The sequence below is a fragment of the Oncorhynchus mykiss genome, chromosome 6 (genome assembly GCF_013265735.2).
Source record: "Oncorhynchus mykiss isolate Arlee chromosome 6, USDA_OmykA_1.1, whole genome shotgun sequence".
Lineage (NCBI taxonomy): Eukaryota > Metazoa > Chordata > Actinopteri > Salmoniformes > Salmonidae > Oncorhynchus > Oncorhynchus mykiss.
The window spans coordinates 30,391,141-30,513,036 of record NC_048570.1 but is presented as its reverse complement, the minus strand read 5'-3'; the positions used below and the strand labels follow the sequence as shown (position 1 = coordinate 30,513,036).

Below are 121,896 nucleotides of genomic sequence, written 5' to 3'. Positions count from 1 at the left end.
CCTCAGGATCCCCCCCCCCCCCTTGACCCATCTTCCTCTACTTTCTTCACCGCCCCAGCACATGACAACTTCTGCACTACTCTAACCCTGGAAACCTCAACCTGCCTCTCTCGTACGGGACATTTCTGATCCCCAGCCCCATGGGCACCCCTACAATTAACACATACCACTACTTTCCCCAATGCTACACATTCCTGCTAACACATGCCCATAAGCTTGTCACCTGTAACATCGTAATGTATTTGGCACAAAAGCTCGTACAGGATAACTTATATATCCTAACATCACTTTGTCGGGCAAAGAATCAACATCAAAACTCAAAAGAACAGACAATGACTCTTCTGTTTCACCACTCACACCACCCTGTCTGCGTCACACCAAACGACGAGCATCACAAACACCTGGAATCTTCCCCTTCAGTTGGTCAACTTTTACATTTACCGCTACCCCAGTAATCCCTCTTTCAATGGCGCCCTTTTCTTGAGAGAAAAACAATTCACATTTCTTGCCCCCATTCGTTTAACGCGGAGCACTTTCTCCCTCTGATCAGAGGAAACACAAACAATTATCACAAGACCCTTTCTGGTTATCCTCACCGATTCCACAGCACCCAACTCTGTTTTCACCCACCCTGAAACCACAAATGGATGAGCCAAAAGGCAAGGGTCCACTTTTTCCAAAAACTTCACTCCTACGGTCAGACTCATCTTTATCCTGACCCTCGGTGCAAGCCTCGGCTCCGAGAACTTCACTACACCTACTGCCCTCATTCACTTTCATTTCTCCTCCTGTCTTCAGCTAACTCTGCTTACACTTTCTACCATTCTTCAACAAACAATCTCCCTTTTTTCCACCATTCTTAACTGACTCAAGCTCACACTCTTCTTCTCTCTCTCTCTCTCTCTTAGTCCTCCTCTGCCTCTCTTTTTCCCTCCACTCCTCCTCCATATGCAAAATATACGTCTCCTTATGATAATACTGCATTTCTCCTGACATACATCTTGTTCTTGCCTTCTCAAAGGATGCCATTAAACCGGCTGATACAATCTCCATACAATCAGCACGAACCCCTTGGGATGTAGCACTCAACAGTGCTAAGCTCCTACCCATTATTCTCGAAATACACAATTAAATACTACAACCCCTGAAGATTTTCCCAGCAGTTCACTTAAGCTTGACTCTTCAACACCCTTACTCATTAAATCTAACAACAATCTCTCTCTTCCCTCCCATATTGCTGGCACTGAAATATAACATTTTCCACTGTCTCCATCTCCTCCTGACAGTGATCACACCTCCCAGTCAGATGTTTCCCCACCAATTTCAATGTACTGAGCCTTGTGTGTTACACTTTCCTCCCTTCTCTCTCGACCTGAGGACCTCCCTGCCTTCACCTTTTCCTGTATCATATACAGGTGTCTTCCCTTTCCCTCTCTGTTCCACAACTCTTGCCATTTGTTTTTAACCACTGTTCTTTTAAACCCCTTGGATTCTGCTTTACTGATTTGACATTTCAATATCAACATTAGGATGTTTGAGAGCCTGCTTGGCAAGAAGATCCACCACCTCATCCCCCTCTACTCCCACATGAGCTGGTACCCAGAGGAACATCACAAATATCCTCGTCTGTTTCACCCTAAACAGGCCCTGCAAAATCTCAATCTTGTCTTCTCCGTGACACAAATGAATTTAAGCTCATCAGTACTGCACACGAGTCAGAGTAGATGATTACCCTGTCTGGTCTCCACCCATTCTTCAGCCAAGAGTATGGCCAGCTACTCCATTGCGTATACGCATAAACGATCCGTTGCTCTTGTTGTCACTGCCACCTTAAATTCAGGAACACTAAAAGCTGCACCTGTCCTCCCTGTTTTATGGTCCTTAGATCTATCAGTGAATATATTCAAGACAGCATAGTACTGAGTTCTTAAATGTTCACTTAAAACATTTACTGGATCTACTCTTTCCTCACCAGCTCTTACCCTGTCAAGCATCCCTAGGTCTATCATTGGCTGAGGGAGCAACCAAGGTGGGATAGCAGGAAGAGGGGCTGAACTCCTTCCCCAACAGTCCTATCTCTCGCCATGACATTACCTATGCACCAAACATTTGTCTTCAGATCTCGTTCATGGTCCCAGCACTCTAGGAGCACTTTTTTTTTTACAGGATGTGTAACCTTATGTCCCTGAAGATTTACCCAATATGTCATGGTTAGTTGTTGTTGTTTTCAACTTTAAACGCCATCTCCCCCAACTCTACCTCCAGCTCTGCCAACAGGGAGGTCCTGACTGCTACACAACATATTGTTAGAGCTTGAGCCTGGATTACAGCTAGTTTTTTATTTTAGAGATGTAGGAGCGAGCTGCTTATACACATGCTAAACTGCTATAGTCCAGTGATGACCTTGGTAGCGCAATATATAAAATATTCAACACCATTCTATCCCCCCCCCCCCACACCATTCCTGACAGGCAACACATCACATTCAATATTTTATTTCCTTTAATAACTACTCTGTTAATATGTTCTGCCCATGTAATCTCAGTGTCAATATACCTGACCCCCAGAAACCTAAACACTCCTACCCTCTTCAGATTCCTCCCCGATTCCTCCCATACAACTTTAGGCATATTTCCTCCCCAACCTTCCTTCTAGTAAAAAACAGTCTGTTTTCTCAACTGAGAACTTGAAGCCCCACTCGAGGGACCACTGTTCAACTTCTCTGATCGCTTCCGGCTGTAAGACTATGGAGAATATTGCTCCCTGTCTTCCACAATGCCCAGTCACCCGCAAACAATGACCTCCCAGTATCTGGTCTCACCTGGGAGAATACATAATCAATGATAATGGAGAACAACAAAGTACTAATCGCACTTCCCTGGAGGGTACCATTATCTACCTCATAACTTTCTGACATAGAGCTCCCCACCTTCACTTGTATTGATTGTCCAAAAAGAAAATCCTCCAACCCCCATGCTATCCAATTTGATGAGCAGGCCCTCCTTCCAAATCATATCATAGGCCTTCTCTACATCGAAGAAAACACCTCCTTATTTGCCTGTGCCTTCCGTATGGCTGACTGTAGACACAGTACAGGATCCATCGTTCCCCTGCCTTTCCTGAACCCACCTTGATCTGATGACATTAGGCCTCGTTTACAGACATGAGATGTCAAAGCTATCGGCCTATAACTTGATGGATAAGTAGGGCCTTTCCCTGATTTCCGTATCGGCACCACTACTGCCTGCTTCCAACTGTCAGGCAGCTTTCCTTCCTGCCACACCTTATTGTAAAGGCCCAATACTTTTCCCATTGCAGTGTCACTGAGATGAGCCATCACGATGTAACACATCTCATCTCACACCTCAGCTTTAGCTATTGCTCTCTTAATCTCACCCAATGTAAAAGGAACATTCAATGCATCCTTCACCGCCTCTCTCTGATCCAGGATCCCTGGATATTCTCCTCTGACCCTCTCTTTTCCACGCTGTCCCTCGTCCTTTAAATTATTTGAGCTGTGGACTTTTACAAATGCCTGGGCTAACATCTCTGCCTTCTCCATGACTCTCACTGCAACAGTCTCCCAACTTTTCAGCACAGGGAGATCCCAATCTACTCTGACCTCACTCATCCTCTTAATCATCCCCCATACCTCTTCCACTGGAGTAGTTCTCTTAGCTGTCCTAATGGTCCTCCTTACTACTGCTTATGCTTGTTAATACTGAAAGCCCTGTTCCTAATTTTCACAGCTTCTCTGCACTCTTCAGTCCACCAGGGAACTGCGTTACTCTTTCTCCCCCCTGTACCCATAGGAATCACCTGCCTTCCCCCTTCCCCCTTCTCCCCTCTGTACCCATAGGAATCACCTGCCTTCCCCCTTCCCCCTTCTCCCCCCTGTACCCATAGGAATCACCTGCCTTCCCCCTTCCCCCTTCTCCCCTCTGTACCCATAGGAATCACATGCCTTCCCCCTTCTCCCCCCGTACCCATAGGAATCACCTGCCTTCCCCCTTCTCCACCCTGTACCCATAGGAATCACATGCCTTCCCCCTTCTCCCCCCTGTACCCATAGGAATCACCTGCCTTCCCCCTTCTTCCCTCTGTACCCATAGGAATCCCCTGCCTTCCCACTTCTCCCCCCTGTACCCATAGGAATCACCTGCCTTCCCCCTTCTCCCCCCTGTACCCATAGGAATCACCTGCCTTCCCCCTTCTCCCCCCTGTACTTATAGGAATCACCTGCCTTCCCCCTTCTCCACCCTGTACCCAAAGGAATCATCTGCCTTCCCCCTTCTCTCCCCTGTACTCATAGGAATCCCCTGCCTTCCCCCTTCTCCCCCCTGTACCCATAGGAATCACCTGCCTTCCCCCTTCTCCACCCTGTACCCAAAGGAATCACCTGCCTTCCCCCTTCTCCCCCCTGTACTCATAGGAATCCCCTGCCTTCCCCCTTCTCCCCCCTGTACCCATAGGAATCACCTGCCTTCCCCCTTCTCCATCCTGTACCCAAAGGAATCACCTGCCTTCCCCCTTCTCCCCCCTGTACTCATAGGAATCCCCTGCCTTCCCCCTTCTCCACCCTGTACCCATATATATATATATATATATATATATATATATATATATATATATATATATATATATATATATATATATATATATATATATATAAACGGAAATACCACAGTTACATAAGTATTCAGACCCTTTACCCAGTACTTTATTGAAGCACCTTTGGCAGCGATTACAGCATCAGGTTTTATGGGGGTATGACGCTACAAGCTTGTCACACCTGTATTTGGGGAGTTTCTCCCATTCTTCTATGCAGATCCTCTCAAGCTCTGTCAGGTTGGGGAGTGTCACTACACAGCTATTTTCAAGTCTCTCCAGAGATGTTTGATTGGGTTCAAGTCCGGGCTCTGGCTGGGCCACTCAAGGACATTCAGAGACTTGTCCCAAAGCCATTCATGCATTGTCTTGGCTGTGTGCATAGGGTTGTTATCCTATTGGAAGGTGAACCTTCACCCCGGTTTGAGGTCCTCATCAAGGATCTCCCATGATTTTGCTCCGTTCATCTTTGCCTCGATCCTGACTAGTCTCCCAGTCCCTGTCGCTGAAAAACATCCCCACAGCATGATGCTGCCACCACCATGCTTCACCGTAGGGATGGTACCAGGTTTCCTCCAGATGTGACGCTTGCCATTCAGGCCAAAGAGTTGAATCTTGGTTTTATCAGAGAAGAGATTCTTTAGGTGCCTTTTGGCAAACTCCAAGCGGGCTGTCATGTGCCTTTTACTGAGGAGTGGCTTTCATCTGGCCACTCTACCATAAAGGCCTGATTGGTGGAGTGTTGCTGAGATGGTTGTCCTTCTGGAAGGTTCTTCCATCTCCACAGAGGAAGTCTAGAGCTCTGTCAAAGTGACCATCGGGTTCTTGGTCACCTCGACACAATCCTATCTCGGAGCTCTACGGACAATTCCTTCGACCTCATGGCTTGGGTTTTGCTCTTACATGCACTGTCAACTATAGACAGGTGTGTGCCTTTCCAAATCATGGCCAATCAATTGAATTTACCACAGGTGGACTCCAAACAAGTTGTAACAACATCTCAAGGATGATCAATGGCAACAGGATGCACCTGAGATCAATTTCGAGTCTCATAGCAAAGGGTCTGAATACTTATGTAAATAAGTTATTTCTGTTTTTAATTTTTAATAAATGTGCAAAAATGTCTTAAAACCTGTTTTTGCAATGTCATTATGGGGTATTGTGTGTAGATTGCTGAGGAAAATGTTTTATTTAATCAATTGTAGAATAAGGCAGCAACGTAACAAAATGTGGAAAAAGTCAAGGGGTCTGAATACTTTCCGAAGGCACTGTACATCTGCCTTCCAACTACATCTCGAGTAAGATCCAGAGCAGATTGAGTTCCAATTACTGGGTCAATCCTGGTTCCCCGCCCATTATTAAGGCACACAAGCCCTTTCTCACCCAAGAGTTCCTCCAACACTATTTATATCAGTCCGTGCCCCTCCCCAGAGTGCACTGTGGGCATTACAATCCCCACACCACATCACCCGTCTCCTATCTTGACCTTCTACATTCCCAAGAGCCATCAACTCTAGTCTCTTACACAGGTTGTAAAAGTTCACTATTACCAGATCCCCCCCTCCTAACCACATATCTACCACTACATATTCCTGCTCAACTCCCTCTCCAATGTTACTTGGATGTAAAATGTCCAAATTGGAAAATAGTATGGTTAGCCTGCATTTAGACAGGCAGCCCAATTCGATCCCTTTTTCACTAATTGGTGTTTTGACCAAACACATCACGTCTTTTCAACATATCTTTTTCAGAGCTGATCTGATTGGTCAAAGACCAAATAGTGAAAAAAAAGGATCAGAATTGGGCTTCCTGTCTAAACGCAGCCTATGCGAGCTTGAGCCAAACTGATTTAGGTGGTATCAATCAATGAAGAAGCATAATGAATGTATAATGTCTGGTCTGTGTGGTCATACACATTATATGTTTTAATGGTGCAGAGGGAGGGATAGATGATCAAATGTCTCAAAACAACAACTTGACTTTTATATGTGCTCTCTCTCTCTTGCCTCGTCTTTGAATGTACGTGTTCTTGAAAATGCTAGAAATATTATAGCTATACGATGAATGCAATGCTTGGGAAAATGGACCTATTCATTATTCCGAGCCATTACGGACACAATGCTGCAGGACTTTCATGATAGGACTTTCATGATAATAAAACTCATTTCTCAATGCCAGAGACAGTATGTTTCCTGCTATGAAAGAATACCCCCGCTGTGAAAACGTCAGAGCCGTTGATAAAAAAAACAAGCTTATACTGCCATCTGGTGAAATGTATTGATATTGCTCATGTACAATTAACAGTGTAAAATAATACATGGATGGGCTCGTCTCGTTCAAACTCAAACACATGAAAAGACAAGGACATTTCATTTCTTTATTATTTCGTAAATGATTTGAGCTGGTGTACAGGGTAAATTATCTATAGATGTCTTCGGATTTCATTTGATTAAAAGGCTTGTACATGTATATATTTGTCATATTTGACCTCTCAATAACAATATAAAAGCAAACAAAACAAGTTCAAATACGCACAAGGCCCCTATTTTTCCCAGGTTGCAGGCATTACCCATAACTCAACAGTCTCTTGGTAGCTATGATGCTAAAAGTACATCCATAAAATAACTATAATCCCGCTGACAAGTAAGGGTGCATAGCATTCTAAGTAAATATATATTTCCATATATTTTATATATATTCATTTATATTAAAAACATTTTCTGTGCATGTGCGCAGGTGCATTCCTTAGTATTGAGTAATATGCTATTGCATGAATAATGTCTTCAATCCATTCTAAATGAGTATACATGTGTTCTCTAGTTTTTGCAACAGTTAATCTTTTTTGCATGAAGTTGGTTTATGTCGTCACCTCCATGGTCTGAAGTTCTACTGAGTCCTCCCTCTCCTTGACTCCACTCAGCCTGTCACTGTGTAGAAGGAAGCATTAGAACTGGCTCAATCTCTTTTTGGTTTTAGGGAGCGGGGATGGAACGGGGGTGGGCGGTGTTGAGGAAAAATACTATTAAAAAAAACACAGCCTAGCCAGTGAAGCCACGATGTTGTCTCAGAGAGTTGTCTAACTACCCCTCTACAACCATAGATCCTCATCGCCCCAGTCTGCTTTCCCTGTCTACCACCTCCACAAGTCTCCAGACCCAACCCCATTACATCCAGACTTAAAGACTGTAGGCCCACACTGTGTGCACACAAATGACCAGATACAGAAACCAAACTAAGAAGCATAATGAATGTATAATGTATGTTTGTCTGGTTTTCCTTAAGCTCTTACTGAGCCGACCTTAAGCAGTCACATGGAGGTGCTTCACCATTCCTCTTTCTGCTGCCCCCGTAGCTTTGACCCAGTCAAGGTGGGGTCATAAACATGATATGTATTAATGGTGCAGAGGGAGGGATAGATGATCAAATGTCTCAAAACAACAACTTGACTTTTATACGTGCTCTCTTTCTCTTGCTCGTTCCCTCATTCTGATTATGCATGGATGGGTTATATGGGCGACATATCTATTCATATGTGTTCAGTGTTATACAGTTTCTTAAACAACAACAGATCCCGAGTTCAATAGATAGGCTAAACAGTCTGGCGTCTAGCCTACCTAGTCAACTAATATGTACAGAGCAAGAACTTACATTCATTACCTGTGGCTACAGAGGCTGATAAACCATGGGCCTGGACTGGAGACTAATTTCAATGTCTGGGTATTATTATTGCAGAGTGTTCGTTCATATACTCTCTGGAGTGTTTGAGACACACGTTTTCCTACGATATGAGCAACGTAATGCATCAAGATCCGTTACGATACAATGCCAAGAGGATGTAGAGCATTACATCTAATCTACATGATGTAGGATTGCATACTGTACTGAGGTAACACTACTGTAAACCATGTTTAAATCAGGGTAGGGACCGAAGAACCTCGGTTTAATGTCCACCAATAGTGTCGTATCACCTTCACACCCATGCCAATTCACCGCCCTCAACCCTGCACTGTCATTTTGTCAACACTAAATGACGCTGTACGGTGTCAGTCTCAATTGTACTTACAATCAGTGGACTCATTATACACACACACACACACACACACACACACACACACACGCTCGCATACACACACATGCACGCACACTTTAGAATTTCTCCTTAGAATTAAATATGAATGCCATTAAGGCTTAAAAGAACAATGAGTGGACACTTTTAGATGGCTTGCATAAACCTCAGGGAATGGCTATTCTTTGCCACCCAACCTTCAAACACACACGATCAAAAACCAAACACTGTTGGGACTGGGAGAAAAACACTTGAAGAAAACAGCTCTCAAATAATGCAAACCAGTAACTCAGTCCACCAACTTGTCTCCTTTGTCTACTTTGTGCAACCAACATGGAAGTGATTTATGTTCCACGCAGGTCAAGTGGATAGCAGGAGGCTGATTGGGGCTCTGACATCTCTCCTAATCGGACAGTACATCTAAGGTAAAAGTAGTTAGAATGCCTATACCCCCCCCCCCCCCCCCCCACACACACACACATACACATATTAAGACCTACTCTTTCGACCAATGTTATTGCTTTCCTTTAAACAAACACCAGACAATACATTTCTGATGGGAAAAGGGGTAGGGGTGTACAGACATCAGGAGAGGGTTGAGAGGAAAGGAGACAGGTTTGTGGTGGGGTTGTGTGGGCTCACAGTTGTGGGTCAGTATTACAGTTTCTTATCACAGTGATTGGTGGCTGGTTGTCTTCGCTAGTCTACTGAGAGTTGCCAACAAAACAAGCAACACTTACAATCCCAACACTTTCAAATCTCTGTAGATACCCACCTCTCCCTGACTGACTATCACATGTAACCAGCTTAACCAGTGCTACATTATTACCTGTAGTGGTGAAGTTACTTCTTTACCCTTATCGAATGATGGGTAGATGCTGAGATGATCTGTAAACCCTCTTGGATATATCCTGTGATATCAGACTGACAATCTGACAATTGCTGACAATTGCTGACAATTGCTGTGTGACAGACACACCAGAGGGGAGATGCTACATTAATTAGGGGGACTCTGACCCCTGCTGGTAATGAACAGAACTGCTACATAATATCCATATTGAGAGGGATAGAACAGGACTGCTGCATCTACACCGAAAGGCTGGGGGAGTGGAGGGAGGCAGGGCAGGGCAGGGTGTGCAGTGCAGGGAGAATGGGGTGTGAGGATGGGGTGTAGAGATGACTGAGGTGGGTGGGCTGCATACATACATGCAGATGGTGGTGACAGGACCGCCAGACAAACTGGACTATAGCTGCACACATATAGCAGGGTAGGTGAAAGGTCTATCCAACGTTCTCATGATTGCCCCAGCCTTTACTCCAATTACATTCACCCTGGAAACACACAAACCACTCCAGGGAGGTTGGTTGTGGGGTTGGGGAGGAAAGTCAACACAGAACCTCCTTTTTCTAAAACACAAAGAACCGTGAAATGTCTCTGAAGCCAGTAATGCCCTCTAGGTGAGATGACGACAGCAAAGGGAGGCATCACATGAAAATCACAAAATAACAAATAACCGGACACACAAAAATGGACAGATAAAACAGGCAGAACGACACAGAGGTTTGTTTTGTTTGTTCTCATACCCACCAGATCTCAAGATATATAGAACATATACGCATAGAGTTAACCAAACAAGAACACCAGAGCAGAAGAATCGTTTAGGTGTCTGAAACAGCAGCATCATTAGCATCACATAGGGTTATGGTGAAATTAAACACAGGTAACACTCAGTCACGTAGCATTTCAGTGCAGATAGAATGTACAACACCAATATCCCAAATGTAGGCTACTGGAGTGGGACAGTGAAGGGCTGAAACCAGCCTGTGATGTATTTAATCTTTTTTTTGCTGGAAGAGTCTGTTCAGTGTGACAGGGAGGGAGAGTGACCTGTTGCCTAGAGATAATTCTGAGTATTTTGACAGTCTCCCTTTTCAGAAGTTTCACAAACAAACACTGCCCTGTTTCTTTAGAAAGGGGACGTATGACATAATCACCTTGCCCTAAACCCCAACATGGCCTCCTATCCAATACAGGAGTGACCCCCCCCCCCCCCCCCCCCCCACAACCCCTAGTACTGTAGTGAAAGACAGGCCATGCGCCAGCAGTCATTCATGCTGATACATATAACAGGAAGCACGTTTTGGTTGCTATTTTTTTTGTTGTCTGTGTTTGGTTTTGTTTTATACGAAATCATGCACCTAGCCTAGTAGTTGACATTTTTGGATTGTTTCTTTTTTTAAAAAGGTAAGAAAACTAGGAGTAAATCCACTTCGCTCTCGTGATCGTCGGCTTTGCCGTGGTGGTTGTTGTTATTATGAAGTTAGTGTTTTGTTCGTTCCAATCTCTCTTCTTTTCTCTCCATTATTCTCCTCCTCTTCATTCCTCCTGTCACCTGCCGCCGGTCATGTGTCTAAGTAGGATTGTTTTGGTGTGGGGCTCAAATCCTGGAGGGCAAGAGAACAGAGGTTAATATGGAGCAAGGACAAGGTTCCCATCAGTGTGTAGAGAATCAGACCCAACAGTTCTGTTGGATCGGCATGCAGGGTGCAGAAATCAAGAACCCAGAGACGAATCAGTAAATGTGAGTAGGCATACCTGTCTATAAATACACACACACACACACACACACAGCCAAAACACGGTCAGAGCTTGTCTTACAACTGTCCTTGGATAAAGAGAAAATGTACCGCAACCTTCCTTTCAAACATGGAAATAGGGGACTCTAGAAACACTGTCTTGTAGTCTTATACACTGAGTATACCAAACATTAGGGATACCTGTTGAGCGTGAAAAACCCAGCAGCTTTGCAGTTCTTGACACAAACCGGTGCGCCTGGCACCTACTAACATACTCTGTTCAAAGGCACTTAAATATTTTGTCTCGCCGATTCACCCTCTGAATGGCACACATACACAATCCCTGTCTCAATCGTCTCAAGGCTTAAAAACTCCTCTTTAACCTTTTACTGCAGTGGGTTAAATCAGGGACACACAGAGTGTTTTTGTTGTTGTCTTAAACAAATCCTATTTGAAACAAAAGTATACACCTCACACATATTTATGGTCTTGAAAAAAAGAAGACATCTCCTCGTGCCAGCTATAGAGTTTAAATGTATTCAATCATAAGTTTGTATCCCGATATTACACTTTATATACATCACATAACAAAACTGTAGAAACAGGTTTTTCTGTGTATGTTTTTTTTCTGTCTATTAATTATGAAAAAATATTAATAACATTCTCCCCATGAGGCCACTAGGTCATATGACAGCAGGAAAGGGATACCCTGTCTCCTACCTTTCATCTACATGGATTGAAGTGGATTTAACAAGTGACATCAACAAGAGATCATACCTTTCATCTGGTCAGTCTATGCCATGGAAAGAGCGGGCGTCCTTAATGTTTCGTGTACTCAGAGTATACAGTATATACTGCTCTGGGGAGCTCTATTTCTCCTACTTTAAGAAAGTGTTGTGCATTGTCAGTCAAGTCATTGGTCATTGTTCTGTTTATAATGTAAATGTTTTGTCAAGATCTGTCTTACTAATCAAAGTGAACCTGAGTGTAGTAGTTGGTGCCGTCTCCGGTCTGAAATGGCAGCAATCTGAATTTAAGGCTACTGCCTTCCTCTGAGTGCAAATGCATGGGACCTGTTTCTCGTCTGGGTGTGTCTTATACGTCAGAGTAAGGGGCAACATGCATGCACGCATGCGCAAGCACACACACACACACACACACACACACACACACACACACACACACACACACACACACACACACACACACACACAGTTGACCCAGCTAGTTTAATTTGAAAGAACAACTGGCCTGTCAACTTTGACCTATGAAAACATGCTGGATCCCCAGCACCCTTTGATAGTGGAGAGCCACATGCAATGCCATCTGTAATAGGTACAACAGTCAGCACTAACATAAACATACTGCATGTAGCTAGACCTACTGTAAACCCAGTCAGACATGTACAGCATTAGTACTACGCCACCACATAAGGACAACCATTGAACCTCCCCTTCACACCCTGCTGAATACCCACTGTAACACAATCTATACACACTGACCACAGAATTTGCTGTTGTTTAGACTCTCCTAAGACAGTACGACAACAGCTGTGCTATACATCCAACTGTATTTGACACACTGATACTCATCTACAGCAAAACACTACACACTAATATACTATCTTATAAAGCCATATGTAACGAGGCATCTGGGTAAGAAGATCGGGAGGTCCGGTCAACCTTTCCTATTTCATTATTTTCTGATAGAACATCTAGAAGTAGATAGGGGGAGATAGACGATGAAGAGGACAAAGATAGAAATGTTTAAGGGCATAGACAGGAATGGTAGAGTCGGGACTCATACCTCTGTTGCCGAGGGATACAGAATGTGTAGTACAGAGTTGAGAGCGTTACCGCTCAACTAGACTTAGTTTTAGTATTAAATGTGAATCTACTAAATCAATGCCACCCCACAGTCATACTGTAACATATTAATGCACAGTAGTTGCATCAAATGCCAATGATATAGTTCAAGCCACATCAAATGTCACTCTGCACTGTAGTGATACAATTAGCTCAATGTCATGAGTATTGAATTACTGTAACAACATCAGGCCTATTTAATCCAGACAGAGAGGCAGGATTAAATGAAGGAGCCATAACCCAGGTGAGAGATCTCAGTGGGTCAGTCAGTCCCGTACCTGCGGGCACATGTCGTTCTGCCACTCTGTCTGCATGCTTCCCTCACTTTACTCTCCGCAGACTGGCACATTTCACTATCTGAGCACCCTTCTTCACATCCACAATATCAGGCTACATCAGGGAGGGGGGGTGGGGGTGCAAGGGGAGAGCCAGGGGCGGAGGTAAAGGAGAGGAGGGACAGAGACAGGTAGAGAAGAGGATGAGAGTAGGAGGGAGAGGAGGGACAGAGACAGGTAGAGAAGAGTATGAGAGTAGAAGGGAGAGGAGGGACAGAGACAGGTAGAGAAGAGGATGAGAGTAGGAGGGAGAGGAGGGACAGAGACAGGTGGAGGAGAGGATGAGAGTAGGAGGGAGAGGAGGGACAGAGACAGGTGGAGGAGAGGATGAGAGTAGGAGGGCGAGGAGGGACAGGCAGGTGGAGAGGATGAGAGTAAGAGGGAGAGGTGGAAGTAGAAGTGAAGGAGAAGTAGTAGGAGAACAAAAAGATGTGGAGGACAGAGAGGGAATCAGGAGAGAGGGAGAGAGTAGGGAGAGGGAATCAGGAGAGAGGGAGAGAGAGGAGGGAGAGGGAGAAATGGCACAGTGTATGAGAGGTGAAAGATACAGATGAGGTGAAGAGGTGTATGAAGAGACAAGGGTGGAGAGGAGAAGAGGTTAAAAGTGACAATTGAGGTAATGAGCGAAGCGAGAGAGTTGACGGGAAGACAAGAAAAGGAGAGGAAAGGAGACAATTCAAGAGAAGAGAGATAATGGAAAGACAGCCAAGCCAAGAGAGATGGGGTGGGGATTGGAAAAACAGACAGGAAAATAGAAAAGAGAGAAGCATCAGAAACATTGACATGGAATAGAGTACTGCAGGTTGGAGGGAGCACACAGTCATAGTTAGTGGACTATAGAGACTTTGAATGGAGGTGGGCAGAGAAGACAGATAGACAGTCAGTCAATGTGGGTTACTGAAGGGGAGAGAACAGACCTCATTGCATTAGCACATCAAGAGCAAACAACCAACACCCAGACATTCATATCAACTGGAGAGAAAGAGCCATCCATCTATGTACTGACTGGAGACAGAGCAGATATCAGAACTGACTGCTGTTATGAAACCTGGAAGCATTAGTTTGTTGTTTCAGCCAACGCAGAGAGACAGTGCAAGCTATCAGAGCAGGATGCAGTTGTGGACTTTTTGGATGGTCCTACATGCAGGTCAGGATGGAGAGGGTGGACATGATGGGGGAAATGAAGCACAGATGAGTAATGCTTGCAAGTTGGATACAAAATACAGCATGAGGACACTCACACACTCAATTTTTCTTTCAGTTTCTTTGTAGCTAGGACGATGGGGAATGACAACACAGGTTGATCTAAATTACAAACACACACACACATCCCATTCACACGACACAGTCCATGCAGGTTTAGCCCACTGTGGTCTACTTTGGACTAACAGAGGAATCTATACTGCTGATCCCAGCAGAGTAAAGAGATCGTAGTTCCCAGCTACACCCTTGTCATCTTCTCTAGTGGTTGATTGCTACATTGAGTACCTATATAAATTCAGGGAAGTTTACAGATTGACCATGATGGGCCCTGTATGGTCAAGTTAGTCTCAGTCTACTTTAACTGTGAATCAATGCTCTATTTATGACAGATGAATGAGTTTGTTTAGAGTCTCAGCCTCTTGTACAGTAGCCCAGGTGAGTGTGGCCTGGCTGATGCAGGTTAGTGGCCCACCTTGCTGCTCAGGACGGCGTAGTTAATGAACTGCTCCGCCTCAGCCTCCAGCTCATCCTGCAGAGAGCCATCCATGCTCACTGACCGCTCCTGACCCCCCTCGTCACCTGAGCCCTTCCCCCTGCGCACCACCTTCCGTACAATCTGCACCGCACACACACACACACACACACACACACACACACACACACACACACACACACACACACACACACACACACACACACACACACACACACACACACACACACACAGGGGAGGGAGGGGGAGGAGGATGAGAGGATGAGGGAGGGTGGTGGGAAAGAGAGCTTAAGAAGGAGAGATTGGTACTCTTTTGGGTTCTCCCTGTGTACCATTAAGGAACTTAATGTCCTGGTTATATGTATCCTTATCAACCCCATCCTTACTAAATCTACCACCCACAACCTTTCAACCCCATCCTTACTAAAACACCACCCACAACCTTTCAACCCCATCCTTACTAAAAACACCACCCACAACCTTTCAACCCCATCCTTACTAAATCTACCACCCACAACCTTTCAACCCCATCCTTACTAAAAACACCACCCACAACCTTTCAACCCCATCCTTACTAAATCTACCACCCACAACCTTGCAACCCCATCCTTACTAAATCTACCACCCACAACCTTTCAACCCCATCCTTATTAAATTTACCACCCACAACCTTTCAACCCCATCCTTACTAAATCTACCACCCACACACAACCTTTCAACCCCATCCTTATTAAATTTACCACCCACAACCTTTCAACCACATCCTTACTAAAAACACCACCCACAACCTTTCAACCCCATCCTTACTAAATCTACCACCCACAACCTTTCAACCCCATCCTTATTAAATCTACTACCCACAACCGTTCAACCCCATCCTTACTAAATCTACCCCCCACAACCTTTCAACCCCATCCTTATTAAATCTACTACCCACAACCTTTCAACCCCATCCTTATTAAATCTACAACCCACAACCTTTCAACCCCTTCCTTATTAAATCTACAACCCAACCTTTCAACCCCATCCTTATTAAATCTACAACCCACAACCTTTCAACCCCATCCTTATTAAATCTACAACCCACAACCTTTCAACCCCCTCCTTATTAAATCTATAACCCACAACCTTTCAACCCCATCCTTACTAAATCTACAACCCACAACCATTCATACAGCAACTAAACATGACTGTGACACCTGTGAGAGCAAGACAGGGATCATTTTCCCATGTCGTGATTACAGTCATGACATTGGAATAAATCAAGGCATGACGATGAACGTGATGGTTCTTGATGATCAATTTAATAATCATTTCTATGAGGATGAGTGCAGTGAGTTGAACATGAATATTAACAGGGGAGAACTACTAGATAGGCCACAGTGCAGGGCTGTAGAGTAGAGAGAGGCATGCTGGGATAGATATCTGACCTTCTTGGTGACGATGTTTCCGTGCTCATCTGTGAACTGCTCCTCGCTCACTTGTTCCCCTGGGAGATCCTTGGCCTCATCACCCTAAAGGACAGACAACATGTACTGAACATCACTAAACAATACTGTCATACTGAAATACACATGGTATACTGTACCGTCACACACATCTGCTCATAGATGAATGGCAAACGCATCAACAGCACACACTTACACAGTAAGGAGTCCAAACGCACATACTCTACATTAACATTACAAAAGGGACCAGTCAATACTACCAGAAAGATTGGATCCAAATACTTGATTGGCCAACAACTTTTCCACAGGCATTAATGTCACACCTATGAGTTTGTAAGTATGAATTGGGGAACGACTCCGAGAGAAAACCAGGAGTCAGCATACAGAACGAAAAGGGTGCTGGAATCTAGAGCACTTTAAAATAGCCCCCCAGAGTGAGTCTCATCATTTAGCCACTGTCACCAACCCCAAACCAGAGAGAGAGAGAGAGAGAGAGAGAGAGATAGATACGTACATACATACATACATACATACATGGAAATAGTAACTGGTCAGGGGATCACTAATGGGGCTGCTGTGGTGTTAGCACTAATACAATCAGAGTTGATGAGGTTCATAAGAATACAACTATTACTTCTAATAACATTGGAGGCGCCAGTACAGCTATTTATAAGATCAAAAGGTCCCACAATTGAAGATGGTAGAGAGATTAGAGACTGAGGTCATAGGTTTAAACACCACACAGGTTGAGCCATTCACAGCTCCAACAGCACGTACAAGGCCTGTACAGTGTATCTACAGTCTAAATGGGTCTCAACTGTAGGTCTATGGTCACAGCACATACAAGGCCTGTACAGTGTATCTACAGTCTAAATGGGTCTCAACCGTAGGTCTATGGTCACAGCACGTACAAGGCCTGTACAGTGTATCTACAGTCTAAATGGGTCTCAACCGTAGGTCTATGGTCACAGCACGTACAAGGCCTGTACAGTGTATCTGTACATGGGTCTCAGACCCTAAATGGGTCTCAACTGTAGGTCTATGGTTTGACCATTCTTAGTTTTGTCCTTCCCTCCCTCTGTTACTATTCTATCTCACCTGGCGGAATACAGTATGAACAATATGATCCAGAAAGTTGCTTGAAAATACTTTAAAACAAATGTTGTTGTTGCAAAGTAGTTCTATCGTGCATCCTGTATATTCATAATCTATGCACAAGTCAGCATACTGTATGTGTGAGTTAAAATTCTACAATATAAATGAACAACTGTTTTATGAACATAATCTTTCACCTTTCATTATTGATCCCATTACGAATAAATTGCATGGTCAGAAGTTAATACGGTAAACAAGCAGAAATAGGTATCTCTCCACCTTCTCCACTCGCCTCGACCCTGACGAACATTTCCCCTTGTCACAGACAAACATTAAATCACCTCTGAGCTTTACAAACACACACGCGCACGCACACGCACGCACACACACACACACACACACACACACACACACACACACACACACACACGCACACGCACTCGCACACGCGCACGCGCACGCACGCACACTGCAACCATCTGCTTTCCACCACACTGTTTGTTACACTCTCCTTCATTATTTTGTTCCATTGCCAGTCAATTCTCTGTCTCATCCTCTCCCCCTCGCCCCTCCCCCCACCCCCTCCCCCCTCACCCCCTCCCCTTTCTGTTGGGTACCTTGAGAATGACCCTGCGGCGGACCACGCGGGTGGTGACGTTCTCCTCTTCGTCGGCCACGCCCTCGGCCTCGCCCAGCTCACGGTCTAGCGCAGCGTGCACATAGGTGAGCACAGAGCGCAGGGAGCCGCTGGCTATATGCATCACATTCTGACCGCTGATCACCAGGAAGGCCAGCAGCACAAAGCTGAAAAGCAGCTCAGTCACCAGGGCCCACATCACTCACAGCCCCTCCAAGCTTCTACCTCTGCAAACTCTCAAAGCAACCCAGCAACCCAGTGGAGCGCACGACACACCCACTCTCACACACCCAACTACACGCCCACCCACACACACTAACACACACACTAACACAGACACTAACACAGACACGTCTGTGCAGGCTCTCGCCGTCTATCCACGACACTTCTCTCCGTTTTTCTGGGGCAACAGCTGCACCCTCAGGCCTTCTCTCCTCTCAACAGGGCTGGCGTCTTGTCCTTCTTTCTCTCCCTCTGCTTGTGTCCCTTCTTCGGCAAGCTCTACTCCACTAGACCCTATTCCTTCTTTCTCTGGCTCCGTCTCCCTCTCCCTTTCTCTCTCCGTCTGTCAGCTGGTCAGTAGGAATGGCTGACCCATGCCATCAAATCTAGGCGGCTGCAACCTTGGGAGGCTTCTATTTCCTCTCCCTCCCTCTCTCTTTCGCTCCTTCGCTCTCTCTCTCTCTCTCTCCTCCGTGCTTCCAAAAACAACCCTTCACCCCTCGCTCCCTCTCTATCTCCCAGCCATGTGATCTGTAGTCTTTAAATACTTCTGGCTGCTCCAGAGAGGAGCTCTGCTCTGTCAGGCTGAGAGGCTGAGAGTGAGAATAACAGACTTGCACCCTGACCAACAGGCCTCCCTCAGGTAATCACACTACAGTATACTCCCTCAGGTAATCATACTGTACTCCCTCAGGTACTCATAGTATACTCCCTCAGGTAACCATAGTATACTCCATCATGTACTCATAGTATACTCCCTCAGGTACTCATAGTATACTCCCTCAGGTAATCATACTATACTCCCTCATGTACTCATAGTATACTCCCTCAGGTACTCATAGTATACTCCCTCAGGTACTCATAGTATACTCCCTCAGGTAACCATAGTATACTCCCTCAGGTACTCATAGTATACTCCCTCAGGTACTCATAGTATACTCCCTCAGGTAATCATACTATACTCCCTCATGTACTCATAGTATACTCCCTCGGGTAACCATAGTATACTCCCTCAGGTACTCATAGTATACTCCCTCAGGTACTCATAGTATACTCCCTCGGGTAACCATAGTATACTCCCTCAGGTACTCATAGTATACGTCCTCAGGTAATCATACTATACTCCCTCATGTACTCATAGTATACTCCCCCAGGTACTCATAGTATACTCCCTCAGGTACTCATAGTATACTCCCTCAGGTACTCATAGTATACTCCCTCGGGTAACCATAGTATACTCCCTCAGGTACTCATAGTATACGTCCTCAGGTAATCATACTATACTCCCTCATGTACTCATAGTATACTCCCTCAGGTACTCATAGTATACTCCCTCAGGTACTCATAGTATACTCCCTCAGGTAATCATACTATACTCCCTCATGGTCTCATAGTATACTCCCTCAGGTACTCATAGTATACTCCCTCAGGTAATCATACTATACTCCCTCATGGTCTCATAGTATACTCCCTCAGGTACTCATAGTATACACACAACCATACACTATACTTCCACACTTATATTATTATTCCAATGGCATGTAGGTATATGTTCCACCACACACATATTCTGTAATGGTTTGGGATCTATTTTACTTAAACAATACAGTAAGATGCAGATTGTCAGAAGCAAGACCATTTCCTGCCACTTATTCTCTATGGGCAACATTGTAGTCTGTTCTTACTGTTCCAACACGCTGGCAGTCCCAATATAACCTGGCAGTCCCAATATAACTTCCTACCAGGGATAGCCCATAGAGACTGAAACAGCCCCTTTTGCTCTCTCACTGCGTCGCAAAGTTGAGCTGTCCTTTAGGGTGCTCTGGTGCAGTGTCCTTTAGGGTGCTCTGGTGCAGTGTCCTTTAGGGTGCTCTGGTGCAGTGTCCTTTAGGGTGCTCTGGTGCAGTGTCCTTTAGGGTGCTCTGGTGCAGTGCCAGAATGCTAGATGCCACATGTGATGGGCTGGGATTGGGGATCTGGTGACAGGGGCTGCTATTTTTGGCTTGACAGGCTGTTTGTGCCCTTCTTGGGCCTTCTGTTTGTATGTGCATGTGTGTGAGAGGAGAGGATGGTGGGATTATGGTATTTATAATCTAATTCAGTTATAGCCTTCTGTCACTGGGTTTGGACTGTGGTCATACAAGTCCTACTGTACAGCATTTACATTTTAGTCATTTAGGAGACACTCTTATCCAAAGAGACTTACAGGAGCAATTAGAGTTAATTGCCTTGTTCAAATCTAATCAAACTTTATTTGCCACATGCGCTGAATACAACAAGTGTAGACTTTACCGTGAAATGCTTATTTACAAGCCCTTAACCAACAGCGCAGCTCAAGAAGAAGAAAATGTTTGACCAAGTAGGCAAAATTAAAAACTAATAATAAAAACGAACACAATAAGAATAACAATAACGAGGCTATATACAGGGGGCACCGGTACCGAGTCAGTGTGCAGAGGTACAGGCTAGTAATCTGCACATGCAGGTGGGGTTGAAGTGACTATGCATAGGTAACAAACAAACAGCAGTAGCAGCAGTGTACGGGGGAGTCAATGTAAATTGTCCGGTGGCAATTTTTATGAATTGTTCAGCAGTCTAATTGCTTGGGGGTAGAAGCTGTTGAGGAGCCAGGCTGTGATGCAACCGGTCAGGATGCTCTCGATGGTGCAGTTGTAGAACCTTTTGAGGATCTGGGGACCCGTGCAAAATCTTTTCAGTCTCCTGAGGGGGAAAAGGTTTAGTCGTGCCCTCTTCACAACTGTCTTGGTGTGTTTGGACCATGATAGTTCGTTGGTGATGTGGACACCAAGGAACTTGGAACTCTCGACCCGCTCCACTACAGCCCAGTTGATGTTAATAGGGGTTCGGCCCGCCATTTTCTGTAGTCCACGATCAGCTCCTTTGTCTTGCTCACATTGAGGGAGAGGTTGTTGTCCTAGCTCCCCACTGCCAGTTCTCTGACCTCCTCTCTATAGGCCGTCTCATTGTTGTCGGTAATCAGGCCTACCACTGTTGTGTCCTCAGCAAACTTATTGATGGTGTTGGAGTCGTGTTTGGCCATGCAGTGTTTGGCCGTGGGTGAACAGGGAACACAGGAGGGGACTAAGTACACACCCCTGAGGGGCCTCATTGTCAAGGATCAGGATCAGCGTGGCAGACGTTATTTTGCCTACTCTTACCACCTGGGGGCGGCCCGTCAGGAAGTCAACGATCTAGTTGCAGAGGGAGCCTTCAAAGCGCTTCATGGCCACCGATGTGAGTGCCACGGGGCGGTAATCATTTAGGCAGGTTACCTTCACTTCCTTGGGCACAGGGACTATGGTGGCCTGCTTGAAACAGGCAGGTATTACAGACTCGGTCAGGGAGAGGTTGAAAATGTCAGTGAAGACACTTGACAGTTGGTCTGCGCATGCTTTGAGTACACGTCCTGGTAATCCGTCTGGCCCAGTGGCTTTGTGAATGTTGACCTGTTTAAAGGTTTTGTTCACATCGGCTACCGAGAGAGTTACCACACAGTCATCCAGAACAGCTGGTGCTCCTGTGCATGCTTCAGTGTTGCTTGCCTCGAAGCGAGCATAAAAGGCATTTAGCTCATCTGGTAGCCTCGCGTCACTGGGCAGCTTGTGTCTGAGGTTTCCCTTTGTAGTCCACAATAGTTTTCAAGCCCTGCCACATCCGACGAGCATCAGAGCCGGTGTAGTAGGATTCAATCTTAATCCTGTATTGACGCTTTGCTTGTTTGATGGTTCATCTGAGGGCATAGCAGGATTTCTTATAAGCGATTAGTCTCCCGCTCCTTGAAAGAGGCAGCTGTAGCCTTTAGCTCTATGCGGATGTTGCCTGTAATCCATGGCTTCTGGTTGGGATATGTACGTACAGTCACTATGGGGACGACATCATCAATGCACTTATAGATGAAGCCGATGACTGACTGAGGTGTTGTATTCCTCAATGCCATTGGATGAATCCCGGAACATATTCCAGTCTGTGCTAGCAAAACAGTCTTGTAGTGTAGCAACCGTGTCATCTGACCACTTCCATATTGAGCGTGTCACTTCTACTTCCTACTTTAGTTTTCGCTTATAAGCAGGAATCAGGAGGATAGAATTGTGGTTAAATGGAGGGCGGGTGAGAGCTTTGTATGCATCTCTGTGTATGGAGTAAAGGTGGTCTCTGATTTTTTTCCTCTGGTTGCACATGTGACATGCTGGTAAAAATTTGGTAAAACTGATTTAAGTTTGCTTGCATTAAAGTCCCCGGCCACTAGGAGCACCGCTTCTAGGTGAGCATTTTCTCTTCTCTTCTTATGGCCTTATAGAGTTGGTTGAGAGCGGTCTTAGTGCCAGCTTCGCTTTGTGGTGGTAAATAGATGGCTATGAATAATACAGATGAGAACTGTATCTTCAGGTAATCTAATCTACAGGTTATCATAAGGTACTCTACCTCAGGCGAGCAATACCTTGAGACTTCTTTAATATTAGACATCGCGCACCAGCTGTTACTGGCGAAAAGACACACACACACACCCCTTGTCTTACCAGAGGTAGCGTCTCTGTTCTGCCGGTGCATGGAAAATCCCGCCAGCTCTATATTGTCTGTTTTTTCGTTCAGCCACGTCTCGGTGAAACATAAGATGTTACAGTTCATCTTAATAGTAGGTCATCAATTTTATTTTCGAAACGATTGCACGTTAGCAAGGAGAATGGAAGGCATTGGGAGTTTACTCGCTCGCCTCCAGCTTCTCAGAAGGATCCCCGATCTGTGTCCCCTTTTCTTCACGCAAAAGGCTTGGATCTGGGCCTGTTCCAGTGAAAGCAGGATATCCTTCTCGTCGGACTTGTTAAAGGAAAAAGTTTCTTCCAGTCCGCGGTGAGTAATCGCTTTTCTGATGTCCAGAAGCAGCAACATTATGTACACAATAAGTAAAAAAATAAGTTACACAAACCACAAAAAAAATAACAAAGTGCACAATTGGTTGGAAGAATGTAAAATTTCAGCCACTGTCACGTTCTGACCATCGTTCGTGTGTGTTTTCCTTGTTTTAGTGTTGGTCAGGACGTGAACTGGGTGGGCATTCTATGTTGGATGTCTTGTTTGTCTATTTCTATGTCCGGCCTGATATGGTTCTCAATCAGAGGCAGGTGTTAGTCATTGTCTCTGATTGGGAACCATATTTAGGTAGCCTGGGTTTCACTGTGTGTTTGTGGGTGATTGTCCTTAGTGTTAGTTTGCACCAGTTTAGGCTGTTTCGGTTTTCATTACGTTTATTATTTTGCACTGTTTGTATTTGGATTCATGTTGCTATAGTCACAATAAACATGGATCGCAATCTACACGCCGCATTTTGGTCCGACTCTCCTTCACACCTAGAAGACCGTTACAGAATCACCCACCACAAAAGGACCAAGCAGCGTGTCAACAGGCAGGAGCAGCGCGAGGAGACGCGCAATAAGGATTTCTGGACATGGGAGGAAATCCTCGACGGGAGAGGACCCTGGGCTAAACCAGGGGAGTGTAGCCGCCCAAAGGAGCAGCCCAAAGAGGAGGTATGGACATGGGAGGACGAATTAGAAGGAAGAGGACCCTGGGCTCAGCCAGGAGAATATCGCCGCCCCAAAGAAGAACTGGAGGCGGCGAAAGCGGAGAGGCGCAGATATGAGGAGGCAGCACGACGTAGCGGATGGAAGCCTGAGAAGCAGCCCCAAAAATTTCTTGGGGGGGGGCTAACAGGGAGTATGGCTACGCCAGGTAGGAGACCTGGGCAGACTCCCTGTGCTTACCGGGGGGCTAGAGAGACCGGACAGGCACCGTGTTATGCAGTGGTGCGCACGGTGTCTCCAGTGCGGGTGCATAGCCCGGTGCGGTATATTCCAGCTCCACGTGTTGGCCGGGCTAGATTGAGCGTCGAGCCTAATGCCATGAAGCCGGCTCTACGCAGCTGGTCCCCAGTGCGTCTCCTTGGGCCGGCTTACATGGCACCAGCCTTGCGCTCGGTGTCTCCGGTTCGCCTGCATAGCCCAGTGCGGGCTATTCCACCTCGCCGCACTGGCAGGGCGACCGTGAGCATTCAACCAGGTAAGGTTGGGCAGGCTCGGTGCTCAAGAGCTCCAGTGCGCCTGCACGGTCCGGTTTTTCCAGTACCACCTCCACACCCCAGCCCTCCGGTAGCAGCTCCCCGCACCAGGCTTCCTGTGCGTGTCCTCGGCCCAGTACCACCAGTGCCAGCACCACGCATCAGGCCTACAGTGCGCCTCGCCTGTCCAGCGCTGTCGGAGCCCTCCTCCTCTCCAGCGCTGTTGGAGTCTCCCGCCTGTCTAGCGCTGTTAGAGCCTTCCTCCTCTACAGCGCTGCCGGAGTCTCCCGCCTGTTCAGAACTGCCAGTCTGCAAGGAGCTGCCAGTCTGCAAGGAGCTGCCAGTCTGCAAGGAGCTGCCAGTCTGCAAGGAGCTGCCAGTCTGCATAGAGCTGCCAGTCTGCAAGGAGCTGCCAGTCTGCAAGGAGCCGCCAGAGCTGCCTGTCTGCAGGATGCCGCCAAAGCTGCCAGTCTGCAAGGAGCCGCCAGAGCTGCTAGTCTGCAAGGAGCTGCCAGTTAGCATGGAGCAGCCAGGGCCGCCAGTCAGCATGGAGCAGCCAGGGCCGCCAGTCAGCATGGAGCAGCCAGGGCCGCCAGTCAGCATGGAGCAGCCAGTCAGCATGGAGCAGCCAGAGCTGCCAGTCAGCATGGAGCAGCCTGTCAGCATGGAGCAGCCAGAGCTGCCAGTCAGCATGGAGCAGCCAGTCAGCATGGAGCAGCCAGAGCTGCCAGTCATCATGGAGCAGCCAGTCAGCATGGAGCAGCCAGATCTGCCAGTCGACCAGACTCTTCCAGATCTGCCAGTCGACCAGACTCTTCCAGATCTGCCAGTCGACCAGACTCTTCCAGATCTGCCAGTCGACCAGACTCTTCCAGATCTGCCAGTCGACCAGACTCTTCCAGATCTGCCAGTCGACCAGACTCTTCCAGATCTGCCAGTCGACCAGACTCTTCCAGATCTGCCAGTCGACCAGACTCTTCCAGATCTGCCAGTCGACCAGACTCTTCCAGATCTGCCAGTCGACCAGACTCTTCCAGATCTGCCAGTCGACCAGACTCTTCCAGATCTGCCAGTCGACCAGACTCTTCCAGATCTGCCAGTCAGCCAGGATCTTCCAGATCTGCCAGTCAGCCAGGATCTGCCAGAACCGCCAGCCAGCCAGGATCTGCCGGATCTAACTACCTGCCTGAGCTTCCTCTCAGTGCTGTGCTACCCATCAGTCCCGAGCTACTTCTGTCCCGAGCTGCCCCTCTGTCTCGAGCTGACCCTCTGTCCCGAGCTGTCATTAAGAAGGGTCACCTATCTAGGGACGCTAAGGAGGTGGACTAAAACTGTTATGGAGTGGGGTCCACGTCCAGCGCCAGAGCCGCCACCGCGGACAGATGCCCACCCACACCCTCCCCCATAGGTTTAAGTTGTGCGTCCGGAGTCCGCACCTTGGAGGGGGGGTACTGTCACGTTCTGACCATCGTTCGTGTGTGTTTTCCTTGTTTTAGTGTTGGTCAGGACGTGAACTGGGTGGGCATTCTATGTTGGATGTCTTGTTTGTCTATTTCTATGTCCGGCCTGATATGGTTCTCAATCAGAGGCAGGTGTTAGTCATTGTCTCTGATTGGGAACCATATTTAGGTAGCCTGGGTTTCACTGTGTGTTTGTGGGTGATTGTCCTTAGTGTTAGTTTGCACCAGTTTAGGCTGTTTCGGTTTTCATTACGTTTATTATTTTGCACTGTTTGTATTTGGATTCATGTTGCTATAGCCACAATAAACATGGATCGCAATCTACACGCCGCATTTTGGTCCGACTCTCCTTCACACCTAGAAGACCGTTACAGCCACGTTCTTCGGTGCCATCTTAGGAAGGGAACATCTACAGATTTCAAACCTAGCCGGCATGGGGATTTGAACCAGCAACCTCTCGGTTATTGGCCCAACGCTCTTAACCGCTAGGCTACCTGCCAAGACAATAATAAAATAGGTTTCCCACTCACCTGCTGCCTCAGGAGTACGTCGTCCCAGGTCTGCAGCTCTGACACCCTGTGAGGGAACCCCAGGCCCTTCTCAAATGGCTGGGTGCCCCTGAAGTGCCCACGCAGGAGCTCAGAGTGCCCCATGTCCCGCACCGGCTGAAGCAAGGCCTCCTGGGACACACGGGACTGGCTGGGGTCCATATCCATGGCAGCGCGCACTGATGACATCATTGAGTCCATGGCCTGCCTGGGTTTTGTTGTCTGTGAACCCAACCAGGCCTGAGTGTGGTCAGTGACAGGTTGCCAACCTGGACCCGACTGCTCCTGCAGATAGGACAGTAAAGAGCCACCACCTCCGCCACTGCCTCTACTACCACTGCTGCCACCACTGGACCTAAGGAGGCAGAGGATGAGTGAGAAAAGAAGAAAGGAGGAGAGAGATGAAGAGAGGTGGAGAGATAGGACAAGTGAGAGGAGAATAGACAAAGGAGTGAAAGGAGCAGAGAGAGGCCAATGTGTGTCAAATGTGTGTGTCAAACAAAAGCTGACTAATAGTCCTTCATAGACACTGTTACTAAAACGAAATATTGTATTATTAGGTTAGGAAACACGGCAACATTGAAGTGTCCTAAGGCTCAGTTGTCTCAGAGGTGAGTGTCTGGACTACCCCCTGTCTGGCAAGTGCTGTGTCCAGCTGAGCTGCAGACTGACTTAGGTCTGAGGACACACTCACCTGTCTCCATTACGATCAGCCACACGGCTCAGACCGGGCGACTTGCTCAGCCGGGTGTACACTCGCTGCTGTTGTCCTGCAACAAGAGAAAGCCCTTCCTCTGAGCCTGTCCTTCCTCCTCTTCCTCCTTCAACTCCAACTCCATCTCCACCTGCCAAGTTGCCTCTGACCGCTGCTGCCTCTGACTTCACGACTTTTGACCCTTGACCCTTCTCCAGACCATTAACGTTGTATAACATGGCGGCGATGGTGCCTCCGAACGAAGAAGGGGTGGCAGGGGTGGCGGTGCTGAACGAAGCAGGGGTGGCAGGGGTGGCGGTGCTGAACGAGTCAACAGCCCCCATCTCTGAGTTGTCTTCCACCAGCTCCATGGAGCCACTCAGCCCCCCTTCCTCTCCGGTAGCCCTATTGCCCGGCCGGCCCAGGCTCCCGTACGACAGCCCCTGCAGCCCCTCTGAGTCGTCAGCATTGCTGCACTCCAGTGAGGAGTCCTCCACGGCCACTAGGGAGGGGCTGTTGCCCGAGGGCCACACCTGCACATCGGACATCTCCATGAGTGTATCCTCCTCTGTGATGGCCATGGGAGCACACTCCAGACTGGAGACTTCCTGCCAGTAGGGCTCATTTCCGAGTGGGGAGGGCAGGCTGTACTGCATGGAAGGAGGGGAGAGCAGCTCCTCCTGTAATACCCCGTAACCTGGAGCGACACACAGAGAGGCACACTGACACGGGCCCCCCCACCTTGCTTCGCCACGCCTCGCCCCCCCCACCTTGCCCCACCAGCCCCGGGAGGGACCCCAGGGGGGGATGTGCCCCTAGCCCAGGAGCAGGGCAGCGATGGGGAGATGGCAGAGGGGGATCCCAGGGGGCAAGTGGAGAGAGGGGGAGAGGAAGGGCCCAGACAGTGGGAGCTGAAGAAGAGGTGCAAGGAGCTAAGGGTGAGGGAGCAAGGGGGGCTTCGGGGGAGGGGGTTGACAAACCAGATCAAGCCAGATCAGCCAGCACTGACAGTGAGAGCAGCAGCGGAGGCAGCAGCAGATACACAGCCAGAGCCAGACAGAGAGCCAGACAGAGAGCCAGACAGAGAGCCAGACAGAGAGCCAGACAGAGAGCCAGGCAGAGAGCCAGACAGAGAGCCAGACAGAGAGCCAGACAGAGAGACAGACAGAGAGACAGACAGACAGAGAGACAGACAGAGAGAGAGAGGTCTGCTGGTGGCTGGTGCTGCTCCGCTGTCTGCCACCTACAGGTAGAGGCACAGGAGTTACTGCCTCTGCCCCGAACCAACCTGGGGCTGGGACACACACCTGCCCGCCTGGGACACACACTTATACACACATACACATGCCATACACATGTCGATACACACACAGACTTACCCACACCCACACACAACCTTTCCCACACATACACACACACACACACACAAAACCAGGCAAGTTAAATATTCTAGTCAGGCTGAACAGCATGCATGCAGTCATTCTCGTTATTCAACACACTCACACACACTTTCACCCACCCACCACCACAGACATTGCATTACAAACCTTAGAAAACAAATAACACAACCACATACACAATACACAGAAATACACACAAAGACACACTCACACCACACATACACACACATGGTGATATACAGTTTCATTTCTTATAGCTCACTGCAAGCATAGCTGCCCCAAACCTCATTTTTATATCAACAGGGAATCTAACTTTGAGAATTTGCTACATATGACCCATGAACCTTTGACTCAAGTCACTCCAACAACATCTCTATTTGGAAAAAATACATTTCTTGCCTGGTAGCATGAAGAGCTTTGACTTTTAAACATGCATTGATGTGGTACAGTAAGCATGGTAGGTTCTCTTTAGATGCTAGAAAAACTATCCACTAGGAAACTGTCTGCAGGTGTACATGCAACCACCATGTTGACTGGACTATGGAACAGACCCAGATACAGCCAGCACAACAGACAGCATCTGAACAAGTGGACAGTGCCAAAGATGCTTCCTGAGTCTGCTTTCTTCCACACTAACTCACATTTCAGTACAGTGTACTTAATAGCTGCTGTATGAGAAATTACCTGAGAGATAGCCAAGTAAATAACATGTCAAATTCAAGGTCAAGATGGCTATAGAAACCACAAATAAAAACACTTGAAAAACTATCGTGCCATAGCTACTGTACTTCTCTTCTAATACATTACCAAGAATGTATACTAATGAATACATATGACCATGAGTAACATAAAGATACAGTATTTTGAATCAGACACATAAACCCAGTAAAGAATGGATATATAGTATATAAAGTGGTAGAAATGAATTGATTACATACTGGCATGAACTGAGAGAAGAGTATAGATTTAGCAAGAGGTAGAAAAGACAGGAGAGATGTGGAGGGAGGGGTGAAGTGTATATTCGTGTGTGTGTGTGTGTGTGTGTGTGTGTCTGTGTGTGCATGTGTGTGTTTGACTGCGTATGCGTGTGTGTGTGAGAGGGCGAAAGAACACTATGTGTGTGTGTGTGTGTGTATACATGAGAGAGAGAGGTGCAACATGAGTCATTGTTGGCACTAAGTTATGCTGAATGTGCAGTAGGTATTAGTGACACCAGCTGGCCTCCTGGACCTCTCATCTCTCAGCCTTAAATGACAGCATAACCTCTCTGACATCCCACTCAGAAGGTCTGAGGACTGTGTGTACGTGGGTCATAAGTTAAACACATTAACGTTAGGGTGGCAGGTAGCCTAGCAGTACCGAAAGGTTGCTGGTTCAAATGCCCGAGTTGACGAGGTGAAACATCTGTTGATGTGGCCTTTAGCAAGGCACTTAACCGTAGATGCTCTGGATAAGAGTGTCTGCTAAATGACTAAAATATTAGTGGGGCACATAACAAGTATCTTTCAATATGCATTCTTCATAACAAGTATCTTTCAATATGCATCCTTCATAACAAGTATCCTTCAATATGCATCCTTCATAACAAGTATCCTTCAATATGCATCCTTCATAACAAGTATCTTTCAATATGCATCCTTCATAACAAGTATCCTTCAATATGCATCCTTCATAACAAGTATCCTTCAATATGCATCCTTCATAACAAGTATCCTTCAATATGCATCCTTCATAACAAGTATCCTTCAATATGCATCCTTCATAACAAGTATCCTTCAATATGCATCCTTCATAACAAGTATCCTTCAATATGCATCCTTCATAACAAGTATCCTTCATAACAAGTATCCTTCAATATGCATCCTTCATAACAAGTATCTTTCAATATGCATCCTTCATAACAAGTATCCTTCAATATGCATCCTTCATAACAAGTATCCTTCAATATGCATCCTCCATAAATAGTATCCTTCAATATGCATCCTTCATAACAAGTATCCTTCATAACAAGTATCCTTCAGAACAAGTATCCTTCAATATGCATCCTCCATAACAAGTATCCTTCATAACAAGTATCTTTCAATATGCATCCTTCATAACAAGCATCCTTCAATATGCATCCTTCATAACAAGTATCCTTCAATATGCATCCTTCATAACAAGTATCCTTCAATATGCATCCTTCATAACAAGTATCTTTCAATATGCATCCTTCATAACAAGTATCCTTCAATATGCATCCTTCATAACAAGTATCCTTCAATATGCATCCTTCATAACAAGTATCCTTCAATATGCATCCTTCATAACAAGTATCCTTCAATATGCATCCTTCATAACAAGTATCCTTCATAACAAGTATCCTTCAGAACAAGTATCCTTCAATATGCATCCTTCATAACAAGTATCCTTCATAACCAGTATCTTTCAATATGCATCCTTCATAACAAGTATCCTTCAATATGCATCCTTCATAACAAGTATCCTTCATAACAAGTATCTTTCAATATGCATCCTTCATAACAAGTATCCTTCAATATGCATCCTTCATAACAAGTATCCTTCATAACAAGTATCCTTCAATATGCATCCTTCATAACAAGTATCCTTCATAACAAGCACCCTTCAATATGCATCCTTCATAACAAGTATCTTTCAATATGCATCCTTCATAACAAATATCCTTCAATATGCATCCTTCATAACAAGTATCCTTCATAACAAGTATCATTCAATATGCATCCTTCATAACAAGCATCATTCAATATGCATCCTTCATAACAAGTATCCTTCAATATGCATCCTTCATAACAAGCATCCTTCAATATGCATCCTTCATAACAAATATCTTTCAATATCCATCCTTCATAACAAGTATCCTTCAATATGCATCCTTCATAACAAGTATCCTTCAATATGCATCCTTCATAACAAGTATCCTTCATAACAAGTATCCTTCAATATGCATAACCCCGGTAGATAAAACCTCTTAACAGTTCCACAAGGTTTAAGACTTCCAGCTGATGAGCTTTCTTTATACGTGTATACATTACTCTTTAGCCAGTAGGGTGAGGATGATTCACATAAATATCATGGTATTTGTTTGGAATATCACCTTTTAAGGTTGTGTATGAATGATCTGAGCCCTTATGGTAGCTGACTGTACATGGCTTTTAGATTGTCAGTTTGTGTCTCTGACAATCTAAAAGACCATCTAATATCTATGTGATTCTGCCATCCAGTCTTGTTGCCAGTCCTTCTCTCTCAGTGTGTGTCTGTGGGTGGTATCACTCCCATGGTCAGTTGGACGGTGAGGTGGGGCGGTGACAGAGAGAGGGAGAGAGAGAGAGAGAGGAGGGCATGAGGGAGGGTGTTCGTGGGGAATGAACGTGGTGGCCTGGCCCTCCTGGTAGAAAAGACAAACACTGTAAACATTAACAAACTGGCTGAAGCTCACATACACAGAAAGAGAGTCACAATCACACACACGAAGACACTGAAGACACTCATAAAAGACAACAATTTAAAACACAGACATGTATACACACAAATGCACTCACACACATACACACTCACACACCAACACCCTGCAAATATGAGGTGTGACAGAGAAAGGGCATAGATACTACATCCCCTAAATCTGGAGAGACTCAAAGATACAGGACAAACACACATACACACAAACAACTGATCAACAACATGTCACAACATTCATACATGAACAGAGCGGTCAAAACACACGGTTAAAACGGGTTCAGGACCTTTTAATCCCCACAGAGAATAATATACAGTAGAGGATGTAAACAGGCAGACTAAACAGTCGGGTCATTCCCCAGCATGCATGCCATGCAATATCAGTCTGATAGTAAAGCATCTACAAGTTACAGAGGCATAAACAGCTCCCAGACTACATCTCCCACAGGCCACTGCTTGCACATGCAGACAGGCAGGAGGGCAGGGAGGGAAACACAGAGAGGGAAGAGGACATTTGGAAGAGGACAGAAAGAGAAAGAGGAAGAAAGAAAGACATGCACAGAGCAAAAGAGATAGGGAGAGGAGGAAGAGAGAGAGAGAGTGATGGAACAAGGGACACCTCCCTCTCCCGGGGGTGCTGAGCACACAGTGTGTGAGGAGGATTGGTCACAGAGCAGACGGTTAAAAAGGTGGAATTTTCAAGAGCACAAAAATAAAGAGTTATAAAAAAAAAACTGGTCTTCAAAATAAAGATGAGGGCCAGAGGTCAACATGAGGTCGGAGGGCATGAGTTCAGAGGTCTGAGAGGAGGAGTGAGAAGAAGGAAGAGTAGGGCGGCCAGGCTGCAGATAACATGTCCAGAGAAACACAAAGAGAGAGGGGACAGATAGTCAAAAGGAACAAGTATGGGGATCCCAGTGGGACACACAGTGCACCGAATGGAACGACCCCCGGTCTGAAGAGACTCATACAGCCCCATGCACACACAGGCAGAGAGCGTAACGTTACCCTTATAGAAGCCTAGCTGGATTCAGTTCAGGCCTCCCGAGCCTCACTAGTATGACTAAACGGAACTCATTGCTTTTACGGAGTTGCAAATCATGCGTCTTAGACTCAAACCACTAGAGTTAAGAAAGGGGATTGAAAGTCAAAATCACTAAGAGCCAAATGTGATGAAAATAAGGAAAAGACAAGAACAGGTCGACTGAAAGGTACAGTAAGAAGAATGTAGTTCTCCATCATTTCTACACTAAATAGTAGAATAAAAAACAATTTGTTTCCTATAGATACTCTGAATGACAGTGCTGCATGCATCCTACCTGGGTTAAAAATACAATGTGGAATCTAATTGCGGTCTCCAGGCTTGGATTCCCACTTCAGAATCGATTGTAATTTTCCATTCATTTGATTGTAAAGGTTAATTAGGGGACCAAGGGAGTTATCACCAAGGAATTGAGCATCTTCCAGACTGACATTCAGTCAGAGAGTGAATCCTCATTCTGTACCATCCTCCGATGTCAAATACTGGCCTACCTACAGTGCCTTGCGAAAGTATTCGGCCCCCTTGAACTTTGCGACCTTTTGCCACATTTCAGGCTTCAAACATAAAGATATAAAACTGTATTTTTTTGTGAAGAATCAACAACAAGTGGGACACAATCATGAAGTGGAACGACATTTATTGGATATTTCAAACTTTTTTAACAAACCAAAAACTGAAAAATTGGGCGTGCAAAATTATTCAGCCCCTTTACTTTCAGTGCAGCAAACTCTCTCCAGAAGTTCAGTGAGGATCTCTGAATGATCCAATGTTGACCTAAATGACTAATGATGATAAATACAATCCACCTGTGTGTAATCAAGTCTCTGTATAAATGCACCTGCACTGTGATAGTCTCAGAGGTCCGTCAAAAGCGCAGAGAGCATCATGAAGAACAAGGAACACACCAGGCAGGTCCGAGATACTGTTGTGAAGAAGTTTAAAGCCGGATTTGGATACAAAAAGATTTCCCAAGCTTTAAACATCCCAAGGAGCACTGTGCAAGCGATAATATTGAAATGGAAGGAGTATCAGACCACTGCAAATCTACCAAGACTTGGCCGTCCCTCTAAACTTTCAGCTCATACAAGGAGAAGACTGATCAGAGATGCAGCCAAGAGGCCCATGATCACCCTGGATGAACTGCAGAGATCTACAGCTGAGGTGGGAGACTCTGTCCATAGGACAACAATCAGTCGTATATTGCACAAATCTGGCCTTTATGGAAGAGTGGCAAGAAGAAAGCCATTTCTTAAAGATATCCATAAAAAGTGTTGTTTAAAGTTTGCCACAAGCCACCTGGGAGACACACCAAACATGTGGAAGAAGGTGCTCTGGTCAGATGAAACCAAAATTGAACTTTTTGGCAACAATGCAAAACGTTATGTTTGGCGTAAAAGCAACACAGCTCATCACCCTGAACACACCATCCCCACTGTCAAACATGGTGGTGGCAGCATCATGGTTTGGGCCTGCTTTTCTTCAGCAGGGACAGGGAAGATGGTTAAAATTGATGGGAAGATGGATGGAGCCAAATACAGGACCATTCTGGAAGAAAACCTGATGGAGTCTGCAAAAGACCTGAGACTGGGACGGAGATTTGTCTTCCAACAAGACAATGATCCAAAACATAAAGCAAAATCTACAATGGAATGGTTAAAAAATAAATATATCCAGGTGTTAGAATGGCCAAGTCAAAGTCCAGACCTGAATCCAATCGAGAATCTGTGGAAAGAACTGAAAACTGCTGTTCACAAATGCTCTCCATCCAACCTCACTGAGCTCAAGCTGTTTTGCAAGGAGGAATGGGAAAAAATGTCAGTCTCTCGATGTGCAAAACTGATAGAGACATACCCCAAGCGACTTACAGCTGTAATCGCAGAAAAAGGTGGCGCTACAAAGTATTAACTTAAGGGGGCTGAATAAGTTTGCACGCCCAATTTTTCAGTTTTTGATTTGTTAAAAAAGTTTGAAATATCCAATAAATGTCGTTCCACTTCATGATTGTGTCCCACTTGTTGTTGATTCTTCACAAAAAAATACAGTTTTATATCTTTATGTTTGAAGCCTGAAATGTGGCAAAAGGTCGCAAAGTTCAAGGGGGCCGAATACTTTCGCAAGGCACTGTACATTCTACATCCTCTGAAAAATCAGGAACAAACTTATCAGCCATACTATCATTCATAACTCCAAAAGATAAATAATAGATCTCTTGAAAATCCTTGTTGTAATAAACATAAACAATACCATGTCTAGAGGTCAGGTTGGTATTGTCCTGTGAGAGTGTGACCACCTTGTTACACAGACAGCGTCAGAAGAAAGAGCTTTGGGAGGCAGACTGGACAGGTGTTAGATATCAGAGTCACTGCAGCTGTGATCTGACTGAGCATCTCCCGTTTGTCCCTTTGTCCATCATGGTCATATCTATGCATGAGTTACATCACCTGTTATTGCTCCAGTTTGCACTGAGGGGACCTGGCACCTGCTGTGATGACACATGAGATAGTGAGGCACAGAGCAGACCAAGAAGAGAGACCTCAGCACTCCAGTGATGGTCAGTCCAGTGCAGTGTTTTTTTTACACCAGTCCAGTGGTGAAACTGGAGTCAATCTGATGTATATCATGCATGTGTAAAATAGTAAACCATGAGTAAAAGTAGTCAAAGTTTGAGAAATGACCCCTGGAAGCAAAGCCAACAGCAGTATGCTTGAAGGAAAGACTACAGACTGAATTAATGTATGGAAATGCTTGTTTTTTACAGACACATAATATCCTGCACGATATCTCACATGGCCTATGTAGGCAGATTGTGGTTTAAATCATGTTGGATAAAGATGAACATCATGAACTCATAGCCAAAATCGTACTTTATAGGATGTAATAACATACACCTGTCAAATACACAGATACGACACAGTAGTAACTTACGCACTGAATACAGATCTAACAAAATATACATTTGGCACGCATGAACAGAATCTCATGCAACACACCATACACAGCTGACTAACACAGCATTTCATTAATTTTATCTATTTCTTTTTAAATCGTCAACTTTCCTATTGCTAACAACTTCATCAAACACACATGAAAACAGATGTTTCTTGAGGTTCCAATTGATCTATAAATACACTATATATATAAAAGTATGTGGACACCCTTTCATATTAGTAGATTCGGCTATTTCAGGCACACCAGTTGCTGACAGGTGTATAATATCGAGCACACAGCCCTGCAATCTCCATAGACAAACATTGGCAGTAGAATGGCATACTGAAGAGTTCAGTGACTTTCAACGTGCCACTGTCATAGGATGCCACCTTTCCAACAACTCAGTTCGTAAAATGTGTGCCCTGTTAGAGCTGCCCCGGTTAACTGTAAGTGCTGTTATTGTGAAGTGGAAACATCTAGGAGCAACAATAGCTCAGCTGCGAAGTGATAGGCCACACAAACTCACAGAATGGGACCGGCGAGTGCTGATGTGCGTAGCACGTAGAAATGGCCTGTCCTCAGTTGCAGCACTCACTACCGAGTTCCAAACTGCCTCTGGAAACAACGTCAGCACAAGAACTGTTCATCGAGAGCTTCATGAAATGGATTTCCATGGCCGAGCAGCCGCACACAAGCCTAAGATCACCATGCGCAATGCCAAGCGTTGGGTAGAGTAATGTAAAGCTCACCGCCATTGTACTCTGGAGCAGTGAAAATGCGTTCTCTGCAGTGATGAATCACGCTCACCATCTGGCCGTCCAACGGACGAATCTGGGTTTGACGGATATCAGGAGAACGCCACCTGCCCGAATGCATAGTACCAACTGTAAAGTTTGGTGGAGGAGGAATAATGGCTGTTTTCATGGTTCGAGGTATGCCCCTTAGTTCCAGTGAAGGGAAATCTTAACGCTACAGCATACAATAACATTCTAGACAGTTCTGTGCTACCAACTTTCTGGCAACAGTTTGGGAAAGGCCCTTTCCTGTTTCAGCATGACAATGCCCCGTGCACAAAGTGAGGTTCATACTGAAATGGTTTGTCAAGATCGGTGTGGTAGAACTTGCCTGAACACCTTTGGGATGAATTGGAACGACGACTACGAGCCAGGCCTAATCACCCAACATCAGTACCCGACCTCACTAATGCTCTTGCGCCGTAATGTTCCAACATCTACTGAAAAGTCTTCCCAGAAGAGTGGAGGCTGTTATAGCACCAAAGGGGGGGACGAGCAGGTGTCCACATACTTTTGTGTATGTCAAAGAATGATCTCTATTTCGATCTATACTTTTTTTGGCAGGCTCCGTTCATTTTGCATAAATCGATATACCAGTTGCATCGGCCATTTCAGTGGAGAGAGAATTCCTAAAATGTAGCTGGCACTATTAGACAAGGTTGTGATGCTGATTGAAGGCTCTACAGGTCATTGATACATTGTACTCAACCACAAACAAGAGAATGTATCTGAGTCAGACTTTAGAGGAGCACCACAGAGGCAGTTGTTGTCTGAGTGTCTTGAGCCCTGGTCCAGGTTGCTGCGTTTCACATCTGTCGAAATCTCAAGTTCATGGCAATAGCATATAGGACAGCCTTTGACTGAGGATTGGGGCAGGAGGGTGATGGAGGAGGAGGAGGAGAGAGAGAATAACTGGTAGGGTATGGTGGTTGGGGGTGGGAGAGGGCTGCGTGCGGATGAGGAGAAGCCTTACCATTGGTCAGGCTGGGGGAGATGTGGTCGCTCTCGTTGTGTCTGCGTCTGCTTGGCTCCCGGGCCTGCCTCCCTGCAGGCTGTGGCCCCTGGCCCTCCAACATGTTTACTATGTCCATCCGGTCAATGCTCTTCAGAGCTGTGTACAAACTCTCCACTGTACATAGGAGCCACAAGAGAGAAAGAGAGACAGAGAAAGGGGGAGGAGAAAAGAATAGAGAGAGAATAGAGAGAAGACAGAGACAAGAGGCAGGAAAATGGGAAATGGACCGTTAAATAACAGACAAGGAAGTGGAAGATAGTATGAGGAGAATAAGGACATTGTTTACCAGTACCCTGACAGACCCAGGTTTGACCCAGAAAATGACAGTTAACACAATGTTAATACAAGGTACTGCATAGGGTAGACAAGTCTCACATGCAAATCCAAGAGCCAGTGCAAGACTGTACGGGGGGTGAGTGGAGATGATGAATATAGGATAAGAGGATGCACAGGAAGGATCCACTGACCTATATGGGATCTCAGGTACTTACTATTGGCTATCTTGCCCTCACAGGTGGCCCATAGGCTGAGCAGGGCAGAACTCTGCTCCAATAGGGAGTTAGGATTCTCCACACGGATCTTATTAATGTCATCTACACTGAACTGTAGCTCCCTCGCCAGCTCTGGAGAGACAAAGGTGGAGAGACAGAGGCAGGGAGGAGAGGAAAAGCAGCCGCAAGCCATTAAAACTGATATACAGACTCAGACGCCGACACAAGCACCAAACACAGGCACGAGACACAGACACTCATTCCACTCACTCACCAGCCCAGCTCAGTCCCAGCTGTTCAGCTATCAGAGCCATCTTCAGCTCTGTCTTTTCCATGGCACTCATTGATGCTGCAGAAACCAGACCACAACTGATACTTTAACATGAGAAGTTAATGTACCGTTGTGATTATTACTGCATGAAGGGGCACATGGAATGTGAACGTGTTCATGTGGGGTATGTCATTGTCTTATGTCAGGTAGCTTGACTGACTCATCTGCACTGATTGAGGGACGAGCGTCGTGTAGGAATGACGCCACCTGTCGGAAGACAATGGTGGTCTGTATGGGGTATCATAGGGATGGGATGGGATGGCATGCACCTTTACCCATGGCAGGCTCATTCAGGGCGCTGTATCTCTCTCGCAGGGCTAATGGGGTCAGAGTTCGCCTCCGATCTTCACTCCCAGCAGCCTGTCAATCGGACATAAGCAAAAGCCTCTGGAATATATAATTTGCCTCAGATCTCACAAGTTCCCAAAATTAAATATGCATGTGTGTATTTTTTTTTAGGCCTACCTTGATACACAGAGGCATGGTAATATTGAGATTGCACAGCACATGTTGGCTGTCTTCGTACTTGGTAGACTTCCGCAGGAAAGACAGGAATCCGGAGTGATCTTTGCTACTATCTCTCACCTTGGAGGAGAGAACGGAGCGAAACAGACAAGAGATATTTTCAGTGAGAGAGGGAGACCCAGAGAGGGACGGAGTAATGGAGAGAGGAAGGAAGACAGAGAGGGAGAGTTAAACACCTTGACAGAAACGGGGAGTCTATTGTCTCGGAAGGCCTGGAAGCTGAAACAGCGAGGCTGCTGGGTAGCCTTCCTCACTGGGACCAGGTTCCCAGAACACTCCAGGTGCAGCGGCATACCCTCCATCACCTGAGGGGGAGGACACTAACTTCAGACACGGTGGCCATGTCCGAATACCCATACCAGTGTACTACATACTTAAACTGTATACTATGCACTCATTGTCACATACTATTTTGCACGTACCGTCTAATAAAAAGTATGCAGTATGCCATGGCCGCAACGCAGTAGCGGCTCCTGACTGGCTGAGTAGGTGGGGTGGGGCCGAGTGCGGGTAGATTTTTCCAAATTCAATAGACATGCATCACATTAACCAGCCTGATAATAACTAATTTCCAATTAGAATAAGTTCTCTAAACTCTGAATAGAATATGAATGGAGTTATAGGCCTACTCAGGCTGGTTAGAGGCAGCCTATCACATTCAACCTATACCGTAGTAGACCATATAGCCCATCTATCCTATTTAAAAGTACTGAAGACAGGAACAGATAATTTGTTTCCATTTCAACATATTTATTATTAGTGAAACCAAAGTACTGTAACATTTACAAATTCAATCAAATAGTCTAGTACACGCATGAAAACTTTTCAAACGTTCAAATCAAAAGGCTATTGCACACTGAAACGTGGACAGTCGGGTGCATCGCAAATTCAGAACCGCTGGACAGCAACGTAATGCACTAAACGAGATCAGGATGACTGCTAAATTTTGATCCATAAATGAAATAATGATATGAGTAGCCTAGCCTACAAAACTAAAACACTCCATACGTACAAATCAAAAGGCCTGATTAACATAACGCAACCACATCTCAAGTCCATGGTGCTGACACAGTCAGAAATCAAAAGATGGTTTAGTATTTACTGTAGTTTAAATGTGCTACACCTACAATTTCTCAGAATTTCTCCCCTATGTGGAAGCTAGGTGAATTGCAACAGCGCTAGCCTGCAACAAATATCCCTCTCCCAGCAAATATCCCTCTCCCCCTAAAGAGGGTAATGCGTACTGCCCAATACGTCACTGGGGCCAAGCTTCCTACCATCCAGGACCTCTATACCAGGTGGTGTCAGAGGAAGGCCCTAAAAATTGTCAAAGACTCAAGCCACCTTCCGGAACTCCAAGTCTGGATCCAAGAGGCTTCTAAACAGCTTCTACCCCAAGCCATAAGACTCCTGAACATCTAATAAAATGGCTACCCAGACTATCTGCATTGCCCCCTCCCCTCTTCTACACTACTGTTACTTTCTGTTATTGTCTATGCATAGTCACTTTAATAACTCTACCTACATGTACATATTACCTCAATTACCTCGACACCGGTGCCCCCGCACATTGACTCTGTACCGGTACACCCTGTATATAGCCTCGCTTTTGTGGTTTTACTGCTGCTCTTTAATTATTTGTTACTTTTATCTATGACTTTTTTTAATGTATTTTCTTAAAACGGCATTGTTGTTTAAGGGCTTGTAAGTAAGCGTTTCACTGTAAGGTCTACCTGTTGTATTCGGCGCATGTGACAAATACCATTTGATTTGATTTGATCCCTATTCCCCGTAAAATGGCGGAGACTTGCGCTTGAGCCTTTTACTTTCGGTTTTGGTCCACCAATTTCAAACAGCAGTAAAAACAATATTTATTCATTAAAAAAAATTATAATTCTGTTTTCAAAGATTTAGCCAATGATGCAATACTCGTTATCATTAAAAGGAGAACAAAGACTTAGACTTACAGAGACTTACAGAGACTTATCCTACATTTGAACACCACCGTAGAAGCTTCGGGATTTGGCATCTTCCCAATTAAGTAGCCTATGTTTATTGTTTGACTACTTGAAGAGAACTAGGGCCGATCACTTGAAGCCCACCTCTTCCAATGCATTGTGGAAAAGTGTGCATCGGATTATACTAGATGAAGAAGAGAAATGCGTATAACATCCTGGCACTTAAACTATACTGTATTTTTGAAATGTTGCATACTATTAAGCATTATTTTTTGCATACTCAAACAGCCTACTATTTAGGACGCAAGTATGGGTATTCGGACACAGCCAATGGCTCCCTCCACTCACTTCACAGTGCCTCTTCAGATGAAGCTTCTAAGCAATGACATCATGGTGATAACCATCGATATAACCCCCTACACTGACCTCGATATCGCGACTGCGGGCCACCTCGCTGAAGTTCTCGTGTTGCTCCAGGGTTTTGTCCATCTTGTCATCAGTCATGCAGTAGCAGCGCAAACGGCCCTCACGGACCTCGTTCATCTTGGCAAACACCACAAACTTGGCCATGTAGGGCACGGCTGAGAGCTCCCGGTACATTAGGTTGGCGAAAGACATGGCCTCGGCTGTCCGGGGACAGTCAGCCAGCCAGAACCTGAGAAGAGACACCAGTGTGTAAGATATCTGGCAACCCTTAAGTTACTCATGACTAGATCCTTTGAGATATGCAGGTGATTAGCATACCTAAAACGCCCAATGCAGTCAAAAACATGGTTTTGCAGTTTTATATACACTCATTGGCCAGTTTATTAGGTACAGCACCCCGTTCACGAAAATGGGTCGCTCCTATAGACAGTGAATCACGTGGCCATGGCTTGCTATATAAAGCTGGCAGACAGGCATTGAGGCATTCAGTTACTGTTCGATTGAACGAGTTACTGTTTGATTGAAGAATTTGTTCTTAACTGACTTGCCTAGTTAAATAAAGGTAAAATAAATGTTTAAAAAAAAAGTGATTTTGAGCATGGTATGATCGTCGATGCCAGGCACACCAGATCCAGTATCTCAGAAATGACTGCCCTCCTGGGGGTTTCACGCTCAACAGTGTAGTGTTACTGAGAATGGTGAGACAATGGTGAGCTGCAGTCCTGTGGGTGAAACCAACTTGTTGATGAGAGGTCGAAGGAGAATGGCAAGAATCATGGAAGCTAACAGGTGGGCCACAAACAGAGAAATAACGTCGCAGTACAACAGTGGTGTGCAGAACGGCATCTCGGAACCCTCAACTCGTCAATCCTTATCACGGATGTGCTACTGCAGCAGACGACCACACCGGGTTCCACTCCTATCATCTAAAAACAAGTAGAAGCGGCTCCAGTGGGCACACGATCACCAACACTGGACAATTGAGGAATAGAAGAACGTCGCCTGGAACATGATCTCAGTTTACTTGAGTGTCCTGGTCAGTCCCCAGACCTCAACCTAATAGAACATCTTCGGGGTGAGATGGAACGGCCTGTTCGCTACATGAATGTCCTGCTGTCCAATGTGAAGCAACTGTCTGATGCCATCGCCTCAGCATGGACCAACAACCCTGTGGAACTTTTCAGACACCATGTAGAATGCCCCAATGAATTCAGGCTGTTCTGGTGGCAAAGGGGAGTCTTACCCGGTACTAGATGGATGTACCTAATAAACTGGCATGTGAGTGTATGTTTCCACACTATGAGGTTGGAATAGTACTGTGAAATTGTGAAAATGATGATAATGCCCTTTTAGTGTAAGAGCTGTTTGAAAAGACCCCCTGAAATTCTGCCTGTTTTGGTGGGATGGAGTTTTGAGCTGCTTGGTGACATCACCAGGTCCTAGCTACATTCTGGCTTGAGAAATTGCTATTTGCTAAGAAGCTATCTTTGTGTCTTTTTTACCATTTGAATTGAAAACAATCACAATAAGGTGCTTCATTATTACCGAGAACAAACGGCTGCATTTGACTGCTCTCCAGTGACAGAAAGAGCTGGATTGTGAGATTTCGGATGTGAACTTGAATGTCTGATGAACATGAATGCTAATGAGTGAGTTGCTGCTGTATACTTACCGTGCTGACACATTGGTTGTGAAGTTGGCACAGTCTTTGCTATATATGAGCTTGGTGGTGCCTGTGATGTCCTCCCACTGGGCTGGGGCTGTGCCACCTGGGGAGAAGGAAGAGACATCAGTTACACCAATATATAAGGATGAGGAGAAAAAGGTATATTAAACATGCAAGCAGATTTTACTTCACCATATCACTCTGACACCCATTGTTATGGTGCAGAGAATCAACAGTTACTGTATATAGCCATGACATTGCATATTCTCTGGCTTGCAGACCGACATAAATCTGGATTTTCCCATCTCACAGCTGAGAGACTTTGAATCACTATGTTCAATGAATTTCCTTCTGTCTATGAGGTGATCACGCAGTCCAACTCATGGTTTACTCTAAATAGAGGGAAACTATTAAACTATTCCACTGTGCCATTAGTCCACTGTAAGGCCTCAGTCAGGTTTGCGTGTGAAAGTGTTGGCGTACCGATGACACTGCAGAGCAGGCGCAGGCTGGTGGTGTCCCCCTCCCCAGAGTCCCGGGGGCTCTCTCTCCAGGAGGGGGGTAGGGGGATGCACAGGCCGATGGGCCGGTGGAACTTGCGTCGCCGTGGCTCCACAGTCACCACAGGGCTGAAGGTTGCCTGGTTACCCAGCAGCTTGGCAACCAGCTCGTCTGGGACTGGTTGGGCCTGAGGTTGGAGGGGAGAGGATGTGTGGAGGGAGAGACAACGATGTGGTGGAGGAGTATGGAGAAGAAAGAGAGGAAGGCACAGAGAGAAAGAGGGAGAGAAATTGACACAAAGGTAGACAGACAGATAGCAATGTAGAGCAAAAGAGTAAGAGAAAAGAAGACAGTGAGAGATAATAGGATGTATGTGATGATGTAACGGATGACAATGTACAGGTAAATAAATCAAATGGAAGAAATGAAGGATGAAGAGAAAATGAGAGAAGTCTGTGGTCAACAAAATGCTATTTGAATCTACACCAAAACATACAAACAATTTGAAAAGACACATTTGCGTTTATTTTTTGTTGTCAGTGTTTATTGTAAAAATGTGAAACAAATATTAACACTTAAAAATCTATATTCACAAAAAAATCATAAACCTTTAGACATTAATGCAAACAGATTTGAAAGAAAAAGACGTTGTTTAACCCAGTCAAAGTATAGAATACAATTCAAGCATTCATGCACAGATTTCCTCGTTCACTTGCTTCACGTGATGAATATTAAATGATATATGAAATAAAATAAATGGTCTCCCTCGCTACACATTCAAGTTAACTGTCTCACTTTGTACAGCCTTTGAGAAGGTTAGCGTATCTGCTAGAGTAAAGCTATCACCGGGTTATGAGGTTATAAGGTTCTACAGGCTGCAGGTAACACAGCGGATGCACCAAAGCAGCAGGGGAGATGGAAGGTCCATGGATGGTGGAATCAAATCAAATCAAACTTGATTTGTCACTTGCGCCGAATACAAGTCTAAACCTTACCGTGAAATGCATCCTGTGCCATGTTCACTGTAACATATTTCTCTCTAAAAATGAGGCTACTTATGTAGGCCAATATGGAGGTTTATCTATGGCAAGGGCTAAAACCCCTCAACACACGGGTATGAAACCAAATCCAAACCAATCTCCACTCCGATCATCGCAGGCATGCTGCTAAAGAACACTCACTTTCAACAAAGTCCCTCTGCATTGTCTAACCATGACTATAGCTATAGAATGTCACCACAGTAGTGAATGATGCATTAAGCTTTAGGACACTGGCATGCTCATTTGCAAACATTGGTGACTCGAAGATGCAACTTGAAGGTTAAAATGCCCATAGTCAAGTGACTGTACTACGTGTATGTACGTAGTACATCTCAGTGTTCGTGTGTAGCACACAGAAAAAATACACAAATATGCAAATGTTCAACCTCTTGGCAAGGCAAAAAATAATTTTAAAGGTGCTGATCAAATTCAAACCAAATCCACATAGCATGCATATAGCATTCTTGGTGATACAGGCAGGCACTAACGATACTCTCTTCCTCCTCCTTCTTCCTCCTCATCCTCCCATCTCACCTGCAGGCCCAGGCGGACTCGCTTGGTGACCGCTGTCTCAGGGAACGAAGCCTGGACCAACGGTACCAGTTTACTGGTCAGCTGACCCCCCTCTGGGCCAATCAGATCGCTCTCCTGCTGAATGCGCGACACCACAGCAAAGTAGAGGGGGAAGTCAGTGGAGATGATTCGTCGGATACGCTTCTTCCCAAGCTCCTCCTGGCTCTCCAGCTCTAAAGGAATAAACAAGCAGACCGTAGCGGTCAATGAGAGTGGGTATTACTCGTACAGTACTGATAAGAAAGCAATGATGAACACCAAACAGCCTGTTATCAGTGACCGTAATCAGGTCTGACTGAGTTAGTAGGACTTCTCATTTGACTACCTTCATCCATCCCATTGAGGATAGTCTCCAGCACATCGTCGCCATAGCGATTGCGGTGTTCCTTCCAGACAGAGCCGTTCTCACTCCTCAGCACCACCAGCTCCCGGTCCCCTCGACCCAGAGCAGCAAAGTGAGGGATCTCCACGATCACAGGCCTGAAAGACACACAAAGCCACAGAGACAATAAGCTCATCATGTAATTAGTGGATACCCTCACCGAATGGTGAACACAGTTTTAGAATTAGATTTTTTTTCCTGATCTCAAAATGTCCTCCCTTCAATACTCTACAATGTAGGTTTAGTCCTCACCCTAGGAACTGCATGCTGGCTGGGCCCAGTGATATGATACGGCTGGCTAAGCCCTCTCCCTCCACCAGGGGGGGAGGAGTGGTGAGTTTCTGAGGCTTGACCAGACGACAGGTGATCCGTGTGGGGGCGGCACAGGTCCGTGGAGGGATGATGACACGCAGGCCGTTATGTCTGCTGCCTCGCATCGAGCCGCCCCGAGCATCCACCATGAAACTCACCAGGAACCTGACAAGACAAGTGTCCCCACATCATTAGACAGCTTACCAATGTTTCTATTTCCGCTCTTGGATAAGGTTGCAAAGGGAGGGTGTATTACTGTAAACATTCTACATTCACCAGTAAATTACCATTATTTCTGAGGCTGGTAACTAATGAACTTATTCTCTGCAGCAGAGGTAACTCTGAGTCTTCCTTTCCTGTGGCGGTCCTCATGAGAGACAGTTTCATCATAGCGCTTGATGGTTTTTGTGACTGCAATTGAAGGAACTTTCAAAGTTCTTGACATTTTGATTGAGCTTCATGTCTTAAAGTAATGATGTACTGTCATTTCTCTTTACTTATTTGAGCTGTTCTTGCCATGATATGGACTTGGTATTTTACCAAATAGGGCTATATTCTGTATACCACCCCTACCTTGTCACAACACGACTGATTGGCTCAAACGCATTAAGACGGTAAGAAATTCCACAAATTAACTTTTAACAAGACACAGCTGTTAATTTAAACGCATTCCAGGTGACTACCTCATGAAGCTGGTTGAGAAAATGCCAAAAGTGTGCAAAGCTGTCATCTAGGCAAAGGGTGACTACTTTGAAGAATCTCAAATATAAAATATATTTAGATTTCTTTAACATTTTTTGGGTTATTTCATGATTCCATATGTGTGATTTCATAGTTTTGATGTCTTCACTATTATTCTACGATATAGAAAATAGTCAAAATAAAGAAAAACACTTGAATGAGTAGGTGTGTCCAAACTTGACTTGTATTGTGTATACTATTTATACAAACCTGTAAAACATTATCCTAAATATATACCAACAACTTAGTGAACACCATTGTTTAATATGGGGGTTAAAGTATGAAATATTGATTTCTATATATTTTTTTTACTTTTTTTTTTTTTACTATGTCAATATGTATTTTTTGCAATGTTTTGGCGTCAAACTGGTGGCAGTTGTGAAAAAAGTCAATAGCTGAACGAGTTGCAGAGGTTATAGAAAATAATTCCAGTTTTGATTAGATACAATATATATATATATTTTTGTTGTTGTTGTATTTTACCCCCTTTATCTCCCCAAATTCGTGATATCCAATTGCAATCCAATTTTGATCTTGTCCCAATGGGCTTGGGAGAGGTGAAGGTCGAGTCATGTGTCCTCTGAAACATGACCCACCAACCCGCTCTTCTTACCACCCGGCCGCTTAACCCGGAACCCAGCTGCACCATTGTGCTGGAGCAAACACCATTCAACTGACGACCGAAGTCGAGACCACAATGAGACAAGTAAAACCCCACCGGCCAAACCCTCCCCTAACCCCGACGACGCTGGGCCAAACCCTCCCCTAACCCCGACGACGCTGGGCCAAACCCTCCCCTAACCCCGACGACGCTGGGCCAAACCCTCCCCTAACCCGGACGACGCTGGGTCAAACCCTCCCCTAACCCGGACGACGCTGGGCCAAACCCTCCCCTAACCCCGACGATGCTGGGCCAAACCCTCCCCTAACCCGGACGACGCTGGGCCAAACCCTCCCCTAACCCCGACGACGCTGGGCCAAACCCTCCCCTAACCCGGACGACGCTGGGCCAAACCCTCCCCTAACCCCGACGACGCTGGGCCAAACCCTCCCCTAACCCGGACGACGCTGGGCCAAACCCTCCCCTAACCCCGACGACGCTGGGCCAAACCCTCCCCTAACCCCGACGACGCTGGGCCAAACCCTCCCCTAACCCCGACGACGCTGGGCCAAACCCTCCCCTAACCCCGACGATGCTGGGCCAAACCCTCCCCTAACCCCGACGATGCTGGGCCAAACCCTCCCCTAACCCCGACGACGCTGGGCCAAACCCTCCCCTAACCCCGACGACGCTGGGCCAAACCCTCCCCTAACCCCGACGACGCTGGGCCAAACCCTCCCCTAACCCGGACGACGCTGGGTCAAACCCTCCCCTAACCCGGACGACGCTGGGCCAAACCCTCCCCTAACCCCGACGACGCTGGGCCAAACCCTCCCCTAACCCCGATGACGCTGGGCCAAACCCTCCCCTAACCCCGACGACGCTGGGCCAAACCCTCCCCTAACCCCGACGACGCTGGGCCAAACCCTCCCCTAACCCCGACGACGCTGGGCCAAACCCTCCCCTAACCCCGACGACGCTGGGCCAAACCCTCCCCTAACCTGGAAGACGCTGGGCCAAACCCTCCCCTAACCCCGACCACGCTGGGCCAATTGTGGGACTCACAGTCACGGCGGGTTGTGACAGCCTGGGATCGAATCCGGATGTGTAGTGACGCCTCAAGCACTGTGATGCACTCGGGAGGCCTGATCAGATTAAATTAAATATGCTGTTTCCTCTTAAACCATTTGGTCTATCTACTAGAAAATCATGGACAATATGGACACCGATATAAAAAATGAAGATCAAACTATGCTCTATAGATTGTCATACTAGCAAAACGCTATCTGTTCTTAAGCAATTTCTTGCTAAGGTTATTGTTAGGGTTAGGTTTAGAATAAGGGTCAGGGTAAGAGCAAAGGTCAGGGTAGGGTAAGGGTTAAGTTTAGGGATAGGTTTAGGGATAGGGTTAGTTGAAATTGCTAATAGTCTGTAGAGCATCTACAGATGGACTATCCAAATGAAGTGTTACCAAAGGTATACCATATGAATACATTGTTTTAAGTTATTCAAGTACACAAAAGTATGTGGACACCCCTTCAAATTAGTAGATTTGGATATTTAAGCCACACCAATTCCTGACAGGTGTATGAAATCGAGCACAAAGTCATGCAATCTCCATAGACAAACATTGACATTACAATGGCCTTACTGAAGAGCTCAGTGACTTTCAACGTGGCACTGTCATAGAATGCCACCTTTCCCACAACTCAGTTCTTCAAATGTATGCCCTGCTAAAACTGCCCCGGTCAACTGTAAGTGCTGTTGTTGTGAAGTGGAAACGTCTAGGAGCAACAACGGCTCAACCGCAAAGTGGTAGGCCACACAAGCTCACAGAAATGGACCGCCAAGTGCTGATGTGCATAGCGTGAAAAAATTGTCTGTCCTCGTTTGCAACACTTACTACCAAGTTCCAAATTGCCTCTGGAAGCAATGCCATCACAATAACTGTTCATCGGGAGCTTCATGAAATGGGTTTCAAGCCTAAGATCCCCATGCGCAATGCCATGTGTCAGCTGGAGTGGTGTAAAGCTCGCCTCCATTGGACTCTGGAGCAGTGGAAACACATTCTCTGGAACGATGAATCACGCTTCACTATCTGGCCGTCCAACGGACGAATCTGGTTTGGCAGCTACCAGGAGAACACTACCTGCCTGAATGCATAGTGCTAACTGTAATGTTTGGTGGAGGAGGAATAATGGTCTGGGACTGTTTTTCATGGTTCAGGCTATGCCCCTTAGTTCCAGTGAAGGGAAATCTTAATGCTATTGCATACAATGACATTCTAGATGATTCTGTGCTTTCAACTTTGTGGCAACAGTTTGGGGAAGGCCCTTTCCTGTTTCAGCATGACAATGCCCCTGTGCCTAAAGTGAGGTCCATACAGAAATGGTTTGTCAAGATCGGTGTGGTAGAATTTGGTTGGCCTGCACAGAGCCCTGACCTCAACCCCTTTGAACATCTTTGGGATGAATTGGAAAGTCGACTGCGAGCCAGGCCTAATCGCCCAACATCACTGCTCACAGCAATGTTCCAAAATCTCGTGTCAAGCCTTCCCAGAAGAGTGGAGGCTATTATAGCTATTATAGTCCACGTAGCTTTGGTCATGTAGTGTATAATGTAGTGTATAAATTCCCAAAGTTACGATAGTTTGCCATAGATTTTCTGTTAATTACCAAAATTGCTGAAGATTCCGATAACTCTAGTAAATTACTCGCAGCTTTGCAACCCTACTCTTGGATATTGTTTATGGACAACATAAGGCATTTGTCAGTATAGGGCTACAGGCAGGGGAGGACGGACACACACATTGCTGTGTGTACTGACCCTGTGTGTATGGGGCTGGCCACAGGACTGACGTTGTCAGAGGTCTCTGTAGCTGGACTGCTGGGGATCAGGGAGTCATCATCATAATCTTTTTGTAATGGCATTGGAGTGTGTACCTAAAAGACAGGAGAATGGCTCATTGTAGCATTTTACATTTTCACTTTTCTACTCACTCTCCACAGGTTTAGATACACACATGTTCAGCAATGATATAGCAACTATAATGACACCCCCTCGTTAGGACAGAACATAACCCGTCTGTTGTGTACCTGCTCCATGTCATGCTCCTTCAGGATGACCGTCTCTGGGGATACACAAGGGATCCTGGGAATGGCAGGCGAGTAGTTACTATTGGAGAGAAGAGCAGAACACAGTCAATAAAGGGAATATTCTTATTCCACTCCACACATCCCAATACTGCTCTAATCCAACCATTCCCTGTTCTTTACCATTGCATACCCCCCCCCCCCAGACCCCTCTAACCCCCTCCATCTACCCCATCCCCTACCCCAGCCAACCCTACACAGTGCCCAGCCCTCTCTCGTACTCCATAGATTTCTTGGGTGACAGGAAATCGTCATCATGGTCCTTCAAGTCATCCATCTTCATGTACCTGGCTCCTTCAGTCCCCAAAAGCTCTTCCCCTTCAGACAACAACAGCAGGGCCAGAGAGAAAGAGAACAGACAGTGGTCAGAGGAGTGACATAGATAGAGAGAGAGAGAGAGAGAGAGAGAGAGAGAGAGAGAGAGAGAGAGAGAGAGAGAGAGAGAGAGAGCGAGAGAGAGAGAGAGAGAGAGCGAGAGAGAGAGAGAGAGAGAGAGAGAGAACAGTGTTCAGAGGAGTGACAGAGAGAGAGAGAGAGAGAGCAGTAGTCAGAGGAGTGACAGTAGAGAGAGAGAGAGAGAGAGAGAGAGAGAGAGAGAGATAGAGAAAGAAAGAGAGAGAGAACAGTAGTCAGAGGAGTGACTGAGTGAGAGAACAGTGGTCAGAGGAGTGACAGAGAGAGAGAGAACAGTGGTCAGAGGAGTGACAGAGAGAGAGAGAACAGTGGTCAGAGGAGTGACAGAGAGAGAGAGAACAGTGGTCAGAGGAGTGACAGAGAGAGAGAGAACAGTGGTCAGAGGAGTGACAGAGAGAGAGAGAACAGTGGTCAGAGGAGTGACAGAGAGAGAGAGAACAGTGGTCAGAGGAGTGACAGAGAGAGAGAGAACAGTGGTCAGAGGAGTGACAGAGAGAGAGAGAACAGTGGTCAGAGGAGTGACAGAGAGAGAGAGAACAGTGGTCAGAGGAGTGACAGAGAGAGAGAGAACAGTGGTCAGAGGAGTGACAGAGAGAGAGAGAACAGTGGTCAGAGGAGTGACAGAGAGAGAGAGAACAGTGGTCAGAGGAGTGACAGAGAGAGAGAGAACAGTGGTCAGAGGAGTGACAGAGAGAGAGAGAACAGTGGTCAGAGGAGTGACAGAGAGAGAGAGAACAGTGGTCAGAGGAGTGACAGAGAGAGAGAGAGAACAGTGGTCAGAGGAGTGACAGAGAGAGAGAGAACAGTGGTCAGAGGAGTGACAGAGAGAGAGAGAACAGTGGTCAGAGGAGTGACAGAGAGAGAGAGAACAGTGGTCAGAGGAGTGACAGAGAGAGAGAGAACAGTGGTCAGAGGAGTGACAGAGAGAGAGAGAACAGTGGTCAGAGGTGTGACAGAGAGAGAGAGAACAGTGGTCAGAGGAGTGACAGAGAGAGAGAGAACAGTGGTCAGAGGAGTGACAGAGAGAGAGAGAACAGTGGTCAGAGGAGTGACAGAGAGAGAGAGAGAACAGTGGTCAGAGGAGTGACAGAGAGAGAGAAAACAGTGGTCAGAGGAGTGACAGAGAGGGAGAGAACAGTGGTCAGAGGAGTGACAGAGAGAGAGAGAACAGTGGTCAGAGGAGTGACAGAGAGAGAGAGAACAGTGGTCAGAGGAGTGACAGAGAGAGAGAGAACAGTGGTCAGAGGAGTGACAGAGAGGGAGAGAACAGTGGTCAGAGGAGTGACAGAGAGAGAGAGAACAGTGGTCAGAGGAGTGACAGAGAGAGAGAGAACAGTGGTCAGAGGAGTGACAGAGAGAGAGAGAACAGTGGTCAGAGGAGTGACAGAGAGAGAGAGAACAGTGGTCAGAGGAGTGACAGAGAGAGAGAGAACAGTGGTCAGAGGAGTGACAGAGAGAGAGAGAACAGTGGTCAGAGGAGTGACAGAGAGAGAGAGAACAGTGGTCAGAGGAGTGACAGAGAGAGAGAGAACAGTGGTCAGAGGAGTGACAGAGAGGGAGAGAACAGTGGTCAGAGGAGTGACAGAGAGAGAGAACAGTGGTCAGAGGAGTGACAGAGAGAGAGAGAACAGTGGTCAGAGGAGTGACAGAGAGAGAGAGAACAGTGGTCAGAGGAGTGACAGAGAGAGAGAGAACAGTGATCAGAGGAGTGACAGAGAGAGAGAGAACAGTGGTCAGAGGAGTGACAGAGAGAGAGAGAACAGTGGTCAGAGGAGTGACAGAGAGAGAGAGAACAGTGGTCAGAGGAGTGACAGAGAGAGAGAGAACAGTGGTCAGAGGAGTGACAGAGAGAGAGAGAACAGTGGTCAGAGGAGTGACAGAGAGAGAGAGAACAGTGGTCAGAGGAGTGACAGAGAGAGAGAGAACAGTGGTCAGAGGAGTGACAGAGAGGGAGAGAACAGTGGTCAGAGGAGTGACAGAGAGAGAGAGAACAGTGGTCAGAGGAGTGACAGAGAGAGAGAACAGTGGTCAGAGGAGTGACAGAGAGAGAGAGAACAGTGGTCAGAGGAGTGACAGACAGAGAGAGAACAGTGGTCAGAGGAGTGACAGAGAGAGAGAGAACAGTGGTCAGAGGAGTGACAGAGAGCGAGAGAACAGTGGTCAGAGGAGTGACAGAGAGAGAGAGAACAGTGGTCAGAGGAGTGACAGAGAGAGAAAGAACAGTGGTCAGAGGAGTGACAGAGAGAGAGAGAACAGTGGTCAGAGGAGTGACAGAGAGAGAGAGAACAGTGGTCAGAGGAGTGACAGTGAGAGAGAGAACAGTGGTCAGAGGAGTGACAGAGTGAGAGAGAACAGTGGTCAGAGGAGTGACAGAGAGAGAGAGAACAGTGGTCAGAGGAGTGACAGTGAGAGAGAGAACAGTGGTCAGAGGAGTGACAGAGAGAGAGAGAACAGTGGTCAGAGGAGTGACAGAGAGAGAGAGAACAGTGGTCAGAGGAGTGACAGTGAGAGAGAGAACAGTGGTCAGAGGAGTGACAGAGAGAGAGAGAACAGTGGTCAGAGGAGTGACAGAGAGAGAGAGAACAGTGATCAGAGGAGTGACAGAGAGAGAGAGAACAGTGGTCAGAGGAGTGACAGAGAGAGAGAACAGTGGTCAGAGGAGTGACAGTGAGAGAGAGAACAGTGGTCAGAGGAGTGACAGAGAGAGAGAGAACAGTGGTCAGAGGAGTGACAGAGAGAGAGAGAACAGTGATCAGAGGAGTGACAGAGAGAGAGAGAACAGTGGTCAGAGGAGTGACAGAGAGAGAGAGAACAGTGGTCAGAGGAGTGACAGAGAGAGAGAGAACAGTGGTCAGAGGAGTGACAGAGAGAGAGAGAACAGTGGTCAGAGGAGTGACAGAGAGAGAGAGAACAGTGGTCAGAGGAGTGACAGAGAGAGAGAGAACAGTGGTCAGAGGAGTGACAGAGAGAGAGAGAACAGTGGTCAGAGGAGTGACAGAGAGGGAGAGAACAGTGGTCAGAGGAGTGACAGAGAGAGAGAGAACAGTGGTCAGAGGAGTGACAGAGAGAGAGAGAACAGTGGTCAGAGGAGTGACAGAGAGAGAGAGAGAACAGTGGTCAGAGGAGTGACAGAGAGAGAGAGAACAGTGGTCAGAGGAGTGACAGTGAGAGAGAGAACAGTGGTCAGAGGAGTGACAGAGAGAGAGAGAACAGTGGTCAGAGGAGTGACAGAGAGAGAGAGAACAGTGGTCAGAGGAGTGACAGTGAGAGAGAGAACAGTGGTCAGAGGAGTGACAGAGAGAGAGAGAACAGTGGTCAGAGGAGTGACAGAGAGAGAGAGAACAGTGGTCAGAGGAGTGACAGAGAGAGAGAGAACAGTGGTCAAAGGAGTGACAGAGAGAGAGAGAACAGTGGTCAGAGGAGTGACAGAGAGAGAGAGAACAGTGGTCAGAGGAGTGACAGAGAGAGAGAGAACAGTGGTCAGAGGAGTGACAGTGAGAGAGAGAACAGTGGTCAGAGGAGTGACAGAGAGAGAGAGAACAGTGGTCAGAGGAGTGACAGAGAGAGAGAGAACAGTGGTCAGAGGAGTGACAGAGAGAGAGAGAACAGTGGTCAGAGGAGTGACAGAGAGAGAGAGAACAGTGGTCAGAGGAGTGACAGAGTGAGAGAGATCAAAAAGAAATCTGCAGCATGTGAGTCAGTCAGAAAGCATAGAATGAATGAGTATAGTAAATATAACCCCGGATTTATATCAGGGATGGGCAACTGGCGTCCCGCGCCCCCCCCCCCCTGCAGATCAATTTTCAATAATGAAAAGAAAAAAAAACTTACCGTTGAGAGTCAGGATTGTGGAATACACAAGGTGCAATTTTGAAATGTGGTTGTGCAGTAGCAGTCACTTACAGTCACTCAATCAGCCCGTATCAGATATTTTTTTTAGATTGGTAAATTAGTATTGCCAGCTATCTAAACTTGTAGTAATCATTGTCGATTTACCGACTGGGTCCCATTTTGTTAGTCACTCTCACTCAGATCATATTAAAAACTGCAAACATTTCTCTCCACCCTATAGAACATGTGTAGAATTGCATGTCATTTGTAATAACATTTCTAAATATTCTCTCCGCCCATGGCAAAATGTGTAAAATTGCAGCAAACTTGCTTTAAAAACTACAACAAAAGGCTCTGACTGCCCCTCATGATGTTTTGTGGCCCCCACCCCCATCAAAGTTGCCCATCCCTGGTTTATATAGTAGTTAGGTTGGTGAGTTGAAGGGTTAACGACTCCACTCCACACACTGTGCACGTGTTAATGCTTGTCAATGGGAAGAGATTTAGTGAAGCCACGATCACAGAGACTCAAAGGCAGATGGAGCAAAAGGACATGGAGAAAGATGGAAAACAGATGGGGGTTCTTGCACTATGTTCAATATTCATCTCCAATGTGATCTGTTGAAATACTCTTCATCCATAAACTATTCCCGGTAGTTGAATATTTGGAGCACAGCATACAGTATTGGGTATTTACAGTAAAATATCCCAGACTTTCCTAACATCTGGACAGTTCCAATGGCCCAACACCAACTGAGTCTAAAACAGGACAATGTCACAACAGCCATCTCCATGTCCATTGGGACAGCCATGTCCACATCAACATGGACCCAATCTGGCTGGATTAAATTGATTTAAACCGGGTTGAGAGTTTTTTTTCTCTCCCCCTGGGAGTGCTCTCTGAGGGACATTCTTGTATAAAAAACCCCCACAGAGTACATAAAAATACATATACTATGTACAGTATGTACTTCACCACACACAATAGACTGGCATGGCGGACACACAAAAGCACTCATCACTCAAAACCATCTATTTTCACTTTATTATGTTCTCTCATCTGTGTCCCTCTACCCATCTAAGTTTCTTCCAGGAAGTGGCAGGTTATAGTTACTGTACCCCCTCAAATCCTGAGCTAACTGGAGAGAAGTCACCCCCGCCAAACACAATTGTTCCGTTAATGCATGTGCTTGTGTCTGTATCAGCACGAGAGGTGTTAGGGTTGTTTTCAGTGAGTGTTTGAGTGGGTGCCTGGATGTGGTCCAGAGCCAAATCAATGGTGAGGTCGAAATAACCAGTGAGTCTATACGTTTCCACAGGTTGAAAATGAGTCAACTCACCTCCTCTTCTGTGTTGCCACACCTTTAATGAGTGGGTATGCGTCAGATGTTGTGAAAATCGGAAGTGTAAAGTATGTGTATGTGTGTGTGAGAGGAACATGCCTTTATGTTCCATAATTTGAGTAAGTGATCTGTGTCTTTAAGACAGCAAATAAGCTACTTTCTAATTTTAGACCAATGGTGACAATCTGTCAGTTAAATTATCAGGGAGCTAAAAATATAAGGGTGTGACTTCCTCTGACATCATAGTCAAGGTGTTGTAACAGTTACACTTTGACCTTTACTGGTTGACAAAACAACCGTGGGGCTTTGAAGACTTTTGTGCAAAACTGTTTTTGTCGCATCATTACTTAACTTATCATTACTTAGTAACATCTTGGCTGTTGATACAGTACAGTAACATCTTGGATGTTGATACAGTAATATTTTGGGATGTTGATACAGTACCATCTTGGAATGTTGATACAGTAACATCTTGGAATGTTGATACAGTAACATCTTGGGATGTTGATAAAGTACCATCTTGGAATGTTGATACAGTACAGTAACATCTTGTAATGTTGATACAGTAACATCTTGTAATGTTGATACAGTACAGTAATATCTTGGAATGTTGATACAGTACAGTAACATCTTGGAATGTTGGTACAGTACAGTAACATCTTGGAATGTTGATACAGTACAGTAACATCTTGGATGTTGATACAGTATCATCTTGGATGTTGATACATTCCCATCTTGGGATGTTGATACAGTACCATCTTGGGATGATGATACAGTACAGTAACATCTTGGAATGTTGATACAGTACAGTAACATCTTGGATGTTGATACAGTATCATCTTGGATGTTGATACAGTAACATCTTGGGATGTTGATAAAGTACCATCTTGGGATGTTGATACAGTAACATATTGGATGTTGATACAGTACAGCAGCTTTCGCAAATTTTTTAACCAGATAATTCAATTTTTACCTTGATTAAAAAAACGTAGTTAATGGTTTGATACACTTAATGGGTTAGTGGACAACCTCCACTACAGGGCTTTTCTCTTACAGTACAGTAGGCTGTGCTGTTTCACCCAGTAGGCTGATGAGGACAGACACCCCCAGCCCCCAGCCCCCAGCCCCCAGCCCCCAGCCCCCAGCCCCCAGCCCCAGTGACATGGAGAGTGATAGAATACATCTGATCTTGGGTTAGTGACTGAGAGTCAGGTCTATGTTACTGGAGGGATAAAGAAAGTTACAGACATGGAGCCATAAAATGGATGCACCACAGTGAGCATCAGGAAAGAGAGAAAGTTGCAAAAGGACCAGGTAGAGAAGAAGAGAGATGGAGAGAAAGAGAGGTGGAGAGAAAGAGAGGTGGGGAGAAAGAGAGGTGGAGAGAAAGAGAGGTGGAGAGAAAGAGAGGTGGAGAGAAAGAGAGGTGGGGAGAAAGAGAGGTGGAGAGAAAGAGAGGTGGAGAGAAAGAGAGGTGGAGAGAAAGAGAGGTGGAGAGAAAGAGAGGTGGAGAGAAAGAGAGGTGGAGAGAAAGACGTCACAAGCTTGAAATGGAGCCACACACTCTAACCTATGAGCACCGCACAGAGAAGAGATAAGGAGACAGTCATACCTATGGTTAGCTGTGCAATTCCTAAAAAACAATCAAAAGAGGCATATTTTAGGAGGCTGTGCACAGTTACAAATCATTTATAATAAGTATATTCAAAGTGTAGAGATGTTTTTTTTATAGAATGGACTGGCAACTAATTGAGCCATAAAATGTAACGAGGTATTTGTATAGCTATAATCTCACTATTAATAAGAAATGAAAGTTGAATACATCTTCTATCTGGCCAAAAGGAGGAGAAAGTGTGTTCAGGACTGAATCTGTCTTCTTGTGTTCTGTCTGTAACGCATTGTAAGTGCTGTGTACCTTCATCCTCTGATACGTCCAATATCTCATCCACTGTTTCTGGGAAACTCATACGATGTTTCTCTGTGGTGGTCTGAGGGAGAGAATGGGAGAAGAGAGAGAAGAGAGACAGGTTAAAGATTGAATAAAGAGCAGCATAGAAGGAGTACAAACTTCTCAAAATGTATATAATGTCTGCATCAAGAGGGACATAAAAAGCTTTAGTGGAAGATATTTGACAACACCAAAAAGTACTTCTAAACAGACTAAGATGATCAACAGTGGTACTTATTTACTCCTCACCATGGAAACCGTCTCCTCTGTAACCAGTTTGAGAACGTCGATTACAGAGATGTACCCCAACCGCTTGGCGATGGACAGGGCTGACGTACCGTTCTAACAGAGAGAGAGAGAGGAGATAGACTGAAAGAGGGTCGTTGAAAGGAGGATGGAGTGTTGGAGGAGGATGATGGATGAGGTGGAGGACTGAAAGGGAGTGAAAGGCAGTGGTGCGTACAGTAGCGACCTCGTTCGGCTGGGCTCCATGTTTGAGCAGTAAGGTAACGATGTCTGTGTGGCCCTGTTGGGCTGCCTGGTGCAGGGCAGTGTAACCAACCTGAGGGACAGAGACACAATCATTCACATACTGACCAGACACAATGGAAATAATCACATCACATAGCCAGTTCATACTACTGCGCTTTACGGTTAACAATGCATTTGGGGAGAGTGTAGTTCCATTGGCGTCCAGAGGGAGGTGCTCACCTTAGTCTTGCTGTTGACATTGGCCTGCTGCTGCAGGAGGAACTTCACCATCTTTACATTGCCATAGTGACAGGCAACATGGAGAGGGGTGTATCCCATCTGAAACAGAGACATGACGTGGGACAGAAACACAGAGTAGGACCCTATCAGTATCAAATACAACCAGCACACACTAACAACTGGATAGCTATCTAAAGGAGGTCACATGATTACAAATTCAAATTCAACTTCAAATTCAAATTCAACACATACACACTACACAATATCTATAGTGTGTGTCCCCTTTACCCTACAAGCTCTGCGGTTGATACACCGAGTTTTCGGGTGATGTTGTCTAGTGAACCATGGAGGCTCCTGCTCTGAGGGTAGTTGGGTGTTGTTTATTATTATTATTGATGTTGGTATCGTAACCCTGAGCCAGGAGAAGCAGTCAGTGGCTATTTATACCAAGGAGAGGAAAGGTCACGTCTCAGACACTCTATCTGCCACGGAGCCCCCATCGTTCATCATGTAGCACTGTTACTGTTACCATAGTGACCTTGCATTAACATTCCCTGAATTCAAGATCAGCCTCAGATAACAAACTGTAACAGTGTGCATGTCATGATGAGGTAGGAGTGTGTACTTTATACCAACTCTCTACAACCTGGCACAAAGGAGGAGATTTCATGTATGATGGAATGCAATTATCTACTGCAATAACCAATCATCTACTGAGATGCTCTAACAATTAAAAGTGTTAACAGAGTCCTGATGTACAGTATATGTCGCTGGGAGCTATTGATCAATGATACTGTTGTGTCCCTTGCCTTGTCCCAGAGGTCAACAGGAGTGTGGTCTTACCCGTGTGGCAGCATACACTGATGCCCCCTGCTTAGCCAGGATATCAGCGATGCCCACGTGGCCTTCCTGTGCCACTAGGTGGAGAGGAGTCAGTCCACTCTGAGGGGGGTGGAGCCAGGGGCAAAGATAAGGCATCTTGTTATAGCAGAACTAACAGCGCTCACCCAAATAATCCTAACTCCTTCCATGTATCAGTCCCTGACTCCTCACCTTGTTTCCCAGGTTGACGTTGGCCTGTTTGGAGATGAGCAGGGCGACCATGTCAGGCCGGCCCTCCTGAGCAGCCAGGTGGAGGGGCGTGACCCCCTGAAGGGACTCGGCGTTGGCCGAGGCACCGTACTGCAGCAGGCTGCTAGCAACCTCCACCTGGTTCTGCTTCGATGCTATGTGGAGAGGGGTGTAGCCATTCTAAAACAGAGAACCAAAGGGGTATTAGTGTATAGTACAATTATATTTGTGTGTGTGTGTGTTTGTCTGGTCTCTCACCCTAGCTGCACTGTGTGGGGAGCCTCCCTTGCTGACCAGCAGGTTAACCACGTCCAGATTGTCATGATGGACAGCCACATGGAGAGAAGTCAGACCATTCTGAAGGTAAAGGAGACACACACATATAATAGCATCCTTCAATCTCAAAATACCTTTTGGCCATTCCCTCCACACACCCCTGTTCTTCCCTCCTCCCTGTGTTCTACAACACTTACCTTTCCAGCAGCGTTAGGGTTGCCCCCTCTTTCCAGCAGCAGCTCTGCCACGTCCACTTTGCCATATTTTGAAGCCACATGGAGAGGAGTGAAGCCTTTCTGCAGAGACATCCCAGATAGAGATAGAGAGACATCGGGGAGAGCACACAGGCCCACATAGAGACAGATCCAGAGAGATTAGAGTGTGTGGGCATTGGACAAAATACTGTACCTTGGTCATCTTGGTATGCTGGGCTTCCATGTCCAGTAAGATGCGTGTGGTCTGAGCGTGTCCCTCACGGGCAGCGATGTGGAGGGGTGTGTGTCCGGATGTGGTGGTGGAGTTGGGGTTGGCCTTGTGCTCCAGCAGGAGCTTAACCAGCTCCTTGTGGCCCATCCGACACGCACAGTGGAGCGGTGTCTGGTCATCCTGGACAGGGTGGGGCGGAGGACAGGAGAGAGGGAGGAGAGGTACAGACATTTGGTGTTGGGAGTCATGTGGGGAACTAGCAAGCGAATTAAATGTTTTTCTGATTGTGTTTGTGTGTGTGTGTGCGCGCGCGCGTGTGTGTGTGCATGTGTGTGCGTGTGTGTGCGTGCCTGTGCGTGTGTGTGTGTGCGTGCGTGCGTGTGTGTGCGTGTGTGTGTGTAGTCATTACCTTGGCCTTGGCGTCTACCGGCGCTGCATTGGTCAGTAAGAACTCTGCCACCTCATAGTGTCCAGCTCTACATGCCATGTGGAGAGGAGTCTCCACTTTCTGCTCACACACAATCAGACAAACACAAATGTGTGAATAGTGTAAGTCCATAACACAAAATCATTGTGAAAAGGGGTCAGGGGAGCTGGTGCAGTCAATGATGAGGTGGATGGATGGGGAGGGGACTCACCACATTGGAAGCGCTGGGAGAAGCTCCCTTCTGTACTAGGATGGTGACTATTTTGCGGTGGCCCATGAACGAGGCCACATGTAAAGGGGTCAGGCCAGACTGGAGAGAGAAAAACAGAAAATGAAACAATCATCCCTCTCTCCTTGGCAGAATCCCTCTCTTATCTTTCCCTGGCATACATTCCATCTCTTTCTCTCGCCCCAATCTCTCTCACCTCCGTCACAGCCTCTAGGGAAGCAGAGTGTTTCAGCAAGAGGTCCATCACACGCATGTGGTTCTTCTTACAGGCGATGTGAAGTGGAGTGAAACCATTCTGAGGACACAACAGCTGGGTCACTAAGGCACACCACCTCAACATAGCTGCACACTGAGGTGTGTGTGTGTATGTGTGTGTATGCGTGTATGTGTGTGGAATGAATACATAGTACTGTATATACAGTTGAAGTCAGAAGTTTACTTACACTTAGGTTGGGGTCATTAAAACTCGTTTTTTTAACCACTCCACAAATTTCCTGTTAATAAACTATAGTTTTGGCAAGTCGGTTAGGACATCTACTTTGTGCATGACACAAGTAACTCTTCCAACAATTGTTTACAGACAGATTATTTCACTTACAATTGCCTGTATCACAATACTAGTGAGTCAGAAGTTTTATGTAAACTTCCGACTTCAACTGTACCTACCTACAGTTGAAGTCGAAAGTTTACATACACATTAGCCAAATACATTTAAACTCTGCTTTTCACAATTCCTGACATTTAATCGTGGTAAACATTCCCTATCTTAGGTCAGTTAAGATCACCACTTTATTTTAAGAATGTGAAATGTCAGATTAATAGTAGAGAGAATGATTTACTTCAGCTTTAATTTCTATCATCACAATCCCAGTGGGTCAAAAGTTTACATATACTCAAATAGTATTTGGTAGCATTGTCTTTAAATTGTTTAACTTGGGTCAAACGTTTCAGGTAGCCTTCCACAAGCTTCCCACAATAAGTTGGGTGAATTTTGTCCCATTCCTCCTGACAGAGCTGGTGAAACTGAGTCAGGTTTGTAGGCCTCCTTGCTCGCACAAGCCTTTTCAGTTCTGCCCACAAATGTTCTATAGGTTTGAGGTCAGGGCTTTGTGATGGCCACTCCAATACCTTGACTTTGTTGTCCTTAAGCCGTTTTGCCACAACTTTGGAAGTATGCTTGGGGTCATTGTCCATTTGGAAGACCCATTTGCGACCAAGCTTTAACTTCCTGACTGATGTCTTGAGAGGTTGCTTCAATATATCCACGTAATTTTCCTTCCTCATGATGCCATTTATTATGTGAAGTGCACCAGTCCCTCCTGCAGCAAAGCACCCCCACAACATGATGCTGCCACCCCCGTGCTTCACGGTTGGGATGGTGTTCTTCGGCAAGCCTCCCCCTTTTTCCTCCATACGTAATGATGGTCATTATAGCCAAACAGTTCTATTTTTGTTTCATCAGACCAGAGGACATTTCTACAAAAAGTACGATCTTTGTCCCCATGCACAGTTGCAAACCGTAGTCTGTCTTTTTTTATGGCGGTTTTGGAGCAGTGGCTTCTTCCATGCTGAGCGGCCTTTCAGGTTATGTCGATATAGGAACCGTACCTGTTTCTTCCAGCATCTTCACAAGGTCCTTTGCTGTTGTTCTGGGATTGATTTGCACTTTTCGCACTAAAGTACGTTCATCTCCTGAGCGCTATGACAGCTGCGTGGTCCCATGGTTTTTATACTTGCGTACTATTGTTTGTACAGATGAACGTGGTACCTTCAGGCATTTGGAAATTGCTCCCAATGATGAACCAGACTTGTGGAGGTCTACAATATTTTTTCTGAGGTCTTGGCTGATTTCTTTTGATTTTCCCATGATGTCAAGCAAAGAGGCACTGAGTTTGAAGGTAGGCCTTGAAATACATCCAGATGTATACCTCCAATTGACTCAAATTATGTCAATTAGCCTAACAGAAGCTTCTAAAGCCATGACATAATTTTCTGTAAGTTTCCAAGCTGTTTAAAGGCATAGTCAACTTAGTGTATGCAAACATCTGACCCACTGGAATTGTGATACAGTGAATATGTCACGCCCTGACCTTAGAGAGCCGTTTTATTTCTCTATTTGGTTAGGTCAGGGTGTGAGTTGGGGTGGGCATTCTATGTTGTCTATTTCTTTGTTTTTGGCCGAGTATGGTTTCCAATCAGAGGCAGCTGTCTATCGTTGTCTCTGATTGGGAATCATACTTAGGCAGCCCTTTTCCCCACTTTTTGTGTTGTGGGATCTTGTTTTTGTTAGTTGCTGGTTTAGCACTACAATTCTTTGTGTCATTTATCTTTCTTATTTTTTTGTTGGTGATCATTAAATACATTTAAAATGTACGCCTACCACGCTGCACCTTGGTTTCATTCCGACGACAGCCGTAACAGAATTATAAGTGAAATAATCTGTCTGTAAACAATTGTTGGAAAAATGACTTGTGTTAATGCACAAAGTAGATGTCCTAACTTGCCAAAACTATAGTTTGTTAACAAGAAATTTGTGGAGTGGTCAAAAAAACTAGTTTTTAAGTGTATGTAAACTTCCGACTTCAACTGTATGTAGGATTGTAGTACTGACCAGTGCACGGGAGTTGGGTTTGGCTCCCTTGTCCAGCAGCACTTTGGCCATGCGGTGGTGCCCACAGTGGGCCGCCACATGCAGGGGGGTCAGGTGGTCCAGTGTGATGTCATCAATTGCAGCATTGTATTGCATTAGTTGCCTCACACAGTCCATGTGGTCCCCCTGTGCTGACATGTGGATGGGAGACAGGCCGTTCTGCAGGAGAGTGGGGGGGGGGGGGGGAGAGAGAAAGAGAAAGAGAGAGGGATGATGCAATCCATTACTTGTTGTGTTGTGTGCATGCAGTATTTGAGCACAACTGTCCAGGGATCAGGCCTTGGTGGGTTAGCGTTAGGTGTACCTTGGTCTTGGCCTGGATGGGAGCCCCTTGGTCCAACAGGATCTCAATGATCCTCACGTGTCCATTCCTGGCTGCACAGTGCAGTGGAGTCAACTCATCCTGGAGCGAGAGAGAGAGAGAGAGAGACAGAGAGAGAGAGAGAGAGAGAGAGAGAGAGAGAGAGAGAGAGAGAGAGAGAGAGGACAGTTACCCACTGGTCTAGAGCAATATAGTATCATTTGTGTAACAGGACAGGACTTGACACTAGAGACTAGAGAGAGACAAAGGGGATGCAGTGCAGTACCTTGGTCTTGGCATCAATCTGTGCCCCTCGGTCCAGCAGGAGTCGTACCATGATCACATTCCCCCTCCTGGATGCGATGTGCAAAGGTGTGATGCCATTCTAGAGAGAATTACAGAGGAGATAAGCAGTAAGACCAGAAAGAGACCCGTTGAGGGACTGGTAACAATACAATGTGTCTGTGATGCTAGGGCAGAGAGGAACAGACTTACCTTAGGGGTGAAGTTGACATTGGCTCCTCTGTTGAGCAACAGTTGGGCTACGCTCAGGTTCTCGTAGTGTGCAGCGATATGAAGCGGTGTGAAGCCTGTCTGCAGGGACACACAGGAGACCAGAGCTCTTATACTGAAGGCCTTGATGTGTTCTAATTTGAAAGCATCGTCTCCTCCACTCGCTCTGGGACACACTAAACTAAGTGAAGACAAACACACGGTGAGTACCTACCTTGCTCAGGACGTCTGCGTTGGGGTCGTTCTGTAGAAGCACAGCAGCTGTGCGCGTGTCATCGTTCCGCGCTGCTATGTGCAGCGCTGGGAGGCGAACTTTGCCCTTGGTGCCGTAATTGATGAGCAGGGCCACAACGTTCTCATGTCCCTGCTGAAGAGCCACGGCGAGAGGGGTAAAGCCATCCTGAAAGAGGAGAGAGAAGCGGAGACAGAGGCGAAGAAAGGTTTAGTGACCAGAGAGACAGATGGGGAAGGGAAGGACAGTGAGAGTCAAAAGGATTGATAAGCGATACAGGGAATAGTACAGGAGGTGTGTTGTAATGTTCGAAAATGAATAATTTCCTGCTTAAACCTTCCTGATTCCGGGAATGTTCCAACCTGGATTCCTGAAAAACCTGGGAATTTGTTGCAACCCTTTTTAACCCCCTTTTCTCCCCAATTGGTAGTTACAGTCTTGTCTCATTGCTGCAACTCCCCAACGTACTTGGAGAGGTGAAGGTCGAGAACTATTCGTCCTCCAAAACATGGTATACTTCAGCTTGCTGGCGCCCGGCCCGCCACAAGGAGTCAATTGTGCGTCGCCTCATGGGTGTCCCGGTCATGTCCAGCTGTCACACAGCCTGGGATCAAACCCGGGGCTGTAGTGACGCGTCAAGCACTGTGATAAGTACCTTAGACCCCTGCACCACTCGGGAGGCCCTGCATTTTGCAACCCTGAATCTGCTGATTGGCTGTTACCTCAGTAGGAATGCTTTGATTGGCCCCGTTCTCCAAAAGGAACTTCACAACTTCTAGATGATTCTCTTGTGCGGCCATGTAGAGCGGAGTGAAGCCCTTCTGTTACAGACAGACACACACATGGACACATACACACAGGAAGGAGCACAACACAGCAGCAACACACACACACACACACACACACACACACACACACACACACACACACACACACACACACAGAGGAAACACAAGCACACAGAAAGACAAGAAGGCAGACAGATATTAACAGAGTTGCATTTAGCTAATACGCTCTTAGAAAAGAGGGTTCCAAAAGGGTTCTCCGGCTGTCTCCATAGGAGAACCCTTTTTGGTTCCAGGTAGAAATCTTTTGGGTTCTACCTGGAACCAAAAGGGTTCTACATGGAACCAAAAAGAGTTCTGCAAAGATTTTTCCTACGGGGAACCCTTTTAGGTTAGAGAGAGCACCTTTTTTCTAAGAGTGTACGATGGCCTGACATCATGTTTCAATCGGGAGTTGGGCCAAATGCAGGAGCTTATGCACACCCAAAAATGTTAGTAGAGGTGCTGACTCATGGAATAGTAAACTGAAACTGTGTAAAAATAAAGAAAGTTGCGCACTATAAATGCTCCCAACAAATTCATGAGCATATATACAGTAGAGTGTGCGACTTTCTTTCTTTATTTCTACTCAATCAGGGTTGGGGTCAATTCTGAATTGTATTGAAAATAGCTCTCTTTAATTAGGGATCCTGGTGCCAAAGGTGCAGGAACCCTATTGCTTTTGTTAGTGTTCTTCTTTGTGCATTTTTCCTTTTGGTCAATATCTCAACAACACATGGGTAAAACGTTGTAGAATTTGGCAGGATGGTAGAACCCATCATGCGTACCTATGATGCACTCATTGGCCCCTAGGTAATGTAGCACTACAGTTCATTTAAAACCATGCACACATTCAAAACACATTCAAAACATTTGCCCAAACTATCAAATCCAACTCGTACAGGTGATTGACAACATGTCCCTGAAGATATGTACGAAGTTCAGTGTTGATATCTTAAAATGGAACATGGAAAACACAGGTCATGTGACTTTGACCAAAAAGTGCTAGTGTAATGCTAATGCTAAAATGATTCACTGAATATTTGTAGAATCTCCGAACTAGTCCCTAGCTAAATTGCTAAGGAAAATGTGTTGTGGTTAAAGATGGCCTTTACTGAGGCGCTAATGTGAACTGTAGGCTATAACTATTGGACCATGGGACTTAGGGGAATGGAATTTGGTAAACATGAAGTTGGAAGGGACAGTAGTCTATGGCAGTAGCATGGTAGCATGTAGTAGACATACCTCATCACGTATTAGAGGTAGAATCGTGCAATTTGGAAAACGTGCAATTGGTAAACATGCTTAAAGGTATGGCCTTTGCCCATTTCATTGCCAGAGTGCCCGACGAGTGACCAAGAGGTGCTATTTCTATTACTCAGACTGTTAATGCTGCTCTCAGTGCTGCTCACAGCAATACTTGAATTTGAATTGAATTGGGCGCATCCCACAGGAAGCAGAAATTGCATTGAATTTGAAATAAATTAAGTACAATTGAAGGAAATTCAATGAAATTCAAATAGCTACAATTCACTATACAAATGTTTATTTTGACATCTTGTATGATACAGTACTATACTATGTATAACATAATGAAAAAATACATTTTTAAGTTTAAGTTTTAAATAATTACAGTGGTCTGGAAATATTCTAAGATCATTTTGTAGGTTGTCTGTAATAATTCATAATTTATTTACATGTTATTAACTATCTGGGGGGGGGGGGGGGGGGGGGGAAATAAATGTCCCATTAGTTCCAACACTCCAGAATGTAAGGGAACTACCTAACATTTCATGACAAAAATACAAATCAAGATGCTGATGAAAAATGTCAGTTATAATCAAGCTTATGTTGAAATGGTATCTTTATTCTTTTTAGTAATAACTGGCAGATGTGGCAAAGGAATGAGACGTTCGTGTATCATGTCTCAGTTCAATTTCTTTGAATTAAATTATACCTCCTTTAATTCAAATTCAAATTTCAATTCATGGGTTGAATCGAAATACATTCCGAAATTCAGACCCCAAACCCTGAGTTCCATGCAGTATAATGCAGCATAACTGTATTATAACTGTATCTAACTGTATGTGTATCCGTTGTGGCTGGTGGCTCTTCTGCAGGGGGTCCTGCCAGTGGGGTCGGGGTCTCTTCTGACACTGGTGGGGGTCTCACCTGGGACTGGGCATTGATGTTGGCCCCGTAATTTACCAGCTCTGCCACCACTTGCTCCTGCCCAGCCAGGGCAGCAATGTGCAGAGCTGTGTTGCCTTTCTGTGGAGGCACAGAACAAGAGAAGACATGAGACATAATGTTTGTGTGAAAGCATCTAAAGTAGTGTAGTACTTGTAAGTAGTAGTACGCTTTAATACCGTAAAACTTCAATTCATAGCCCCGGCGTTTATTTGTTTAAATCACTGAACACAACAAGCTAGGCGTCTATTTCCTTAATGCACACAGCTTTTGCTCATTTGCAAAGTTAATTGTTTTAATTCTAGCAATCTAATCAATTTCTTAATTTCCTGCAGTAATGTGTTCTCATTTACACACTGTGTCACATTTCCTTTGTCTTACTATACCTTTATTTAGGAAAAAATACTTATTTGACAGAATAATTATTCTCCTCTTTAACTGTGCATTTTCACCAGGTCGAGGTCACTGGTTAGCAGTTTGTTACTGGCGATATAAACGGATGATTGCCATAATTATTTTACTGAATCAAATCTTCTAAACAATTCATGGTAGTTCATGGTAACCTCGTAAACAATTCATTTAGACCCAGCATTATTTGAAAAAGCCGTTGATTTGCTGAACTGAATGGCGTTGCCCGGCTAAGGGACAAGCGGCTATTTCAGACTCAGCGTTTGATTGAAGTCTTACAGTAAGTAGAATCATTTGAGTATGCAGTATATTGTACTTTGGTGGTGGCATAGGCTTTGTGGAGTACATGAGTGGTAATGTGGTATAGTGCAGGAGGTTGTGGGAGTACCTTAGTCTGGGTTTCCACATCGATGCCTCCATGTAGTAACTCCAACACCATTTTAACGTGGCCTTCTTTAGAGGCCAGATGCAACCCGTTGAGACCATTCTGAGGGAGGAGAGAGAGAAGAGGAGACCTCACACTGTAGGGTCCCTAACACACACTGCACACACTACACACACACACTACACACATAGCACACACAGAACTAAAAAACACAGACCTTTGGGCCTCCATCACACACTCCGCTCTCACACACCATAATAACACCAACAAGTCAGAACCCACACACTGAACACAATCTCACACAGCATAATAACACCAACAAGTCAGAACCCACACACTGAACACAATCTCACACAGCACCCTGAGACACACCAAAGGATCAGATCCCCAGACAAACACTGCTCTGCTTATTATACAGCTCTTCCTAGATGTATAAAATGCAAAAGTATGTAACTGAGTCCAACTGTGGTGTATGGTCAGGACAAACAGCCTCTACACATACAGTATCTACTAGAGATTAACAGTGCTCAGTTAGCAATAACGGTGGCCGGAATTATGATGATGATGATGATGATGGTGAGGAGGAGGAAGAGGATGGGAGGGGGATGGCAGGCCGGTGGTCTCGGGGATGGGAAGAATACGAGCTATGTGAGATAGGTCTGACCTCACACAGCCTTCCTTCAGTGACACAGGACATGTGAGGTTGGACCTTTCCCACACCACTGATATTAATCCTCTGAGTGGAGAGACCACAGCACACCATCACTCTACTGCAGACTGGAGGGGGAGGGAGGGGGGGAGGGGGGTAGAAGCAGAGATGGGAAATGGAGCATGGGGGATAAAGAGAATGACAAAGGAGGGGAAAAAATAAGTAGACGGCGTAAGAGAGAAATAACTTGAGGGGTTATGAGGGTGTGAGGGGAGGAGGGTTGAAGAGGAAGGGGGAGGGAGGGAGGTAGGGAGGGAGGGTAGGGAGAGAGGCAGTGCAGCTGGGCGGCCGGTGAGCTAGCCCATGGCAGACGTATCTACTCAGACTGGGTACAAGAGACACGACTGCCACAGCCAAGCCTCCACCTAACCTCCATCAGAATGACACCTCACTCTGCACAACAACAAATACAGCAACAACAACAACACACTGGGAGACACTCACACTCACACACAACACATAACCAATATCACATCCAATTTCACAACCACACTCAACACACTTGAGACAATTCCAAAACACTAATACAGACTTGGTTTGAAATGACACACATTGCATTATACATGATTCGAAGGAGAATGGCTTTCAATGGTAACCTGAGACTGCAGATAAAATGTACTGGATATGGCTGTAGGGTTCCTGTTTGTCCACAGGGTGTCTCTCTTCAGCAGCCTGAGGTCTCTTCACACCTACTTGTATGCATGTACTGAATCCTATGTTCGTTATGAGCGTTTAACCTGGGAATGTGTTTGATGCTAATCTTGATTGTAGCATTAGCGCTGGCAGCATTATAGTACAGAGGTAGAGTGTTTAGCAAACCATGGCTAAGCTGGCCTAATGAACTGGAGAATCACACACACTGCTGCCCTGTTTGTATGGCCTATAGGCAACCTCATCCCCCTCACAGCATAGTTGTCTCTGGCCACCATAGGAGCAGCCATCAGGGTAAAGCAGGCAGGATGGAGGAGATGGGCCTGAGGAGTAAACCCTACCCTATTTAACACCTTCCCCCGAATCCCCCACCTGTCACCTACTGCAGAGAGACTGGCCTCAAAACACACACACACACACACACACACACACACACACACACACACACACACACACACACACACACACACACACACACACACACACACACACACACACACACACACACACACACACACACACACACACGTCATGCAAACACGCACACACTTAAATCTTACACACAAAAATAACTACACACAGTAATTCACATTCAGGACAAACAATGATATACAGTACACACAGTCAGGGACAATCCACACAGCAGGTATTGGAGCAGAACAGAACACACTGTACACTGAGTTGGACCCAGAGCCAAGAAAGATATTCTGTTGGCTTATATCACATCAAACACATTCCAAGCCAAGAGAGAGACGATGGATGAGTCCAAAATGGAACCCTATTCTCTATGTAGTGCTATAGGCCCTGGTCGGAAGTAGTGCATTTTGTAGGGAAATATTACATTTACCTTGACACTCTTATCCAGAGCGACTTACAGGAGCAATTAGAGTTAAGTGCCTTGCTCAAGGGCACATCGGCAGATTTTTCACCTAGTTGGCTCAGGGACTCAAAACTTTCACTTACTGGCCCAATGCTCCTAACCACTAGGCTACCTGCTGCCTCGTATGGTGCCATTCGGGATGCAGTCAATCACCTCAGTCCAACAGAGAGGATCATTACATCAGTGGTGTACCGCTATTCATTTGAAATATTTATGGTATAGTTCCTCTAAAAGTGACTGGCTAGCTAGCTAACAAACATACATTACAGATCAATTCTTAAAATGTATTATTTTACACAACATCTTATCACAGCACTGGCAAACCACGGTTGACCAAAATGGCGGTCCTTTATCCCATCATAAGAAGGTTCATGTCTAGGGTTGCAAAGGGAGGGTAAATTACACTAAACTTTCAAAATGTACCAGTAAACTATCAGAATTTTGGTATCTTTCAAGGATTTTCTGTCATCTATCACAAGACATCTAGGGGCCCTTTTGGGTTTACTTCAGATTATCACAGACATCTGTGACTATCTCTGGCCCTCTCTCTGGCCTTATCACATCTAAAATATATGAAATAATTAATAAGATTATTTTAAAATAGAAAATGGAATGACAAAGTATTGTCCTACAGTTAAAATAAACCATCAACTGAATACCATTGGTGTTTAATATCAGGGTTTCCACATGAAATATTCTTTACATTGTTTTTTACCAGCTTTCATTTACTTTACTATGTCAATATTTGTTGTCACTGTCTTAGCTTTAAACTGGTGTTGTGCAGTACACCAGTGCATCACATCCATCTCACAGAAACACTCAGCATTTTATCAACGTAAGAGTTTCTTAGACTGCTTCTGTAACATGTGTTTGTGGGATAACCTACAAGTCAAATCAAAAATCAAATCACATTTTATTGGTCACATACACATGTTTAGCAGATGTTATCGCGGGTGTAGCGAAATGCTTGTGTTTCTAGCTCCGACAGTGCAGTAATATCTAATAAGTAGTATTTAACAATTCCACAACATATACGCAATACACACAATTCTAAGTAAAGGAATGGAATTAAGAATATCTAAATATATGGACGAGCAATGTCAGAGTGGCCTAGACTAAGATACAGTAGACTGACTCAACTCTAGATTTAGAGTTGCACTGCATTGGATGATAAAAAAACATGAACGTTAGCCAGTGACTCTAAAATATTCTTTCCTCTCTCTCTTGCCAATTCCTGCTCTTCCATGTTTTCTCTTTCCCTCTATCCATTCCTGCTCTCCCTTCATAACACTGCATCTGAACTTTGCTGATAAGACTCTTCATGTGTGTGTGTGTGTGTGTGTGTGTGTGCTGTCGTTTTGACATGGTCTGAAAGATGACTCATCTTCATTTGATCTAATGTGCCTATACAGTTTATACTTGTTTTCATACTTTTATTCATGCATTATTCTAGCGCTGCAGTATGATGACCCAACATTGTGAAATACTAGTTCCACAGCCAACGGAAATGGACAAATGAAATGAAAGAGTGTAATAAATCAGTTCCATTAGCTGATTGAGACTTTTACAAACAGGAAGGCTTTCATTGATCCTGGTGACTCCAAAATGAATCTCAAAGTTTGGAGACATGTATTAATGCACTCTCCACAAGCATTTTGATTGGCCACGGGCCTTGCAGCTCTCTCACCTGATTGGCTGTGTTGATGTCTATGCCGTTCTTTATATGGTCGAGGGCCTTGTCCATGTTACCAGAACGAGCCGCCCGCAGAAAACTAGTGACAGCATCAGCCTGAGGGAGAGAAAGGGGAGAGATAGAGGGGGGTGAAGAGAGGCACATAGAGTGGGAGAAAGAGAGATAGGTGTAAGGGAAGACAGAGGGAGAAGGAGAGATAGGTGTAAGGGAAGACAGAGGGAGAAGGAGAGATAGGTGTAAGGGAAGACAGAAGGAGATGGATAGATAGGTGTCAGGGAAGACAGAGGGAGATGGAGAGATAGGTGTAAGGGAAGCCAGAGGGAGATGGAGAGATAGGTGCAAGGGAAGACAGAGGGAGGTTGAGAGATATTTATATTATTGTCAGAAACCTTCATTCAAATCAAAACCATACAAAGTCAAAATACATACAGACAGTACAAGACTATAAATGCTTTCCATTGGTGTTTCCTTCATCTCCCTCCACACTGTTATTGAACAGGATAGGACAGTTGGGCCAGCCCCCTCCCATTGGCCAATCAGAAGCAGGCCTGGCAGCTGGGGACCCTAAAGGAAGGGGTGCAGGTGATTTTCATCCACATAAAGACAGACAGAGCCTCTGTCCCAGGCTCCATTCCCGTCCCCCTGAACCAACTGCATCCCAAATGGCACCCTACAGTATTCCCTACATAGGTGTTTGGTCAAAAACAGGGAATGGGGTGCCATTTAGGATGCAAACCTTAGCCTCGTTCTGAGCCTCTCACATCTGAGACTTGCTTTACCTCCTCACATGCAGTAGGAGATGAGACCAGGGGACACACTGGCGTTCTGGTGTGTGTCTGCTCTGCCCAGTGGTCTGGCTGGCAGTCTGGCTGGTGTTCTGGGGTGTTAGGGTGTGTGTCTGTTCTGCCTAGTGGTCTGGATGGCAGTCTGGCTGGTGTTCTGAGGTGGTAGGGTGTGTGTCTGTTCTGCCCAGTGGTCTGGATGGCAGTCTGGCTGGTGTTCTGGGATGGTAGAGTGTGTGTCTGCTCTGCCCAGTGATCTGGCTGGCAGTCTGGCTGGTGTTCTGGGGTGGTAGGGCGTGTGTTTAGTGAATGCCCTGGCTCATGGTCTAACACATGGTGTGGCCCTGTTTTGGTCTCTGTTTTGTTTGTGTCTGGGGGCTTCATGCCTCTCTCAGACAGGGGTGCTGAAACAGGATCACTCATGCGGCATGAGAGAGAGAGGGAGAGACTGAGAGAGGGACATGGAGAGAGGGAGAGAGAGAGAGAGAGACATGGGGAAAGGGGAAGAGAGAGGGAGGGAGCAGCAGAGAGAGAGGAAGAGAAAGAGAGAGAGAGGGAGAGAGAGAGAGAGAGAGAGAGAGAGAGAGAGAGAGAGATGGAGAGAGAGAGATGGGGAGAGAGAGAGATGAGGAGAGAAAAGGGTGTAGAGATAGAGAGAGAGGGACATGAGGAGAGGGACATGGGGAGAGGGGAAGAGAGATAAGGAGAGAGAGGGAGATGAGGAGAGAGAACGAGAGACGGAGATGAGGAGAGAAAACGAGAGGGAGATGAGGAGAGAGGTAGGGAGAGAGAGAAAGAGGGAGAGTGGAAGATGGGGAGAGAGAAGGGGGGAAGAGTTGGATGAGGGAGAGAGAGGATCTACTGCGGCAAACCCTCCTTCCCCCACCATTAGTCTATCTACAGTATATATTGCTATCAATTATTCCCACACTCCTCAGGACTCATTTGCTCAATGTCTGGGTCGTTACATGTGGTATCACTCCGTCTGTCTAGGTCGTTACATGTGGTATCACTCCGTCTGTCTAGGTCGTTACATGTGGTATCACTCCGTCTGTCTAGGTCGTTACATGTGGTATCACTCTGTCTGTCTAGGTTGTTACATGTGGTATCACTCCGTCTGTCTAGGTCGTTACATGTGGTATTACTCCGTCTGTCTAGGTCGTTACATGTGGTATCACTCCGTCTGTCTAGGTCGTTACATGTGGTATCACTCCGTCTGTCTAGGTCGTTACATGTGGTATCACTCCATCTGTCTAGGTCGTTACATGTGGTATCACTCCGTCTGTCTAGGTCGTTACATGTGGTATCACTCCGTCTGTCTAGGTCGTTACATGTGGTATCACTCCGTCTGTCTAGGTCGTTACATGTGGTATCACTCCGTCTGTCTAGGTCGTTACATGTGGTATCACTCCGTCTGTCTAGGTCGTTACATGTGGTATCACTCCGTCTGTCTAGGTCGTTACATGTGGTATCACTCCGTCTGTCTAGGTCGTTACATGTGGTATCACTCCGTCTGTCTAGGTCGTTACATGTGGTATCACTCCGTCTGTCTAGGTCGTTACATGTGGTATCACTCCGTCTGTCTAGGTCGTTACATGTGGTATCACTCCGTCTGTCTAGGTCGTTACATGTGGTATTACTCCGTCTGTCTAGGTCGTTACATGTGGTATCACTCCGTCTGTCTAGGTCGTTACATGTGGTATCACTCCGTCTGTCTAGGTCGTTACATGTGGTATCACTCCATCTGTCTAGGTCGTTACATGTGGTATCACTCCATCTGTCTAGGTCGTTACATGTGGTATCACTCCGTCTGTCTAGGTCGTTACATGTGGTATCACTCCGTCTGTCTAGGTCGTTACATGTGGTATCACTCCGTCTGTCTAGGTCGTTACATGTGGTATCACTCCGTCTGTCTAGGTCGTTACATGTGGTATCACTCCGTCTGTCTAGGTCGTTACATGTGGTATCACTCCGTCTGTCTAGGTCGTTACATGTGGTATCACTCCGTCTGTCTAGGTCGTTACATGTGGTATCACTCCGTCTGTCTAGGTCGTTACATGTGGTATCACTCCGTCTGTCTAGGTCGTTACATGTGGTATCACTCCGTCTGTCTAGGTCTTTACATGTGGTATCACTCCGTCTGTCTAGGTCGTTACATGTGGTATCACTCCATCTGTCTAGGTCGTTACATGTGGTATCACTCCGTCTGTCTAGGTCGTTACATGTGGTATCACTCCATCTGTCTAGGTCGTTACATGTGGTATCACTCCGTCTGTCTAGGTCGTTACATGTGGTATCACTCCGTCTGTCTAGGTCGTTACATGTGGTATCACTCCGTCTGTCTAGGTCGTTACATGTGGTATCACTCCGTCTGTCTAGGTCGTTACATGTGGTATCACTCCGTCTGTCTAGGTCGTTACATGTGGTATCACTCCGTCTGTCTAGGTCGTTACATGTGGTATCACTCCGTCTGTCTAGGTCGTTACATGTGGTATCACTCCGTCTGTCTAGGTCTTTACATGTGGTATCACTCCGTCTGTCTAGGTCGTTACATGTGGTATCACTCCATCTGTCTAGGTCGTTACATGTGGTATCACTCCGTCTGTCTAGGTCGTTACATGTGGTATCACTCCATCTGTCTAGGTCGTTACATGTGGTATCACTCCGTCTGTCTAGGTCGTTACATGTGGTATCACGCCGTCTGTCTAGGTCGTTACATGTGGTATCACTCCGTCTGTCTAGGTCGTTACATGTGGTATCACTCCGTCTGTCTAGGTCGTTACATGTGGTATCACTCCATCTGTCTAGGTCGTTACATGTGGTATCACTCCGTCTGTCTAGGTCGTTACATGTGGTATCACGCCGTCTGTCTAGGTCGTTACATGTGGTATCACTCCGTCTGTCTAGGTCGTTACATGTGGTATCACTCCGTCTGTCTAGGTCGTTACATGTGGTATCACTCCGTCTGTCTAGGTCGTTACATGTGGTATCACTCCGTCTGTCTAGGTCGTTACATGTGGTATCACGCCGTCTGTCTAGGTCGTTACATGTGGTATCACTCCGTCTGTCTAGGTCGTTACATGTGGTATCACTCCGTCTGTCTAGCTGTCCAGCTCTCATTCTCCTTCGCTCATCCCTATTTTTCTCTCTGGTTTCTGACCAAAGCATGGCCAGGGATGAATTAATGTGAATAAGATCGGGAGCAACCATCATTACCCTTTTTGTGATATCCCAAGTCCCAGCCACCTACAGAATTACAAACACACACAAAAACATACACACTGCACACATTGGTTAGGCTTAGAAATGAAAATACATACCCACCCAAGCATGTGCGACCACACACAGTGACTAAAAAATGTGTTCAACACAAGTACACAACACACACAGCCACAGTGACATTGGCCCCCATTCAGTAGTGACTGGAAATGACCCTCCTTTGAGACAGTGGTAACAGAGAGAATGAGGACCCACATGCCCAAGCCGTGGGCATGGCAACTAATGATGCAAACCCTCACCCTCACGCAAAGAAAAGACTGCATAAAAAAGAGAGGGAGAGGGAGGGAAAGAGAGGGGGATCACTGAGAAAGTGAGAGAGCTGTATGCAGCAGCAAATCTTTCAGAGCATTTCCCTGCGACAGACCGGTAGGCCTTTGAGTGTGATGACTAACTCCACAGCCTGAGCACAGACAACCACTTCTCTCTCAGCCACTAGACTCGTCAAGGGAAAAAGTCACAATGTTTCCAACTTTCTACTTATTAAGAGTTCATGTAATCTTGTTTAACACCACCGTTCCTTCCCAGTTGAAGGAAAAGCCACAATGCTTTCTGGGAAATGTAGTTCGTCTAAGAGAAATAAGTGACTCTCTCTATAGGCCTACCTGTTCCTAAAACGTATTCCCTCCACTTGATCACCCTTGCGTTCCATCACTTTTCTCCTCAATCCTTAATCATCTCCATCTGTCTGTCAACACCCTCACGCTGTCACTCTGGAAACTCTATGCGAGACATTTACTTTCTCATGTACAAGACCTTGAACAATGCACACTCACACAGACATGCACAACACTTACACAACACTTACGCATGCACAGTCCTTTTATACACGCTAAAGACAGTTTTGATCAACTGCTGTCCCATGTGGAAAGTTGAGGCTGAGACAGTCATCTTGGAGTGAACACCAAACAGCACTTAGCACTTGTTAGCACTTAAAGCAGATTTATGGTCAATCCAGTCTGTATTGGCCACACAGCATTTTTCTGCGATGCGGCCTCTGCAGCAGTCAGTGCATTCCTACTTATTGCGCTTCGCAGAACAGAACAGAGCTATTGTGAAGGGAAAATGTTGATTTGGCATCAGCAAACCTCCGGAGGCTCCGCAATTGCGTCACACCCTCTGTATGGAGCCTCCGGCCTGCATACATCGTCGTTTAGCAAGCTAGTTATCTATGGAAGATAAACAGCAACACTATATGGTTGTATAAGCAACCAGTGTTGTGTACCTCTCTTTCAGTTCCGCAGTGAGTTACTTACAGTGACAGAGTTGTCCTCGTCAGCCATGGCCTCTTTCCTCTCTGGCCTTTCCTCTAATGGCCTACTCTGTCTCTCCCACTGTGAGAAAGGCGATAGCCCCCCAAATCCCCTCCCTCCAGCCTTCTTCAGTACAACAAACTGACCCCCCTAATACACCCCAATCACTCTTCCTGTCGTACCCACAAACCCACCTGTTACCAGGGTTAAGATTACCGTAGCGGGGTACCCTCCTCACAGAAATAGATACTCATATAGTGTGTGTGTTTGTGAGTGTGTGCGTGTGCACAGACATGTAGAAACCTACTTAGCCTCAAATATATGCTGTCCACATACGATGCACAGGGTGCTAGACATTCAACCAAAGATGGTGAGTGTTTGTGTGTTCACTGCCTTGATGACTCAGAGAACATCTTTTCAACACAGTTTGAGCAAAAACAGCTGATGACACGACACCACACACACACACACACACACACACACACACACACACACACACACACACACACACGCACACACACACACACACACACACACAAACACACACACACACACACACACACACACACAAACACACTTTACCTTCTGGAATGCACTCCTACAAGGTGGACATCGGCCAACTTGGCCCAGTTCAGGCAAAGTTCAGATGTCAAAGGGTCATTTCAGCACAGGGAAAGTACAGAAGTCTGACATGACCTATCCCTACACTAACAGTTGCCCTCCATGTCAAGGTCAATAACTTGGTTGAATGTCAATTACACAAGGTATTCAATTTTTTTACTGTTCAGTACAGTGTGTTTATGTTGGTGTGTATCTGGCCTCTCTACTGTAGATGAGTAAGATAGTCTGGACTGTAGTGGTGTGTGTTAGGGAGAGGCACATGTCTGGTGCAGTCAGATAAGAGTGGAAGGGGCACTCTGTAGGCCACACCCAAACCCTGCCTGCCAGACTTCCACAGAGTAAGACCACTCTCAGTGTAAACAAACTTTCACTCGCTCACTAGCCTGTCTGACACAAATCCACACACAGAGACACGGATGAACAAACGCACACGCACACAATCCTCTATTGTCTTGTAAATCCTCATGCTAATCTTAACAAACCCATTCTGATAGAGATGGATGTGGGTCTAGCTCAAAGATTTATATATACACTAGATGACTGACAGAGCATAGTGGTAAAGCTGTCGCGCCTACATCTCCACCTATTCCACCCCAGCCATTAGCACAAGCCTGTCCTCCCCAATTAAGGTGGCACCAACATCCTGTGTTGGAAGCTATATTTATTCATGTCTACATTAGATTTTGCCACATTCATTTTATTACAAACACCTTAAATGCATACTTAAAAATGATATTATGTGAGCTAAACCAAAAAATAAACCATTAAAAAAAAAGCATTTTCCTTAAAGGATCATTTTGAGAGGTTACTAATGTTACTCTCCCCACTGCACCAAGAAAATACATTTATTTGAAATAGTGTAGTTCCACTAATTTCTATAGAGGATTGCTCCTACTGGGAAGTGCCAATATGGCCGACCGGTGGCTTCACAACACCATAGTGCCCTCAAAGCTCATCAATAAGCTAAGTACCCTGGGACTAAACACCTCCCTCTGCAACTGGATCCTAGACTTCCTGACTGGCCGCCCCCAGGTGGTAAGGGTAGGTAACAACACATCTGCCACGCTGATCCTCAACACGGGGACCCCTCAGGGGTGCATGGCCAAGCACGACTCCAACACTATCATTAAGTTTTCCGATGACACAACAGTGGTAGGCCACCAACAATGATGAGACAGCCTATAGGGAGGAGGTCAGAGACCTGGCAGTGTGGTGCCAGGACAACAACCTCTCCCTCAACATGATCAAGACGAAGGTGAGGATCCTGGACTACAGGAAAAGGAGGACCGAGCACACCCCCATTCTCAATGACGGGGCTGCAGTGGAGCAGGTTGAGAGCTTCAAGTTCCTTGGTGTTCACATCACCAACTATCATGGTCCAAACACACAAAGACAGTTGTGAAGAGGGCACGACAATGCCTATTCCCCCTCAGGAGACTGAAAATATTTGGCATGGGTCCTCAGATCCTCAAAAGATTCTACAGCTGCACCATCGAGGGCATTCTGACTGGTTGCATCACCGCCTGGTATGGCAACTGCTCGGCCTCCCACCACAAGGCAATACAGAGGGTAGTGTGGATGGCCCAGTACATCACTGAGGCCAAGCTTCCTGCCATCCAGGACCTCTATATCAGGCGGTGTCAGAGGAAGGCCCTAAAAATTGCCAAAGACTCCAGCCACCCTAGTCATAGACTGTTCTCTCTGCTACCACACGGCAAGCAGTACTGGAGCGTCAAGTCTAGGTCCAAAAGGCTTCTTAACAGCAGCTTCTACCCCCAAGCCATAAGACTCCTGAACCCCCCATTCATACGCTGCTGTTACTCTCTGTTTATTATCTATGTATAGTACTTTACCTCTACCTAAATGTACATATTACCTCAATTACCTCAACTAACCTGTGCCCCAACACATTGACTCTGCACCGGTACCCCCTGTATATAGCCTCACTATTGTTATTTTATTGTTGCTTTTAAATTATTATTTTTTACTTCAGTTTATTTTAGTAAATACTTTCCTAACACTTATTTTTCTTAAAACTGCGTTTTTGGTTAAGGGCTTGTAAGTAAGCATGTAAGGTGTTGTATTCGGCGCATGTGACAAAAACAATTTGATTTGATTTGAAATCCTCTCAATCGCCAAAACATAGTATCAGCAATCCAGGGTTTATTTACATCATTGGCCTAGCTCCTATAAGCCCTAGAGAGGACAGTGATGTGGGACTGGCTGGAGTTAGTGGAGCTACATCATCAATCACTCTCTACTGTTCTATTACTGAACTTTTTCTGTATGGAAAGAGAGACAATAACCTGCAGCATGTCATCATTAGCATCACAGTACACGGTAATGCTATGGGTATCCCATTGTCCTCAGGCTCTGCACACTGACGCAAACACTGTACCTCTGTCTCTCTCTCTAATCCTCACATTCTTCACTAATTCTACCCAGCTCTCCTTCCTCTTCCTTTGTTCGCCCCCATCTCATACAATCCTGTCCTCCATTCCCCCTATATTTCCCCCCTCTTTTCATTGCTTTCTCTCCTTCTCTCCCTCCCTGACTCTCTTGCTTAGTGTTCTGGTGCTGCGGCAGACAGTATGACATCACCGCCGAGCTGGTGTACTGCAGTGTGTGTGTGTGTGTGTGTGTGTGTGTGTGTGTGTGTGTGTGTGTGTGTGTGTGTGTGTGTGTGTGTGTGTGTGTGTGTGTGTGTGTGTGTGTGTGTGTGTGTGTGTGTGTGTGTGTGTGTGTGTGTATTATGAGTCCCAGGCGTAGTCTCAACAGTAAGGGATTACTGTCGCTCAGTATCTAAGTAGGTGTGAAACCACGGCACAAACGTCACTCTGTGTGTGTTTGATGACATGCTATAAAAGTGGCGGTTCTACTTGAAGCCCTGGATGACAGGACAGTGTGAGGCTGCAGTTAGGATAGGAAGGAGGAGCAGTGCGCGGAGGCAGTATAGAGCTGCCTGGTCTCAGGCTATTGTTCCGCCGGGGAAAGTGACTGGGGCTCGGACATTGATCTTGAGGAAGCCCACTCCCTCTCCTATGGTTTCATGGATCTGTGTGTGAGGCTGATACGGGCAACTAACCACTAACTAATGAAGAAACCAGCGATGAGTCTGCACTACGGATAGCCTGAACTACACAGCTCCCCCGTCAGGGAATTAATGCGAGGAAGCGTGTGTAGAACACACACACACACACACATCACAAATTTGCCGGCACAACACCAGATGCAGATCATACATATCTGAGATGCCACCCCAGCTATTTGTGCACCAGCAGAAAGGTGCCAATAAGGGGTTTTACATGTCGTATATGACAAGATCAAATCCAGCACATAATAATAACTGTTTTAGTACAGCTATAGCATGCTATCTAGGGCAACAACATACATAAGCTGGATATTCCTGCAGAGACATCTTAAACAACGATTCCATTTCCCTCTTTTGCTGACTTGTATTTGTTCTGGACATTGATTTTCTTTCCCTCCCTACCTGCCTGCCTCCCTCCCCCCATTTCTCTGTCTATTTGAGCTAGCTAGCTGCAGAGTGAACGTGCTGGTTCCGGTCAGGGTGGTGTTGTTGTGGTGAGGAGCCAGTCAGACAGAGACCCCGAGGGACTCTATGCTCTGGACACACAGGAACCAACCTGGCCGAGCAATTCCACCCGCTCACTCAACACAGTCTATCTGTCTGTCCGTCTGCTTCCAGCTATACCCTCTGATTAAATGTGTATAATAACTGTTCTCGTTCTCACACTTCCTATATCTTTCTTGGGGAACCACAGAAATAGAGAGGGGACTGTATATAGAGTGAGATAGACTGGAAGAAAGAGAGACCATAAGCATTCCTCATGTGTACTACTGTGTAGCTACACTATCATTACTATTGGTGACAAGGATGCAATTATATGGAATCAACTAGAGACCGCTAATAAGTCCCATGGTTGCAATAGACTTGATCTGTAATTAGGTTAACAGCTAGCTATGTAGTCACTGTGGGGTTACACTATAGAGTGAGATCAGAACCAAGAGAGCGAGTGAGGGAGGTGCGTAGAGAATTCAGTGGGAGTCTGAGCTGTCATCTGTGAAGTCAAACAGAAGCACAGTCAGTGGATCTACAACTTTGATCCGACTATCACTGAATGCATCTCTATACTGACGTTTCAATACGGCTGCAGCATCGAGCCCTTTCGAAAGATGCGCGTCCACGCGCGCGCGTGTGTGTGTGTGTGTGTGTGTGTGTGTGTGTGTGTGTGTGTGTGTGTGTGTGTGTGTGTGTGTGTGTGTGTGTGTGTGTGGAGACAGACAGAGGACAAGACCGAGAGCAAGGGAGTGAGTGAGAAGGGCAACTTAATCAGATACAGTAATTGCGACAACAGTACAAAATGTTTAGCCATTCTCACAACTATCAACAATGCACATACTTTGGAGCATTCACATTTCTTAAGGTTGCATCATCTGGCACTTCACAGCATCCTTTACCAGATGACATCTGCTGTAGCCGAAATCCCTTTCTACACAGCAATCTCACTGCCTATACAGTATACAGACAGAACACCTTAGCTCTCTGCTGTGTGTCTTTGAATCTACATGCTCCCTAAATTAGCATAGTGTAGGAGCTTCACTGAAGCCAAGGTCAAATAATGTAGCTAATGAGATCAGTGTACTGATCATAAATGTACTTACCAACCCCACACAACAGACAGCCCACAACAGGACATCACATTACAGATAGACTAAAAGAAGTCACAACACAAGGAGTATTACAGAACAGGACACGCACCCCTCACACACACACACCCCTGACACACACACACCCCTGACACACATACACCCCTGACACACACTCCTAATCTCAGACACACATGCACCGTTACTCCCTAATATACTCCCAGACAACCAGCTAGACTCTCTCTCCTGCAGAGAGCTGTAGTTGGTATGGGACACCAAATACTATCAATGTTATGGACAGAACATGAACAGACAGAAGTTCTGTTTTGAGAGAGTTAAAGTTAAATAATTCACTCCACGTTCTGTCACTGTTGTTCTATTCTATTCAATTGAAAACTGAACTGAAAGATGAATCTGTTAAATATGAGACAGACGTCATCAGGAGACTTCAATATGGAACAGAGAAGTGTGTTTTCACGGTGTGTCTCTCAGACAGCCCTCTCTTTACTCCTCATATCCATTTCCTCTATCCTTCACTCCTTTTCTCACTCCCTTTCTCTGTGTGACAGACAGAGACATGGACAGATTCATTAGCGAAGGGAAGACCAAATAGAGGGAGGGAAGCGAGGGACAGGCCTCCAAATAGTTCATGCGAAGAGGCAGAAACAGAGAGCAGCATGGTGAATGGCACTGAACAAGCTGTGAATCTAATCTGCATGATGACCTAGGAAAGGAAATGGATTCAAATAGAAGGATAGTCCAATCAAAGTTTGCAGTAACATGATACAGATGGACAGATGGGGAGCATTTGGGTTAGTTAGGGATCACAACATGGTTAAACTGTAGCAAAAAAAAACAGAGCAGACAGATTGGCAGACAGTCAGTAGCATGACAGAGAGAGGATAGAGTGAAAGAGAGAGTGACGAGATTAGAGTGCTGAAAGAAAGAAGGGGACAGATATTGGAACACAATCCAGTTTCTACTCACTCCACAGGTGATGATCTTGGCCGGCATGCCTGTTGGCCCTCCACTCCCTCTCCGCTTTTCTCTCTTTCTCTCTGTCTCTCTTACACACACACTCACACACTCTACTATCGTTCCCTTGCCCCCAGAGAGTGTGACACACACACTTGAGTGCACAGGGCCCGTCCAGGGGGAGGGGACAGGAGGGGAGGCTGGGGGTGAGGGGGGCCAGGGGGTTTATCTCTAGAGGAATGCTGCCTGTATCTAAAGACACACACACATACACACACTCATCAACAAATATATTCCCCTCAGTCTCACGCTGTGTCGCCTCTCCCACTACCTCTCCCTGTCTCTCTTTCTTCATGCCACTTTCTCCTTACTGTCTCCCTCTACTCTCCACCAGCTCCCCCCTCATTCTCTCTCTTTCATCCCCAGGTTGATCCCTTCTTTTCTGCTGTCCCTCCTTCCATACATGTCTCCCCACATCTCTCTGTCCCTCCTGTATTTTTTGTGACAGCCAGACAATAAAAACAATTCTCGGGCCAGGCATTTCCCAAAAGGCGTGGTGTTTTGGGTGGAGAAAGCCTGTGCTGTGTGAGCAGGTCTGTTCCAGTCTGTAGAGTGACTTAGCGCCCAGCGGGTGGGGGGGCATTTACGCTGCCATTGCCCTGTGACAATGGGCCAGACGCACGGGGCGGGGGGGAGGGACCAGGGGGGCGAGTCTCTCAAAGGGCCCTGCCTCTTTTAATAAAGCGTCTGTCATTCCCCGCCTGAAAAGGCCTCCTTTTTACCCCCTCTCACCTCCTTTCTATCTCTCCTAGCTAAACGCTGGGAAAAGCATATTGCTGCCAAAACCATGCAGAGAGATAAATGCTTGTAGGAGAGGGGGATGAGGGGGGTAGTAGGGGAGCGGTTGTTCCTCCTGATGGGGGGTTACACACCACTCAGTGTCACTGGACCGTGACCTGGGTAAAAACATCACGTGACTGGGTCCTGGTGTGTTATGTGGGTGAGAGTTTCCAGTGCCAACCACTGCAGGGCAGGGGGCTGGAGATACTAATGTCTGTGAAGAGATGACAAATTACCCTGCGGTCCTCAGCTATAGAAGACAAACAAGCTCCTTTCATGATCTTAGTATTATCTAACAAAACTCTGCCACATCTAATATCCCCTGGCTCTGAGTACAGTATGTAGGGGGAAGCTAAAGAGGAGTGATAACATAGCAGGAATAACAGACTGACAACAGCTCTTCAGATCAGAGTCCTTGACGTGGGTAATGATGGAACCAGGCTGGTATCTGTCAAGAGCCAATGATGTTCTCTATTACAGAGAACTCTAAAACAGCACCAGTCTGCCTGGCCCACCCATAGCCATCACCCATTGCCAAACTTTAACCAAAGACAAGGCCTAGACTGGGGCAAAGAGAGACACATAGAGGAACGAGCCACGAGCCATGACTCTCTGAATGTGTATGGGTCAAGACCAGGGTTATATGCTGTGATATACTGTGCTCTCCTGTATTGTGATGTGGCTGATTTAGGTTAGGGGCAGACGTGACCTCTAGACCTCCCATGCTGCCCCCCTCGTTGGCAGGACAAAGCCCCTCTCTCCCTGCTCTTTAGGGCCACTGCCATCTGCGTGTGGCAGGCACTTTGTGGGGTTTTATTGCCTATTTCCTGATGCTTCCTGAAACACTGGGGAGACTTCAAAAGGTGGTGGAGGAATCAACATCAACAAACTGTCATTCTGTCACACACTCATACTTTGTCATACACACAGTCGCATGAACACACGAATGCAGGTAAACTCTGATAAGCGCACACACACACACACACACACACACACACACACACACACACACACACACACAGGTTTTTTTCTGGATCAAAAAGGTTTATGTGGTGGGCGTGGCTGGGGGCGTGGAAGAGAGCTTAGTCGGGCCTTCTGTATGGCTGAATTTTAGACACATTTTCTGAGAAATGTTTGTATTTTTACAGCAGTTTCATGCAATTCTACACATTTCTCCATGGAGCTGAGATAATTGTTTGCAGATTTAAAGTTAATTTCCTGCGATTCTTCATATTCTGCCATGGAGCTGAGATAATTTTATTTAAAGCAGATTTCCTGCAATTCTACTCATTTTGCCATGGCTAATTCTGGGTTCTTTTGCTCAAACATAATAAAATCTATACTGCTAATTTCATTGCTTTTGTCATTTAAAATTCTCCCTGACTGTCTAGCTTTTATTTTAGTGAGTGTTAGTTCTCAAAGTTTATATTGTAAAATATATATAGGTCCATTATCTTTTCTACATACTTTACATTCTGGTTTCAGTTGTTTAAGTTTACACTGAAAGTGTTTATGGTTCACTGCAGAAAAATCCCTGCACGCACACACACACACGCACGCACGCACGCACGCACGCACACACACACACACACACACACACACACACACACACACACACACACACACACACACACACACACACACACACACACCAGCATGGGGCCAACTCCTTAGCCTATACTAAGCTACTGTGCCCCAATCACACCTGCAGGGTGAGAGACTTGCCTGTAGACACGTAAAGACAACAACATAATGGACCTGTGTAACACACGGAGGAAATAGAAAATAGGAGAAAGACGGGACTAACGGAGGATGTATAGCCACAGGCAGCAATTGTTTTTGGGCAGGACCAGTGACCCATCAGTCTTTTTGAGTGGAGAGACAAAGCAAGAGAGGACGAAAGGGAGAGATACTGTAGGGGGAGAGAGTGTGCTTTTGAGAGAGAGAGGGGAGAAGGGCAGAAGAGTGCAACATCTCCCTACCCAATGGGCACAGATGTCAATTCAACGTCTATTCCACGTTGGTTCAATGTAATTTGAAATGACTCATTTCATTGAAATAACATGGAAACAATGTTGATTCAACTGGTGTGTGCCCAGTGTGTATCCTTTTTTTTCATTCTTTTTTTCTTCCTTCGTCTGCTATGTGAGAGGGGCATCAGACAGAAATATGGTGTCCTCCGTAATTATTGGGACAGTGAACCATTTCTTCTTATTTTGGCTCTATACTCCAAAAGTTCCGATTTTAAATCAAATATTTGAGGGTATTTTCATCCATATCGAGTGAACCGTTTAGGGAATCACAGTACTTTCTGTACATAGTCCCCCGTTTTAGTGGAGCATAAGTATTGGGACAAACTACTTATACACTGAGTGTACAAAACATTATGAACACCTGCTCTTTTCATGACACAGACTGACCAGCTGAATCCAGGTGAAAGCTATGATCCCTTATTGATGTCACTTGTTAAATCCACTTCAAATCAGTGTAGATGAAGGGGAGAAACAGGTTAAAGAAGGATTTTTAAGCCTTGAGACATGGATGGGGGGGGGGGGTAAGATATTTAGGATGCAATGTAATCATTGTGTGCTGGAATATGATACCAAATACTAATCTTTTGACTTATATACACTTATATGTGAATTTGTCCCAATATTTTCGGACTATGTACAAAAAGTGCTGTAATTTCTAAACGGTTCACCCGATATAGATGAAAATACCCTCAAATATTTGATTTCAAATCTGAACTTTTGGAGTATAGAGCCTTTAACCTCAGAGTCATTGTATCATTTTAAATCCAAAGTGCTGGAGTACAGAACCAAAACAACAATGTGTTACTGTCCCAATACTTTTGTAGCTCATTGTAGCTACAAAGCACAGAACATGGCCTCCCTGGTCATCGATCTCTCCTCTCCTCCCCTCTCTGTCTCTCGTCTTCTGACTGGCTGTGCTGTGGAGATGGGAGGGGGGGCATATTAGGGAGAAGAGAGGGAGAAAGAAACGGATGGAAAATGAAAATGGCAGGGGAGCTTGTGTGTGTCGGTGTGTGTGAGAATACTGTATGTGTGTGCGCGTGTATATCATTTTTTATGTGTGAGAGAAAGAGGGGGAAATTAGATGATGTTGGAAGGAGGGAGATTGGCATCCATCCATGCAGTGCAGTACAGTCTATGCTGGCCCTATTCTGTGCTGTAATAATAAAGTTATGTCCAGTGTTGGGGAAGAAACTATGAAAATATAGTTTTCCAAACTACCAATTACTTCACACGGGAAGAAATTAAGCTACCCCTATGAAACATGTAGTTTACTTTAACAAAAATTACTTTTAAAAGTAGTATGTTTCAAGTGAAAATTAGGCAGGTCTTATGCTGAAAAAAAGGAAATTATAGCCTACTTCATCCATATTTTATTTTAGCCAAAAAAGTAGTTAACTACACCTCTACATGGCAAAAAAGTAATTAACTACTGAAAACACTGCCAAGATTTGAATTTACCACCAAGCTACAGCAAGATATAGTTAAATAGATTCTCCAGTACTTTTGTATACTTATTATCCAGTAGTTCTGAAAGTAGCTCTCATGGGCCAAAAGTTGCCCCTTAAAATTACGTACTACGTACTACTAATATGTGACTCATTTCAGGAAACTAGGCGTATGTCGCAAGTCATAACTTCACAGGAGAGGCATTTGAACGTTTTTTTTCACATTTTTCATCAAAATGCATTTTTTGCCAGATATGCCTTCTTGAACATTTGAACTTTAATGTGTCTTAATAACAAACTTGTATGCCATTTGTATATATGAATACGGTTGTTAAGTTACGAGCCTAGTTGGTTTAGCCACAGAAAAAGGCAGCAACCTTCCTGCTAGTCATGATTGGCTGAGATAATGAATGGGCTGGACATGCCTTGAGATGAGTTTCGGATTGGTCTGCCGTGTAACGGCGATCAACACTGTTGTTGTCACGGAAGAAGTTGACTGAGTTTTGAAATCAGTGGAATCTGGTAGAAGCAGAGTATGATAAGGAGATGAATTCAATTCTGGCGTGTGATTGCAAATGTAGAGGAGGTCGAAAAGAGAACACAGAACACTGTTGTATAAAACACCTGTTTTAGGATTACATCTTCAAACTAAGGGCAACCATGGCACCCGTGACAGAGAGGGGGAAATATCTGATGATTCTTGTGGCATTGCACAGGGTCAGTTTGAACCAGAGTGACTTGACACAATGGGTCAAGCAAGCTGTACAAACAAAATGGAAATGACACAAGACGTCTTATTTAATGAAAGGGGTTGCAGTCTGCCGTGAAGCATTCAGCCATGTATACCGGTAAGAGTCTAGATAAAGTTTCAGATATTATACGTTTCTAATTTTGTCAGAAAGTTGTTTTCATTTCAAGTTAAAGCTTACTGTTAGCTAGCTAGCTAATTTTTCATAAACATCAGATAACCCCTAGCGGTCAGAGGATTAAATCGTCTTGAGCTCAACATTTGCTGACCACCGATTTTTGATTGCAAAATCTGTAAGTTAGGTTTTGAGGGTTTTCAAAAAAGTAATAAAAAAAGTAATATATATACTATATATACACATAGTGTGGGACATGTTGTATATTGTCAAATTCGACTGCGCGACAGACCACACATAATTTAATATCTAACTTTTTACCTCTGAAATATAGCTAACTGATTTCAGGCAAGTATATATTTTTTTAACCAGAAGGCTAACCAACTAGTCAACTATTTAGTAAACACTTCAGATGCAATGTTGGTGTCTCTTTTTGAACAACATTTAATGGATATATCTTGTATTTGAGCAAAATATTAAGGTGGCCAATAACTTGGGACCATATGCTGATAATACAGGACATATTATTTTTGCTAAACCACTTATCAAAAAGCTGATAGTAGTAGAATTTCCACTGAAATGTCGAACATGCCCATTTGCTAACCCATTAGCTAACATTTTTATGACACCAATAATCACAAAACATTGATGGCTTGATCACAAGATAACACTGTTGAAGGTAATATATTTCTAAACGCTGTTGAATATGCCGATAATACGGGGTGCTATGCTAGCTGACATTAGGTGGCTGGCTCGCTAGCTAGCATTACGTGTATGATCTGTGTAGTAATATTATCTCAGAAAACCATTTGCATTCTGGCTGGTCTTGTCCAACCAATGTCTGTTCACTTGGGCATGGCCACTGAGTGTGCATAAGTTCACTTATGAATACAAGTCTCTCATTTAGAAGCTAAAATCCCTTTTCATCTTCTCACAAATAGTTTCATATTTTAAATTTTAATTGCACAACAATTCCATGTGAATTTGATAACTAGAATGTGTAGACTTTCCAAGATACAATTTATGTCGTCCTATCATCAGATACAGTGCCTTGCGAAAGTATTCAGCCCCCTTGAACTTTGCAACCTTTTGCCACATTTCAGGCTTCAAACATAAAGATATAAAACTGTATTGTTTTGTGAATAATCAACAACAAGTGGGACACAATCATGCAGTGGAACGACATTTATTGGATATTTCAAACTTTTTTAACAAATCAAAAACTGAAAAATTGGGCGTGCAAAATTATTCAGCCCCTTTACTTTCAGTGCAGCAAACTCTCTCCAGAAGTTCAGTGAGGATCTCTGAATGATCCAATGTTGACCTAAATGACTAATGATGATAAATACAATCCACCTGTGTGTAATCAAGTCTCCGTATAAATGCACCTGCACTGTGATAGTCTCAGAGGTCCGTTAAAAGCGCAGAGAGCATCATGAAGAACAAGGAACACACCAGGCAGGTCCGAGATACTGTTGTGAAGAAGTTTAAAGCCGGATTTGGATACAAAAAGATTTCCCAAGCTTTAAACATCCCAAGGAGCACTGTGCAAGCGATAATATTGAAATGGAAGGAGTATCAGACCACTGCAAATCTACCAAGACCTGGCTGTCCCTCTAAACTTTCAGCTCATACAAGGAGAAGACTGATCAGAGATGCAGCCAAGAGGCCCATGATCACTCTGGATTAACTGCAGAGATCTACAGCTGAGGTGGGAGACTCTGTCCATAGGACAACAATCAGTCGTATATTGCACAAATCTGGCCTTTATGGAAGAGTGGCAAGAAGAAAGCCATTTCTTAAAGATATCCATAAAAAGTGTTGTTTAAAGTTTGCCACAAGCCACCTGGGAGACACACCAAACATGTGGAAGAAGGTGCTCTGGTCAGATGAAACCAAAATTGAACTTTTTGGCAACAATGCAAAACGTTATGTTTGGCGTAAAAGCAACACAGCTCATCACTCTGAACACACCATCCCCACTGTCAAACATGGTGGTGGCAGCATCATGGTTTGGGCCTGCTTTTCTTCAGCAGGGACATGAAAGATGGTTAAAATTGATGGGAAGATGGATGGAGCCAAATACAGGACCATTCTGGAAGAAAAGCTGATGGAGTCTGCAAAAGACCTGAGACTGGGATGGAGATTTGTCTTCCAACAAGACAATGATCCAAAACATAAAGCAAAATCTACAATGGAATGGTTCAAAAATAAACATATCCAGGTATTAGAATGGCCAAGTCAAAGTCCAGACCTGAATCCAATCGAGAATCTGTGGAAAGAACTGAAAACTGCTGTTCACAAATGCTCTCCATCCAACCTCACTGAGCTCGAGCTGTTTTGCAAGGAGGAATGGGAAAAATGTCATTCTCTCGATGTGCAAAACTGATAGAGACATACCCCAAGCTGTAATTGCAGCAAAAGGAGGCGCTACAAAGTATTAACTTAAGGGGGCTGAATAATTTTGCACGCCCAATTTTTCAGTTTTTGATTTGTTAAAAAAGTTTGAAACATCCAATAAATGTCGTTCCACTTCATGAGTGTGTCCCACTTGTTGTTGATTCTTCACAAAAAAATACAGTTTTATATCTTTATCTTTGAAGCCTGAAATGTGGCAAAAGGTCGCAAAGTTCAAGGGGGCCGAATACTTTCGCAAGGCACTGTATAATGTCCCAGACTACAACTGATCTGACATCATATTCTTCAAGTATCAACGGACACTTTCAACTGGTTGAGAAAGGGAAATATTGTTCCATTCCCCAACCTTTTGATGTTACCATACTTTCTCTGTGGTAACACAGGGCTTTCCAAGAGCCCATTCTGTAGAGTGGAGAGAAAAGGGGTTAAACTATTTATGGGGGGTCATAAACCTCACCGAACAGGGCAACGTCATGACAGTCCCCCTTTTCGATAATCCTGCAAGTTGTAAACCAACATAAAAATGACTGTGGATTGTCCTGGTTGTGGACCATCATTGTGGTCCCTCTCTGGTGGTTGACCTGGGTAGGGTTTCTGCGAATGAAGCAGGCCGCTCCAAGGCTGGACAGCAGATGTTCAACTGACCTGAGCCCTAGGACCATGCCCCAGGAATACCTGACATGATGACTCCTTGCTGTCCCCAGTCCACCTGACCGTGCTGCTGCTCCAGTTTCAACTGTTCTGCCTTATTATTATTCGACCATGCTGGTCATTTATGAACATTTGAACATCTTGGCCATGTTCTGTTATAATCTCCACCCGGCACAGCCAGAAGAGGACTGGCCACCCCACATAGCCTGGTTCCTCTCTAGGTTTCTTCCTAGGTTTTGGCCTTTCTAGGGAGTTTTTCCTAGCCACCGTGCTTCTACACCTGCATTGCTTGATGTTTGGGGTTTTAGGCTGGGTTTCTGTACAGCACTTTGAGATATCAGCTGATGTACGAAGGGCTATATAAATAAATTTGATTTGATTTGATTTGATGTCCAGTTGGTGATCGCTGTTGCGGTTACCCTCTGGTGGTCTACCTTGGTAGGTTTTCTGGAAGCTGCAAAGCACCACAGTAATGGCCAGGGGATGTCTGGGTTGGGGATTGCCGTTCCGGACCTGTCGTCTGGTCATCCATACTGGAAGATCTGGGCAGTAACTTAGGCAGCTATTAACAACGCACACACACTCATGAAATATATAATTACATTTCCTCCCAAATGAGCGGTGTTGTGGCACTAACTGATGGTTGTCTGGGGAAGTTGTTTATGGCTCGATCACTTCCTAAGTGTCAAAGAAAATGAAAGAAAATGAATAAAAGCCCAAAGAAAAGATACATATAAAATATAGTTATCACCTCTTAATCATCTAATTGGATAACCCAGGGGATAACCTATGGACTTCTGGGGATAAACTGGTGAGTACGGTAGCAATTTACCCAGGCTGGCATTTTGCTAGGACCCTTAAGTGATCCGAGCATAAATCCTAATTGGATGTTCCATTGTGCATGTGCGTTTATGCTTACACAAGCGCGCATGTCAAGGGAAGAAAACCAAGTAACCTGGTAGACTACAACTTGTTCAGAATGAGACATTTTCAGGTCAATGCCTGGAGGTCAGTCAGAATTGGTGTTGAGGGAGTCTGTAGTGGATTTACTACAAGTCACTGTGTCTTCCACAACTGTAGGGGCGATAGGTATGAAGAAGACACCACAGAAACCAAGATGGCGTAGCAGTGCAGACGTGGATTGTTGTTTCTCCTGTGTACATTTTGTATTTTTCTTCTTCTTTGTATATATTTCAATTTATTTTCAATCTCTTTTCCATTTTTAAATTAAATATACCTTCCGGCATCCCGCCTCACCCAATTGTGATACGGATCCGCTATTTTTAGACTTTATAGCGAGAACCTCCATCAGAAGCTAGTCATCAGAAGCTAACCAGCTAATTAGCTGCTAGCTATTTAGTAATTGTCAGCCACTGCTAGCGGCCTTTACCTTCTGCACAGACACCAGACGCTTTTAGCCTGGATAATACTTGCCAGCCTGCCAGTATCAGACTGTTTTCTCCACCACAACGTCGGATTCCTGCTGTAAGCCCTAGACCATTACTCCTGATCATCACAGCTAGCTAGCTGCCCCCGTGTGGCCCAGCCCCAAAGCTAGCTCTGAGCCAGGCCCACCTCCTGGCCTGCTCAGTGATCACTCGGCTACACGGCTGTTGCCTCCCGGACTCTACCCCAACATGACTAGAATCCACAACTCTACCGGATTCTTGCCGTAAGCTCTGAACCTTTGCATCGGATCATCGCTGCTAGCTAGCTGCTACCAAGTGGCTATAGTGGCTAACGCCCCTTTCCCAAAGCTAGCACCAGTTAGCCGCAAGCCAGGTGCATTTCCCGGCTAGCAAACGCAATTACTACAGCTACAATACCTCTTTAGCCAACTGGCCTGGACCCTTTGTCGACACGGAGCCCCGCTGTTCCACCCCGATTGGTCTGCCGACGTAACTCCATCCGTTGTGCCCTCAACCGGCCTGTTGTTGTTATCTTAGCTGATTAGCTGTTGTTGTCTTACCTGTTGTTGTCTTAACTAGCTCTCCCAATCAACACCTGTGATTGCTTTATGCCTCGCTTTATGTCTCTCTCAAATGTCAATATGACTTATATACTGTTGTTAAGGATAGTTATCATTGTTTTAGTTTACTGCGGAGCTCCTAGTCCCACTCAACATGCCTCATATACCTCCTTTGTCCCACCTCCCACACATGGGGTGACCTCACCCAGCATAACCAGTGCGTCCAGAGATGCAACCTTATCATCACTCAGTGCCTGGGTTTACCTCTACTGTACCCGCACCCTACCATACCCCTGTCTATACATTATGCCCTGACTCTATCCTACTACGCCCAGAAATCTGCTCCTTTAATTCTCTGTCCCCAACGCACTAGACGACCAGATTTGATAGCCTTTAGCCGTACCCTCATCCTACTCCACCTCTGTTCCTCAGGTGATGTAGAGGTTAACCCAGGCCCTGCGTGTCCCCAGGCATTCTCATTTGTTGACTTCTGTAACCGAAAAAGCCTCATCCCTAAGTTTATTTTACTCACTGCTTTAGCACACTCAGCCAACCCTGATGTCCTTGCCGTGTCTGAATCCTGGCTTAGGAAGGCCACCAAAAATTCAGAGATTTCCTTCCCCAACTACAACATTTTACGTCAAGATAGAACTGCCAAAGGGGGAGGAGTTGAAATCTACTGCAGAGATAGCCTGCAAAGTTCTTTCATACTTTCCAGGTCTATGCCCAAACAGTTCAAGCTTTTAATTTGTTTAAATGAATCTCTCCAGAAACAAGTCTATCACTGATGCCACCTGTTATAGACCCCGCCCTCAGCTCCCAGCTGTGCCCTGGACTCCATATATGAATTGATTGCCCCCATCTATCTTCAGAGTTTGTCCTGTTAGGAGACCTAAACTGGGATATGCTTAACACCCCAGCAGTCCCACAATCTAAGATAGATGCCCTCAATCTCACTCAAATTCTCAAGGAACCCACCAGGTACAACCCTAAATCCGTAAACATGGGCACCCTCACAGATATTATCCTGACCAACTTGCCCTCATGTGATCTCAGCGATCACTGCCTCATTGCCTGCATCCGCTATGGGTCCACGGTCCCCTCATCACTGTCAAACGCTCCCTAAAACGCTTCTGCGAGCAAGCCTTTCTAGTCGACCTGGCCCGGATATCCTGGAAGGATATTGATCTCATTCCGTCAGTCGAGGATAACTGGTCATTCTTTAAAAGTAATTTCCTCACCATCTTAAATAAGCATGCCCCTTTCCAAAAATGTAGAACTGAGAAGAGATATAGCACTTGGTTCACTCCAGACCTGACTGCCCTCAACCAGCACAAAAACATCCTGTGGCAGACTGCACTAGCATCGAATAGTCCCCGCGATATGCAACTTTTCAGGGAAGTCAGGAACCAATACATGCAGTCAGTCAAGAAAGCAAAGGCTAACTTTTTCTAACAGAAATTTGCATCATGTAGCTCTAAATCCAAAAGGTTTTGGGACATTGTAAAGTCCATGGAGAATAAGAGCACCTCCTCCCAGTTGCCCACTGCACTGAGGCAAGGAAACACTGTCACCACCGATAAATCCATGATAATCAAGAATTTCAATAAGCATTTTTCTCTACGGCTGGCCATGCTTTCCTCCTGGCTACACCAAACCCGGAAAACAGCTCCGCACCCTCCGCAGCTACTTTCCCAAGCCTCCCCAGCTTCTCCTTCACCCAAATCCACATTGCAGATGTTCTGAAAGAGCTGCAAAATCTGGACCAGTACAAATCAGCTGGGTTAGACAATCTGGACCCTCTCTTTCTAAAACAATCCTCTACCATTGTTGCATCCCCTATTATCAGTCTGTTCAACCTCTCTTTCGTATCGTCCGAGAACCCTAAAGATTGGAAAGCTGCCATGGTCATCCCCCTCTTCAAAGGGGGTGACACTCTAGACCCAAACTGTTATAGACCTATATCCATCCTGCCCTGCCCTTCTAAAGTCTTCGAAAGCCAAGTTAATAAAAAGATCACTGACCATTTCGAATCCCACCATACCTTCTCCGCTGTGCAATCCGGTTTCCGAGCTTGTCACAGGTGCACCTCAGTCATTCTCAAGGTACTAAATGATGTAATAACCGCCATCGATAAAAGACAGTACTGTGCAGCCGCCTTCATCGACCTGGCCAAGGATTTCGACTCTGTCAATCACAGTATTCTTATCGGCAGACTCAACAGCCCTGGATTCTAAAATGACTGCCTCGCCTTTTTCACCAACTACTTCTCAGACAGTTCAATGTGTCAAATCGGAGGGCCTGTTGTCCGGACCTCTGGCAGTCTCTATGGGGGTATCCACCTCTATGCAGACGACACCATTCTGTATACATCTGGCCCTTCTTTGGACACCGTGTTAACAAACCTCCAAACGAGCTCCAAAGCCATACAACACTCCTTCCGTGGCCTCCGACTGCTCTTAAACGCTAGTAAAACTAAATGCATGCTTTTCAACCGTTCGCTGCCCACACCTGCCCACCCGACTAACATCACTACTCTGGACGGTTCTGACTTAGAATATGTGGACAACTACAAATATCTAGGTGTCTGGCTAGACTGTAAACTCTCCTTCCAGACTCATATTAAGCATCTCCAATCCAAAATGAAATCTAGAATCTGCTTCCTATTTCGCAACAAAGCCTCCTTCACTCATGCCGCCAAACATACCCTCGTAAAACTGACTATCCTACCGATCCTCGACTTCGGCGATGTCATTTACAAATGACTCTCCTCAATACTCTACTCAGCAAACTGGATGCAGTCTATCACAGTGCCATCCGTTTTGTCACCAAATCCTCATATACCACCCACCACTGCGACCTGTATGTCCTCGTTGGCTGGCCCTTGCTACATATTCATCGCCAGACCCACTGGCCCCAGGTCATCTATAAGTCTTTGCTAGGTAAAGCTCCGCCTTATCTCAGCTCACTGGTCACAATAACAACACCCACCCGTAACACACGCTCCAGCAGGTACATCTCACTGGTCACCCCCAAAGCCAACACCTCCTTTGGCCACCTTTCCTTCCAGTTCTCTGCTGCCAATGACTGGTACGAATTGCAAGACTCGCTGAAGCTGGAGACTTATATTTCTCTCACTAACTTTAAACATCTGCATTGGATAACCCATCTGTAAATAACCCATCCAATCTACCTACCTCATCCCCATATTGGTTTTTAAAAAACTTTTATTTCTACTTGGACATTATTCTACTTCTACCAGCATTTCTACTTGGACATCATCATCTGCACATCTATCACTTCAGTGTTAATTTGCTTCACTACTATGGCCTATTTATTGCCTTATCTCCTCACGCCATTTGCACACACTGTATATACACTTTCTTTTTTTCCTATTATGATATTGACTGTACACTTGTTTATTCCATGTGTAACTCTGTGTTGTTGTTTGTGTCACACTGCTTTGCTTTATCTTGGCCAGGTCGCAGTTGTAAATGTGAACTTGTTCTCAACTAGCCTACCTGGTTAAATAAAGGCGAAATAAAAAAATAAATAAAAAACGTCTATTTCATAGCTATGTTATCCATGGAGGGGAGGCAAAGTCTGAAACCTTCTATCATCTTCATTCCTTTGAGTACCAGACTCCGGTTGCTTGGTGGGGTAATCGCGCTGTTGCGCGTGACAGTTCTGGAATTCCACCAGATTGTGCCTAAGGGTGGTATTCTGCTGCATTGCAAAGTCCACTTGAACGCTTAGAGTACTGATTTTGGCCACGTGAGTGTTGCACTTGCTCCTTTCGGTCTCAAACTTATCTGTCTTTGTTTGTAGATAGAGGTCTTGAGTAAGGAGTGAGAGATTCAGTGATGAGATTTCCTCCGCTTGCTTAGAAATCAATATTTCCGTCTTCATCACTTGAGTTCTCATCATTAATTTGGTCAGCGACTTCAATAAGTTCTGCTGATTTGTCATCCAACTTAGTCATTGTGTTCATTAACTGATCGTCTTGGGTCTGCAGCATTTGGAGTAGAACATTGTTACTTTGAGTAACGTTCAACAAAACTGCCTGCATGTTATCAAATTGCGTGCTCCTGTTTGTAGATAACTCAACAGATTTATCTAGTTTGGAGTGGACTGCATCGTATTTTGGCTAAAACAATTTTTTTCCTGGAGACAACAATTTTGTTGAGAAAGAGTTTGTGCTTGTTCATTGTCATAAGTAGTAGCAGTTCCTTGGCTGGTAGAATGTTTTAATTTCCTGCTTTTGTCAATAGTTGCTCAGTTCTCTTCACCTGTCCCTTCATGTCAGTCATGTCTTACATGTGCTTCAGCTGTGCACTGCGGTATTGGACCGATGCCAATCTTTGATGGCGATACATAAGGGCTAAAGTGGAGAGAACCGTTACAAAGCCTGTGTTTGATGGTTGATTTTGGAGAGTTTGTCGCGATTTCTACTATTTTTCCGCTAATGGCATAGTTATGGTTGGTTTCGCTGCTGAGGTCAGAGATCAATCCTTTTATGGGTGGAGGTTCACTAATTAGCGGAGGAGTGGTGACCAAATTTGTACTATTTTTTTTTCAAAGTTTGTGTTTGGAATTCGTTGGAAGCTGCAAAGACGATTTTAATCTATTTATAGACGTTAATGAACCATCAGTACTGTATCAGTAATGTGGGAGTTGGACTTGATTGAACTTTGCAAAAGTAAATTGATTGATGAATGATAAGGATTAATCATACCTGGCTATCTGGGAATTGAACTTTAATTAACCTGAGAGGTTTGGTTCATCTGGGTTAATAAGGAAAATGTCAAAATATCTAATTTAATTGGAAGGACCTGAAAAGGTATGTTGACAATTTAACTTATTCAATTGAATGAGACGATGATATCCAATCAATTGACATTGTCTGGATTATCATAAGTGTGAACAGTAGTTAAATGTTAGGTTACATTCATCGCCAGGTTTACATGTCCCTAAGGCCAAAGCCACATGGGATTCCGCTGGAGGTGGCACTTCATTCAATACTGGGTAGTCTTGAATGAGCTTTGTAAAAGCAAATTTTACTCATTTAATCAATGTTAATGATAAATCAAACCTGTATAGACTATTTGGGAATTGAACTTTAATTAACCTGAGAGCATTGCTTCATCAAGGTTAATGTGGAAAAGTTTAAATTGTCTCATTTGTAGAAACCCATCCATTTGAATATTATTTAAAATGTCCATTGGAAAAAGGTAAATCTGGCAATTTTACCTCTTAGTTAAATTGAATGAGACATCGATATCCAATCAGTTGAGACTGGCTGGATATCATACGTAACCACTTGTTAAACGTGATCCACGTTTGGGTGTCACCAAAATACTACTTTTTAAAAGACACCCAGGGGGTCACTGATTGCAGAAAGCTGAAATCAAACGGAAGTACAAAGGGCGGGACTTCCGTCACGCAAGGAGGAGGAATTTCAAAGTGACACAGGAAAAACAAAATGGCTGCTTTCCCTTTGTTAGCTTAGCATCTCGTGCAAGCTAATCCTACTTTGTACACTTTCAAGCATAACATAGAAATGGAACGTTTTACTTATAACGTATTACGTTCAAACCATTCTCTGCATTATAATTTTTCTGGTTGTGGTGTTGTAGAGCGGATACGTTGAAATACCCTGTTGTTATTCCTTTGCTAGGCCACGTACGTGACTTCTAGGATGTATCACTTCTTCTTTAGTGAATAATAGTTCAAAGTTCATACCAAGTTGCCATAATCAGCTCGTGCTGTATTCTGGCTGGTCTAGTCGAAATTCACCATTCCAGCGTGGTGATCATCATCTCCATGTGATCTGGTCTCATGTAAATTTCGTTAGATAGAGTAGTCGTTCAACCATTCGCAACCACAGCTCCCGCCGGAGCTTGCTTAGTCTAATGAGAATTAGGTCACAGGGGCTTTTGTACTGGGGAAAAAAAGGCCATGTTTCACCCCTCTCCAACTAATGTATGTTCACTTGGGCGTGGCCACTGAGTGAGCATAAGTGCACTTATGAAAACAAATCTCTCATTTAGAAGCTAAAAACAGATTTCATGTTCTCAAAAAAAAATTCATATTTAAACATTTACATTGCACAACAACTCCATGTCACGCCCTGACCTTAGATATCCTTTTTATGTCTCTATTTGATTTGGGTCAGGGTGTGATTTGGGGTGGGTATTCTATGTTCTGTTATTTGTATTTCTATGTTTTGGCCGGGTATGGTTCTCAATCAGGGACAGCTGTCTATCGTTGTTTCTGATTGAGAACCATACTTAGGTAGCGCTTTTCCCACCTGTCTTTGTGGGAAGTTGACTTTTGATTATGGCACATAGCTACACGGTTTATTTTTGTGGTGTTTATTGTTTTGTTGGCGTAATTTTTTATAATAAAAGACAATGTACGCTCACAACGCTGCACCTTGGTCCACTTCCTTCAACAGCCGTGACACTCCATGTGAATCTGATATGTAGACTTTCCAAGATACAATTTATGTCGTCCTATCATCAGATACAATGTCCCAGACAACAACTGATCTGACATCATATTCTTCAAGTACCAACGAACACTTTCAACTGGTTGAGAAAGGGAAATACAGTGCCTTGCGAAAGTATTCGGCCCCCTTGAACTTTGCGACCTTTTGCCACATTTCAGGCTTCAAACATAAAGATATAAAACTGTATTTTTTTGTGAAGAATCAACAACAAGTGGGACACAATCATGAAGTGGAATGACATTTATTGCATATTTCAAACTTTTTTAACAAATCAAAAACTGAAAAATTGGGCGTGCAAAATTATTCAGCCCCCTTAAGTTAATACTTTGTAGCGCCACCTTTTGCTGCGATTACAGCTGTAAGTCGCTTGGGGTATGTCTCTATCAGTTTTGCACATCGAGAGACTGACATTTTTTCCCATTCCTCCTTGCAAAACAGCTCGAGCTCAGTGAGGTTGGATGGAGAGCATTTGTGAACAGCAGTTTTCAGTTCTTTCCACAGATTCTCGATTGGATTCAGGTCTGGACTTTGACTTGGCCATTCTAACACCTGGATATGTTTATTTTTGAACCATTCCATTGTAGATGTTGCTTTATGTTTTGGATCATTGTCTTGTTGGAAGACAAATCTCCGTCCCGGTCTCAGGTCTTTTGCAGACTCCATCAGGTTTTCTTCCAGAATGGTCCTGTATTTGGCTCCATCCATCTTCCCATCAATTTTAACCATCTTCCCTGTCCCTGCTGAAGAAAAGCAGGCCCAAACCATGATGCTGCCACCACCATGTTTGACAGTGGGGATGGTGTGTTCAGCTGTGTTGCTTTTACGCCAAACATAACGTTTTGCATTGTTGCCAAAAAGTTCAATTTTGGTTTCATCTGACCAGAGCACCTTCTTCCACATGTTTGGTGTGTCTCCCAGGTGGCTTGTGGCAAACTTTAAACAACACTTTTTATGGATATCTTTAAGAAATGGCTTTCTTCTTGCCACTCTTCCATAAAGGCCAGATTTGTGCAATATACGACTGATTGTTGTCCTATGGACAGAGTCTCCCACCTCAGCTGTAGATCTCTGCAGTTCATCCAGAGTGATCATGGGCCTCTTGGCTGCATCTCTGATCAGTCTTCTCCTTGTATAAGCTGAAAGTTTAGAGGGACGGCCAGGTCTTGGTAGATTTGCAGTGGTCTGATACTCCTTCCATTTCAATATTATCGCTTGCACAGTGCTCCTTGGGATGTTTAAAGCTTGGGAAATATTTTTGTGTCCAAATCCGGCTTTAAACTTCTTCACAACAGTATCTCGGACCTGCCTGGTGTGTTCCTTGTTCTTCATGATGCTCTCTGAGCTTTTAACGGACCTCTGAGACTATCACAGTGCAGGTGCATTTATACGGAGACTTGATTACACACAGGTGGATTGTATTTATCATCATTAGTCATTTAGGTCAACATTGGATCATTCAGAGATCCTCACTGAACTTCTGGAGAGAGTTTGCTGCACTGAAAGTAAAGGGGCTGAATAATTTTGCACGCCCAATTTTTCAGTTTTTGATTTGTTAAAAAAGTTTGAAATATGCAATAAATGTTCCACTTCATGATTGTGTCCCACTTGTTGTTGATTCTTCACAAAAAAATACAGTTTTATAGCTTTATGTTTGAAGCCTGAAATGTGGCAAAAGGTCGCAAAGTTCAAAGGGGCCGAATACTTTCGCAAGGCACTGTATTGTTCCATTCCCCAACCTTTTGATGTTACCATACTTTCTCTGTGGTAACACAGGGCTTTCCAAGAGCCCATTCTGTAGAGTGGAGAGAAAAGGGGGAAAGGTATTTATGGGGCGTCATAAACCTCACCGAACAGGGCAACGTCATGACACTACTATGCAAGTAACCATTTCGCTGTACCATTACACCTTCTGTAGAGACCCATCCACTTAGCAAGATGTGGCTGGGGTTATAGCATTTCTTTCACATGACACATCAATTTAGACAAGTGTGTCTTGGTAAGCGTCATCTAATATTTAGAAAATATTATCTGGACACTTTCTGTTTACCTGGAATTTTTCCTTATTGTTGGCTACTATTTCTACCACTTTTAGTCCTGCAGGCAGGCAGGCAGGCAGACCAGGCAAGGCCAGGCCAGGCAGGCAGGCAAGGCAGGCAAGGCAGGCAAGGCAGGCAGGGGCACCAAGTGGGGGCACCAAGTGGGCCCCAGCCAACACACAGCCCTAACATGCTACACTACACTACACTACACTACACTACACTGCTACAATGTTCTGGGCTGGGTCTTGGCTGTGGAGTGGTTAGTCACTCCCTGTGTTGTTGGTGACTCCTTGTGTCTCTTCTGCAGGGAGATGAGATGCACAGCTAGAAGGTTGAAGCTTATTTGTCATGAGTCTTGGCCTGGAGGCAGAGTGGTTTCTGAGTGGTTTCCGCTAGATGGGCCAGAGCCAAAGTTGTCTAGATCGTAAACATCTATGAAAACAAAAATGTGCTCTTTGGTCTTTATTTAAGGTTAGGTATTAGGGTTAGCAGTGTAGTTAGGGTTGAGGTTAGGGTTAGGTTTAAAATCTGATTTCAGGACTTTGTGGCTGTGCCAGCTAGTGACCATTCTGCAGAGTTGCTTCCAGTACATGAGCATGAGTCATCTCAATAAATGCCAACCTGCACCGAGCTGCCTGGAGGAGCCATTCTGCAGAATAAGTGAGTCTGAGAGACATGGTGATGTATGCAGGGGAGAGTCCGGTCTAAGCAGCCAGCCAGCCCCTAATTCACTCAGCCTGTTTAATAAGTGCAGAGCCCAGAGTGGCCCCAGACTCCACAGACTCCATTCAAACCTAATGCACTCCTCTGACACTGTCATAAACAGGCTCCACCATTCTGGGACTTCAGGATAGTAGCCACTACTGTGGATATCATTCACCAGTCTGTAGAAAAACATTTTTTTTTACATTGTGATGTGATCAGTATAAAAACTGCAGGACAGTAGTGTCTCTGTGGAGTAGTATGAGTAGGTGTACTGTATCATATGGTGGTGGTAGTAGCACTGTGGTAATATTATACATTCAATACCAGAGGTCTACCTCCCACTAGACAGGACATAGTGTACTGCTATCCATAATCTACAGAACGGTATCCTGTTTGTCCCTGACTCTCTCTCGCACGTGTGTGTGTGTGTTGGGTTCCTGGCATGTCCAGATGGATAGGCCATGACAGAGGTACAGGCCTCAATTGACCATTTGACATTTGCTGCTAACTGCCTCTATATATCACCAGCCTCATCTCTCACCTCCAGTCAGAGAGAGGAGAGGAGCTAAAGAATGCTAAAGAATGGAGGTGATGACAAGAGAGACAGATGAAGAGAGCAAATGGTACATGGCTTAGTGGAAAAGAGGGAAGATGTCTTGGGCATGACTGTGGCAACAGAGATAATAAATAAACGCCTCCTGGGGAAGTAAAGAGAGAGTTTGCATGTGTGTGTGTCCCTCTGTGTGTGTGTGTGTGTTTGTTCAAGAATCTCATTGACGGTGCAGACAGGGGAGGCTGCTGTTGCAGAGAGGGACAACAGTATCCTGTACAACAGGGCAAGCAAACTGTTCTGTAAACACAGGCCCACACAGACATATTAATTACCATCCTAAGCTATCTAATAAATAACTATCCACTTCCCATCAATTTGGGAAGTCAATATTTCCTCTCTGCCCAGCTCTCCTTATCCCTCCATTCTCTCTGGGGGAAGTTGCAAAGCTGCTGTCTGGCCTATCAGAGGGTATCATGTTAATAAATATGAGATCTATGTGATTAAGAGAGTTGCTCTCATCAATCAACACAAGGGCAGCCTGCAGAGAGGCTGTATATCAGACGCCAATCACTCAATCACCCGCTCCACCACCTCCTTCTCACCTCTCGGTCTTCCTCAACACACACACGCACACAGACACCCACGCACACGCTCACAGTCTCACACACACAGTCTCACACACACATAACATGATAGATACCACATAAGAAAGCCTTATAAATCAGATGAAAACCAAACAATGCAGAAATCAATGTGATTACATAAATGGAGAAGGGTTCCTGAGACCAACAGGGAAAAGTATTCTTAGTCTTTTTCGTCTTAGTGCCTTCAAGTCCAGAAAATGTTAAAAGCGTACATGGCTGTTGATAGAGGAAATACAGATGTAGCATCCTAATTTGATCACTCTTTTGTTGTTGAGAATTTCCCTACACGGCAGGAAATGCAAACTTGTAGTGTATTTGAGTTTTTAAAAGGCTTTCCACTTTGAAATTTCAGACATGATTTCCCTGTTGAAAAATGTATCTACCTATACAAAAATGTCCTTAAATTATAATCAACATAATAATTCACATTTCCTGTTGCGGAAGGATTCTGTAGCAAACTGTCTTAAAATAAGATCTGTAGAAGAAGCTGTCCTCATGTCTCCTTCTCATATTCTTGGTTCCAGGTCCTGTCTCCTTGTGTAGGCCTATAGATGGCTCAACAGACCAAGATCTTCCAAATTCTTCATGACATTTAGTTTTCATAAGGGTATAATCTCAAGGTCATTGAAGGTTGAGATGGAAACACTGTACTTCCAAACTGAAGCTAGCAAAAGGCTGACATCATCAAGTAGTATTGAGCACTGGGGATCCTGTACTGGGGTATAGATTTTCTTTCTTTTTGATTTTCCAAACACTTCCCATTGGACTTATAGAAATAGAGGTCAAATACTGTATGTGTAGCCTAAACTGGTTGAGCTCATAGATCACGGTCTATATGTTTTTAATGAAGGCTTTAGTGGCCATCCTTGCTTCATCTATTCTTAGTAGGCCAGATTTCTCCCAAGAGACATTTCACTTCTGCTGAAATCCCAAATATGACGATTTCCTAGTGGATCAGCCAGAGTACTAATGGATATAATTGTGCTCTAATTTCTTCTTTCAAACATTTGGTAGGTGGCCAAAGATATTATAACAAAATGTTTGTAGTTTTGCATATTGTAATAAAATCTCACATTACCTTAATTTGAATTCTGTACTGCCAGCATCGATATCACTATGAATAAAATTGGAGTTTAAAGGCGCTACTCTAAATGCTAGCCAGAGTTTTTCACATGCAAATTAAAATCTAACCCCCTACCCGAAACAAATTAGAGCGGACTGCTGGTGACTGGACATCAATGGGCTTCATAATGTAGTCTGTTGCTACAGTAGGCTGGGAGAGCAGCTGTGACTGAGAAAGGAGAATCCACTTGACAGTGCTGGGGAGTGATAGTTACTTTTCTTATTGTGACTGTGGTGCAGTCGAACTGTGACAGATGGGGCTTTGGTGTTCCTGAGCATCTGCTGCAGAGGGCTCAATGAAGGGGGATGAGGGGAATGGGACGATAAGGGACACGGTACTACAGCACATATTAAAGCAACCAGTGCTTTACATAAACTACTGACATTTCTAACTTACAGGGAGAGGGAGCGTTTCATTTGGTTATAAATTAAAATCAGGCCTCAAGTGATGTTTCATGGAGAGAAGAGCAGGGTTTAGGAAGTGAGTGTCCTCTGTAAAATCATGAATCGGCCCTGTTAAACCGTCTGCACATTTCTCAATACACTGGCATGGCCTATTTTGAAAATGAGGGGAAAGGAGAACCTTTCTGAGGATCATAACATTAAATTAGGGGTGTAGGGAAGAGTGAAGTGCAGCTTGATAAGAGAGAAAGTGTTCTAGAATGGTGGGATCAAGACGCTGGGATGTCATTGCAGGGGTTTGTGCTGCTGTGGTTTTCCACTGCTCTGCTGCCTTGGCCATGGGCCAGGCAGAGGGATTGAGTTCTATAGGATGATCCTTCACTGCATAACTCTGAACACACACAGCCTCTCTGCGCCCTATCTTAGCCCAGGACAGGAACAAAACTCACATGCTATTTTGTGACTGTCTGTTCTGTTATTTTTTGTCACATGGGGATTGGGGATAGTACCCCCAATGATATCTCCTTACCATCTCCATTTCTAAGTAAATTGATTGAATGTGATTAGTGCATTTTATTTCCATTGGGAGCTTTCCTGGTCTATCTGGGTACTTGAAGGAAACTGTATGTCCTGCTCGTGGATAAGGGTAGGGGTTTGGCTCGTAGTCAAACAAATGAATAATTTTTATAGATTTTTTCAAATTTAACTAGGCAAGTCAGTTAAGAACAAATTCTTATTTACAATAACGGCCTAGGAACAATGGGTTAACTGCCTTGTTCAGGGGCAGATTGTTACCTTGTCAGCTCGGGGATTTGATCTAGCAACTTCTGGTTACTGGCCCAACACTCTAACCACTAGGCTACCTGACACCCCAGGTGGCAGACAAACAAGAAGAGAATGAAACACAAACACATACACTCTCTTGCTCTATGAGCATGTACACAGAAGAGAACAACAACATATAGACAAACAAAAAGACAAACTAAAAACTATTCATTCCTCCACATACAAAAGGAAAAATAAGTATGTAAAGCCTGTATTTGTGGTTGACATTAGGGCATATATGAACCGTTGGGATGTCTTACCTGTGACCTCTATTTTCTGTGATGCAGATATAGTAAAATATAAGCGCTAGTGTTTACAGTATCACCTGGAAGTACATGTGCCCTGTGGGAAAAGTACTGTGAAAGCCGTATGGACCTGTAGTACTGTAGAGTATAGAGACTGAAGATGAAGGTGAGATCATTGTGTAATTGGGGTTGTAAGGTGTTGTAGAAGACAATACGGGTGGAGGAACAATAAAGCATCAGGTTGTTTAAACAAATAAAACAGACATCACATAGACACAACGTAGACACAACACAACGTAGACACAACACAACGTAGACACAACACAACATAGACACAACACAACGTAGACACAACACAACATAGACACAACACAACGTAGACACAACACAACGTATACACAACACAACGTAGACACAACACAACATAGACACAACACAACGTAGACACAACACAACGTAGACACAACACAACGTAGACACAACATCACAACATAGACACAACACAACATAGACACAACACAACATAGACACAACACAACGTAGACACAACACAACGTAGACACAACATCACAACATAGACACAACACAACATAGACACAACACAACGTAGACACAACACAACATAGACACAACACAACGTATACACAACACAACGTAGACACAACACAACGTAGACACAACACAACGTAGACACAACACAACGTAGACACAACACAACGTAGACACAACATCACAACATAGACACAACACAACATAGACACAACACAACGTAGACACAACACAACATAGACACAACACAACGTAGACACAACACAACATAGACACAACACAACGTAGTCACAACACAACGTAGACACAACACAACATAGACACAACAACACAACATAGACACAACACAACGTAGACACAACACAACGTAGACACAACATCACAACATAGACACAACACAATGTAGACACAACACAACGTAGACACAACATCACAACATAGACACAACACAACGTAGACACAACATCACAACATAGACACAACACAATGTAGACACAACACAACGTAGACACAACACAACGTAGACACAACACAACGTAGACACAACATCACAACATAGACACAACACAATGTAGACACAACACAACGTAGACACAACACAACATAGACACAACATCACAACATAGACACAACATCACAACATAGACACAACGTAGACACAACACAACGTAGACACAACATCACAACATAGACACAACACAACATAGACACAACGTAGACACAACACAACATAGACACAACATACAACACCACAACAGACACAGCACAACGGACACAACATAGACACAACACAACGGACACAACATAGACACAACATAGACACAACATAGACATAAGACAACATAGACACAACATACAACACCACAACATAGACACAGCACAACGGACACAACATAGACACAACACAACGGATACAACATAGACACAACATAGACACAACATAGACACAACACAACGGATACAACATAGCATACCTACACAACATAGACACAAAACAACAGACACAACACAACAGACACAATGTAACATACTTACACAACATGGACACAAGACAACACAACACAACACAGACACCACAACACAGCACAGAAACACAGAAACACAGAAAAAAACACAGCAGTGACACAAGACAGACATCACATTGACACAACTCACAACAGCTTCAGCACAGACAAAACACCAAAACACACCAGAAAAAACACAGACCCAACACACTCAGATGATACCAATACACAGCTTGGAACTGTGCAAGTACACAAACACCTAAACTAAGTACAGCACCAGACATACAGACAATCAGACAACCACATACAGTACCAGTCAAAAGTTTGGACACACTTACTCATTAAAGGGTTGTGCTTTATTACTTTATTTACTATTTTCTACATTATAGAATAATAGTGAAGACATCAAAACTATGAAATAACACCAATGGAATCATGTAGTAACCAAAAAAGTGTTAAACAAATCAAAATATATTTGAGATTTGAGATTTTACTACTTCATAGTATTTACTACTTCATAGTAGCCACCCTTTGCCTTGATGACAGCTTTGCACACTCTTGGCATTCTCTCAACCAGCTCCATGAGGGATTCACCTGGAATGCATTTCAATTAACAGGTGTGTCATGTTGAAGTTAATTTGTGGAATTTCTTTCCTCCTGAATGCGTTTGAGCCAATCAGTTGTGTTGTGACAAGGTAGGGGTGGTATACAGAAGATAGCCCTATTTGGTAAAATACCAAGTCCATAAACAAAGAGAAACAGCTCAAATAAACAAAGAGAAACGACTGCCCATCATTACTTTAAGACATGAAGGTCAGTCAATACAAAACATTTCAAGAACTTTGAAAGTTTCTTCAAGTGCAGTCGCGCTACGATGAAACTGGCTCTCATGAGGACAGCCACAGGAAAGGAAGACACAGAGTTACATCTGCTGCAGAGGATAAGTTAATTAGAGTTACCAGCCTCAGAAATTTCAGCCCAAATAAATGCTTCACAGAGTTCAAGTGACAGACATCTCAACATCAACTGTTCATAGGAGACAGTGTGAATCAGGCCTTCATGGTCAAATTTCTGCAAAGAAACCACTACTAAAGGACACCAATAATAAGAAGATACTTGATTGGGCCACTATTTTCTACATTGTAGAATAATACTGAAGACATCAAAACTATGAAATCACACATATGGAATTATTTAGTAACCAAAAAATGTATTTTATATTTGAGATTCTTCAAAGTAGCCAGCTTTTGCACACTCTTAGAATTCTCTCATACAGCTTAATGAGGTAGTCACCTGGAATGCATTTCAGGCCTTCATGGTCGGATTGCTGCAAAGAAACCACTACTAAACGACACCAATAATAAGAAGAGACTTGCTTGGGCCAAGAAACATGAGCAATGGGCATTAGACCATTGGCAATCTGTCCTTTGGTCTGATGAGTCCAAATGTGAGCGTTCCAACCGCCGTGTCTTTGTTAGACGCAGAGTAGGTTAATGGATGATCTCCGCTTGTGTGGTCCCCACCGTGAAGCATGGAGGAGGAGGTGTGATGGTGTGGGGGAGCTTTGCTGGTGATTTATTTTGAATTCAAGGCACACTTAACCAGCATGGCTACTACATAATTCTGCAGCGATACACCATCCTATCTGGTTTGCGCTTAGTGGGACTATCATTTGTTTTTCAACAGGACAATGACCCAACTCACCTCCAAACTTTTGACTGGTACTGTACATGTATTCATTTTTGTATTCTCTCTCTCTCTCTCTCTCTCTCTCTCTCTCTCTCTCTCTCTCTCTCTCTCTCTCTCTCTCTCTCTCTCACACACACACACACACAAACTTGTGAATACACACAAATGCAAATAAACAGAAGCATATTTTCTAAATCAGAAGAACCCACAGGAAAAATAGTTAATTGCACAGTATCTTTGTTGTGCGCTTCAATTAAAGCATTTTTAATTTCCTTCTACACGTAATATCTGTATAGGTACAGGAACGTGTATGAGGAACGTTGCCCGTGGACTCTTGGCATGTAATATGCTGCATGAGAAAACATTTTCTGATAAAACCACACACAAGGATATAGATAAACACTCACATTAGATGAGTTTGCATAAATGCAAATGAAAACCAAAGACAGAAGTGGAGTACGTCAAGCAACGACAACAGGAAGAAAGAAACAGCTCCAGCCTGACTTTACAACCCCTGATGACCCCTGACTAAACCAGCTCACACCACAACAGCAACACTGGACTCTCAACACAACCAGATAGAGCTACAGTTACTACAAGCAACAGACAAGAAAAGAGATAGAAAGTAAGATGAACAACAACAACTGCAGCAGCAAGAGCAACAACAGTGACACACACTTTTAAAAAGACAGGTACAAGATGGTCATATATAGATATATAAGTAGTAGAAAAGCCAGATATACGTGTGGCGGATATTTACTGCTTCATCAAAGTGCCATACTCCTTGGCCATCCGGCAGCTCAGAGCTCAAACTATCGTCCTGATCGATTAGCCAGCGATGCACCGCGTGGGCCTAAAAAGACACACGACATACAGTAAAGATAGAGTCAAGTTAATCTCAACAGTCACAGAGAGATATAGAGAGAGAGAAGAGGAGAGGAAGGACAGGGGAGAGAATGGACAGAATAATGGGCAGGGTAATGAGAGAGGTGGAATAGAAAGGAAGAGCATCATATTCAGACATAGGAGAGGAAGAGGAGGGAGACAGAGACAGGAGAGGAAGCATCCCACTCCATCCCAGTCCCATGGCTGTACACATGTGACAGGACCATGGGGTCGGACCATGACAGGACTATGGGAGATGACGTCACACACCGTGGTCAGTGCTCGGTATGGGGGGTCAGGAATGGGTGCTAGAGATAGAGATGTGCTTGTGAAGGAGTGCTACTCGCCTATGCTGATGGTAACAGATCCTGTGTCTTCTATAGTGATGGGTCATAATACTATTCAAGTGAGTATTTAGCATTAGAGGCTCTCCTTATGTGATCTAACTTATAAAGAATAACAGATGCTGTTTCTGGGCAATTACAGTTAACTACAGGTGCATTCCAATCATTTTCTTGGTGGAGATGCGGTGTACTTACCATGGCTTCACATAGCAAAAGGTACAGTTAAATCATACTGTAATCAGGGTGAACACATGGAAATTACACAAAAAAATGCTATTGACAGTACACCGTAGTTACAGTACCTTGAACAAACACATAAAGTACATGTAAATACACAGAAACCAAATCCAACTGCATTATTACACTGAATACAAAGTAATAGAAATATTGTAACACTAAAACAGTTAATGTACAGTAACCTCTCATCATTTTTATACAAGTATGTTACGTTGTATTGTGATACAATTACAGCATTGGGACACATTTATGTTGTAAAATACAGGGTGCAACATTCATTACAATGTACTTTGCATAGTACGTAGTGTTGTGGAAGTGAAGCAGAGAATATTGTTATTTTGCTTGTCTATCACACATATATGGGGAACAGTGTGGCATGTGTGAGAAAGAACAGAGCAGTGCAGGTTAGGTTGAAGCAAGCAGAGGCAGAAGATCAGTTTTCAGCAGATAGGCATGGGGTCCTGAAGGTGGAGAGTGCCCGAAGACATGGATTTGACCTTCAACAGCTTGAGTACATTATATGAGATGAGTGGGAGGGGGTCCCAGAAAGAGACAAAGATGATGAGACTAGGGGACAGGGGATAGGGGACGACTTTAACCACCACCCCTATTAGACAGCACTCTGTTTTCTGCAAGCAGGGCCTGAATGACTCTGCAGAGGATGCATCCTCGCCCCCTACAGGGGTACAGTCCTCTCTTCTCAGAGACAGACACTACCACACTAGCCTGCTTTCACAGGGAGGAGGAAACACAGATAAAGACTGCAAAGAGAGATCAACATGCAGGTGAAACGAGACCCTGTTTAGACTCCCTCCCTCTGCTGTGATCAGAGTAGAGTAGTGAGTAACAGCCCTGTTCAGACTCCCTCCCTCTGCTGTGATCAGAGTAGAGTAGTGAGTAACAGCCCTGTTCAGACTCCCTCCCTCTGCTGTGATCAGAGTAGAGTAATGAGTAACAGCCCTGTTCAGACTCCCTCCCTCTGCTGTGATCAGAGTAGAGTAGTGAGTAACAGCCCTGTTCAGACTCCCTCCCTCTGCTGTGATCAGAGTAGAGTAGTGAGTAACAGCCCTGTTCAGACTACCTCCCTCTGCTGTGATCAGAGTAGAGTAGTGAGTAACAGCCCTGTTTAGACTGCCTCCCTCTGCTGTGATCAGAGTAGAGTAGTGAGTAACAGCCCTGTTCAGACTACCTCCCTCTGCTGTGATCAGAGTAGAGTAGTGAGTAACAGCCCTGTTCAGACTACCTCCCTCTGCTGTGATCAGAGTAGTGAGTAACAACCCTGTTCAGACTCCCTCCCTCTGCTGTGATCAGCCCTGGTGCTAGCCCTCCTCTCTGTTTCACAACATACAACTCTCACCCAACCAATCTGTTACTCTGAGCTCTTGTTGTGTCAGCACGAAAAATAACACAACACAGCTTCTAGGCGACACTCTGAGGACCTCAGAGCACAAATACCTGACAAGGAGGTCTGCAATCCTTCTGCAGAGGGCTAAGATGACATCATCCCAAAATGAATGTGTATGTGTGTGAGTGAGATGCAGGCTTGTCCTGCTACAGTGTTTGAGTTGCGTCACAGTGTGTCAGTTAGTTAATGGAGGAATTGGATAAATATAGCTGACGGGCAGTAATGACAGAGAGAGAGGAAAGAAGGAGAGAGCGGGAAGGAGGGAGGGAGAAGAGAGGGCGAGAGAGAAAGAGGGTGATGGAAAGAGGGAGGGAGGGAGGGAGGGAGGGAGGAAGGAAGGAAGGAAGGAAGGAAGGAAGGAAGGAAGGAAGGAAGGAAGGAAGGAAGGAAGGAAGGAAGGAAGGAAGGAAGGAAGGAAGGAAGGAAGGAAGGAAGGAAGGAAGGAAGGAAGGAATGTGATGGAGTGTGATGGAGAGAGAGAGAGGGATATAGTGAGGGAAGGAGGGAGAGGGAAGAAGTGCTGATAAGAGTAACATTGACTCTAAATCCTTTGGGAAAGCCAGAGGCATGAGGAGAGATACAGAGGAAACACTTCACACTGGAATGGTTACACTTCAGATTAGGAGCTAAAAGTATAACACTTAGAGCAGGGACTCTCACAGTCTCTCAGTAGTCCCCAGGTTAGTTTGGCACGTATGCTACTAACTAAATTAAATGTGTTTCACTTTACAATTGGGAAATAAATTAACTACCGACTGACTACTGGAAAATCTAGTGCAAATAGATAATCTACAAGTATCATTGCTAGGCTTCTACCAAACACGGTATATAAGCAATAGGCCTAGTAATGATACTGTACAAATAAGGACCTACAGAAGTGATCAGGAGCTCCCTTCTCTCTTTTCCTCCCTCTCCCCATCTCAACTATCTCCTTCCTTCTTTCCCTCCATCCCTCCTTCATCTCTCGCTCTCCCTCATCTCTCCCTCTCACCGTCCCTCCCTCCTTCCCCCACATCTCTCTTTCTCCCCCTCAGTGGGGTTGAATGTGGTTTTAATCACAATGCAACTCTGCTGACTGTTGGAGCAGGGTCAGTTGGACCTCTGTCATCTCTCCACATTCATTTTCAGCTCATCCTTCCCACTTGTCAGTTAATGCAGCAGCACAGAAGATCAAGGCATGGGAGGTTGTGTGTGTGTGATCCAAGAAAAAACAGAAAGTGAATGGTAGCGCAATGACAGGATGAGCAAAGACAGAGGAAACAGAACAAAATGAGGCACATAGAACCAGGCTGACTCATTGCCAGAGAGTGAACTCCTGACACTGTACTAATCGATAGCCTGGACATCTGTTGTCACCCAGAGACCCAATCCGTGAGCTAGAAGGCCATGTCATCAGCGTTAAGAGCAAATCCTTATTTACAATGACGGCCTACCCCGGCCAAACCCGGGCTAATTGTGCGCCACCATATGGGACTCCCAATCTCAGCTGGATGTGATAGAACCTGGATTTGAACCAGGGATTGCAGTGACGCTTCTTGCACTGAGATGCAATGCCTTAGATCGCTGTGCCACTCTGGAGCCCAAGGGCCACATCTCACACTAAACCATGGTTCCATTCAGAAATCAGTCCGTTCAAAAGAGATAAACAACTGCAGTGGAGTTGACATTATTAGCATAATGCTGAATGTATCCAGTTGAGCTGTGCGGTTTGGTTTCACCAGGCTGAGAGGCTGAGATACACAGCCCTCATTACAATAAGCATTCCATGCAGAGAGAGAGATAGAGAGAAAAAAAACCTAGCCAGTCGAACAACAATAATTCAACCAAAATGTATCTTCCACATTTAACCCAACCCCTCTGAATCAGAGAGGTACCTGCCTTAACCCATAAGAGTCTAAGTCCTGTCTAAGCCGGAGGGTTCTATTAAGCTACAGTATTTGGAATTGTTTTAAGAAGGTCATACCAAGGATCATTTAGAATTTTAAGATTCCTTGCAGTAAAAAGTAAATACAAATGAATTGATGAACGTTTATTTTTGGCCACTGCTATTAGCCCATACAAATGCATTGAAAAATATATTCACTACATGGAACAACAGATAGTCCCCAACAAAATCTAAAGGAAGTTTGTTATGAAGTGTCTGTCCTATATTTGAGAGATATAAGAAAATTCAGTTGATTAGTTGATAATTTGATAACATGTATTTTGGCACTTAACAGTCTAAGTCTGTATTTACAGTGGTGTTTGTGCTCCACTGTTTGTCCTTTCCTTGTGGCAACAGGTCACAAGATATTGCTGCTGTGGTGGCACACTCAGGCATTTCACCTAATAGATAGGAGAGTTTGGATTTGTTTTCAAATTCTTTGTGGGTCTATGTAATCTGAGGGAAACGTGTCTCCAATATGGTTATACATTTGGCAGGAGGTTAGGAAGTGCAGCTCGGTTTCCACCTCATTTTGTGGGCAGTGGGCACATAGCCTGTCTTCTCTTGAGAGCCAGGTCTGCCTACAGTGGCCTCTCTCGATAGCAAGGCCATGCTCACTGTGTCTGTACATAGTCTTAATTTTGGGTCAGTCACATTGGTCAGGCATTCTGCAACTGTGTATTCTCTGTTGAGAGAGAGAATCGAAGTTTAACAGAGGTGAACCACAGAGAAGATCAAAGAGCTGTTCTCCTCTGTGAAGTTATGTGAATCAGCCTGGTTTAAAGAGAGAGATTCACAGGCTTCTAACAGAGGGGGCAGAGGGACTCCAGGGGCAACCTAATAGAATGGGAAGAGGGCCACTGTCTTCCCTTCCAGGCTGAGACATCCACACACACAACTCCCCTGGACGTTCCAGGGTTATATGACCCCCAGGATCAAAGACTACTTCTGTCTGGGATCGGGTATCAACAACACAGAAAGACAATGGAAAGGTGAATGTGACTGTGCAAGTGCATGTGCCTATGTGTATCCTTCAGAGAGAGAGAGAGAGAAAGAAAGATAGTAAAGGTGGAGGTGACTGCAGTCCCTCTCCTCTCTCACCTGGCTCCTCTCCAGAAGGCGTCTCAGCTCTATGCTGATGAAGGACTCTGATGCTCTGCTCTGCTCTCTCTCTCTACTCTGCCCCATTGAGCTGGCAGCTCTCCCTCCGCATTCATTATTTATCAGCCTGGGATCTGCAGAGTAATTTCTCTCCCACACTCCCCCCCTCTCTTTCCCCTCCCTCTCCACCCTCTCTATCGCTCTCTCTCCTTCCAACACACACACACACACACACACACACACACACACACACACACACACACACACACACACACACACACACACACCCCGTCTCTTCCTCTCTGTCTGTCAAGCTCTCTGTCTTTATCTAAACTCCTTCACCCCTTTCCACTTCTTTCCGTCAGTACTGATTTGTACTCGTCTCTTTTATCTCCCTTCTCTGCTCTCCTCCACTCTCCTGTACTTTCATCTTTCCTGCTTATTTCTTATGTAACATCATTCTAGTGGTGCACACTGGTACAGCCCTGTGAGGTATACTGGTCCAGAGCCTGAAAACCACTGAGATGACAATTCATCTCAATAAAGTAGTTCAACACTATTAGAAGTATTGTATAGTAATACGTGTAACATTATACTGTAATACATATTGTAGTCCTCAGACCCAGCATAGGGAATGTAGTAAGTATTGTAGTCCTCATACCCAGCATAGGGAATGTGGTAAGTATTGTAGTCCTCAGACCCAGCATAGGGAATAAAATAAGTATTGTAGTCCTCAGACCCAGCATAGGGAATGTAATAAGTATTGTAGTCCTCAGACCCAGCATAGGGAATGTAATAAGTATTGCAGTCCTCATACCCAGCATAGGGAATGTAGTAAGTATTGTAGTCCTCATACCCAGCATAGGGAATGTAATCGGTATTGCAGTCCTCATACCCAGCATAGGGAATGTAATAAGTATTGTGGTCCTCATACCCAGCATAGGGAATGTAATAAGTATTGCAGTCCTCATATCCAGCATAGGGAATGTAATAAGTATTGTAGTCCTCATACCCAGAATAGGGAATGTAATAAGTATTGCAGTCCTCATACCCAGCATAGGGAATGTAATAAGTATTGAAGTCCTCATACCCAGCATAGGGAATGTAATAAATATTGCAGTCCTCAGACCCAGCATAGGGAATGTAATAAGTATTGTAGTCCTCATACCCAGCATAGGGAATGTAGTAAGTATTGTAGTCCTCAGACCCAGGATAGGGAATGTAATAAGTATTGCAGTCCTCATACCCAGCATAGGGAATGTAATAAGTATTGTAGTCCTCATACCCAGCATAGGGAATGTAATAAGTATTGTAGTCCTCATACCCAGCATAGGGAATGTAATAAGTATTGTAGTCCTCATACCCAGCATAGGGAATGTAATAAGTATTGTAGTCCTCAGACCCAGCATAGGGAATGTAATAAGTATTGTAGTCCTCATACCCAGCATAGGGAATGTAGTAAGTATTGTAGTCCTCAGAACCAGCATAGGGAATGTAATAAGTATTGTAGTCCTCAGACCCAGCATAGGGAATGTAATAAGTATTGTAGTCCTCATACCCAGCATAGGGAATGTAATAAGTATTGTAGTCCTCAGACCCAGCATAGGGAATGTAGTAAGTATTGTAGTCCTCAGACCCAGCATAGGGAATGTAATAAGTATTGTAGTCCTCATACCCAGCATAGGGAATGTAATAAGTATTGTAGTCCTCATACCCAGCATAGGGAATGTAGTAAGTATTGTAGTCCTCAGACCCAGCATAGGGAATGTAATAAATATTGTAGTCCTCAGACCCAGCATAGGGAATGTAGTAAGTATTGTAGTCCTCATACCCAGCATAGGGAATGTAATAAGTATTGTAGTCCTCAGACCCAGCATAGGGAATGTAGTAAGTATTGTAGTCCTCAGACCCAGCATAGGGAATGTAATAAATATTGTAGTCCTCAGACCCAGCATAGGGAATGTAATAAATATTGTAGTTCTCAGACCCAGGATAGGGAATGTAATAAGTATTGTAGTCCTCATACCCAGCATAGGGAATGTAGTAAGTATTGTAGTCCTCAGACCCAGCATAGGGAATGTAATAAATATTGTAGTCCTCAGACCCAGCATAGGGAATGTAATAAATATTGTAGTTCTCAGACCCAGGATAGGGAATGTAATAAGTATTGTAGTCCTCATACCCAGCATAGGGAATGTAATAAGTATTGTAGTCCTCAGACCCAGCATAGGGAATGTAATAAGTATTGTAGTCCTCAGACCCAGCATAGGGAATGTAATAAGTATTGTAGTCCTCATACCCAGCATAGGGAATGTAATAAGTATTGTAGTCCTCAGACCCAGCATAGGGAATGTAATAAGTATTGTAGTCCTCAGACCCAGCATAGGGAATGTAATAAGTATTGTAGTCCTCATACCCAGCATAGGGAATGTAATAAGTATTGTAGTCCTCATACCCAGCATAGGGAATGTAGTAAGTATTGTAGTCCTCAGACCCAGCATAGGGAATGTAATAAATATTGTAGTCCTCAGACCCAGCATAGGGAATGTAATAAATATTGTAGTTCTCAGACCCAGGATAGGGAATGTAATAAGTATTGTAGTCCTCATACCCAGCATAGGGAATGTAGTAAGTATTGTAGTCCTCAGACCCAGCATAGGGAATGTAATAAATATTGTAGTCCTCAGACCCAGCATAGGGAATGTAATAAATATTGTAGTTCTCAGACCCAGGATAGGGAATGTAATAAGTATTGTAGTCCTCATACCCAGCATAGGGAATGTAATAAGTATTGTAGTCCTCAGACCCAGCATAGGGAATGTAATAAGTATTGTAGTCCTCAGACCCAGCATAGGGAATGTAATAAGTATTGTAGTCCTCATACCCAGCATAGGGAATGTAATAAGTATTGTAGTCCTCAGACCCAGCATAGGGAATGTAATAAGTATTGTAGTCCTCAGACCCAGCATAGGGAATGTAATAAGTATTGTAGTCCTCATACCCAGCATAGGGAATGTAATAAGTATTGTAGTCCTCATACCCAGCATAGGGAATGTAGTAAGTATTGTAGTCCTCAGACCCAGCATAGGGAATGTAATAAATATTGTAGTCCTCAGACCCAGCATAGGGAATGTAATAAATATTGTAGTTCTCAGACCCAGGATAGGGAATGTAATAAGTATTGTAGTCCTCAGACCCAGCATAGGGAATGTAATAAGTATTGTAGTCCTCATACCCAGCATAGGGAATGTAATAAGTATTGTAGTCCTCAGACCCAGCATAGGGAATGTAATAAGTATTGTAGTCCTCAGACCCAGCATAGGGAATGTAATAAGTATTGTAGTCCTCATACCCAGCATAGGGAATGTAATAAGTATTGTAGTCCTCAGACCCAGCATAGGGAATGTAATAAGTATTGTAGTCCTCAGACCCAGCATAGGGAATGTAATAAGTATTGTAGTCCTCATACCCAGCATAGGGAATGTAATAAGTATTGTAGTCCTCATACCCAGCATAGGGAATGTAGTAAGTATTGTAGTCCTCAGACCCAGCATAGGGAATGTAATAAATATTGTAGTCCTCAGACCCAGCATAGGGAATGTAATAAATATTGTAGTTCTCAGACCCAGGATAGGGAGTGTCGTTGGCTGTTACTCCAATTGGTAAAAGATGCAACAGTCATGTGCTTGTGTTTCTAGGTACTGTAGGACGAGAGATGGAACATATCACGGCGTGAGACTTAATGCACTAACAGTGCTGAGAGCTGACAAATCATCGGTGAGCTACTGTATATGCACTCAGAGACTGTAGGAAATCAATATCAGGATAACGTCTGGATTTAATGCACCCATACAGTGGAAGTCTTTGGGTCATATTCAGTGGCGAACCGTCGTTCAGGGCAAGTGCAGGGGCAGAGCCCCACCTGTTTTGAGCCCCACATTTAAAAAAAGAAAAAAAAGAGACTGCCTGTTTTGTCATTTTGACATTATTACGTGTCACATATCAGTTTGCAAACAATGTACAAAAAATATAAAAAATTGTTTAGTTAATAAAGCTGCATACAAACATATCTTTTTTGCTTTCTTGAGTAAGGCAGCTTTTTTGCTTTCTTGAGTAAGGCAGCTCTGTGCTTTCTGAGGTGGTGGGGCAGCCAGCGGAAAATACGCAGCGTAGGGGTTGGTAATGTTCTCTAGTTGCGCCGTGATTGGCTCAGTGTTCTGTCACTTATGGGGACACTACATCACCGCCAAATCTAAGGGTCGAGCTTGAAAATTCAAGCCCCTTGGATGCTGCCATAGAGTTACATTAGAAGTGCCCATCCAAGAAGGCTCAAGGTCATAGGCCACAGATACAATTACGTCAAATCACATTATATCTGCAATAGCTTTGATTGGACTGATCATGTCAACATCATACTTTCAAAATCTTAGCCAGCAATCAACATCATGAATCGACAATTTACTGGAAAATCCTTTTTAATCATATGAATTGTAAATAAAACATATTGGTGTTCATCATTCATTGGACATAAACATTACACAACAAGTTGGAGATTGCAAATTAAATAATGAGTGGTTTGGAAGGAATCAGTGGATCACTGCAAGCATTGCAAAGCAATCACTAGCCTGCTATTCAGTGGAGTGGCTATGTGGTCCCAAGACTAGGTTTATTTCCAAGCTTAAAATTATAAAAACTCAACATTGGCCCTGCTCTCAATCCAGATTTGTCTGCTTATATCCCCCTTTAATTTATCCTACAGTCCTGACTTGGTGTACATGGAGAACACTGTGAGAACAGCCCATGTTCTGAATTCTGAGCTGTAAGTTTCAAAAGTGCTGAACAAATAGTTATATTGACAAGGTCCGTCCTAGCTCGCTCATTAATGTACTAATCGAATTACGGATTGCCTCTTATCCGCTTGTCATCCCCTTATACCATAGTTTGTACATCTCAATTGTCAGTAGAAACCCAATTTGTTTAAGCAAGTCAGCCATATCAGCTATGTTTTTTAAAAGGCAGTAAATGAGGCTGAATGAACTGTTTCGCTGGCAGACAAGGCTCCACTGATAGCCAGGTGTAGCAGTGGTAAACTGTTGGGACTGCTGTTGGGACTCTCCTCTCCTG

General features: G+C 44.9%; 1 protein-coding gene across 21 annotated transcripts; it reads right to left on the bottom strand.

Annotated features, from left to right (window-relative positions):
• Positions 1–6,971: 6,971 nt before the first annotated feature.
• LOC110525713 (ankyrin-1) lies at positions 6,972–84,585 on the bottom strand. Of its 21 annotated transcripts, none has more exons than XM_036979824.1 (46): positions 83,407–83,528; positions 73,568–74,018; positions 73,218–73,352; positions 72,783–72,884; positions 68,859–68,957; positions 68,045–68,143; positions 65,771–65,869; positions 65,031–65,216; positions 64,799–64,897; positions 64,590–64,688; positions 64,307–64,405; positions 63,964–64,161; positions 61,549–61,647; positions 61,335–61,433; positions 61,106–61,204; positions 60,679–60,876; positions 60,468–60,566; positions 60,253–60,351; positions 59,977–60,174; positions 59,767–59,865; positions 58,924–59,022; positions 58,676–58,774; positions 58,462–58,554; positions 58,180–58,252; positions 57,877–57,897; positions 50,898–50,994; positions 50,620–50,698; positions 50,351–50,466; positions 46,123–46,347; positions 45,814–45,968; positions 45,450–45,661; positions 43,858–44,062; positions 43,381–43,477; positions 41,709–41,937; positions 39,501–39,629; positions 39,265–39,384; positions 39,069–39,159; positions 38,743–38,817; positions 38,469–38,600; positions 37,936–38,091; positions 27,325–28,021; positions 26,613–26,985; positions 16,578–16,661; positions 15,127–15,270; positions 13,395–13,506; positions 6,972–11,119 (listed from the first exon to the last, which is right to left on the bottom strand). In XM_036979824.1, the coding sequence occupies exons 1-45, from the start codon at positions 83,439–83,441 to the stop codon at positions 13,438–13,440; spliced, it is 6,561 nt and encodes a 2,186-aa protein (XP_036835719.1). In that variant the 5' UTR covers positions 83,442–83,528; the 3' UTR covers positions 6,972–11,119; positions 13,395–13,437. The 21 variants fall into 21 exon arrangements, with proteins under 21 accessions (XP_036835719.1, XP_036835721.1, XP_036835720.1 ...); XM_036979826.1 differs by having other exon boundaries at positions 39,075–39,159; XM_036979825.1 differs by having other exon boundaries at positions 65,771–65,866.
• Between the last annotated feature and the right edge of the window lie 37,311 nt (positions 84,586–121,896).

Excerpts from the sequence above, each read along its gene's own strand:
- LOC110525713 (XM_036979824.1), bottom strand. The coding sequence starts at position 83,441 with ATGTCCTGTTGTGGGCTGTCTGTTGTGTGGGGTTG. Across the intron at positions 60,567-60,678 it reads AGCATACCAAGATGACCAAG|AAAGGCTTCACTCCTCTCCA; the intron begins GTACAGTATTTT and ends ATGTCTCTGCAG. Across the intron at positions 38,092-38,468 it reads TGAGGGCAAGATAGCCAATA|TGGAGAGTTTGTACACAGCT; the intron begins GTAAGTACCTGA and ends TCCTATGTACAG.